The sequence below is a fragment of the Amborella trichopoda genome, chromosome 4 (assembly GCF_054954075.1).
Source record: "Amborella trichopoda isolate Santa Cruz 75 chromosome 4, AtrichopodaSantaCruz75HAP2 v2.0, whole genome shotgun sequence".
Classification (NCBI taxonomy): Eukaryota; Viridiplantae; Streptophyta; class Magnoliopsida; order Amborellales; family Amborellaceae; genus Amborella; species Amborella trichopoda.
Genome location: NC_142339.1, coordinates 41,896,513 through 42,040,691, shown reverse-complemented (window position 1 = coordinate 42,040,691; position 144,179 = coordinate 41,896,513). Strand labels below are relative to the sequence as shown.

The 144,179-nt window shown below is 37.8% G+C and overlaps 1 protein-coding gene and 1 pseudogene across 43 annotated transcripts; one reads left to right on the top strand and one right to left on the bottom strand.

Annotated features, from left to right (window-relative positions):
• Positions 1-56,044: 56,044 nt before the first annotated feature.
• HDA14 (histone deacetylase 14) lies at positions 56,045-122,336 on the bottom strand. 42 transcript variants are annotated; one of them, XR_016053559.1, is made up of 12 exons: positions 122,250-122,336; positions 121,530-121,720; positions 119,818-119,893; positions 119,585-119,694; positions 110,813-110,914; positions 110,307-110,424; positions 110,111-110,188; positions 108,754-108,825; positions 87,165-87,221; positions 86,267-86,518; positions 70,445-70,626; positions 56,045-56,610 (listed from the first exon to the last, which is right to left on the bottom strand). XR_016053559.1 is itself a non-coding variant. In XM_088864075.1 (12 exons), exons 8-12 carry the CDS (start codon positions 108,820-108,822, stop codon positions 56,310-56,312), a joined length of 861 nt encoding a protein of 286 aa, XP_088720201.1. In that variant the 5' UTR covers positions 108,823-108,825; positions 110,111-110,188; positions 110,307-110,424; positions 110,813-110,914; positions 119,585-119,659; positions 119,765-119,893; positions 121,530-121,720; positions 122,062-122,188; the 3' UTR covers positions 56,045-56,309. The 42 variants fall into 42 exon arrangements, 40 of the variants coding, with proteins under 40 accessions (XP_088720201.1, XP_088720193.1, XP_088720178.1 ...); XM_088864075.1 differs by lacking the exon at positions 122,250-122,336 and adding an exon at positions 122,062-122,188 and having other exon boundaries at positions 119,585-119,659; positions 119,765-119,893; XR_016053560.1 differs by lacking the exon at positions 87,165-87,221.
• Positions 122,337-135,518: 13,182 nt separating this feature from the next.
• On the top strand, positions 135,519-136,943 carry LOC105420227 (putative carboxylesterase 2 pseudogene; annotated as a pseudogene). Its single transcript, XR_016053558.1, has one exon. The product of XR_016053558.1 is annotated as a putative carboxylesterase 2 pseudogene (transcript).
• The last annotated feature ends 7,236 nt before the right edge of the window (positions 136,944-144,179 follow it).

Sequence of the window (144,179 nt, the reverse complement as noted above, 5' to 3'; positions counted from 1 at the left end):
CCATCATAATTTAGTTTTATACTTCGTAATCCAGGCGCAATCTATCTTCCCTTGTGCCTCACCTTCATCATGTTTTGTATCATTACATTCCTCACGTTCACTTCCATGTCAACCTTCAAGACCCCAAAACCTTCCTTCGTAATAGAGAACCAACTCCAAAGTGTATGCTGGATTATCTTCTTCAGCAAATCCCATTCCATTACTAGCCCCTCAAGCACCTTTTTATTTCTTTCCAACCATATCTCCCAAAGGACTTCTGCCCTTCCAATCATGAAGATCAAGTTTCCAAACCTTGGCAGCCCATCAAAAGACATATATTCAATAATATTGATGTGGCTTTGGGGAACTGGTCCTGCAATTCCAATCATTTGAAGAAACCAGCTTCATATATCATAAGTGAGAGGGCACTGTAAGAATAAGTGGTCACCACTTTCATCACACTCCTTGCACATCATACAAATATTTGTCATTATCCTCCCTCTCGTCATAAGCTTATCAACTGTCAGACACTTCCTTTGAAATAGCAAAGAAACATCTTCACTTTTTGTGGATTCCTCCAATACCATATTTTGAGCAATGAGTCCCTATTCCACCTTATCCTATCATAGAATAGAATGTTATATGCTGGTTTCACAGAAAAGACCCCATCACTTTCATCCTCCCACACAAGTCCTAATGTAACTTCACATTTTCTAGCAGTCTAAGTAACTCTTCCATCCGCAAGATAAATTCATCACTAACCCAATTATATGTACACGTTATATCTCAGATTTCCCTCTCCCTACAGTATACCTCACCTACTTTAGCCCTAGGGATAGATGAGGCATTATAGATCAAAGGAAAATAATAACTTAACGGAGTCTTCCCAATCCATTTCCCGTGCCAGAATGGTGTCTTAAGACCATCCCCCACCGCCCATCTCGAACAACTCAGCAAGAACTTTCTATTATGCATAACACCTTTTCAAACCCTTGACTGCAACCTCGAACTCCTATTATTCCCCAACCATAAGTTATCTCTATCCTCTCCATACTTATCCTTAATAACCACTTTCCATAAAGCCTCCTCACCATCCATAGCTCTCCACCACCACTTTGCTAACAAAGCATAATTAGCATATTTTAGTCTTCTAACTCCAAGGCCTCCTTCAGAGATCAGTGTACACACTCTTTCCCAACTCACCAAGTGGTACTTCTTCCCAAATTCACCTAATCCCCAAAGGAAGTTTCTCTTCAGTCTTTCAATAACATTTGAGACCAAATTTGGCATCATTAGCAGAGACATCTGAAACATAGGCAAATAAGAAAGTGAAGCCTTAATAAGGATCATCCTGCCACCAAGAGAGATTTTTTGACTTCCACAAATCCAATTTGGCATGCGTCCTTTCAATTATGGGATCCCAAACTGACCTCGGTAACCGAGAGTCTAAGATTGACAACCCCAAGTACCTAATGGGAAATGCCTCCACTTTACACCCCAAAATTTTAGTTAGTTGGTTCACGATCTCATTCTCATATGCCACATCAATAATAGAAGTCTTTTCAAAATTCACCTTGAGACCTAACTCCACTTCACAGCACAAAAGTATTCTTCTAATGTTCATAATATGTTCCACAGATGCATCACAAAAGAGAAGGATATCATTAGTATACTTAAGGTGTGAAATCTGTGGACTATTAGTTGAGACCTTAAACTCGTTAAACCGGTTTACCACATTTCCAATGCTACAGCTAAAAGCCCTCCCCATTATAGTGAAAAGATAAAGGGACAAGGGATCACCTTGTCTCAACCCCCTCGAGGCTTTAAAAAATCCATTTGGGCTTCCTTCTATCATAATAAACAAATGGGTACTCACTAAACAACCCCTTATCCATTGGCACCACTTTTCCCCAAAACCCATGCATCTCATTCCTTCTAAAAGCACATCCCAGTCCACCCTATCATATGCCTTCTCCAAATCAAACTTTAACAAAACACCAGGTATTTGAACACATTTTTCAGCCCGATGCGTAATAAAGAGGAAGCCCGTCAATAAAGCCCTATATACAGTGGAATTTTTAACAGTCTCAGAATTGCCCCAAAATGGGCTAAAATCTTCCTAAGGACTCCAAAAGGTCACCTGCCAAGTTTTGTCATATTTTGACATGTCTAAGGTAGTGCAGACAAAGAAACAATTTTAGAAAAAATCAGCCTCTAACACCTTGAGATGGACCCCATAACTAGAACTCTACTTTCGATGCATTAAATAGCTGTAGGACTATCGTCATTGAATCCGACACGGACGAAAACTCCTATGGGTGAAGTTTCGACTTAAACATGGGCTCTAGGAAAACGTTATGGGTAAAATACTGAGAATGGGTAGGCCGCACACTATTCATGTGCGCCCTCCCTACACCAAATCACCATTAATGGTGATTGTTTTCACAGTTTCGGGCAGATATTTTTGGGAGCCATATCTCCCTCATTCTGAGTCAGATCACATTCAAATTTTGTGAGTGTGTTCGTCTCTTCAAGACGAGCGTTTTGATATGTGGCACGCCCCGTGATGACGCTCAAGCAGGGAGAAAAGCTAGATATAAGATGACGATTCGTGAAGAAAGTTGCAGGAAATTCAACAACGACACATCTCGCTAAGTGGCCGTATCATGGTGACGCGAAACCAATTTCATCACGTGTGTAAGGTATGGGGCTATGTCTGGTCTGAACCCGCACGTAATGAATGGTTGGATTTCACACATGAAGTCGATAAAGGTGCTACAGATTCCGGCCAAAACTCAAAGATGGAAAAATCTTCGTACGGGCACAAAATCGAGCTGTGTTTGTTGTAACGCGATCGTGATGGTAGCCTCAGTGCAATACAATGAAGAAATCAGGGAAAAACATCAAGAAATGAGCACATCATCAATCAAAAGTTCTCAAGATTCATCCAAATTTTCAGTCGTATGATTGTGGCCTACAAACGCGATCCGTGGCTCGAAGTTGGTATCAAATCGATCATCATGCTGAGCCCAACGAGAAAGTAATCATCTTTCGACCAAACGGGCTCCGGAGCAACCTCGAATCAGCCATAGAAGATCACGCATGTTCTAGGGCAGCAACAGGGACTGTTTTCGAATTCCATGTATTGTTGGGCAAAGGCAAAAACATCATTTTGCACCCTATTTTAAGATTTTTTTTTTAATTCAAATAAATTGTAATTATCATCAATTAAGTTTGATTTTGGGCATCCACCCATGTTTTAGGCCCAATTCTATAAATACGTGCTAAACCTAATTATAAAGGGCTTCCCTCATTCTTCAATTTCATGAATAAAATTTGAGAGTTTTAGTCTTGAGATTGTGGCACGTCTTGGAGAGAGAGAGAGGAGAGAGAAGAAAAAGTCTAGTACCCCTCGATAAAGGTAACTTCCTCTCTCCTCTTCTCTTCTTTCTCTTTATTTCTTTCTCCTCTCTTATCTATCTTGCTCTCTCCTCTCTTCGCTCTTTCTCTCTCCTCTCTCCTCTATTCTCTCTTTCTCTCTCATCTCTTCGCTCTTTCTCTCTCCTCTCTTCTCTCTCTTTCCCCTCCTGTCTTACATCTCTTTCTCTCTCCTCTCATCTCTATCTCATTTCTCTCTCCTCTCATCTCTATGTCATCACTCTCTCCTCTCATCCCTATCTCATCTTTCTTTCTCTCTCCTCTCATCTCTTCCTCTCTACGTCTCTCTCATCTTCTTCTTTCTGTCTTTCTCTTTTTTTTTCTCTCTTCTCTTAACATGATGGTAGTGGGCCATCGTTGTACATGTCTTTCACCCCTTTCCTCTTCATGTCTGCTTTTTCTTTAATCACCCCCTATCGCTCCTAATCTTTCCTCTCTCTTTCCTGATCTTTTACTTTCCTTTTCTCTCTTCTTTCTTTCTCCCCGTTCTCTTCTTTCTCTCTCTTCTCCATTCATGCTTGGCGGTGCCTATCGCCAAGCTTGATGTCCTCCTCTGAAGCACATACAGTGAGCCGGGCCTTAACCCGAGTGGAGGGTCGAGCCTCTGTCTGAGTTTTTTCCTTTGCCATGGACGGCGAAAGCCCATCGCCGTCCATATTTTCTCTCTCATCTCTCCTTTCATAGACGATGGAATCCCAGCACCATCCATATTTTCTCTCTTCCCTTCCCTTTGTCATGGACGGCAGAAGCTCATCGTCATCCATGTTTCTTCCTCTTCACTCTCTCTTGTCATGGACGGCAGAAGCCCATCGTAGTCCATGGTTTCTCTCTCCTCCTCCCTTTGTCATGGACGGTGGAAGCCCATTGCCGTCCATGTTTCTCTCTTCTCTCCCTTTGTCATGAACGACGGAAGCCCATCGTTGTCCATGTTTCTTTCTCTTCTCTCTCTCATGTCATGGACGGCGGAAGTCCATCGCCGTCCATGTTTCTTTCTCTTCTCTCCCTTTGTCATGGACGGCAGAAACCCATCGTCCATGTTTCTTTCTCTTCTCTCTCTCTTGTCATGGACGGAGGAAGCCTATCCCCGCCCATGTTTCTTTCTCTTCGCTCTCTTCTGTCATGGACGGCAGAAGCCCATCGCCATCCATGTTTCTTCCTCTGCTCGCTCTTCTATCATGGACGACGGAAGCCCATCGCCGTCCATGTTTCCTTTCTTCCTTCTCTCTCTTCTTTCTCTTCTTTCTCTCTGTCTCTCTCTCTTCGCTCTTCCTTCTCTCTTTTCTTCTTTCTTTCTATCCCTTCTTCCCTTATTCTTTTCTCTCTTCTTTTCCCTTTCTCTCTTTTTTCTTCTTCATCTTTTTCTCTCTTCCCCCTTCTACTACTCTATTCTTCTCTTCTTCTTCTTCCCTTTTCACTCTCTCTCCTTCTTTTCTTCTCTCTCCTTACTCTTTCTTTTCTTTTCTTCTCCTTATCTCTTCTTCTATTTTCCCTTTTCCCTCTCTTTCTTTTCTCTCTTCTTTCTTCTTCCCCTCTCGTTTGACCAAAGGAGGTTAAGATTAGCACTGTGGTAGTCTTGTCATCTAGCAGTAATGTCGTTGTGCCGGTCTGAGTTACCGTGCCCGTCTTATCGCCACGACAGGCTAGCATCGTGTCATGCTGATCAATGATGGTTCTATCGTCAGGTAGCATTACCACCGTGTCGATCTGAGTTATTATGCCTGTTTTGTTGCCACGTCGGGTTAATCACTTACTGGTCTAGCTACTGTGTTAGTCTAGTCGCTTGGTAAAATTCTTCTCTCCCCTTTCTTATATTCTATCTTTTTCTTTTCCTTTTCTTCACCCTAATATTTATCCTCTTATTCTTCCTTTCTTCTTTTGGATGACCCACTTGTCTTGTAAACTTAACCATATGTGTGTGATTGCATAAACAAGAGAGTACAGGTAAAGGGAGGCGATTTCAAACCAGTTGTAGGACTGGGGCTTTTTTCATGATCTAAGAGGGTTCCCACGTGAGCCAGCTCGAGTAAGTCTCGGACCCAGGTGAGGTGTGTTCCACTTCACATCAAATTCCTCTCTCACCCTTTGATGTACTTGCCCTTGTTCTTTACCAAGGTTCCCGAGAGAGCGATCTCAAGTCCCGGGTTTCCCTCAAAACCCGAGACACGTGTCGTCAGGTCATCCCGACCGGGAGGGCGAGATCGAGGCATCTAACCAGCTTGACGACTCTACTAGGGACTTACTACCCCTTTGTCAGATCGTCCTTATTTAGCTAGTCTCTCTTTTTTGTTTTATGTATTACATTCACATGGCTTTTGGGTTTCTTAATACATTTATCTGGATCTAGGATTTTCTCATCCCTGCATTCGTGAGCATTCCCCGGGAACAAGTTCCTCGAACTTCGTTCCCAACTTTCCTCTTGAGCAAAGACCTAGTGTCCAGCTCCCAGGTCTTAACCTGAATAGGTGTGAGGAGGGACTTAAAGGTCCCTAACTCCCCATCTCCTAGCTCTGGTGGGTCCTCCACCAAAGCACTTTGCATTGGTAGCACGTCTGTTGCCACTCGCAGCACGCACCCTATCATCGGCAAGTCACTTGCCAGTCGTATTGTTGACGTATGCTGAAAGGCTGCCTAATTCCTTTCTACAAAAGGCAAGCAAGTTGCCATTGCTCCTGTGGGTCGTCGCAAGGTTACCCCCCACATTCTTACACCACCTCGAGTCTCTATGTCTAGAGACTAAACACATATAGGAGGAGACCCTGACGCCTCCACCTCTCACACACACCCCAAGGCTCGTGGATCATTTACTCGAGCCACACCTTAGGGCAACCCTCATGTTACCTTGAGTAGGCATCTAGGATCAGGCCTCCTCGGACCGAAACCTGTGCGCATGCATGTGCATCCCACCGCTCAGGGGAACATCATTGCTGCATCATCCCGAGCACATGGGAGACGACCCCCTCGTCCTTCCTCTTAGCACACACTAGAGCACCCTGTAACGGGCAGGACCTCACCTATTCCCTTACAGACACATGATCACAGTTCTCGGCCTTCTAGAGCCGGGCGACCTGTTCAAGCCCAGGTTGACCCCCAAGTCACCTGGAATGCTACTCTTAGAGGCGCACACACGCCCCCTTCACAGATCGCTTCTTCCTCTCGACTCAGACATCGTCAGGAGCTGGTCCCCTCCTCCTCCACCCTTTCTCCTCCCAGCAGACACCTCAAGACCTGATACTCGAAGGTTGTCCCTAAGAGTACCATACTCAGTCAACCCCATCAGGTAAGCTATGCCTCTGAAGCCCACAAAGGAGCTCGAGGCAAAGGCCTGATGATTGACAAAGTCCTATGACTTCCAAGGTAGCAGCCCAAGCTGGCCCCTGTTCATGGTCCACATTCGATGCCCCATCTTATGGATGCGCCCTCTCATGTTTTAAGAAGGTGGCACAACCTCGACCCCAGGCTCAGTTCTGGAAAGAGGTCTATCGTAGTCTCAAGCTCAAGCAAGACAGAGTACTACAGATCATGATCAAGGAGTCAACCAGAAAAGTCGGGGCACCCAGCTCTAAGGGTCTCCTTCCTAAGAATCCTTTCTACCCTCTTCGAATCTCAGAGCCCAAAGAGGAGGTGCCAGAGTATTGCACAATGGTTAGCGTCATAGAAGATGACCCAACCACTCAGTAGCCGCGGTCCCAAGACCGTGGAGAACCGGTCCTTACATGGTCGGCGTACAAGACTCTAGTTCAGTCGGGGCATGTTGAGCCCTTCCTGATTGATCTACCTCACATGACCCATCAAGCTCGAAAGTCCTCAACTGCACCTAAGCCTGACCTCCCTGGAGAAACGGTCAGTGTCATGGTTGTAAACGAACGTGGCGACTCTCATGAAGGTGCATGAATAGGTTTGAAAGCATGGTGCACGCGATGATGGAGAAGATTGATCGCATGGAAACTACGCAACACTCGGCTAACCATGAGATAAACTCCCATCCCGTAGATGATGCAGCTCCAAGGCAGCCTCCTCATTCTGTCTCACAGGAAAATTCTGTCCCCCACCCCGTCTCACAGGCAGACATTGATGCTATGGTGACTCACAACCTAAAGAACAGACAAATCTTAAGAATATAGGGTGCAATGCTTTACTAAAAGCCATACCACTCCTACATTGACCAGGTTCCATTTCCCGCGGAGTACAAGAAAGGGAAGTTTCCCCTGTTCAATGGTACGACTGTCCCCATACCAGCATATCACACATTTCCAGGTGGCATGTCGAGAGACAGCGGATGATGAGAGACTCTTCCTCCGTCAGTTCATTGAAACTCTCGATGGCTCAGCCTTTCAGTGGTATGCTCAGCTTCCCCCAAATTCAGTACATACTTGGGAGGAAATGGAGAAACTATTCCACCAACGCTTCAATGAGGTTGAGAGAGAGGTTCAAACCATCGAGCTTCTCACCTTGACCCAGGAACCAGATGAACCCGTGGATCAATTCATAGCAAGGTGAAGAGATTTAGCTGCCGTCACCCTAACCCTATGCCTACGAAAGAAGCAGTCCAGACGTGCGTGTAAAACATGAGGACTAAGATTGCTCTACATGTTGAGGCCTCCAATTCGACCTCCATGTCAGAGTTAATCTCTAAGTAAATGCGCATAGAGAGTTTGTCATACCACCATAGCAGGTCACGATAACAATCTTCAAATTCGGGAAATAACCGAGACAATGGAAGTTCTCGAACCAACGCCCGGGGCAATCCGCAAAAAGGGGTGATCAGTGCGGCAGTCATCGTAAGCGATCCAAAGAAGACTGCCTCTTAGACTTTAAACCTCTCAAAAGGGGTAAGCACAACAAAGCCAGCGCCTCAGGCAGGCAAGCAGCAACAATCATAAAACCAGGTACCTCCACCTGCAAACCTTAATCGAGACGAATATTGGGCCATGTATAGGAATAAGGTTTACCATTTTGAAAAAGAATGGGTCCCTACACTATTCTGATTGCTACTAGAGCAGAACAGGATCGAGCTGCCTGAAAATAAGTTTCCTGAGCAAGCTGGTCTCGAAACCCATGCAAATTACTGCGCTTACCATCGGGATTAACCACTCCATCGAGGAATGTTACACACTCAAAGGCTTCATTGAAGCTTTGATCCAAAAGGGTCAGATAAAACTCGAGGAGCTATAGAAAGCATTAGGGGCAATTGACGCCTCTCACGCGATGATAGTATTGGAGGAAGGCCTGCACTCTTCCAACGAGTTGCCATCAAATCTCCTTCAGGCTTTGTTTGACATAATGCTTCAACAAGGACTTGTCACGCCAAAGCTAGCAAGATAGTCCAAGCGCCTTGCTCAAGGAACCGAAAATCATTGATGCTCGTATCACTAGATACAGGGACACGAGCTGAGCGAATGCTATGGGTTTGAAGCCGTAGTTGCGGAGAAAGTTCAGATAGGTCTCATTGCCTGAACACCCACAAGTTGGAAGGGTGGAGGATGGAGGCTCTACAGCAGAGAAGGCCGTAGCGCGCCTAGAGGGCTCGCAGCTAAAATCATTGGAGGCTTCCCTAGCACAAAACCGGGAATTGGCACATGTTTAAGTAGGAGAGATAGAGGCTACCGTCTCTCAGAAGTTCGCTCTGGCCGAGAAGGCTGTAACACACAATAACAAGGTGCAGACCTGGAAGGCGAAGATTGCTAAGCTTGCCAAATTGGAGGAGGAGACTGCAGCTTGGGAGACATAAGATAAGGGACTCGACCAGAAGGTGCTGGACCTCGAGTACTCCTTGGGCGAGCAGCTGACCCTAGTGGAGCACGAGGCTGGGCTGGTGGCCGAATTGAGAGTAGGCATCGAGCGAGCGAGAGCCTCAGTTGATGAGTGCAAGGGATGGGTCAATGAGATTATTAGCCATTTTTTACAACATCGTTTTTCTCTTTATTGTAAAGAAATAACATTTTTGATGAATGAAATAGTTCTTTTGCATGTCTCTTATTTTCCTTCTTTTTCTATTTCATTGCTTCCGCCCTTTCATACCTTAAAAGAATAGCTCACTCCTTGCTTCGTCTTATGGCAGCCTGCTGTAACTTCAATGACCTCGAATGGGGGAGCAGTTGCTTCCTCACCCCTGAGTGTTTGATTCGACAGGGGCTCATAATTCATGGTTCTCATGATTTGGTGAGCCTGTTCGCTGTAAATGTTCTAGTCTGAGGGAGCTTTGGCTTTGATTCGAGGTGCATTGGTTTTGAGCTCGTCATAGGTCTTAGTCTCAGGGACAAACCCATTTAAGTGCTTTAAAGCGATGCCCATGACCTCCAATTGACTCTAGAGGTTACGAACCTCGCTTCTCAGCTCTGCCATGGGTCTTGTTCTTGAGAGCCAGAGGGATGACTCTTGTCTACCTGTACTTCTTCGACAACCCCTGAAGTGTAAGACCCTCTTTTGGCTGCTGATGATCCCCTTGTTCAGGAGGATGGAACTTGGAGCACCTTCCTTGGTGGTCAGTATGCCAGTTCTGCTTCTAGAAGAGTGATGGGGATATGCAAGACCTTTTGCTAGTCCGATGTATAGGTGACCCTCGGTGCTAGAACGTCTACCTCTAGGGCTTCCTCAAGGTCAGGAGTTGCTTCTAGCTCATCTTTTTTTTTCTGGCGAGTTAGAAGTAGAGGGGAAAGCTTCTTTTTTCAAGAGTGGACACGATGACCTCGGAGAGGTGGCAATGTATACTCTGGTGGATCGGAGTCAAAGGGATGATCTTGCCCTGTCTTTCCTCTTCTTTGAACATGTATGTGATAATTCGCCCCAGGTCTTCAACGTCATCATGAGACGAGGTCTCGTCTCTCACACAGGCTTCCGATCGTCATCTTTTGACTTGTCTGACAGTAGAAGGTTTGTGAAATAGTACTTGGTGTCGACATAGTGAGTCTCAGCTACAGGAAATGGTCTTTTGTCAGCATAGACTGTGTGATGCCTCCCATCTCTGTTGTATTTGAAGCATTGGTGGAACATGAAAGGAACCAGCCACTGATCGTGAAGCCAAGGACGACCAAGAAGGATGTTGTAAGAGGTATCAGTGTCAATTACGTGGAACTGAGCGTAATCATTGACGTCACCGATCTTGAGACGAAGACGCACGGTGCCAGCTGGCTTCTCTCCTGATTGGTTGAAACCTTGCACAGTGATGTGGGTAGGAGTGAGTGTCTCAATACATGACTCCCGTAATGATGCCTCTGATCCCGCTAAACCCTCGACCTCCCAGCTATTGAGAGTCTATCATTGGTGGAGCAGACTCATGTCTTTAAAACGAGAGACAATTTGTCAAGCTTGGGCTGGTCACAAACCTAGCAAGACAGAGCAAGCACCTCCGAAGGCGACTAGAAGGAGATGGGCCCCAAGGTCTGCTCGCCGAAAGAACAAGGTTCCTCACCTGCCAGTTGAGCAGAATTTCTCAGGTCTCTTCCCCAATTGCCGACTTTACAGGACTTCATCCTCGACACAATTATCCTATTCCTTCACCTCACTAAGAGGACATCTTTGAGCCATCTTCTTCTCAGGACATGTCCAATGAGGGTGACAACATTAAAAGTACCCCTCAATGGTCTAAGCGGGGGAAAGACCTAAAAGACTCACTGCACACGTCCAACTCTGGTGATGATGTAAAAAGCTGCCCAGATCGGTCTAATGAGGGGAATGACCTTAAAGGTCCCTTACCTACTAACCCATCTTGTTCCTCTTCTTCTTCTTGTTATTCTTCTTCTTCCTCTTCTACGTCTTCTGTAGGTACAATTCTAAAATGTCCAGACTTCGAGGCTCTTAACAAAGATCTCGAAGGAACCAATATAATCAGGATGCACCTGAGGAGGCTAAGAAAGACGCTAGCCCAAGCGGCTGGATTCTTGACAGTCGCTGATGCCTTGGCGGCTGGAGCCAAGTTGAAGCCATCCTCTTCGACTAGGAAGCATAAGAAGTTAAAGCTGAAGAAACCTCAGTGGCCTCCTGAGCTCGACTTTGAACAGAGGCTGAGAGAATCGAGAGGGTAAAGCTTCTATTCTCAGGAAGTCTGTCACATGGTGTAAATCTTAGAAGCATCACCTAGCATGGGGCAAATGAGCCTGAGGTCAGGGAAAATGTTACAACCTCGACCTCAGAAGCCTGACATCTTAAAGTCTCCTAGTCCTCTACTTCTCCCTCACCCAAACGACTTACCCATCCTTAAGCTCCCTGGGCTTCTTCCTCGCCCAAATACCTCGGACAATCTACCCATCCTCCAATTCCCTGGGACATCTCTGGTCCCACATACCCAGTCATCTCCTAAACCTCAATCACAAATCAAGCCCACTGCGCAACCAAGCTATCGAGTGGCCCAAAATAAACGTCCTCCACCTAAAATTGCTCCTCAACCCATTATACCACCCAAACCAGTGGTAAGTCTGAGAACACAAAAGGTTGATGAGGAAAATGTGAAGTATGATGTGATAGCGCATTTAAAGAAGCTTCCAGCCCTTCTCAGCATTTATGATGCCCTCATGCTCTCAAGGGATTACCGTATGGCTCTAGTTCAGGCTCTTTCCAGTCCAGAGGTGTATGAGATTGAGGTAGAACTTATTGAGGTGGACCTAGTGATCTTGAGTGGATGTATGACAATCATCTTCTTAGAGGATGATTTGCAATTGGGAGAAAATTTTCACAATCGCCCTCTCTTCATGACTGGTGAATTACATGCATGCCCCATCAACCGAATTATGTTGGATGGAGGGTCAGCAGTTAACCTTATCATAGGGAGGATTCTCACTTGATTGGGATTAGGGTTTGAGGACCTCACTCCGACTCATATCACAGTCCAGGGGTTCAACCAGTCAGGAGAGAAGCCAGCCGACACGGTCCACCTTCATCTTAAGATCAGTGAATTGAATGATTATGCTCAATTCTATGTAATTGACACCGACACCTCTTACAACATCCTTCTTGGCCACCCGTGGCTCTATGGTCAGGGGGTGGTTCCATCAAGTGCTTGAAGTATAGTCGAGATTGGAAACATTATACTGTCTATGCTGATAAAAGACCGTTTTTTGTAGCCGAAACTCACTATGCTAATGCTAAGTATTACTTCACAGATTTAGTGTCACCCCAAAAGCCAAATGATGGTGATCACAAGTCTGTGAGAAAAACATAACCTTCGTCTCATGAAGATGTTGAGGACATCGGGCGAATGCTAGTGAACATGTTCAAAGAAGAGGCAAGACAAGGCAAAATTCTCCGTCTGACTCCCATTCATCCCAGCATCCCATTCACTATCCCTGAGGAGGCTCCATCTTCACCTAAAGATGAGGCTTCCCCCTCTGCTTCCAGCTCAGGACCACCTTTGCAAGAATGTGAACCAGAGGTCACTCTTGAGATTGAGGAAGCCATGGGGACATAACTCCCAGCTCCAAACATGACGTACATTCCAGACCATCAAAAAGTACTGCATGTCCCTATTGTACTCTTGAGAGTGGAATTGGCATGTCAGCCGCCGCGGAAGGTACTCCAAACCCCTGTTGCCATAAGCAAAGAGGATGCTCCTAGTCCCACCACAGAGTCAGTTCAGACTAGTAGTTAGTTACAAGTCCTGCGCTTTCCTGATCCTATGGGAGGAGAGCAGTCCGAGAAAGGACCGTTGTCTCCCCCTCAAGAGCAAGATCCCCTGACAGAGTTAAGAAGCGAAGTTCACAGTCTCCGGAGTCAATTGGAGGTTATGTGTATCGCTTCAAAACATCTAAAGGAGTTCGTGTATGAGACCAAGAGCTATGACGAACTTGAAGTGAAGGCACCTCGAATAGAAGCTAAAGCCCCTTCCTGATTGGACTATTTATAGCGAGCAGGCTCATCAAATGATGAGAAAAATGAATTATGTGCCCTTGTTCAATCATACATTAAGAGGAGAAGAAGCAACCGCTCTCCCCTTTGAGGTCATTGGAGTCACAATAATTTGTCACAAGACGAAGCAAGGCTTAGGGTTTCCCTCATTAAAAGGGCAGAAATAGTGAATGCCCTGAGACGTGACCTACCTAAGAGCGAGAGATGAGACGCAGAGAAGCAAAAAGAACAAATGAAGACATGTAGCAAGATGAGACAAAAGAGGAATTTTCATTCATAAATCCAAAATTTGTACTAGTGCTGGCAAACAAAGAAAGAAAAGCAAAGAAAGTACATTCTAAAAAACAATCAATGATCTCATTGATCTCCACTCTGGATGTTGCAGAAGGAGCCTTGATATGCTGAATACGCTCCTTCAGTTCAACCACCATTTGAGCTTCCTATTCTATGGAGGCGCTTCTGACTCAATGGTGTGAATGTGCTTTGATAGATCCTCAGCCAAAGAAGCATTCAAGGCCTTCCTCTAAATCATCCCCCTCTCACGATCATTAAATTCGTCCTTCTGCTTTCGCATCACCACCCTTATGCCTATCATGCTATTAAAGCAAGCTCTCCCATCCATCTTGAGATCAAGCTGATAAGCGACCATATCAGCCTTCCTCTGTGCGCAGGAATCTATTCCCTCACGACGTCGTGCGATAGACACCTCCAAGGAAGTTAGCTTGCTGCTTTCTGCCTCATGATGCAACCACTCCAGCCTCAAACTCTCCAATTCATTTAAAGTATCATCAAAATGAGAGAGGACTTCTAGCCTGTTCCAAAAAACAGTGGTCGCAGCAGCAAATTCCTTGAGTTTGGCCTATACCTCGCCCAAGTCAATGAGAGATAGCTCCTTTAAACCCTTAAGACCTGCACGGAGCATGTCAGCCATTATGCCGAATACCCAGCTAAAAATAGGTCTAGATGGCATTGCTAGGTCCACCACCATTGAAGGAACTTTGGTTTCAACGGTTGGGCTCGAAGGGGTGACAGCCAAGTGAGTCATTGGCTCTTCTGAAGCAATCGTGAATCCCAGAGTCTCAGGCACCTCAGATTCAGAGGTAGCCCCAGCCTCAACCTGCTTGGTCTCCTCAATGCCAGCCTCCTCACCTTGGCCCTCGCCTGCTGGGACCACCAGTCCTATCCCAGCACGCTCCAAAGAAGCCTCTTCCTCTTACTTCTCACCCTCTGGCATGGCTTCGATAAGTTAAAGGCCAGCATCTCTTCCTTATTCCTCACCCTCCTGAACTATCACTTCAGCTTCTACAAGTTCAGGGGCCACCTCTTCCCTTTGGCCTTCATCTTCTAAGATCACCACTTCAGGCTCAGCTGTGGCCTCTTCTACCTGGCCCACATCCTCTACAGCTAGAACCTCTACCACAAAAAGCTCAACCCCTTCATCTTCATAACCTGTGCACTCTGGTGCAACAACCTCTTGATATTCAGGAGCCTCACTAACCTCCTCTTGAAGGATGCTTGGGCCCTCAGTATCCATTACTGCAGACTCTGTCTCAGTCGGGGTAGTAACCTCTTGAGGGTCAGAGGTCATATCTGCTTCGTGTCCCTCCCTTTGAACAATAATTGTAGGGCCTTCAGCCCCATTGATCTCCATTGGAACTGCATCTGACTCAGGAACCACCCTTGGACTTAGAGGCACCACCCCAAGTTCCGGAGTCACTTCTCGATCAGAAGCAATGATAATAGGCTCAAGGGGCCAGATTCATCTACCTCAGTTTCTGAAGAGGTAGAAAACAGTTCAGGAGAGGCAGAAGATGATGCAGAAAGAGAAGAGGATGACTCGGAAGGGGTAGCAAATGAATTAGAGAGGGCAAAAGATGAAGAGCTACCTCTTGATTCTAAAATGACTGGAAGTTTCGCACCCCTACGTCTCCGAGCAGGTCTAACAAAACGAGCTGGTACACGAGTGCCGATAGGGAAAGATTATTTCCTTTTCCTTTGTCCTGTTAGAGAAGCCACTTCAGAACTCCCCTTTCGAGGAGAGCTTATAACAAGAGCATTGCGTGGGCCACTCCTTATTAATGCATTCAGGCCTTGAATCGAGCACCCTTCATAACCAGGGACCTTTCGACCCTCTCTCCATTGAAAGATAGAGGTGAGATTGTCAAAGAGGTTCCCTGTCTTCTTCTCCACAACAAGAAATTGCGACGAAGTGTCATCAGGTGCTAACTCTTAAGGAATCTCAAGAGCCTGCCAATTCTAGGGATAGCCCAATTCAAAGACCTCGCCAAGAAGGGGAGTGTTAATGATTCTCCTTTGCCGAGTTTCTTGATGCCAATTGCAGTTTTCCCCTTTCTAAGGGTGATTAGCTTCCCATTATCCCGGGCTGGTAATCCTCCACCAGCGTGGATATACCTCAGTCACCCACACCCTTCTTTTAAAGTGGGGGTAGCATATACTTGCTAACCTCCGCCATCTCTAATCATGTGGACCATGCGGTCCGTATATGCTCTGCTCGCCATGATTCTCAAAGAGTCCCGAGCTCTTCCTTCTTCCAGTGTTTACTCTGTTGTGGCGCTTCTTAAAGAACACAGAGAAGGGGCAACTCTGATCTAGCCCGTGTTGACGAGCAAAGCGATGGGGGAAGTACCCTTCAAGTTTGGCACTGTGTGGGTTTCGATAAGCCAAAACCCCACCTTTGATGCTCAAAATGAACATGAGCTCCTGGATAGTCGTGGGAGCACCGTCAAGCTCCTTCCCCAATTCACCAATAAAGGCGTGGTCAGTAAACTCCCAACTGGAAAAGCAACTCGACGCATATTTGAGGAATCATTCCCAAACAAGTTCTGTGCTTCCCCCGAGTTGTGAAAGGATAGCCTTCTGCCCGGCAATTCTCATCAAGAAGGGGCACATTTTCTCCCCCGCGCTCTGACTTTTGACATAAGTGGTAGGAAAATAGGCCCCTAACCACCCATACACATAATGGATGGGGAATGGTGTCTTGAAGTCCTCAAGAAAGGCTTCGCCTCCGACAATGCCATTGCTCCCCTCTTTGCCTTTGTAGGCTTTTCCCCTGAGGATGGCTCCTAGTCCGTGCTAGATGTTGCATAGAACTGGCTGAGCAAGAGCGTATAGGCGTCCCCTTGCCATGTCGTAGGCCACATAGCATGTGCCTGGACGGATGTCATCTGCCCCTCCAGGGATAACAAACTTTCATAGAAACAGGGCCAAATATGCGGCCGAGAAGACACAGCCATCACTGGTCTCCGATTGGTAGATGGGAGGAGTCCCCTTTACAACTGCCTTCCCCTTCCTTCTTGAAGCACCTCGACCATCCTCCCCGGGGTAATCCCCGCAAAGAACTTCACCCATTCGGTGAAGGTTACCCGACCATTGCTAGACTTGGTGTGAAGTAACTGGTAAATCTTAAAAATTTCTAAAGACTAACAGGGGGTTCCTCTCCCCCTAGGCGAGCACCACCAAAGATAACTGAGTTCTGGGGCATGAACTCGTCATACGTTGCTCAAATCAATAGAAGGCCACCAATGAAATGAAGATCCAATAAGGAGATTCCTGCCTCCCCATGCCCAAGGAGCCATGTGTTGCTAACATGACTCCATGTCTCCAGCAGTACCTTAACAGTATTGGAGCACCGATCATAATAGCCAGTTGAGCACTGAACCGCTGCTAGCAATGAAGCATGCTCAAGACTACTTCTGTGTGACCCTAGCGCCTTGATGGTTCAGGAAGAGTACCCTTTTAAATATTGATGCTCCCCCTGCACTCGAAGGCCGGCAGAAGACCATACCAACCCTTTAGTCTTCACCATTCTCTTTCCCAGGGTGGGCAAGTTCTCTCCAGAGGCCACATTCCTATGCATGCAGTGGAGGAGAGCCACCCCTTCTTCGATTCTGACATTCCCGTCGTCATCCTCTTTGACCTCCAAGCGAACGAGGTCAGTAATGAAGGTAACACTAAGAGGCCACTCTGGCCTGCACAATAGGTCAATGAGCCAAATGGGCTTGCCCCTCACTAAACTTTCACCAGTAAAATCATCAGTGCCAAGCTCTCCTCCCCTTGGAAGGTTCTTCATGTCAGGGATTCTGTGAGAAGGCTCGGCCATCATATAAAGCTTAAGAACTCACTGCCGCGTGCGAAACATTAAAGCACTGACTATCATCGTGCAAGGAAGGCACTTACTAGCACCACGTGTGCCCAACGCTGACTGTGTTTCTCAAGTCTAGTGCCGGTTGTGTTCTCAGAACCTAACGACGACTGTGTTCGCTAATGTCTAGCACCTGCTGTATTCTTAAAACCTAGCGCCGGCTGTGTTCGCCAATGTGTAGCACCGGCTATGTGCTCAGAACCTAGCGCCAATTATGTTTGCCAATGTCTAGCGCCGGTTGTGTTCTTAGAACCTAGCATCGGCTGTGTTCACCAATGTTTAGCACCGGCTGTGTTCTCAAAGCTTAACACTGGTTGTGTCTTCAAGGACTAATGCCAACTGTGTTTTCAGAGGACTACCACTGCTCGTGTTCAAATCTCCTGCACATGCCACAGATTGCGCAAGTGTCACCTCGAGCCTCGGGTTCACCACCTGACAACTGCCGACTGTGAGGTGGTCTGATGCACGTCCTCACACGTGATAGCCGGTTGTTTGCTACCAATGGCTGTTCGCCTCCATGTGACTCTCAGTTTCCCATCGGGAAATCCTCTCCCCATGCCAGAATCTCGCTGACAGACCTTTCCCTCTTCTTCCCGAGGGCGAAACACCGTCGAAAAACCCGCGAAAACTAGCAGAAGTTCACCGGCAGCCCCCTACTACAACTTGGATCCCTTTCCCCTTCTGTGGAACTCCCAGAACCACTGTCGGAACCTCTGAAGGTCCTAATAGAATTGCTTACTTCTTAACTTCGGCAACAGTGACCCTCGTAAGGTCCCTGAGTTTCCTTGCCAGCCAGAACTTTCTTGTTGGCAAGACTCCCACAACCCTGATGTGTGCCTCATTTCCCGATCGAAGTTCTCACAGGAAATCTCTGCACCCTCATTGCAACTCTCGCTTATAAGCTTTGCGTTCTTGTTGAAATTCTCACTGGGAGCTCTCTCTGTCACGCTGTTAAAAATGCCTTAGCTGTTTTACCTTCGATAAAACGGTTAAAATGGGGTTGACCCGCTTATATAGCAGGAACTTCCTGGGAGTATCCCTCACAAACTGACAGGTCCCCAAAGGCCAAACGACGATGGACCGGATCGGATCGGGTCGGGCTTAGACCTGAGGCTTGAACAGAGGTTTACTGCTGCCTGTGAAACCTCATGCATCAGGGACCAAAACCGGGTCGGGCTCAGACTCGAAGCTCGAACACAGGTCACCACCGTCTGTGTAACTTGTGACCAGTGTTGTATGTGTAACTTGTGACCATCGTCGTCTGTGTAACTTGTGACCAACGCCATTTGTGTAACTTGTGACGAACGCCGTATGTGTAACTTGTGAGCAGCGTCGTTTGTGTAATTTGTGCCTAGCGCCGATCAAGACCTGCGCCGTCTGTGTAATTTGTGCCCAGCGCCGTGCATGTGTCGCTTGTGTAACTGGTGCCTACTGCCGCCCATGATCACCGCCGTGTGTGTTACGCTCCCCATGCTAACGTCATGCATGTTTTAGCACCTGGTTACCGTCGTGTGTGTCCTACCACTATCCCCAGTGGAGTTGCACCCATGTCCCGACCGGTCATCCCTAATAGAGTCAGGAGCAGGCCATTGTCCCAGTAGGAGTGACACCCGTACTGCAGCCCATTATCATCAGTGGAGTTAAGATCATTCTTACCTCTTCAATCCCTAGTGGGTCTATTTCACACCAAGTCATTATTCCTTTGTTATCTTATCCCTAGGGAGTTGGGTTACCTATTCTCCATGGAGTCTCATTTTTCACCCCCGGGAGTCACACTAGCACCCTAATTTCTAGTGAAGTCTGCTTCTGTTTGCCATCCCTCGTTGGGCCACCATCTCCATCTAAGCCCTATGTTGTCCTTAACAATTTTATCCTCAGGGAGTCGGATTGCCATCCACATACTTATTCCCCATAAAGCTTCGCCTACATGGTGACCCACACAATGGTCCGTGCTGCATGACCTTAAACTGCATCGCCTTGGTCTAGGTGCACGACCCTAAACTGCATCGTCTAAACTATATGACCTTAAACTGTAGCGAAGGTCTGGCTGCGTGACCTTAAACTGCACAATCTTAGTCTAGGTGCACGACCCTAAACTGTATGATCCAAACCATATGACCTTAAACTGTAGCGAAGGTCTAGTTGCATGACCTTAAACTGCACAACCTTGGTCAAGGTGAACGATCCTAAACTGCATGGTCCAAACTATATGACCTTAAACTGTAGCGAAGGTCTAGTTGAACGACCTTAAACTGCACGGTCCATGCTGCATGACTCTTAACTGCGTAGCCACGGTCCAAGCTATATGACCCTAAACTATAGTGCATGTCTTGGCTGCATGACGTTAAACTGCTTTGCATAGGTCCAGGAGGCATGGACTTAAACTCGCCCCCACACACGCGCACATGCCCTTTACGTGCGTCTTCATGGACGTCTTCCTTAACCGACCCGTTCGTATTCATTTTTATTCATTATCATCATCATCTTCATCAAACCCCCATTAAATCCATTTTTCTTCATTACCATCATCATTCCCCAGTGAGTTTCACCCGCGCTCACAAAACGGTGAACCATCCCGTCATCCATACTCGCCGTCAGCTAGTGGGTCACCACTTTCCACCTTCCATCTATGCATCATCCATCTTTCACAGGCAGCCTCGTTCCATCCCCCCAAAGTGAGTCAAACCACCACCATAGTCACTCCGTGGCCTCCACAAACTGCCATCCATCTCCACCGCGGTCCAGCTGTATGACCATAAACTATAGTACAAGTCCTGACCGCATGACATTAAAAAGCTTCGCACAGGTCCCAAAGGCATGACCCTAAACACTCCCTAGCAAAAAAAAAAAAAGGAGAAAAAAATAATAACGGGCATGGTGTATACCTGGACAAGGGAAAGCCATGAGTAAAAATGACGGATGGGCATAGTGACAAAACCATAAGTAAGAGAGTTTCGTGAGAAAAAAACCTGGGCATGATGAAAACCCAAAAGGGCACTGTGAGTAAAAATGGAAGAATAAGGGTGGACATGGGTGTAAGGTCATGGGTAAAAGAGCCCCAAATAAAAGGAGGTTGGTGAAAACCGTCTCTAAAGCGCCACTTCCCAAGTCCAAGTAAAAATTCGTAAAGGATGCTTGGACCAATAAGCAGGTTGATGCAGCATTCGCCTCTATTGGCGACTTCAGCCGACATTCAAAAGAAAAATCCCTGTTGTCAGAATACCTTGATATCAAAACCCAAAATTATGAGCTTTAAGAAGAATCCGAAGACTGAGTCTGTTCACGAAAGGACTAGAAGTCAAAAGAATTGCCAAGACGGCAGGTCAGGGTCCCATGCTAAAGGACCGTATTATCAAGAAGTCAACTAAAAAGAAGAAAATCACAATGACAAGCCAAATATGCTCCCAATGGCTAACTGGAAAGCTAGGAAAAGACGTCAGGGTGATGCCTTGCCATGAGGTCACCTCGCCAAACCCCTCCTTAGCCGACATGCCCAGACATTCGGGACAAGTCAACAAAAAGCACCCGACTGGACCCGGCAGGATAGGGCCATAGAGGTACATTGTTTGTCAAAGCAAACTTAGTGTAGCAGCACATAGGTCCACCAAGGGCTCCTTCATTGTCTATCCAAAGAAAATCTCCCGACATGGATGATGGGCATTCCATGCAGTGTCCCCCACCGGCAACAAAACAAAAGTCCCCGACGTGGATGATGGGCATTCCATGCAGTGTCCCCCACCATAAGACATAAAAACCCTGACGAATTGGGAAGAAAGCCCTTCGGGTGCCACACAAGCCTGGATTCTGACCAACTGGGTCTACAAGCTTTTGAAAGCCCCCCGCTGTCGGAATCCGAAAAAATCTCCTGACGTGGATGATGGGCATTCCATGCAGTGTCCCCCATCAGTAGCTCAAAAGTCTTTTCTCCCCCGAAGTCTCCACAGATGGACCTACAAATTGCATCCAAACATCTGAGCATCCTAGTTACAACATTGCGTGGATATCTCCTGGGCGTTCACGTGGTCCTGTGGCTAGGAAGAAAAAAGTAATAAAGCCAAGGAAATTTTTCGAATGTTGTCCTTCTCGTTTCTCTCGAAGAACAACATTCGGCGAGGCAAGTTGTTTGAACACATTTTTTAGCACCTTGGGTCCCCGGTACAGAATAAAGAGGAAGCCAGTCAATAAAGCCCTATATACAGTGGAATTTTTGACAGTTTCATAATTGCCCCAGAATAGGTTAGAATCTTCCTAAGGACTCCAAAAGGCCACCTGCCACGTTTTATCACATTCTGACATGTCTAAGGCTATGCAGAAAAAGAAATAATTTCGAAAAAAATCAGCCTTTGACACCTTGAAACAGACCCCGTAATTAGAAACTCTATTTTTAGTGCATCAAACAGTTATGGACTGCAGCCATTGGATCCGACACGGTCGAAAACCCCAAGGTGTCAAGTTTCGACTTAAACAGGCACTCCAGGACAAAGTTATGGTAAAAATACTGAGAAGGGGTTGACTGCACACTAATCCCATGCGCGCCCTCCATGCACCAAATCACCATTAATGGTGACTAGGAGACATATCTCCCTTGTTTCGAGTCGGATCGCACCCAAATTTTATGAATGTGTATGTCTCTTCAAGATGAGCGTTTGATATGTGACACGCCCTATGACGATCCCCGAGCAGAGAGAAAAGCTAGAGAGAAGATGACGATTCGTGAAGAAAGTTGCAAGAAATTCAACAGTGTTACATCTCGCTCGAGTGGCCATATCACGGTGCTCACACATCAGATCAACGAAAAACTAGTTTCAGTGCATGCGTAAGGTATTGGGCTATGTCTGGTCCGAACCCCACACATGCAGAATGGTCGAGTTTCGCACATGAAGCCGATAAAGGTGTTGCAGATTTCGGCCACCGAAATTCAAATTCTCGCCAAAACTCAAAGATTGCAAAATCTTCGTCTGGCACGAAATCGAGCTGCGTTTGTTGCAACGCGATCGTGACAATATGCTCAGTGCATTACAGCGAAGAAATCACAGAAAAACATCAAGAAATGGGCACATCATCGATCGCAAGTTTTCAAGATTCATACAAATTTGGAGTCGTATGATCGTGGCCTAAAAACATGATATGTGGCTCGAAGTTGGTATCAAATTGATCGTAATGCCGAGCTCAACGAGAAAGCAATCATCTTTCGGTCAGACGGGCGCTGGAGCAACCCCGAATCAGTCATGGAGGATCACGCACGTTCTAGGGCAACAATAGAGATTGTTTTTGAATTCCAAATATTGTTGAGCAGGGGCAAAAACATAATTTTGCACCCTATTTTTAGATTTTTTTTAATTTAAATAAATTGTAATTATCATCAATTAGGCTAGATTTTGAGCATCCACCCATGTTTTGGGCCCAATTCTATAAATACGTGCTAAACCTAATTGTAAAAGGCTTCCCTCATTCTTCAATTTCATGAATAAAATTTGAGAGTTTTAGTCATGAGATTGTGGCATATCTTGGAGAGAGAGAGAGAGGAGAGAGAAGAAAAAGTCTGATACCACTCGGTAAAAGTAACTTTCTCTCACATCCACTCTTCTCTCTCTTTTTTCTCTCTCCTCACTTCTCTCTATCTCCCTCTCATCTCTTGTCTCTCTTTCTCTCCTCTCTTCTCTCTTTTCTCTCCTCTCTTCTTTCACTTCTCTCACCTCTCCTCTCTCACTTCTCTCTCCTCTCCTCTCTCTTTCTCCTCCTCTCTTCTCTCTCTTTCTCTCTCCTCCTCTCATTTCTATCTTGTCGCTCTCTCCTCTCCTCTCTTCCTTTCTATTTCTCTCTCCTCTTCTTCTCTCTTTCTTTCTCTTTCTGCCTCTTTTTTTCCTCTCTTCTCTCAACATGCATGGCAGTGGCCATCATCGTGCGTATCTTTCACCCCTTTCATCAAATTTTAGATAAAGAAACTACTTGAAAAGTTTCAAAGAGAAATTATCTCAAAATTTTCAGAGAGAGAAACTATCTCAAATTTAATTAAAAAAATGACATCATAATGAATAATACAGTAGAAAATATCTAAATAAGAAAATTTATCTCAAAGGTTTTATGAGAAACTATTTCAAATTTTAAGTTTTAGAGAGAGAAAATATCTTAAATTTTTAGAGAGAGAAACTATATCAAATTTTAGAGAAAGTAACTAAGAAAGTTCTATAGAGAGAAGCTATCTCAAAAATTTTTGAGAGAGAAACTATCTCAAATTTTAAGTTTTAAATAGAGAAAGTACTTGAAAATTTTTAGAGAAAGAAACTATCTCAAATTTTTTAGAGAGAGAAACTCTCTCAAAGTTTAAGTTTTATAAAGCGAAAGTACTTGAAAATTTTTAGAGAGAAACTATCTCAAATTTTAAGTTTTTAAAGAGGAAGTTTCTAAAACTTTTGAGAGAAGCTATCTCAAAAATTTTAGAGAGAGAAGCTATCTAAAAATTTTTATAGAGAAAAACTATTTCAAAATTCAAGTTTTAGAGAGAGAATATAGCTTAAAATTTTAGAGAGATACTCTATCAAATTTTGGAGAGAGAACTACATAAAACGTTTTAGACGAATTAACATATCTCAAAACTTTTAGAGAGAGAAACTGTATCCAATTTTAACTTTTAGAGTGAGAAAATACTTAAATTTTTTTTGAGATAGAAACCATTTCAAAATTTTAGACAGAGAAACTTTTTCAAATTTAAAGTTTTAGTGAGAGAAACTATAATAAAATTTTTAGAGAAACTGTCTCAAATTTTAAGTTTTATTAAGAGAAAGTACCTGAAAATTACAGAGAGACTATCTCAAAATTTAAGTTTTATAGTGAGAAAGTACCTAAAATTTTTTAGAGAGAGGCTATCTCAAATTTTAAGTCTTAGAGAGGAAACTATCTCAAATTTTAAGTTTTAAAGTGTGAAAGTGCCTGAAAATTAAGAGAAACTATCTCAAAAAATTTAGAGAGATAAACTATCTCCAAAATTTTAGAGAGAGAAACTATCTCAAATTTTATGTTTTATAGAGAGAAACTATTTCAAAATTTTTAAAGAGAGAAATTATCTCAACTTTTAAGTTTTAGAGAGATAAAGGACCTGAAAATCTTTAGAGAGAAAAACTATGTCAAAAATTTTAGAAAGAAAAACTATATCAAATTTTAAGTTTATCTAAAAATTTTTAGAGGGAAAAACTATTTCAAATTTTAAATATTAGAAAAAAAAAGTACTTGAAAGTATTTAGAGAGAGAAACTATCGCATAATTTTTAAATGTACACACTTCGGTGTATATTTGGAAGCATTGAACCAAGCCAGAAAACAATGATATATCTTAATAATTTGTTTAAATTTATGAAACCATGGACTCAATTATAACTCATAAGTGGTTCAAGAAAGTAGGTTTAAGAAGGTAAGGACCTTAAACCAATATTGTAAAATTTTTTTCGCATCGGCCAATCAATGTCTTCGGATTTTTGAGCTATGCCGAAGTGAAACGAAGCTCCAGTGCATCCGCTTCGGCCTGCTTCGAGGTCGCTTCAGCCCACTTCGGCCTGAGCGTTCTATCAACTTAGGGCAACTTAGGGAGTTTCAGATCAAAATCAATCTCGCGAGACACCTTATCATCATCGGAATCCAGTGAAATTTTTGTTGTTGATTCTCAAAGCATATCTCTAACTACCCCCAAATATTTCAAATGCAAAGGTCCTAATGTGTTTTTTACCTGCCGCTATCTAGTTGACTACTGCTGGCTGCAAACTGCAGTGTGTAAGAGCAGTACACAGATTTTGATGCCATTGGACCCAAGAGCCTTCTTTATATTTTTGTGCTGCTAATATTATTAGTTTGTTTCCTTCCTTTGCAATAGAATTTAAGGTTATCTGTTTGTCTTCAACTGGTTACATCAAGGACTTGTCAATGTGTAAATTTCCAGTATTAAATAGCCAAATTTTTTTCCCTAAAAAGATTTTTAATGTAGTCATTTACATGGAATAAAATCAGATTATGATGTTTCTCACATACATCTATCAAATTCGTAGGCGTGAATCTAATTATCTATAAATATAAGCATCGACGTGCGGAGCACGTTTCCCCTCGCTAGTATATTTTAAAGATAAAATCACTAGAATAAGATCTCAAGACTAAACTCTCAATGAAAAACTGTAATTGAGCCCCGTATTTGTAATAAAATACCTTATTTAGAATCTCAAGAAATCCTAATTGAAATAAAAGTTAAAATTAAGACAAAAATTATAATGATATATTTACCCTTGATAAAACAAGTAATTTTATAAACACTCTAATTAGTTCTCCAAACACCACCAAATCCTTTTTTTAAAAAAAAAAACAACAAGAAGAAGAAAAGAAAACCAAAAATCATTAAAAAACTTAAAATCCAAACTTTTTTGGAAAATCTAAAAATATATCTCTAAAATTTTATAAGACAAATTCCAAAGTAAGATGCATCTTGTCTTCTGTAACAATCTCGGAGTTCGAAAAATTCATCCTTAAGTTTTGAAGCAATATTTAAAAATCCGACTCAGCCAAGGTACTTGGGCTCACCCAAGTAACTCGTTTGTGTCCAACTTATTTTTTATTTTTTATTGAAGAAAATGAAAAAATGAACATAATATGTATAATTAGTGGGGTAATTCAGTGAGGAAGATAGGCCCCTACCCGTTTTTTCAAGTAGATTAGAAATTAGCCTTTTGAAGGTATTAGTTAGGTGGTGTTAGTGGTGGGAATGAAAACCACAATGTGGAGACAAGGATGTGGGGTGCTACCACCACGACCCTAGCCCCTTTCCCAAAACAATTGATGTAAGTAGGGATTTGGGCCCCTATCGTTTGGTGAGATACCTCATCATGGGGCTCAGGAATAATACCGCCAAGGCCCAGGCTATTTTTTTAAAGTGGTATGTCAGTGGGGATTTAGGCCTCTATCCTTTGGTGAGAATGGAATCAGAGACCTCATCATGAGGCTCGACAATACTACCGCCAAGGCCACAGGACATTCTAAAAAAAAATGGTAAAGTGGTAGGGATTTGGGCCCCTACCCTTTGGTGAGAATGGAGTCAGAGACTTCATCATAACACTCGTTGGTTGACAATCAAACAGAAAACAACACATTTATGCCTCATGATATTGAGTTGCTTACTTGCGAGACCTTGCGTGTTCAATTCCTGGGGGCTTACAATTTTTTTTAGAACTTCCTTGATTCCATTATATAAAAAAGCGTGCAGTTTATATATAACTGAGGTTTTAAACAATCAAATTAGAGCCCACCTTCAAATAGTGTCAAATGTGGTTTCAATGTTGAAAGTCTTTGCGATAGCCTTAAAATATTTTTTCATATTTCATTATAAAATTTAAAATTTCAAAAATAGTGTAGATCGAGCAGATCTATGAAAACTTGAATAATTGATGGTCTAAAAATGCATTACAAGATGCACTATGTAGAAAACTTGAAATCCATTTTTTTTTTCATGTCCATGCATCACGATGTCGAGATGATCAATTTGCAAATATTTGGGCATCAAAACAACCTCTTTTAGTGAAATTTTTGAGATGTGCTCTAATTTGATTGTTTAGAGCCTCAGCTCTATATAAACATTTTCCTATATAAAAAATGACAATCTTAAAAAAAAAAAAAGGCATTCACAAGCAGGAATCTAACTTGAGCACGCTAAAGCTTGTGCAACAGTACTAACCGAGAAGCCCTTTATATATATATATATATATATATATATATATATATATATATATATATATATATATATATATTGATCACAAATGCCCTATTGTGTTTGAATTTTAATTTTAATTTTTTACAAATCCAAATCACTTGAAATTTTAGGTGTGCATTTATAAAAAATAGGAGAATCTTCAAAAAATATCAAAAAAATATTTTACATGAAAAAATTGGTCAAAATACACCTGTAAGTTTTAGGGATATTTTGGTCAATTTTATTTTGTGGATTTTTTATTTTTATTTTTATTAGGTGCGTCTTGATGATAAGAACACATACCTAAAATTTCAAGTGATTTGGATTTGTAGAAAAACAATTAAAATTCAAACACTACTGGATATCCGTGATCGTCAGATCAGCCCGAATTCAATCTAGGTCGTTGGACTCATTTTTTCTTGTGAGCCCACTGGCTCACAGGATCATCTTTCATATATATGTATATATATATAAAGTTTATTACATTATATAGTCTGCTCGCCCAAAACTCACCTCACATATAGAGCGAGGTTAAGTTACTTAACTGAATCCGAGTTACTCAGCTAAGTCTAAGTTGCTTGGCCAAGTCTGAGTTACTTGGCCAAGTCCGAGTTGCCTTGGTTGAGTCTCAGAACGTTGTTTTAAAGTATGTGAAGATGTATCCTCACCATTGTTTGAAAAACCACCTGATCTAACTAGTAACCGCCCGGTTAGATCGAAACCAACACCTTGCCGGTTCCGGTTTCAGGTAGTTTTCTTGATCGGCAGGTATTTTAAAAATACAAATTAAAAAAAAAATGTCTACAAAATCCCAAAAATAAGGAATTTGATTTGTAATACTTTTTTTAATACTTTTAACATTATGGTAAATATTACAATTTGTTTTGGTCATTAATACTCACTTTTAAAATCCATTTTGTCATTAATTTTCAACTTCATTTAAATGTGTTTTGTTTTAATCATTTTTTATATGCTTTTCATATTTTAGTAGATTTTTTTTTATCTTTTTTATTTTTTTTAACAGTTTTTTGGCAGCCCGAGACTTGCCTGGTTAGAACGGTTGAATCAGTTGGTCTACCGGTATGGCCGGTTACCATGTCCAGTGAACTATTTCGGTTCAATTTTGCGAACACTGATCCTTGCCAAATCCACATTCAAACCAGAACATTGTATTCATATTCTTGGGACATGTGGGCTATGGATAGCAGAAAAAATGCTAAAAGAAAGGACCTTAATATGTATGGTGAGGAATTTGTGCAAACTTGTTAAAACAAACTATCACTAAACTCACATTGAAAATCTCATTGGAAACTTCAAGCACAAATATCGGGCCATTAGAAGCTTTTTCTAACTAAATCGGTAGGGAAAAACCAACAAAGTCAATTTTAATGTCATAGGGGAAAAGTCCTCTCTCAAACAATCGCAAAAGGTGTATGCGCATTGAGTGCGTACTCTCCTACATGCAGATAAGAACCAACAAAGGGGGAGTTTTCACGACAAGGGATGTTTCGGTGCTTACCTCGTTGTTTTGGGGACACACCCGGGCAGTTTGCCCACTTAGAACAATTACGATGCCCTCCGACTGTCTGCCATCACGGTTTGGATACGGACTCTCCTCAGGCTTTTCAACTCGCTGCTTTGTTCTCTTTCGCTGGAAACTGCAATATGGATTCAGTTGTACTCCTCTATAGTGGCTTGCTTGAACGAGGGCTGGCTGATGGAAGGTAGGGATAAGGGAGAGAGGTAATGAAGATTCCCCTCTCCATGCGAATGTTGTACGCTTGGGTGATAAGAGCAATCGAAGGATTAGAACCCTCTCGACTTAGTGGCTCAAGAAGACTCCTCCCCAGTGACTGAGGGAGAGAGCGTATGTGTCTCTCGCAACTCAACTCGACGGTACAGAGAGGAAGTTAGAGCGATGATATGAGGGTTGGAATTTTTGGGTTGACTCTGAGAGGTATTGGGTCGAGCGTATGTAGGATAGTAGGGTGCTATACGTTATCGTAGGTTTGCTGCATTTTGTAAGAGATGCGTGGGGAGAGAGACGTGGTGGTGTGTTCTTCGCTGGCACAGGTTACTGTGCGAAGCAAGTAACAAGTGAAGAGAGAGAAGAAATAAAGAAGAGGGAGAGAGGGTGAGCTGCGTGGTTATCAAAGGCTAGGGGTAGTTTCTCTCTTTGAAAAGTTTTCTCTCTTTCTTTGGTGCTAGATCCAAGGGTTAGGATCAAAAAGACAAATAGAAATGAGCTTAATGCCTCTATTTCATTAATGAATGATCCCGCCTTTTTACAATTGCCCTAGGCTTTTATTTATAGAGGATCCACAAAACAGGGGTAGATGCTCAAAGCTAAGCCTAATTACAACTAATAGAAATTACAATAATACCAGGAATAAAGACCAAAATGCCCCTTAAATCTTTTATGCTAATGACGAAACCATCCCTCTTTGAGGGGCCTTTTGCCATTGCCAGATCTTTAAAGCTTTTTCAGATGCTTGTGACAGTGTTTGAGACGATTGATTATCGTAGTCTTGATGCTTGTTTGATTATGAATAGTTTGATGTCTTTTGATTGTCTTGAGGTGGGCTTTGTCCTAAGTGGTGGAAATCTGACTAGATTGTGAATTTTGGCCGTCGCTGTAACGCGATCTATGGTATTTCAAGTCTTTATTTTGATTGCAAATTAAAGAGGAGACTTCCACAATTGTTTTGTGCCAATTTTTATCTGTTTTGGTCCTTGCTTGAAGTACTTTCTGATTTCAGGAGATCAACGGAAAGAGGGATTTCGGCAACTGGGCGATCTTATTTTCTTCATGCTTGGAGTTTGCGATTTATCCAATCTTAGATTGAATGTAATAGTTATACCAGTTTGTAGCCCTTCGTGATACGGTCTCATCGAGCTTGTCTTTTCGATGATTTGATGCTCAGATGTTGAGGTTATTGCTTCATGCAGTTCGAGATGCATTTTTTTCGAAAGCTTTGATTTCCATGTTTTCAGGCTCTTCTCTCTAGAAAAACTTTGATTCTGGGTCATGTCACGACGTGTGCCATATATCAAAATGACCGAGTTGTTGAGGACCTATCTTGTGTCTGAATTTGAACTTGATACGTCTTTAATCGAGCGACGTGTGGGTGTTTGCAAGTCATCCCGAGAGAGGAAGATCATAGCCTCCATGATTGGGGACCAGTTTTGGTAAGGCCCCACCGCAATAGTGTATGTGTCATGACCCCGCCCCTTAATCTCTACCATCCCATACTGGGGGGCGACAGAGTGCGGGGTCGTGACCGGAGGTCGCGTACGTCACTCAGGTCGGCGTGGCATCAACACGCGTTAAAAGTGCAGAATTAAAGCAAACCACGAGAAGAAAATAAACAAATTTTCCATCAAGCACTAAAAACTGAACAAATTAAAACCATTAAGTTTTGATTCAAACTCCAAAATTCTTTACAAAATAGTTCAAGGCTTACAAGCCTAGTATATTGCAGTAAAACAACACAGTGGCCTCATAACCAGACACTTACTAGGCAGAAGAAACCCTGACAGATCTGAAACTTCCAGCGCCCTTCGCCACTACTCTGCAGCTTGACTCCTATAGTCAAATGCTATAACTCTACACAGATGAAAATAGAAGGAATGAGCTTAAAGCCCAATAAGTAGATCACTACCCTTGTATTCCTGCCTATATGCGCATACATAATAACATGGTCTATGTTTCATCAGAAATCATACTGGCATCACAGAATAAGATCTCACATCGGGGTACATACATTTGCTGTATACAGAGAATAACATTCAGCTTATAGAATATCACTTGTTCTTGATATAGCAATAACAGTTAGAGTTAAATGCTCATGCAACATGCTTAAATAAATTAGGCAAAACAGATCTGCTTACTCTCGAAGTAGAAACCACATTGGTCAGGCTAAGCCAATCCTGAACTTGGGACTCCTACCCTCAATAAGGAGGGAGGACAATGACAAGTGGGGGCCCCACTTCGTAATACCCTCACTCACGCACACAATCCCAAGTGCGCTTTGGGGTTTTTGATAGGCTGTGGCCTTGCAAGACACGACCCTCTCCTTACTCCTTTAGGCGGGAGGGTGTTACACTATCATCGAAGGACCCGATGCGTAGTGCTTATGACAATTGGGGGACGCGACCCTGTCTATTACTTACAGTCACTTCTCGACTCCACTCCTATCATATGGGTCGTAAATAGGGTCATAACTTTTGATTTGTTTAGAATTTGAAGATGGTTCCAAAATCAATTTTACACTAGACACACCAATCTTTCAAATGGGGGTAGTTTGAAAGCAACTGGACCTTATTTGTCTCCTACAAGATCAAAAGAATGGAGACATCTCATCTAAAATCTGTTGTGTAGTGAAAGTAGTGACATATCTTTAAAATTAATTCAATATCTCCCAAGCCAGAAGGAATTTCGAAATATGGTTTACATGTGATTCCAAGCACATGTAGATATATTTTAAAAAGCGTGGTTTGAAAGAAAACAGATCCTTTTTGGTCAGTCAAAGCTTGTGGCAACAGAGGTGTTAGTTCTGAGCTTTTGTAGAACTGCCTACAATGTGATATTGTAGCAATTAATCATATAACTCTCAAATTAGGCAGAATTTTAGAAAGTGCTAAACATGTGATTTTAAGCTTACTCATAAATATTTCAAATAGTAGTAGTTTGGAAGAAAACGAACCTCATTTGTTTGGACATCAAAGACATAAGTTCCGTGTTTTTACCAATACTGTCCACAGTGACCTACTAGCATGTTTCAAAGTGTAGCTTTACATACATAAAGAATCAGAACAAGATATGAGGCTGAATATTAAAATAGACTCAGAAATCTTTCCAATGGCAGTGGATTGAGGCTAATTGGACCTTGTTTAATAGGTCAAAAGTGGATTGCAAAAACATGAAAACTTATTGGAATTTTACCACACAGTCATAGTGCTACTTAATATGATACCCAAATGGCCCATGTTCCACTTTCAAAAGGATACTTAAGAACACGAAGTTACAGAATTTTTGTGAATCACAAGATAGATTTTGATGCTTATTGTGGTCATGAAGTTGCAATTCACATGGCTGGAAAATTCACAACATAACAATAAACATAACATCATTTCATACTACTAATAGCACGCACAAACACATTCTTAAATCAAAGTCAACCTTATACACAAAGGCCTACAAGGTAGAAATCCGCTTACCTTAGGTCTATCGTGCCTCCAAAACTTTCTTCCATAGCCTTCTTCAACTCTTAAAGTGGTAGTTCTAACAGTGAACTAAAAAGGGAGCTCCTTCTTAGTTCTTCTCTTTGCCTTAGAGAGAGAGAGATGAGGAGGAGAGAGAGATGGGAGCTGGGGTGGTTAAATGGGTAGTGAGAGAAGGGGAGGAGAGGTGGCAACAAGCCACCTTCAAGTGGCATGAGAAGAAGGTAAGGTGGCAAACAAACGATGCCACTAGGAGAGGAAGAGAGAAAGGGGAGAAAAAGAGAAAAGAAGAGGTAGTCCCTCATGGACTACCCTACAGCAACCGCCCCGGTAGTCAAACCCACTCACATGCAACTGGACAAATGGCAAACACAAACCATGCGTGGCAGTGTCACAGCCGCCGCTGCGCACAAGATGTTACTCTATCTTTCTCTTCACAAGCGGCGACGCACCACACTACACAGACGACGATGCCCCTCGTTTGCACACGGCATTGCCTCACACTACACTACACCGACGACGATGCCCCTCGTTCGCACGCGGCGTTGCCTCACACTGCATTGATGGCGATGCCCCTCGTTCGTGCATAGTGTTGCCTCACACACTGCCGCGCGCTCTACCACCGCTGTGCATTATCACTTACGGGCCGGAAAAGTCTGGGTCCTTACATCATCCCCCCCTTAAAAAGATTTTATCCTCAAAATCGTCAGTTAATCAAAAAAATGGGGGTATTTATCTGGGATTTCATCCTCTCGTTCCCATGTTGATTCTTCTTGTGAATGATACTACCATAGAACCTGGACCGAGGGAATCTCTTTATTGTGCAATAATTGAACCTTCCTGTCTAATATTTCAATCGGTTGTTCTACATAAGTTAAGTCTTCCCTGATCGGCATTGACTCGTACTTCAAGACGTGGGACGGATCGGGCTGATACTTTCTCAATATTGAAATATGAAAGACATCATGAATATTAGCCAACTCAGGCGGTAAGGTAAGTCGATATGCCACGACTCTGATTCTTTCTAAAATTTCAAAGGGTCCGATGAATCATGAGCTTAGTTTTCCTTTCTTGCCAAACCTCATAATGCCATTAGTTGGCTAAAAAAGACCCAATCACCTACTTCAAATTTGAGGTCCCTTCGGCGATTATTAACATAGCTCTTCTGTCGACTCTGAGCCGTTTTGAGCCTTTCTCGAATTAAGGCAATCTTTTTTGATGTCATTTTAACAATTTCTGGTTGAGTTGAGCTTCCACCCTTATACCTGTAGTTACCCCTACCTCATTACTAGGGGGTAGTGAGGGGCACCACTCCACTGCATCTTCTATCAGTTTCATTTCTCGAGCTATCAGATGTTCTATTGATATTAATCCAAATCAAAACGTCGGCTATTACATTGGTTTTGCCTAGTTGGTAATTGATGAAGTAGTCGTAATCATTTAGCAGGTCCAGCCACCCCCTTTGAATCATTTCAACTCCTTCTGAGAAAATAAATACTTGAGGCTCTTATGGTCGGTAAATATCTTAAACTGTACCCCATAGAGATAGTGTCTCCACACCTTCATGACAAATACCACAACCGCGAGCTCTAAGTCACGAGTTAGATAATTTTGCTTGTGCGGCTTTAATTATCTGAAGGCATAGGCTATAACGTTCCCGTGCTGCATTAATACATACCCAAGTCCCTTATGGGAAGCATCAGTGTAGACCGCAAAGCCTTCATTTCCTTCGGGTAAGGTTAATATTGGGGCTGTAAGTCAATCTGTTCTTTAATTCTTGAAAACTCTTATCATAATCATCTGACCATATAAATTTTACCTCCTTCTCGGTCAGGCGAGTCAGGGGTAGCGCTATCTTTGAAAGCCTTCTATAAAACGCCTATAGTATCTGGCCAGACCCAGAAAACTACAGACTTCCATCACATTTATCGGCCTTCCCCACTTAAGTACGGCTTCAATCTTACAAGGGTCAACTGCGACCTCGTCCTTAGAAATAACATGCCCAAAGAAGGCCACACTTGAAAGACAAAACTCGCTTTTCCCCAGCTTAGCATATAACTTCTTGGTTTTTAGGGTTTGGAGGACCATCCTCAAATGTTGTTCACGCTCTTATAGATTCCTTGAATATACTAGAATGTCATCTATAAAGACTACTACAACATCATCCAGGAAGGGTTTAAAAACCCAATTCATCAGATCCATGAAGAACTCGTAGTTACCATAACGAGTCTTGAATTCGATCTTAGGTACATCTTCTTCCTTAACTCACAGCTGATGGTAACCTGACCGAAGGTCAATCTTCGAAAATAATTGGGCCCCTTGGAGTTGATCAAAAATGTCATCAATTCTAGGTAAGGGGTACTTATTTTTTACAGTGACTTGGTTCAGCTGCCAATAGTCTATACATAGCCTCAAAGACCCATCCTTCCTTTTAAGAAATAAGACAGGTGCATCCCAGGGCGACACACTAGGTCAAATAAATCCTTTCTCCAACAACTCTTGTAATTGCTCCTTTAATTCCTTTAGTTCTGTTGGAGCCATCCTATAAGGGGCTTTAGAGATGAGAACATTGTCAGGGACCACATTTATCTCAAATTCTATTTTCCTGAACGGGGGAAGAGAGGTTAACTCTTCGAGAAAGACCTCTGAATATTCCCTCACCATCAGTATTTCTTCCAACTTGAACCGATCCTCCCGATTCTCTACCGCATAAGTTAAATACCCAATACATCTTTTAGTCAACAAACGGGAAGCCCGAATAGCCGAAATAAAGTGCAGAGGGGAAACATCCTTGGCACCAATAAAGTTTAATACAGGCTGGTTTGGGCGCCTAAGGTTACAGTCTTATCCTGGTAATTTACTGTAGCATGGTATGTAGACAACTGGTCCATGCCCAAAATGATGTCAAAATATTGGATGTTTAACAATGTTAAATCTATAGGCAGTTCACGCCCTTCAAGCAAAGAGCCAAAGTTTTTATAAACAGTATCAGTTTCTATAGATTCCCCCATAGGTGTTCATATTATCAAAATCCAGTTAAGTAGGGAAGCTCTTGCATTAATGTGGTAAGCAAAGTGAGGTGCAACAAAAGAGTGTATAGATCGAGGATCAACCGCAATTTTTGTTTTAGTGCCACAAAAGGATAGTGTACCTCGGATAACTGACGTTGATGCCTTGGCTTTCGGTTGGGTAAGGGCAAAAACCCGACCTTGGGTCTTCGATCAGTTTTCCAGTCCCCTTACTGGGCAATATCTAATCTGGTGGCCTGACTTGCCACATCTGAAGCATGCCCCTATCATAACTCAGTCGTCGAATGGTTGTCCTTCCCACAATGTGGGCACGTTGGGCGTCAATTCTCTCTTACATCGCCTAGCATTTTCTTCTGAATCTTCTTGTCCCTCTGATTTTCTCTTCCCCTAAAGTTCCTCCTTGGGGGTGGTCGAGCTTTTTTTCCCAAACTTCCAAACTAGGTTGGTCCCATTCTTCAGTTTCCTCCAACCCGAGACTCTTCACAGTCTCTCTCAATTTTCATAGTCAAGTCCACCAAAGGGGAGAAAACTTTCAGATTTGCTGATATCACCCTCCCCTTATTTATGTTCTAAGACTCCTCTTAAATTTACTTGCCTTTCGTGCCTCAGTATTGATGATATGTGGCGCATACCTCGACAGCTCAACGAACTTGGTTGCATGCTGCTCCACAGTTAGATTTCCTTGTTGTAGCTCGATGAACTCTACTTCTTTTCTTTTTCGCAGAGAATCAGGAAAGTATTTCTCATTGAAGGCTTCCAGAAAATTTCCCCAACTTGCTTTTGTCCCTGACTCCTCCCAAGACTGCTTCACTGAGCCTCACCGGTGCTCAACATCTCCTTCAAGCATGAAAGTGCCTAGCCTCACTTTCTGCTCATTAGTACAATTCAAAACTTCGAAAATCTTCTCCACCTGCATTCTCCAACTCTCGGCTTTCTCTACTCCCCCAAGCCCTAAAAAGGTCGGAGGATTCAACCTCCCAAACTTTTCTATCAAGTTGATGTCATTCTGGTCAGGGGCAGGGGTAGATGGGGCCAGCATAGCTTCCTTCATCATCTGTGTCATGGCATTCCAAGGTCCTGACAAACTCACCGAGGGCCTCAATGTTTTCATTACTGGAGCTTGCATTATTGACCCTTGTCCTTGGCATCTTCACCCTAAGACACAAACACTCAGTTACTAATCTACCCAAAACTATTTTAAAGACACTTCTAAACTCCTTAGGATAATAATCCTATCATGGCTACTCTAATACCATAACTGACATGACCCCACCCCCTGACCCCTATCGTCCCATACCGAGGGGCGACAAAGTGCGGGATCGTGACCGGAGGTCACGTACGAAATTCAGGTGAAAGTGGCATCAACACGTATTAAAAGTTTGGAATCAAAGCAAACCACAAGAAGAAAATAAACAAACATTCCATCAAGCATTAAAAACTGAATAAATTAAAACCATTAAGTTTTCATTCAAACTGCAAAATTCTTTACAATATAGTTCAAGGCTTACAAGCCTGACATTATAGTATATCGCAATAAAACAACATAATGGCCTCACCACCAAACACCTACTAAGCAAAAGAAACCCTGACAGATTTGAAACTTCCAGCGCCTGCCGCCACCACTCCGTAGCTCGACTCCCACAGTCAAATGCTATCACTCTACATAGATGAAAGTAGGCGAAATGAGCTCAAAGCCCAGTAAGTAGATTACTACCTTTGTATTCCTGCATATATGCATATACATAATAACATGGTCTATGGTTCATCAGAAATCATACTAGCATCACAAAATAAGATCTCACATTAGGGTACATACATTTGTTGTATAGAGAGAGTAACATTCAGTTTACAGAATATCGCTTGTTCTTGATATAGCAATCACAGTTGCAATTAAATGTTCATGTAAAATGCTTAAATAAAATAGATAAAACAGATCTATTTACTCCCGAAGTAGAAGCCACATCGGTCAGGCTAAGCCAATCCTGAACTTGGGAGTTCTACCCTCATTCAGGAGGGAGGACAATGACAAGTGGGGGCCCCACTTTATAATGCTCTCACTCACGTACACAATCCCCAATCCGCTTTGGGGTTTTCGATAGGCTGCGGCCTTGCAAGACACGACCATCTCCTTACGTCTTTAGGCGAGAGGGCATTACACTATCATTGGAGGACAGATGTGTACTGCCTATGACTATTGGGGGGTGCAATCCTCTCTATTAATTACAGTAACCTCTCGACTCCATTCCTATCATATGGATCGAGGTACAGTATACCCCACTACTAATGGAGAACCTATTGAGTAGCGGTCAGTGCAAAAAATAACAAAATCACAGTATCCACTACTAATGGAGGACCCATTGCGTAGCGTTCATGACACATATTATAATATTCATATAGTAGAATCAGACAATATCAGTGTCACATAATGGCTGTTTTAATATCACAGAATAGCAGTATCAGTATCTCAGAATGATAGTATCCATATCACGGGATGACAGTGTCAGTCTCATAGAATGCCAGTATCAACATTACATCTTTAACAATATCAGATTCACAGAATAACAATGCCCATATCACAAAATAATAGAATCATATTCACAGAATAACAGTGTCCATATCACATAATAACAGTATTAGATTCACAGAATAACAGTGTCCATATCACAGAATAAGTGTTATAGCTGCCATTTCAAGACGTGACATCTGGTCGTAAATAGGGTTGTAACATTTTATTTGTTTGGAATTTGAAGATGGTTCCAAAACCAATTTTACACTAAACACACCTATCCTTCAAATGGGGTAGCTTGAAAGCAATTGGACCTTGTTTGGCCTGTCAAAAGATCAAAAGAATGGAGACATCTCATATGAAATATGTTGTGTAGTGAAGGCAATTACATGTCTTTAAAAGTAGTTCACTATCTCCCAACACAAAAGGAATTTCAAAATATGATTAACATGTGATTCCAAGCATGCGCAGAGATATTTTAAGAGGCAGTGGTTTGAAAGAAAATGGATCCTTTTTGGTCAGTCAAAGCCCGTGGCAACATAGGCGTCAGTTCTGAGCTTTTATAGAACTTCCTACAGTGAGATACTGTAGCAATTAATAGTATAACTCTCATGGCGAACACAAACCATGCATGACAGTGCCATAGCCGGGGTTGCGCATATGGTGCTACTCCATCTTTCTCTTCACAAGCGGTGACGGCTCACACTACACAAACGACGATGCCCCTCGTTCACACGCAGCGTTGCCTCACACGACACCAACTACGATTCCCCTAATTCGCACGCGGTGTTGCCTCACACTACAGTGATGGCGATGCCCCTCGTTCGCACGTGGTGTTGCCTCACACAATTTTGCGTGCTCTACTGCCACCTCGCATTCTCACTTACTGACCAAAAAAGTCTAGGTCCTTAGAGTACGACATACCGTTTGAGGTATTTTGGGCCCATAATGTTTTTGGGAGGTCTGCTTGAACCCAAATTTCATCCCTAAGGGTTTTTCGACGTTTTGGATGCAACGGCAATGGTCTGGTACTGTTTTGAAGCTCCTAGCATAGGGATATAGATATAAGGTCTGCTTTTGGGGTGATGACACTTTCTCCAAGTTTGCTTAGTGTTAGGCTTATTCTACAGTCTTCTGTAGGTCTGACGGTGTCTTGGGCACTAGCAGGACAAGGTAGTCACTAGTTCTCTTCTTATTTACGTCAGAGATATACGTACGTCAAAAATGATGTGCAACTTATATCTTCCTAAAAATCCATTTTAGATGCATTCTCCAGATCCTAAGATTGTTCTAGAAGAATCCCAATCAAGTTGGAGTTCAAAAATGATGCAAATCACATCTAGGAGATTTTGGCTCTTAGGATGTGTTTGTCATTTTCAAGTTCTTTTTGGTCACCACGATGAGATTGTCACTTTAGGGTTTTTTTTTTTTTTTTTGCTTTTTTCTATCATTGAGATGTATTTGTCATTGTCTCTTAGTTTTCAGCCTTGGGATGAGTTTGTGTCTCTTTGTTAGTTGGTCATTTAGGATTTCTCATAGTAAAGGGAATTTGGTGTAGAGACAAGTAATTTATTGTGTGAAAGCTTTCAATAGTCTAAAAATAAAAATTGTGAAGGAATTGGCTTCATGCATGAGAACTTCGGTGCAAGAAGGTCGCATGCAAGTATAAAAAATAAGGCACAAAGGTAATCTAGTCAATTTTACACTTTGTTAGGGGTATTTTGATCATTTTCTAGTTCTAGCAAACTGGTTTAATAGTTGGTTAGCTTTGTTATTAACTTTATTAATGAAATGAAAACTTCTCCCTTCTACTTGTTGTGGAGAGAGAAAGAGAGTTTCCATCCTTGTGTACCCCGAATACCTTGAGTTGGAAGGCCATCCTTATGTACTGCGAATACCTTGAGTGGCAAGAGTTAGGGATGAAGATCCCTTCCTGTTCATTCCCATGATCGAGATCAAGGTGGCCAGGTTTTTGGTGCACAATAGGCCTCATATCTATATTTTTCGATGCTGGTTTTGCACCATTTGGTATCGAATCTACTGTTGGTGAGCCTCACAATTTTTGATGGCTATTGGTGGTAGAGGTCGTGGCTGAATAAATGTAGGTCGTGAACTCGATAGGTCGGCAGAGATTGTGCACAATCTAACAGAGTCAGTGGCTACTCGCTACTCTTTAGCAAGATGAAAATTAGTGGAATGTGAGAAGATCCCCTGTCATATATTCCATCCATGAGGGCTTGTTTAGAGAGCACTGTGAGTTGGAGATGGAGATGGAGATGACTTCACTTAGCTTAGAACTGGGGATTGATTCAACGAGAATATGGGATCACAAAGATTTTGACGAAGGCGTGAGTTGGATGGTGACTCAAGTGAACCGGGAGGACTAGGCGAGCACGATACTGTGAAAACGACTTAGGTATTAAAGTTGACTTACCTGAATTTTCTAGTAGTTTATCACGAGAAGAGCTTTTAGATTGGTTGAGCATGGTTGAAAGATTCTTTGAATAGAAGGACATGTCAGATTCAAAGAAAGTAAACTTAGTTGCCAATAAGCTTTAGGGACTTGTATCCGTTTGGTGGGATCAAGATTAGGAAGCAAGATTGCAAAAGGGAAAAGATAAGATTCGAACTTGGGCAAAAAATAAGGGCCAAGTTGCGGGAGCAATTTCTTCCTACATACTTTGCAAAAACCATTTATAAATGGTTCCATCAATTGCATCAAGAATCAAAGTCAATTCATGAGTATACGGAAGACTTCTATTTGCACACAGAGTTGGATGAGATGGAGAACCAACAAGTTGCAAGGTATATATCGAGTTTGTAGCTTCAAATCCAAGATGAACTCTCCTTACAGCACCTGCCCCGAGTAGAAATGGCACATCAGGCTGTATTACGAGCCGTGAAGAGGCAAAGAACAGGTACTAATGGAGCCCAAGTGCAGGCACATCACAAGGATGCCTCCAACTCCGAGAGTTGCTAGCCCAAGTAAGGCAACGACTTTGGGAGATCAATCGAGGGTTGTGCCTACAGACAACACTCGAATGCGAGCCCGAACAAATGAACAATCTAATGTACAATGTTTTTGATGCAATGAAAAGGGTCAAAGGTCAACAGAGTGCTCATCGGCTACAACTGAATGGCATGCTAATCTAGCTAAAGCCGAGGAAAGTGGTAAAAATGAAGAGGTGGTTGTTGCTGATTTTGGAGAGCAAGTGTATGATGAAGAGTGTTGGAAATTAGTTAGGTGAAAAAGGGGCAATAAGATAATAAAAATTCAAAAAATTGAAAGGTTGAATCCTTCTTATTTTGGGAGCGTAAGAGCATTATTTCAAGACTATATTTTCCCCCATTCAAAACTACAATAGGTGTGCATAAGAAGGGCAACTTGTCTTTGGGATACAAAAAAATAGATATGTCTATTTTGATGTTTCAAAGGTCTATACACTCGAACTTGGAAACCCATAGTAGATACTAGAATGTATTGAAATGAGGAGAGAGAGAGAGATTAGTTCACCATTATGCTCCCGAGAATTTCATAGAGAAAGGTGTGTTAAGAGAAAGTTGCAAAAGCCATTTTTGGCATGGGAAGAAGGACCCTTATTATAAAGCTACAAGGAGGCTGCACATTTATTGTAGTGGTGGTTACATGCACCACCAACAGCCACAAGTTACATTCATGCCCTTTAATCTTGACGGCCGCTACTCTAAGCTTCATTTTCTTCACCAACTAAGTGCAAAGGGGGCCATCAAGCACCCTCACCCTCGTACACGAAGGTGCACCTGCATAGCGCATGCTTCACGTGCTCCTCACATGCACCTCATTCTCTCCTTTGTATTAAGAGTATAAGACGTGAGAATGCCTACACTTAAACACTTTTTAATTTACTATCTCCTCTTCAATGTAGGACAAAACCCACAACTTTCTCTCTACAAATACAACTTTATGATAACCACAAAAATCATATTGTTATTTTGAAATACTTATACGTATATTTCAAAACCAAAAATACTAAAAAGGTGTAGGGTCAAGCAGTGTTCGTAAAACCGACCGATCTAACTGCTAACTGCCTGGTTAGATCGGAACCGGTCGGTGGCTGGTTCCGATTTTAGGCAGTTTTGTTGATCAACCAGTATTTTAAACGTTAAATAGAATACTACTTTAGACTTATATTAGTTGTTTTGGAATGGATTATTTGTTAGCATCGAGGAATCTCTTTTAAGTGAATCAGGGTTCAAATCCTGCCGTGCCGACGCTTTTTTCTTTTGGTTGCATTTTTCCTTCATTTCGAAGGCTTTTTTTCTTTTGGTTGCATTTTTCCTTCATTTCGAAGGCTTAAAAAATTTACCTCCTTCATTTCGAAGGTTCAAAAATTTTACCTGCTCAAAAAAAATTTACATGATCAAAAAAATTTACCTACTCAAAAAATTTACCTGCCCAATAGAATTGAACTAGAAAACTTCTAGTAAGAAAGTCCTTTATTTTTTCCTTCATTCTGAAGGTTCAAAAAATTTACCTGCCTAATAGAATTGAACTAGAAAACTTCTAGTAAGAAAGTCATTTATTATTAGACCCACTAACCAATACACCATTTACTATTTAGTTGACAAAAAGAAGGGCTTATATTATATATAACTTAATTTTTCTTCATTTTCTTTTTCAAAAAGAGTTTTTCAAGTCAATTTTTTAACACTATTTTAATATTAATTACATTATCGTAAAGATTAAAAAAAAATAGTCATTGATAATCCCTTTTATATTTTCTCATCTTTTTTAGAAAATTTTAAAAATACCCTAGGGCAAAAATCGATTTTTTAAAATCTATTTTTTCATTAATTTTTAACTTCATTTCAGTGTGTTTTGTTTTAATCACATTCTTATATGCTTTTTATATTTTAGTAGATTTTTTTTGTATCTTTTTTATTTTTTTCATCACTTTTTTATCATTTAGGACTTTTTCTGTTAGAGCGGTTGAATCGGCCGGTTTACCAATTAAGCCGGTTAAATCGCTTCCAGGCCCATGTCCTGTTAACAGTTCCGGTTCGATTTTACGAACACTGGGGTCAAGATGAATGAGGTGAGGAGGTGCTTGCGGACCAAGGAGAGATGTTGCTAGTATGAATATTCTCTCTCTTTCTAAAGCCCCAAAAGATGATAGTTGGCTGAGTTTAAATAGATTTCACACTCGATGTACTTGTGATGGGTGAGTATGCAACCTAATCATCGAGAGTGGCAATTGTGAGACCATGGTATTAAAGGAGGCCGTAAAAAAATTGCGGCTAAAGGAGTTAAAGCACCCGTAACCCTACAAGATTGCTTGGTTCAAAAGAGGAGTTGAGGTACGTGTTAATTCCTATTGCCTTATTAAATTTTCTATTGAAATTTTTTATAAAGATGAGGTATGGTGTGATATTGCACCAATAGATGCATGCCATATATTGCCTGGTTGCCATGGCAATATGATCACAAGTATTCTATAATGGTGAGCTTGACACTTGCACTTTTTAGAAAGATGGGCGAAAGATTATTTTATTGCTATTGCAAGAAGAAGTTTCACCTTTGTCCATAAAAGAAGATAGTGCGAATTTGCTCTTATATCCAAAATTTGTTGAAGCTAGTGAAAAAGTGGGAAAAGTTTTCATGATAGTTAAAAAAGAGTCAGAACAATATTCTATAGTGCGGGGAACCCTTAAACCTCTAATGGATGAATTTGTTGACCTTATGTCGGAAGAATTACCAGCTAGATTACTGCCAATAAGGAGTATACAACATTATATTGACCTTATTCCGGGATCTATTTTGCCAAATTTACCGACATATCAAATGAGTCAGAAGGATCATGAAAAGTTACAATACGAAATTAATGAATTGCTATCTAAGGGACTGATTCGACCAAGTATGAGGCCATGTGATGTCCTAGCATTACTCACACCTAAGGAAGATGGGTCATGACACATGTGTGTTGATAGCTGAGCCATAAACAAGATTAACATTAAGTATCAATTTCTGATTCCGAGACTTTACGGCATGTTAGACATGTTGGTTGATTCTTAGGTGCTGTCGCAAATAGATTTCAGGAGTGGGTAACACCAAATTTGAATTCCAGAAGGGATGAGTGCAAGATAGCCTTTAAGACAAAGAATGACTTGTATGAGTGGCTTGTCCCATTTGGATTGTCAAATGCACCTAGAACATTCATGCACTTGATTACTTATGTCTTGCGAGATTTCCTTGGCATGTTTCTAGTCGTGTACTTTGATGATATTTTAATATCCTTGATCATATCCTTGATCTTATGGCCTTTGGTGATAGATAGCGAAGATGAATTTTTGGGTGCCTTTCCTCTACACATCTCTTGGGCTACTTTAAGGCCTTAGGGGGCCATGGGCAAGGAAATTCATTGTCACCCTTCTTGTACACCTTAATGGGGGAATCTTTTAGTCTTATGTTGAATGAGGTTGTTAATAGCGGGATGCTTCAAGAGCTCCATACAACAAGTGTGGTCATGTGGTTTCTCATCTCCAATTTTCTGAAGGTATTGCCTCCTTTAACTAGATTAAGATTACGTGGCTACTCTTTAAGTGCTATCAACTCGTGTCAGGTTCAAAAATCATCTTCGTAAATCCAAACTTACAATAAAAAACTGTCTGGAACATAAGGTTAGACCGTGGGCAGATTGGGTGGGTTATGATTGAGGGATTGCCGATGAAAAACCTTAGATTTCCTATGGTTGAGGACATATTAAGTCTCTCTTTATGGGATTCAGGGATTAAAAGGTTTCACACTAAATTGGATACTTAGAAAATGAGATATTTATCATTTGCGTGTAGAATCACTCTTTTAAAAACAACTTTTTATCTTCCCATATGTCATATTTTATTATTCGAAGAACCTCGGATTATCATCCATAAGTTAGAAGCCTTGAAGAAGAATTTTCTTTGGAGTGGTGGCCTAGACCAGAGAAAGTTCCATCTGGTTAAGTGGGAGGTTGTTTGCTTACCAAAAGGATTTGGGGGTCTTAGCATTAGAAGGCATCAATCTTTAATGAAGCATTGCTTACTAAGTGGTGGTAGAGAATGGCAATATGAAGGCAACAACTTTGGACCATTGTGTTATTTAGTAAGTATGGAATTGATCTCATTTACCTCCTTAATAAGGTCAATTGTGGGGGCACATCAATAATATGGAGGGTTATTAAGAAGATGAGGCCTCTGTTTTTTTGTATATGAGAATATAGTGCGTGATGGTGGTAAGACCAAATTCTGGTAAGCTAAATGAATAGGGGATCTGTCCCTTAGTATGCTTTTCCTGAGGTGTATAGATTAGTTGCTGACATGTTCAGCTTAGTTTCAAATGTGGCTTGAGGGCATCGACTTTGTGTCATCGATTTTTGTGTCATCGCCTTTTGTGTCATTGCTTTTTGTGTTATCGTCGTCTGTGTTACTACCGTGCATAAACAAGACTGCTACCTGCCAGCTGCATGTTGCTACACAAGTCACTTGTCCATGTGCATGTGTGGTGCTTCCCACTTGTCCAGCTTTTGGCTGCCACGCAGCCAGCAAGTGCTTAAACCTCTGTCACGCCATTCATTCTTCTCATTTTTCTCTCTCTAGAGCCCAACACTTAGAACTCAAGATTTGGGAGCTTGGCCTTTGAAGGAAGCTTGGTGGGTGAACTTGGAGTGAAGTTGAGTGTCTGTGTGAGGGTTTGTGAGAGCACCATTGCACACACAAGGTAAGTGGATCATACTTTTATTTGTCCATAGTGTGAAAGCATGGAGTTAAGCATGAGTTTGTATAGAATTTTTGTGAAAGAATTGAGTGCATGTATGATTTGAGTTCTGTTTTCTAGAAATTGGATATTTTTTTGTATGATAAGTTTTGCACTATTATCACTCCTATTGATCCTAAAAATCTGTGAAATGATGCTCTTGTGAGTCTAGTTTAAGATAGAAAAGGTTTCATGTTGTTATCTAGTATAGATTAGGAGTTATGTAGTGATATTTGAAGTGTGTCATGGTTGTGTTGTGAAGTTCTAAGAAAGTTTGATATTTTTGTATCACTTTGTCAACCAATCAAATGACATCCAAATGACACCAAATCACTTCCATTTGAAATATACATGTGTTTACTTGATCTTGTGTTTAAGTCCAGTTGAGATTCTTGATAGTTTGGAAGATATACTTCGACTTGCGCAGGTATATCATTGTTAGCATACTGTAATAAATTCCATAAATATTGCTTCTGTTGTACTGAGATTTTGCCTAACCAAATGAGGCTCAAATGAGTTTAAATCATTGCCATTGGAAAGATATATATGTCTATTAAAATATTTATGTTTGAATCTTGCTCAAATCCTTTATGCATGAAGAATTATGCTTCAAAATGTGCAACCAGGTCACTGTTTTTAGATTTAGTAAAATTTCAGAACTGATGTCTCTGTTGTCACAAATTTTCATTAAGAAAATGGAGCCCATTATTTTTAAAACCATTAACATTTGAAATATTTCTGAATAAGCTTAAAGTTGCATGTTGAAAGTATTTTGAAATTCCTCCTAGATTGAAAGTTATGCATGAAAATGTGAGTATATGTTACTGTTGCCAGATTTTTTACCAAATTTCAGAACTATCACTTCTATTGTTATATACTTTTGAATAGCTAAATAAAGTCCAAATGCTTTCAAACCACCCCCCATTTGAAAGATATGTATGTCTAGTATAAAATGTATTCTGGAATAGTCTTCGAATTCTAAATGGATCGGGAGTTATGACCCTGTTTATGACTGGATGTCACTGCCTGAAATTGTAGAAAATATGAATATGTGATAGTGTGAAACTGAAACTGTAATACCGTGATACTGATACTGATACTGTGGTTTGATATGATAAGTAATGTGCTTTGAAGCACTATGCAATGGATCATCCATTGATGTGATTTGATATTTTGATATCTGAATGTTACTGTAACTGTGATACCATGATACTGATACTGATACTGTGATTTGATATGACAAGTAATGTGCTATGAAGCACTATGCAATGGGTCATCCATTGATAGTGTGATGTGATTCGATATTTTGATATCTAAATGTTACTGTAACGACCAAAGACTTTTTTGAGTCAGAGAAAAGGAAAAAGACATATACTGCAGGGAGAGTGAGGCAACGTCGTTTGGAGAAGGGAGGGCGAGCTAATGCTGCACATGAAAAGAGACTAATGCTGCTCGTGAAATGGACCAGCACAGGCTGTGAAGAGAGAGAGGCAGCGCTGGCTGTGAAGAGAGAGAGAAGAGCAGCGCCGTGTGTGGCACTGTCGTGCATGGTCAGTGTCCACCACTTGTCCAGCTGCATGAGTTGTTTGCCACCTGTTAGCTCTGGGCTGCTACCTCCCACTGGGGGTGGGGAGTACTTAGGCCCTCCTCCTCACGCCATTTCACTCCCACACCCTCTCTCTCTAAGAACCAACTCTTGAGCCTTGCCTGTTGTTACCCCATTACTACTCACCAAGGGAAGCTTGAGGAGACTGTGCAAGAAGGAGTTAGGAGCACTATTTCTTCATCAAGTAAGTGGATTTAGAAACTGTGTATCACAAGTTTTATTCAACCATGAAGTGTAGAATAGTGGAATGTAGGAATATGTGTATGTATGTGCAAGAATAAGTTTGGAATCTTGGAACTTATGTGTTATAATCCATAACTGTTTAGTCTATGTTAAATGGTGAAAATACTTGCAAAATCCTCTTGTGAATCTATTCTAAGTGAAATAGGATTTGACTGAATATTAGATTGTGGCTTTGGAGATATTATTTATGCTTTTGTATGTAATAAAAGTTTGGGAAAGGAATGGGGAAATGAATTTTTAGGAACTGTAGGTGTTTTTGTATCGAATCATTCAGTGACCAAACAGTGTCCAATTGGCCTCAAATCGGTCTTGAATAAAAGCTATGCTCAAAATCTTGAAATTCTTCAATGTATGACTGTGTCACTGTTAACATATGGCAGAAATTCCAGCCACCACCATCTCCTTTATATTGAACTTTTGAACGACCAATAAGTGCCAAATACCTCCACATCACAACCACTTTAACCATGTGTGTGTCCACTACAATGTTCATGTTCAAACTTTGTTTAAATTCTCCACGAATGAGAACCTATACTCCAAAATATGCCAGTACGTCACTGCGGACAGTTTTAATAAATTGCAGAACTGATGCCTCTATTGTTATGAATTTTGACCAACCAAATGACGCCCATTTTCTTCCAAAACACACTATCATTTGAAAGATTTATGAGTAAGCTTGAAATTACATGTTGAGTACTTTGCAAAATTCTTCCTAATTTGAGAGTTATACGATTAAATGCAAAGATATGTCACTGTGGATAGCTTTCATGGAAACTTATAACTAATGTCTCTGTTGCCACCGATTTTGATTGACCAAAAGAGATCCATTTTCTTTCAAACCACCACCATTTGAAAGGTTTATGGGAACAATTAAAGTTGCTTATCAAGATTATCTTGAAAAGGCGCCTAGATTGGAAGTTATGCACTTTCTAAGGGGAGTATGTAACTGTTGACAGAACTACCCAGAAATTGTGCTTGCTAAGTGAGAATACTAATTAGTGAGTGCCATGTGATATTCAAGAAATGAATGTGAATGCTAATTAGTGAATGCTATGTAATATTCATGTGATGAATGTGAATGCTAAATAGTGAATGCTATATAATATTCATGTGATGAATGTGAATGCTATACAATGAGTGCCAAATGGTGAATTTCATGTGTTAATCATGTAATAGGTGTAAATGCCGAATGATGGATGTCAAGTGAAGTGTGACCTGACGTTATGCTTCAAGCATGACCCTTATGTGTTTGATAATTGTAAAAGTGATTTAAGTGACGCTACGCACGGCTCACCCGTGGTAGTATGATAGTGAGGCCGATAGTGTTCCCCAACTCCCTATGATAGGAGGGGAGTTATGTTAGAAGTGTAATGGGTGGGTCGTGCCCCCTGAATTTCAGTGCACTATAAAAAGATATAGTGATCCATGTCTTGCAAGGCAAGCGCTTATCAAAAGCCCTAAAGCGCGTTGGGGACTGGGTTTGTGAGTACGAGAGCATTACTAAATGGGTCATTCATTGTCATTGCCCTCCCTCTTGAGTGATAATAGAAGGCCTAAACAATAGGATTTGCTTGGCCTAATGAATAGGGCTTTTACTTCGAGAGTAGGTGAATTAAGGAGTGCGTGACTAATACTTGAAGTATGTATGTGAATGTTAATAGTCATACTGACTGAATGATAGTTATAGTATTGGATATGTCACCTGTGTTAGATTTATTGATAAGACTGCTGAATTGACTGCCCTTTTCCTATGGGATTGCTTATAAATTTTCTAGATGGATATATCATTGATACATAGCAACTAGATCCTCTTATTGGGCTTTATAACTCAACCTTTTTTTTTTTATCCTTGTGGAGTAGAAGCTGCAGGTCATGAACAGCCAGTTGAGAGATTGATCTGGTCGAAGAAGGTTTGCACTTGCCGAGGAGATCTTTTGTTTGTACGTGTCTAGCAGCTGTGGGCCATGTTTTTGTCTGTATTGAATTAGATGGTTTTGTACCTAGGCCTTCGGTGCCTTGAACAATTGTATTACTCTAAGTTGGTTATGTAATAATATAAGTTTCATTTCTACTTTTAATAATGTAAGTTTTATTTCTAATAATATAAGTTTCATTTATACTTTTATCCAGATCTTGTGCATTTCTGCGTAGAGTTTTTTTACTTTCTTGGTTTGCTTTTTTTTACCCCCTCATTAAAGCAATGCACCACTCCAACTTGAGTAGCGTTCGCTACCCCTGGATCACGAACCCGCACCCTACCACCCTCCGATGAGAACGGTAAGGGCCAGGGAGTGGGGTCGTGACAGATACTCTCTTTGTACAGCATATATATATATATATATATATATATATATATATATATATATATATATATATATATATATATATATATATATATATATATATATATATATATATTCTGATGCACGATCCTACTCTGTGATGCCAGTATGATTTCTGATGAACAGTAGACCATGTTATTATGTATATGCATGTAGGTGGGAATACAAGGGTAGTGATCTACTTATTGGGCTTATAACTCACTCCGCTTATTTTTATCTGTGTAGAGTGATAGTACCTGTTTGTGGGAATTGAACAACAAGGTGGTGGTGGCAGACTTTTGAAGCTCCAGACCTGTCGAGGGAGTCCTTCTGCTTAGTAGGTGTCTGGTGGCGATGCCACCGTATTGTTTTGATTGATGTATTGTAATGTCAGTCTTGTAAGCCTTGAACAATATTGTAAAGAATCTTGGAGTTGAATGAATAATGGTTTTAATTTATTCAGTATCTGGTGCATGATGTATAAGTTTTCTTTATTTTCGTGGTTTGCTTTGATTACCGCTCTTCTAACACGTGTTGAGTCACTCCCACTTGAGTGACGTTCACGACCTTCGGTAAGGTACGTAGGGGTCAGGGATGGGGTTGTGACACACAACTTGGGATGTCCTTCAACATTTCTCAAGGCATTAACAAAATTTGGAACTTCAAGGTCCCACATAGAGTAAAAGCCTTCTTACGGCTTGCTTGTAGGGATAGAACTCTCTCCCTTGAATAGTTGCTAAAAAGGGGAAAGATAATGGTGAACGGTTCAATTCTTTGTAGAAGAGACACGGAGATAAATGCCCATATATTCCTTCACTATGCCTTTGCTACTTCCTTGTGGGGTTTGCTTTGTTCTATATCGGGTTGTCTTGGGTTATGCCACAAACTGTTGCACAGTTCATTATGCAATTGAGCTCTCTTCCTTTCTCTAACATGGGTTTATCCTTCTGAAAGATTGCAGTAGTTGTCGCTCTTTGGCAATTTTGGAAAGAAAGGAATTTGAGAACCTTTGATAATAGGATGAGTTAAAGGAGTGACTTGGTGAAACTCAAGGTATTGAACTTTTAAAATTTTATTCATCTTATATTCAATATACCTGAATTCCATTTAGGTATTGTAAATAAAAATTAATTCCTTAGATACAACTTAAGATCTTTATTTTTATTGCCCAAAAAAGTATAAACTATCCAAGAGCTAAACAAACTTTCATTATAATTTTTAGTATAATATATGTTCCTGAAAATTAACATAAAAATAAAGAATATTACTAAAAATTAATTAAATGAACTGGGCGGACTTACTAGAAGATATCTACAGTTATCCCTCATAGGTCTTGGTATATCCCACACCCGATTCCCTACCCGATGACGTACTTTAAATCCTTAAGGTGTTGCTGAAATTCTGAAAGGGAAGCTTTTCAGGCAATACCTCTTTTTCTAGTTTTTAGAGAGCTAAAAAATTCAACTAGAGTTTGTAGAAATCATATGGGAACAAACTAGGTTTGAACATATAAGTTGATCTCTCTCTAAGCTTATTGTCCCCCTTCTTGTCTTCAAAATACAAGGTGCCAACCTAGGGTTTCACACACCACCTCCTTATTTTTCTTTCAAATTGTGCGTCACCTATACAATGAGAGAGAGAGAAGGTGGTGTGCCAAATTTTGGGAAGAAATAAAGGTTGAGGTGAAAAAAAATATGGGAGACATAGGAGGTTAGTGTGGGAAGAAGAAGGGCGTCCTTTTCTAAGTGGAAGGAATGAAATAAAGAGAGAAAAAAAAGGCATGAGAAAGAGAGATAACCTCTTGTCTAGGGCATGAGAGATAGAGAGAGAAATCTTTGCATAGGAGAGAAAGATCTTGTCATGAAATGAAGGAGGTTCAAAACATGTCTTTAAATAGAAGGAATAAATCTCCCAACTTGAATATGATTTCTTTGAGGATGTCTTATCTTTATTTCTAACTAAACCTTTATGATAATTAAAATACCTGTGTAGTGAGAGATAATAAATTAGATTCATCCATCCCACAAATCAACCATCATGATTTTGGACAGAAAATAAGAATTTTATCCTCTTAAAATTTGACCCATATCCAATTCCTAGTTAAATTTAAAATATAACTAATCTGATTATTATCTAGATCAAGCAACTAAATCTCATTCAGAATTAAAAGATTTGCTATCTTTAACCAATTTAAAATTTCATCATCATCATCATAGCTTTTTTTCAATTAATTGGGGTTGGCTACACGAATCTTGATCTACCATTTTGCTCTATTAATTGCCATACTTTCAGTGAGGAACCAATTTAAAATTTGAACAAATTAAAATAGTGGGGTTGGCACCCTTTTCGCTAAAAATATGGCATTCCACATTGTGTTAAAAAAATATAAACGAGTGTGTCCCCCTAAGGGGGTTCACGTGGGGGCCCACCAAAAATATGTGCAGGCACATGTGGGGCTAGATACTTGGTCCCACATGTGTCATCTAAACTCTAAAAATTTCAAAAATACCCTTTAATGTATTTTTCAATATAAATATATTTTAAAATTTTAAAAAGTATTAAAAAATTATAAATAATATTTTTAATACTAAAATAAAATATACTAGGAATGAATTGGTACAAATGGCTAGAAAATAGCAACAATAAGGGCACTCCACTTGCCTTAAGAACCATCATCCACTACTGTTTTTTTATCCTATCCAACAAAGACCCATAAGCCATAGTCTGAAAGCAAGGGTTCATGATTGGCTTGTCAAAGTTAAACAATAAGTAGTGTGACCATAGTCATGGAATGTAGATTTTAGTTCTCTCTGTAAGTGAAAGTTTAGCATTTGTGACCACAGTGCAAAGAGAGCTCCTTCTATGCACATGTACATGTGTCCCTCCATAGGGCTACTTCCCAGTAATGCAGTTGTCATGTATGCATTCCGTGTGGAAGGTTGTTGAGGCTTTTGGCTATTGTTCTTACAAGCCTACATCAATACATAAGAAACTACACAGTTCTCCTAGTCAACCAACATCATCCATTGGCATCTTTTCGATCTCAACAAGGGATGACCCACTGAAGGCCTTCTCGATAGTGCCATATGCCTACGGGTAAGGATTTTGGATATGACTAGGGTCATAAACAGCCCAACCTTTGGTCAGTCAACATACATACTCCCATTGAAGTTTATATTTTACTATAAAATACCATATTCACAAACTCTCTAGACATTTAAAGGTTATAAAGCTCAAAAAGGAGACCATGGGACGTCATTATACTCATGTACTTAGAGGGATTGCTCAGTGGGTTAAGGCAATTGAACTCTTCAAAGTGGTTCCAAGGGAGGACTTTTGAGCTAATTTTGGCCAATTGTTGTTTTCGAAAAAACAAAAGATTACAAAAGATGCCGCCTCCTTCCCCATATCTTAAATTGAATTTTGATGGGAGTGTGAGAAACAATGGCTTGAGGGCCTCATTATTATGGATGACCAATCGGATACTGCCACCATGTCAGGCTATTAAGGCTGAGCTCTTAGGCCTCAAATTATGTGGGCTCAAAGTGGATACTCAGGTGATTCATCTTATCATTGAGGGAGATTCCTCCAATATCATTAAATGGTCCTTGGAACCTAAGTGGACTCCGAGGAGATGGATTACAACATTTGATGATATTCGTTGTCACTTGACGTGGATAAATGCGCTCTTCCAGGTGGTTAATAGAGAATATAATTCCTTGGCAGATGAGCTTGATAAGGCTACGACGACGTAACTTTTTCTTTTTGTTTATTTTGGTTTTTCTCCTTGGTTCTTTAGGTCGAGTGCCTGTACCTCTTCATAGTCTCAAAGAAGGACCTTTCTGCATACGTAGAAATGCTGGCCCCTTAAAAAATTTATTTTTGAGATGGATTTAAAACTTAATTTAAGGACATGTAATCTCTAACATAGAGATCATGAATATGAAAAAATAAATAAATTTTAAAAACTAGAAATAATAATTCTAATAAGAAACATTTGGACCATTAGTTTCCATTGTTTTTAGATGGAACACCTACTTGCATCCATCTTTAAAATGGATGCTTTACACTTTCTGGACCGCATATGTAGAAATGCGGCCCAACTCGCATGAAACAATTTTCTCTCAAAGAAATATTGTTAATAGTTTCAATATATATATATATATATAATGAATGAGGGGCTGGTCATTTTCTATTTTTCATAAGAGTTTAAAAGCACTGACAGTGTCTAGGATTCAAATCCAGCCAGTCACCAAGTGACAAAACAATGTGACCACATTGGAAATGCCTTGTGTAAAATTATATCATCAAAATAATAACACAGATAGATATGCATAACCAGGAACTCATGGGTATCCATGTTTTTCAGATTTTGGAGTCAGCATGTTTTCTTGAGTTGAAAAGGATTTATTTTTAGGACGAACTTCTACTCTTTATATTCTTTTACTTTCCTCGATGATCCAAATAGGGCTAAGCACGTATACGAATAAGCAAGGGACCATGTTGTCATTAAGAATAATCTCTTGAAAGTCAATGATTTTGAATGTGTTTTAAAGTGGATTTACTTCGCTTTCAAACATTGTACCATGGAGTTTCAAAACCGAGACTCGATCTGGGATTTGAACTCAACGTGTCTTCATAAAAGGTTGATAATAACAAAAAAAAGACGTAGTAAAATGGGATAACTAGGAAAAATTAAAGAATGTTAAAAAGAAACAATAAGAAAAGATCCTATAATCGGGTTATGACTAATTTGGGCCATTAGCTATTAAAATATTAACATATCAATAACATCCATAATAAATAAATTAGAAGTTTAGATATTACCCAATATCTCTAATTGTAATCACAAACATAGTCAGGTAAGGCGTAATAATCTTTTGGTGTGTTAAGGTAAAGATGATATTTGGTGATTGGAGAATTTCTTAAAACCTATTTGTTTAAGAGAAACATAAATTTTTGGGCAATTATCTTTTTACTAAAACTAATCGTGCAAGAAAAGAGCCCGGGCTTAATTGGTTAGCACTTGACGATTTACAATGCTCTTATGATGAGCCAACTTGGATAAGTGGCAAATATTGTGGATAAGTGGCAAATAAAGTGGCAAATATTATTTTTAGTCTAGATCTGTGAAATAACCTTTTGGCATAAGGTACACCATCAAATACTTATTCACATATATAACCAAAGTTCAAAACATTGACTCGACCAAAGTGAAGGGGCTTATGACGAGCCAACTTGGATAAGTGGCAAATAAACTTGAATAAGTGGCAAATAAAGTGGCAAATATTGGTGTTTTTAGTCTAGATCTGTGAAATAACCTTTTGGCATAAGGTACACCATCAAATACTTATTCACGTATATAACCAAAGTTCAAAACATTGACTCGACCAAAGTGAAGGGGCTTATGACGAGCCAACTTGGATAAGTGGCAAATAAACTTGGATAAGTGGCAAATAAAGTGGCAAATATTAAACTGCAAAAGAACCCATAATCAGTCAATTTAGTGGAGAAATCAGAAAGAAAATAAAGGATCAGCAGATTTTCTATTGCCACACAAAGAACCCTAATAAAGCACAAACTTCATAGTAATTTCTTGTTCTAAGATTGATTTTAAAAAACATAGAGGATCCAAAAATCCATAAAAAACAGTCCAAGATTTCAATTTTTCCGCTCAAGAAACTTTCTATAACTTAAAAACGAGTTTAATCTGCTAATGGATATAACTTCAGGCGAGTTACATGGTCTTCAAGGCGATTCTTCCATTTTTACAACGAGTCCTGTGCATTCATGGCTAGAAATGTACTTGTACAAGTGACTTGAGGCTTATCGGCCTCAGCAGTAGGGCGAGGTTGAGGAACTCAGCTGAGGCCGAGTTGACTCGGCCGATCTGAAAACTATGTATATAACTATTCACAGAGACTTCACCAAGCCAACACGAACTGAAGACTATGTACTCATTTACGCTCTTGGGTAAAACCCTCGCTGGGACGATGTTTGAAGCCTGCCAATATTTGGAGATGTAACTTATTTACCCAAGAGCTGGGACGATGTTTGAGTCTGCCAATATTTGGAGATGTAACCTATTTAACCTGCAACCACCGAAAAAAACTCGCCCAAAAAAAACACCACCGAGAAAAAGCAAAAAGGAAAATTTTGATATTTTCTGCCATATCAATGTAACATCACAAGGATGAACATACACCATCCAATTTTTGGATTTAAGAACTACAAATCATTATTTGTTATATTTCAAAAATACTTCTGATTCTAAAGTAGATGCCAAAAGTTTAGATAAAAAATAGAAAACCTCTTGAGGTCTTTGCATGAGGAAGTGCAAAATGTATTTCAATATGACACATAGAAGATGATCTCCTTGTTGAACTCAGTCGAAGGACCAGATATTACAATCTCTTTTGTAGTATACACAGAGGATATAATTGTCATACTATACTCTCCTTTAAAAATGAACAGGTTCTAAAGGGAGTGCATATGCTTGACCCGTTGAATTGCTTCTCTGACCCTGACCAATGGCTCTTCGTATAGAATGGCAGGGTCATCGAAATTCGAAGATATGCTTGGTTCACCCAAGAAGGCAAGAAATGTATCAGCAACAGAGTAGGAGAGAGATTGGAGATTATATCCACCCTCAAGGAAAAATACACACCTTCCCCCACAAAGATCTCTCGCTAGTTGCTGAATGCTTGAAGCAAGCATGTAGTATGTGCTTGTTGTAAACTGTAGACCAGCAAGAGGATCCAAAACATGGGCATCAAACCTGAAGAGTGTATAAAAGAGCAACAGTTAGGCAATAAATGCACATATAACATTATTCTCTAAGCATAATGAGTCACATTGTCATGCAATGAAATAGATGCACAAACGGTGCTAATAAAAAATACCAGTAGCAGATTAGAGCCATGACCAAGCACTAGCATAAAGGCAACGTGACCCCTACTGATCCATGAAATTCTTCTCTACGACTCCTTTTTTTGTAATCTCACTTAAGGGCCCGTTTGGGTACCTGGAGAAGCGTGTCCTGAGGATACGCTTCTCCTGGAATTGGTCATTTCTCTTTGAGACCATTCTCAATCTATATCTCGATGCACATTTGATATGTTTATCTCGATCTCTAGATCCAACCTCCTAAATTCTCTTTCATAAACGTAGGGAAAGTAGGATTCTCATCTCATTTCTTTCCAAAAAAACTTCTAGTCTCTTAAGTTTGAATTGGCATTAATCATTTGTTGAACTAAGAATATTCATAGTTTAGAACCATAATTTTTTTTGTTAAAATGAATGTTATAAATAGGAAAAGTCTTTAGGAATAGTCAAAAGTCCAAATTATTTTATCATGACATAAAAATAAACAAAAATATTGTACTCCTTTCGTAAAATTTCAGTGCTCTTATCTTAAATTGGCATTTTTTTTAAAAGCAAAGAATATTCATAATTGTAAAAACTTATTAAAAAAAACGAATATTCATAATTTATAATTTCCAAAATTTTATCATATAGTAGATGTTATAAATAGGATGTTTCTTAAGAATAGTTGAAATTATCCAATCGTTTTCAAAGGGTCGTGTAATGCACATGCAATTAGCTAGTTCTTCCATTAAGCATAATGTGGTCAAATTGTGATGGCAAGAAATGTATGTATCAAGCGCACTAAACAAAAAGGAAAACACTACAAAACGTTTATAGGTGAAGTTCTACAGTACTTCACCTATGGCTTTATCACTGTTTAAAGTTTATCACACAGTCACAGATGTCTGATAGTGTTTGAATTTTAATATTTTTTTTTACAAATCATAATGATCTGAAATTTTGTAGGTGTGTTGTTTGAATTTTAATATTTTTTTTTACAAATCATAATGATCTGAAATTTTGTAGGTGTGTGCACCTTAGTGAGATGCACATGAATAAAATATAAAAAAATAATTTGAATGATAAAATTATACAAAATACCCCCACAAAGTTTCATAGGTGATTTCATCATTTTATTTTGTCTATTATTTTTTATATATTTTATATCGGTGCGACTTGGTCATATGTACACACGCCCCAAATTTTAGATAAGTCTGATTAGTACAATAATTATAAAAATTCATATACTACCAAACAACTTTGACAGTGTAATAAACTTTGGACGGTGACGAGGTATAGGTGAAGTACTAGAACTTCACCTATAGACGTTTTGTAATGCTTACAAACAAAAATATTGGTAGATCAAGTATGACCAATGGACATAAAAGCAATGTGGCCCCTACTTATCTATAAAACTCCACTCTTACTCCTGTTATCTTCTACTTCCCATATAATATCATAAAAGAATGGGTAGGTTTAAAATTCCTAGATGTAGTAGCTCATATTCCATTCTCAATCTCTACTGCTATGTACATTTAATAAGTTTATCTCTAACTCCAACCTCTTGAATCCTGTCACAAACGTTTAGGGAAAGTGACTCCCATAATATACCTTTCCTAAAATTCCTAATCTCTTGTTTTAAAATTATAATAAATTATTTTTAAATAAAGAATATTCCTAATTTAAAATCTTAAAATAAAGAATATCCATAATTTAAAATCTTAAAATAAAGAATATTCATAATTTAAAATCTTAAAATTTTTGTTATATATCAATGCTATAGAAAGGAAAACATTTTACGAATTTTAAAATTCGTAAATGGAAAAGAGATGTGAGAATTTGGTGTCTTTCTCTATTGATATTGGACTATATATAACAATATACAGCTGGTATAAAAATATACAGCAATATCCATTGATTGTGGGGATGATGAATAATAAATATCTACAACTAGAAAGTTACAAATATGGGCAAGTAAATGTCTACCAACTAGGAAAGTAGATATGGCTAAATCAATCTCTACAAAAACTATGAGAGTTCATCAATCTCTACAAACTAGGAAAGTCCAAGTAAATCTCCACAATTAGGAAAGTGAGCCATACAATCATCAATACTCCCCCTCAAGCTGGATTGTGGAGGAACGAGACACCTAGCTTGCGCATTAAAGAATGAAATTGATCCCGTCCAAGAGCCTTGGTGAAAATATCAGCAAGTTGATTTTTAGTGGAGAGATAAGTTGTTTTTAGAAGGCCATTTTGAGTTTTCCCTCGAACAAGGTGGCAGTTCAACTCGATATGTTTCGTTCTTTCATGAAATACGGGATTTGCTGTAATGTATAGTGCTGCTTGGTTGTCACAATAGAGGAGCATGGGTTGTGAGTGTCGTATGCCCAGGTCAAGAAGAAGATACTTGAGCCAAGTAAGCTCACAAGAAGTGGTAGCCATGGAGCGATATTTTGCTTCTGCAGAAGAACAAGATTTGGTCTTTTGCTTCTTAGTGCGCCACGATATAGGACCGTTACCAAGAAAAGTTATATATCCAGTGGTGGAACGTCGGATCAATGGAGAACTTGCCCAATCGGAATCACAAAACGCAGATAGTTGCAGGTTGTTGGTGGAGAAAAGTAAAATTCCTTATGCGGGTGTGTGTTTTAAATAATGTAAAACACGATGAGCTACTTCAAGATGAGATATCCGTGGTTTGTGCATGAACTGGCTCAAGATGTGCACAACATAAGTAATGTCGGGCCGTATGATAGTAAAGTATATGAGTCATCCCACCAAACGACGATATTGTCTTGGATCTGTTAAGAATTGACCTATATCATTATTAAGTTTGTGATGTTTCTCCATGGGGAAGGATACTGGCTTGCAACCAAGGAAGCCAATTTCAGATAAAATGTCCAAGGCGTATTTCCTTTGAGTAAGAAGGATCCCTCGAGTGGATCGTGCGACCTCGATGCCAAGAAAGTACTTTAGCAATCCAAGATCTTTGAGATGAAACTGAGATTGCAAAAATGCTTTCAATGAGGAAATAGCATTCGCATCATTGCCAGTGACAATCACATCATCAACATAAACTAGAACAGCTGTAAAAGAGTGATCGACATTGGATGTGAACAGAGAATAGTACGTAATGGACTGTTTGAATCTAGCATCACGGACAGCTTGGGAAAATTTGTCAAACCAATTTCGGGAGACCTATTTAAGACCATATAGAGACTTCTGCAATCAGCAAACTAAATGCTCCCCCTTACGAGGACGACCTGGTGGAAGTTCCATGTATACTTCCTCATGCAACTCCCCATGCAAAAATGCATTATTGACATCTAATTGATGTAATTTCCAACCCTTTGCAGCAGCTATGGCTAAAAGACATCTCATAGTAACTAACTTTGCTACTGGAGCGAATGTCTCATGATGTCCAACCCTTCCATTTGGGTATAGCCCTTCACAACAAGACGTGCTTTGTAGCGATCGATAGTGCCGTCTGCCTTGTACACCCCTTTACAACCAATGGGGTGTTTCTCGAGTGGCAAGAGTTGAACAATCCAAGTGTTGTTGAGATCAAGATTCTTAAGACGCCAGTGAGAGTGTTTGACAGCTTGTGCATATGTCCGTGGTTCATTATTAGAACAAAGCTTTGTCAAAAAAACACAGTGAGATGAAGAAAATTTGGTATCCGAAATAAAATGGGAAATGGAATAGGGTTTACTAGAAGAAATAGTGCTTGATGGAGGTTCACTAGAAGAAATAGTGCTTGATGAGAGATGAGTGTGTGTGAGCTTGGGAACACAGGTAATCATTAAGATGAGTGGGACGCCGACTGACACGTTCCGAACGATGCACGGTGGTAAGAGCGAGAATGGGTGTAGCAGGTATCAGGGTTTCGGCTGGCAGGGATGGAACTAGGGTAGGTGACTCATGAGAAGGTGGCACCTCAATATCAGGAGTAGGTAGGTTTAAAGATGGAACTTCAAAAATGTCATTGTCCACAATAGGTATGGGAAGAACCGTGTGAATGGTCTTAGGTTCCATACTTTTGTCTTGAAAAGGGAACACATCTTCACGAAAGATCACATCTCGACTAGTGAAAATGGTCTCCTTTTGCAAGTCAAGACACAGTAGCCTTTTTGACCATGAGGATATCCAACAAAAATACATTGCTTAGACCTAGAATCAAATTTGTGTTTATGAATATCACTATTATGAGCATAACAGAGGCATCCAAAAACATGTAAGTGTTCATACGATGGCTGAGTTCTAAACAATAGTTCATGTGGAGATTTGCCAGACAATATGGGTGTAGGAATTTTGTTTATCAAGTATGCTGCAGTTAAAATACATTCACCCCAAAATTTAATGAGAAGATGGGCTTGAAAGCGCAAAGCACGTGCCACTTCAAGTCAGTGACGGTGTTTGCGCTCAACAATGCCATTCTGTTGGGGTGTATGTATGCATGTTCACTAGTGGAGGATCCCACGTTCCTGAGGGTTTACATGGTGTGAGACAAGAACTTAGCTCCATTGTCGGCTCGAATCTGTTAAACACGACAATTGAATTGGGTTTGTACCATTTGCAAAAAAATTTAGAAAATGGTAAGTATCGGATTTGAACCTCACCAAGTAAACCCATGTGCATTGTGAACAATCGTCTACAATAGTCATGAAACAATGTGCTCCTGAGTGGGATGGAGTGGAGCATCCACCCAATATATCATAGTGGGTTAAGTTAAAAGGGTCTTTAGATTTATTCAAACTAGAAGGAAAGGAACTCGAGTCTGTTTAGCCAAAGTACATGCTTCACAAAAAGAAATAGAACATGGAGACAAGTTTAAATTTGAAAAATGCAAACTAGACATCCAATGCCGAGAAGGATGCCCCAGCCTCTTATGCCATAACTGAGCGGCCGCCTAGACAGTTTCCTGGGCGCCCAGGGACGACAGCTTTTTTAGGGCGCCTAGGCTTGGGAGATACGCCCAGGCCCCCTGCTTTTTGGAACACTGCGTACATTCCTCAGTCTTTGCTCTTCGACATGACAGTAAATCCCCATCTTCATACCAATTTATAAGGATTTCTTTCACTCATCATCTTTAGAAGGGTCTATCTACCTTAGCGCCCCTTCTTAGTTGAGGTGATTATCGTTCTTTTGAGGAGGCAGCCCCTGCGCTCATCTTGCACTAGATCACTTGGTGAAGCCATGAACTTACTTTTTTACCAAATCTTGTTTACCTTCACTTCATGTGGTTATGCTTGTGTCACAAATCTGATGACAAAACCTTAGCAACTGTGTTCACATGTTTATTCGTAACCTTGTCTTTATAGCATAAGGGGAAAAAAAGCTTTGGTCCTTAACCACTACAAGTGATCCCTTTGTTGAATTCCAACTTACCTTACCAATGGGCTTTGCTACCTAGTTATACAACTTTCTTGCAGAAATCATATTCATTTGAAGATCCCATGCATACCGTAATCTTTAACAACAAACTTGGCCCAATATTAGTTTCAAAGCATAAATTTCCTACTCCACAATACTTGAAGTACATACATGACTGATATGAACCAACCCAAAGTCTCCTAACTTCTAATTGCAAACAAATTTCTAAATGCGTTTGCATGGTAAGAGTCTCCTAAATCAATTATCCAATTATAATGCTATGTTCTACTACAATTATACAATTTTCATCACTAGTGATGACCATAACAATCTCATATTCCATGGAAGGGAAAGTGATTCATAACGAATTATCATTGGCATTTCCTTGTTTTTGGTCTCCTTTGAGCTTTGACTCTATTCATGTGCCCTACATTGCCCCAATAGTAACATATGATCTTCTTCCAAGATTTCAGACTTGCTCCCCATGACTAGGAAAACCTTTGCTTGTCGTTTTACTACGATCTACCATGGCCACTGCTTTCTTCCTTGCCTTCCACTCTTCAAAGATATTGTGCACCTTCTTCCCACATTAATTGTGTTAGAGATTTCATCATGTTAAAGAGTAACTTATGTGTATTGGGGCATTTTTGTCAATTTTAGAGACTTTAGGATGCTTATTTTCATTGAGAGTATTTTTGTCCTTTGTAGACCCTAAACAAAAATTATAAATAAAGATATTAATAGGGCATGGGGTGACTAAATCTTATCACTCACTCCTCTCTTCTCTTTTTATCGTTTCTCTCGTCTCATATTTTTCCTCTTATGTTCCCATTCTCTCTCTAGTTTTGACACTTTTTACTGTTCATGGTACTGTTCACAGAACTATCCACAAGTACTGTTCACATGGTATCAAAGCACTAATCTGCGTGTTGTCTTGTTCTCCTCTTTTCTTTAAAGAAATAACTCCCTTTTTAATATAAAAGAAAGAAGATAGAGGGAACCCTAATTTTGTTAGTGCTGATTTCGTTAAGAAACGTTCATTTTTGTGTGTCTGTGTAGTGCATGTTCATGCCATTGAAAGGTTCCTCTCTTGGATGTGAAAAGCCGAGAGGAACAAGTGTGAAATGCTGCAAGGTGTGCTGCAAAAAATTGTGAATGACTTGTTTTGGGGTTTCATCATGAGTTGCGGAAAGAGCTTTGTTCATAAACTTTATGCAAAATTAGTATGCCATGATTTATGCAAAATTATTTTCATGCACATGCACTTGTCCTCAGCGTGCAATCATTATAATATATCAACATTTGTTATAACAAAATTAAATTGAATATAAAAAACCAATATGAGATGAAACTTAGCAACTTCGGGTTTTAACTGTGAAGCCCTAATTATCAATTAGCATTGCAGAACATTGGGCTTTACAGATAATTCAAAACCTACATAATTTTAGCATATTTATTTTCTCATAAAAAGCTAAAAAATGATATTAAGCTTTCTTCTTTCTACAGATCTTTGCATTTAAATACGTATATTTCAATCTCAACAAGGCAACTTAGATCACTGTCCCTTGTCTCTATTTTTGATTTGGGTCTGGTTGGGCCCAAATCTTTTACGTATTTCTCTATATGGGAGCAACATCGCGGTTTTTTGGATGTTATCTCTAATTCCTGGCAAGACCAAGTGGGGGGAACACCCATGTATCGCTTTGTTGCTAAACTGAAGACGCTAAGGGCTGACATTCGTTTATGGAACAAGGATGTGTTTGGCTATGTTGGGGAATCCATTGCAGTAGTTCGACATCAACTATCATCTTTACATGATATCTTACACATGGATCCTTCCAATGAGACATTCATTTCGGAGGAAAAAGAGTGTACTCAGAAATTGCACTCTTTCATGAAGAAAGATTCTGGAAGCAAAAATCACGTCAGAATTGGTTAAAGAATGGGGCCTCCAATACCAAATATTTTTATCTATCGACTGCGGTGAGAAGGAGGAGTGACATAATTATCTCCTTGAAAGATCAGAATGTGAATTTTTTGTCTACTGAGGCTAACATTGAAAATCACATGATTGGCTATATTTCAAAGATATATTGGCTCAGGAGACCAATATTGACCTACATATAGTTGATAAGTTCTTGTCGCCATTTCATCTCAATCTTTCTCAAAAGGACAAATTAGTGGACGCAGTAAATATGAAGGAAATCAAAGCATGCATTTGGGATATGAAAAATGAAAGTGCCCCAAGTCCGAATGGGTTTTCAATGGAATTCTACAAGTTTGGATGGGAAGCCATTAAAAAGGATCTTTTTCTGACCCTCAAAGATTTCTTCACTAAAGGTAAGCTTCTTAAGCAAATCAACTCCACTTTTATATGTTTGATTCCTACAATGGATACACCTAGGGTGATGAAAGATTTTCGACCTATAGGGTTGTGTAATGTCTTGTACAAAATCATCAGCAAAATAATTTCTAATCGGCTACGAGTTGTTCTTGTTGATATTATCGACCCTAGGCACACTGCATTTCTTAAAGGTAGGCTTATTACAGATAATATCATTATGGACAATGAACTTATGTCTCTTTGCCATAGGAATTCAGCTCGGCCTAAAATGCGTCTGCAAATCGATTTGAGCAGTGCTTATGATAGGGTTTCCTGGGATTTTATTGTGGGTAGAATGCATGCTTTGGGTTTTCTTGAGTTATTTGTTTCATGGGTTCGCTTATGTATTTCCACTATTTCCTTCTCTGTTTTGAGGAATGGCTCACCCAAGGGATATTTTAAAGGGAAGAGATGTTTGAGGCAAGGGGATCCTCTATCTCCTTATCTATTTTTGCTGGTCATGGATTTCTTTAGTAGGCAGCTTGATCGTGCTATGTTGCAAGGCATGGCTCCCAAGGCGTTTCCTTCAGGGTGTGACTATGAGGTCTCTCATCTTTTTTATGCTAATGATGTGCTTATTTTTGTGAGGCATCCATTTCTTCTGCCACTGCTATGCGTGAACTTATTTCAAAGTTTGAAAGGATTACTGGTCAGATTTTGAATTCATCTAAAAGCAAAGTTTTTTTCTTTGGTGCACCATGGAGAGGATGTGGGAGAATTCTAAGGGAGTTAAAGTGTGTGAAGGAGTCCTTCCAATCCACTATTTGGGCCTACCATTATTTCGTGGACATCTGAGGCACAATTATTGCCATAGTCTGGTACGTAAGGTGTTCGATAAGATTGGGTCATGGCAGCCTTTATGTCTCTCATATGGAGGTCGACTTCAATTGCTTAAGTCTGTACTCAAAGCATTTCTGGATGTTATCTCTCATTCTCCCAAAGAAACATGTAATATGATAGAGAGGCTACAAAGAAACTTTTTATCGGGCCGGTGAAGCAGAGAAAAAAGGTGTTCACCTTATAAAATGGAGAACATTGTCTCACTCAGGCTGAAGGTCTCGGGGTAAGGGAAATGGCAGATTTCAATATCGCATGAATGTGGAGTTAGCATGGAGGATTTTGGAAAATTCATCCTCGTTGTTGGCACGGTTCTTCAAACATCGATATTTTAGATCTATATGGGAGTTTGACGGAAGAAGAGGGTGTTCTCATGCATGGAAGGGGATTTTACTTGGCTTATTGCACTTGAAAGGCAATGTATAATGGAATATTGGTAATAATCAGATGGTGGATTTCTAGGTGGATCCATGTTTAGTAAGTCAGTCACTTTCGGATTTGCAGGGTAATGACATTCAGGAGGATTTGGGGGCTACTGCAGGGAGGAGGGTTTCAGACTTTATAGGAGGTGCACCTCAGTCTTGGGTTATGCTACCTCCCATATCTGATTTTTTGAGAAATATATGGAGGGAGCTTGAGAATTATACTCTTTCTCTGCAACCCAAAAAGGATTCATTGGTCTGGATTCACTCTGCTGATGACTTATTTTCTATTAAAGGGGCATGTGATTTTATTAGGCATCAAGGTTCATCACAACCCATTTTTCGTGCACTTTGGTCTTCTAAATGCCACCCACGGGCAAAATGGTTTTCTCATGGGTGATCTTGCATAATCAATTGCCCACCTCATTTTTATTGCAGCAGCAGAGCATGCAGCTGGACTCTTTATGTCCCTTTTGTAGCAACCATGATGACAGCCTTTTCCATCTATTATTCCAATGTGCTTTTGTGCAACGTGTATGGAGATCATTAGCTGGGAGATGTGGAAAATAATTTGTCCTTGGTACTTCTGTCCCTGATTTACTTAGGTGGTGGTTACTTTTCAGGTTTAAATCTCATAGACGTCGTAATATTTGGTCTTCCATCTTTTTTACTACTATTTGGTTTCTATGGGAAGAGTGCAACAGAAGAGTCTTTGAGTCAAGACCCATCAGGAGAGAGTTTATTGTGAAACGGATTATCTTACATGTTCAGGCACTAACAAAAGTTAAAAAGTAGTCTTGCCATTTATCAAAAAATGCCATAATTGGTAATCTTCAGATAACTTAGCGTCAGCAGTTGTTAGAATCCCTTATTTATGTTGCGTGGTCATTTCTTGAGGCTCATAATTACAAGCTTAATAATGATCGTGCTTTCTTGAGAAATCCAGGTTTAGCAGGTGGTGGTGGAGTCATCAGGAACAGAGAGGGTGGTTTTATTATTGCTTTTGCAAAGCATTTTGGTTTTGCTTCAAATAACCATGCAGAATTCTTGGCACTTGAAGGAGTCGGTTGGTTCATCAGAGGAATGGATTTCCAATACAGATAGAAAGCGATTCGGCCCTGCTTGTAGATGTCATTTAGAATCGATGCCGTGCTCCATGGCGGCTAAAGATGATTGTAGATAATTGCCGTACCAGACTTTCTTCTCAGCGATGGTCTCTTGCACATGTTTGTCAAGAGGCAAACATGGTTGTTGATGCCCTTGCTAAGAGGGCATTTGCTAGCCCTGGTGCTACTGTGTGGTACCATAGACCACTAGATTTTCTTTCCTCTCTTTTATTACATGCTTTGACGCAACTTCCCTACTATAGAGTTGTACATTAATTGTTTTTCTCTGCTCATTTATCAATGAAAAAACAGGTAGGGGGCCTTCTTCCCCACTGACTTACCCAAAAAAACAAGTTCTGGTTTATAATCGTGAGTAGAGACAAACTACAACTTAAAAGAAGAATAAAATTGAAAAGACACTTCCCCCATTTTAAAATATAAAGAGGGAAGTCACAATCTTCTCAGATGCAGAGAAGGAAGTCTCAACCTTCTCAATATTAAAGTTGATAAATGTATTGTTTATCACCAAACTTCTTGGATTATGTTAATGAAATCAAGTGATATAATCAAAATCAGTCATTAGGATTTGGCACAGGCACCTTAGGTTGAGTTTGAATAATTCACAAGAAATAACAAGTATATGCATACTAGTTATATAAATATCATCATCATCATCATCCAAGCCTTATCCCAATTATTTGGAGTAGGTGAATTCTGCTTCTCTATTCTTCTCTATCAAGGGTCATACCCTCAGTAAGACCAAAAATCACCATATATTTTCTCACTACTTCTATTTATGTTCCTTTGGATCTTCCCCTTGCCCTTTTATATCATTTTACTTGAACCAAAAGGTACCTCCTAACTGGTGTTGTATTAGGTTTATGTTATACATGGCCAACCCAGTTAAGTCTATTTTCTCTCATCTTATCGCCTATTGAAGTCATATCTAAGTTCCCTCATATGTATTCATTTTGAATTCTATCCTTTCTTGTTTTGCCACTCATCCATCTCAACATCCTCATCTCAGCTACGCTCATCCTATGGATATGTTGTTTCTTGACCACCTAAAATTTCGTCCCATAAAGCATGGCTAGCCTTACAGCCGTCTTATAGAACTTCCCCTTCAGCCTCAATGGTATGTGGAGATCACATAAAACTCCAGATGCACATCTCCACTTCGCCCATCCAACTCTAATTCTATTTGCAACATCTTCTTCAATCTCTCTATTCTCCTGGATTATCAACCATAAAAATCGGAAACAACCTCTATTAGGTTTTTCTTAACCATCAATCTCTTTTAGTTACATAAGTATGTATATACTATTTATAGTAACTTGGTCTAATAAGGGTGAGGACCTTAAAGTTTCCTCAACGGGTAAAAGAGGTGGGTTGCATTAGGTAGGTAGCCAATGTAAAACTTTACCACATCTTATCATGAATCTTAAACATATGTTATAGAGAAGAATGGAGGAACATGATTCAAGTAGCCAACCCCAAATAATTGGGATAAGACTTGGATGATGATGATGATACTGTTTATAGTAACTATGCACTAGTAAATATTATTGTCCAATTAAAAAACTGAAACCAGCAAAGAATAATTTTGATCTTTGTACCTAAGTTCAAGATTTTTGCATTAGAGATGCTGGACTAGTGTGTTTGAACACCTAAGGTTTTAGCCTCCCTTCAAATATGCAAAAGATGGCATGTAGTGTTTGGTCCATTCTTTCTCTCTCCTCCCTTTGATGATTCTAACATAAGGATTGAGTGGGGTGTCTGACCTCTTCCCTGCTCATGACAAGTTACAACCCATGGCCTATTTATAAAAGACACACCTACCCAAAAGTAAGTATATTTGTTTAATCTCTCAAATCTCACTCGCCAAAAATTTCACATCATTTCCAAAATCTTGTGTGCCATGGTGGTCCACCTCTGTACTTTGTGCTACCATTGACAATCCCACAAAAAGACAAAGGATGTGCCGTAGTGTACGAGTCCATGCACACATGCAAAGGGTTTCCCGCATTCTAAATCTTCCCAAAAACTATTGATGATGTATGTGGACAAGACTTTTGATGATGTATTTAATTATCTAAGAGGAACTTGGTGGACTCTCTAGATGTGAAATCAGCCCCACCATCACTTGGGAAATCAATGAGATTATGGGAAAATTGGTTTTCAGCAAAGGATTTGAATTGACAAAAGTCTCTGAACATTTCAGATTTCACTTGAGAAAGAAAATCCAAATGTGTTGACTATAATTGCCAATAAATGTAACATAGTGAACACTTCCATATTTTCACCATATTCACACAAAAGATGGATTCAGGTCTGATCCTAAAGAAACTTATTTAAAGGTATCAGTTGGGTTATGGATGGTTTCAATATTCAACCTAAAATCTCCACTGCATGTCGTATCTTGCATGAGGTAAAGGTGATGCGTTTAAAGTTGCAAATTCAGCAATAAACAAAGTGAAATTTCCCAGTATAAGTTTATCTTCTTCCTGCCCTTTATTGCTGTGCAGATCTGAAAAAGGGTAAATTCCTATTTGGAGGTAAGCTCCAAAAGCATATTTCCTCCAGCTTGAGGTACAACGCACCGTTATGAATGAATGCAGTACATATCAGTGTCAACATAACTGAAACAGACACATTTTCAGTTTGTCATCTGGTCTGGTTCTGATAACACTGGCATGTAACATGTTCATCATTAAGAAGCATAGTGCCTCAAACCATAGATTCTTCTGTTAGGGAACCTGAACACAGAATAACAAAGTCATCCATACCCTGTGGAAAAAAGGATGTTGCATATGTCAACATAGATGGCAAGTCTATTAGTAAGGTCTTGGACCTGGTATGCCCCAATCAGCCACACGACAAATCAGCAGAAGGCTCCCTGTCAAGGTCACATATGTCTGATACAGTAGGAGCAGAATCTTGGTCATCTAATAAAAAACATATTTCAACATTTTTTTTTTGAGAAAAAGTTAACATAAAAAACACATCTCATCATTTTAAACATCTTAGGCGGTTATCATCTTCATTTGGGGTCGTCCACTACAAACAAGTCCCATCAAACTCGAAATTGTAGTTAAATAAAGGCGTAGATCAACAAATACGAATCACATTCTTGATTCTTCGAACCATAAGCACAGGGGGGTAATATTAATGCTCCTAAAGAAGACAAGAACAAATGAGTCTCAGACTAAGCAAGACAGGAAGAGCTGAGCCATGTACACTGACAACATAAGACACGAATGGAACTTAAGGGAAATATCATTAACAACATGACATGTGGCTCTTTAGACGACTTCCTTAATAACATGACATGTGGCTCTTGAGACGACTTTCCAGAATGGTTTGAGCTTTTTGGGCAAGTCACCAAATAACCAAGATCCCCTCAGACCGCAATAACACATGATACACTACTAAAGAAGCCTCATGTAAGATAACCAGAATATACCTTATCCACACAAAGGACAAGGATCACTAGTCCTAAATACTCATTCATATTACATACCAAAGCTAAGTTGTTGTACACAATGTTCATTTACCACATTATCAATTGATCCATGAATATATAGGAAGTTTAAAAGTAAATCTAGAAGCATATGAAACATACCCTGCTGAGACCAGAATTATATCTGGTTTAAATCTTTGTGCTGATGGTAAAATGACTTCATCAAATACAGTCCGCATGGTAAAATCACCAGAGCCTCCTGGTAGGGGCAGATTTAATGTTGCCCCCTCACCATCTCCTGACCCAACCTCCTCAATTTTACCAGTGCCAGGATAGCTCCCATCCTGAAAGAAATGATAGAAGTAATCCGAAAAGATTCATACATCTGTGGGCCCTACTGAAGACAGAATGATCATGAAGAATAAAAGAAATGGATAAACCTACTCTTACTCAAGCCATAGAAGCTCAAAAAAGTGGTGCTCCAGCAATACTGTGATATGAGTTCTAGATTATAAGGCCATAATGCAAAACACTATATTTAGGCTTCTTGAATCCTTAAATGGGGAGGAATTTTCCCCATGCAAAGAGTTTTTATCTTCTATGTAATGAGTTCCTTGAATGGGACCTTTGTATGGGGATTCTTTAGTTAAGCGCGATAAATATACCATGACAATGTTGGGACCACAAGGTTGCAGAATACAACATCAATAGATTGAAATAGATGAACTGCATGTCCATGAAAGACCATGCATAAACACTAAACACCATCCAACTGGATATGCTGGATATGCTTCGAGTTACTCTCATGAAGTTTGACTAGTGTTCAGGGATTTGAGCTCACACTTCACATTTTTGCTCCACTTTGATTTAATGAGTTTGACCCCAGGTTACATATCAAAAAGAAAGTGTTAAGCAAGGGCCCTTAAGTGCCCAAATATTACTACTTCAATGTAACTCATATCCAGGATATTTGGCATTCCAAAACAATCTGAAAACGTGTCTCATTACTCAAGTGAACCCATATTAAGATTACAGGAGGTAAAAAATATTTGTTCCTTTAATACCTACTCTTTAAGAAATTGAGGACCTTGGTTTGTGTATGACTTTGTCATACCCAAACCCCTACAGCCTATTTTTTCTTCCTTTTAATGTTCACGTGTAAATTTGCAGCTCAGAAAGTTGTTTGGTATAATCTCAAATATAAATCTGGTCACATCATGTGCTCACAATTTCCGGTAATACAACTGAGGATGATCACTTCAAAGCAACTATTTGGTTCCTGGCTCTGGTAAATTGGCTCCATTTGTTTAGTCTTTCATTGAAGCTCAGTATAGGAAAGAATGACTTTCATTTCAAGAGAATGCTCCACATTTGAGCAAACTTCTCTAGTATCTACCCAGAAATAGATGCCCCATGCTCTCTCGATCCATGCAAAAGAGCAAATCTCGATGCAAGGAGATACCTCTCCCAACTTCCCTTAGAATAGTTTCCCAGCACATAACAATGCTGGTTTCGTGCAAACAGATGGGAGCCAAGCCCACTTGATCCAATCAAATGTATTCACTCATCCTAAGCATTAAAACATAGGTTCCATGCAGTTTTCATTGTAAAATCACCACTTAACTAGGCTTCCATATCCTGACTTAATGAAGAAAAAAAATTTTCCATACGTAAGAGTTTATGGAGTATTGACTCAAAGGTTCTTTGGAGTATCAACTCTGATGTGGTTCACAGGATCAGTACCAAGAATATGGAGTACTCACTAACTAGAATGGATAACTAGCAGATCGTGGCAAATCTAAAACCCAACTGTCATGACTGATCATCCATTTTGTTTCAATCAAACTTTCTTTATATAACTTTCATTCATGGTTTTATATGCCTTTCAGTCACTTTTCCTGTGGGTAAATCTCTTTAAATGCTTACCCTTATGTAGAAGTTCTATGCGTGTGATCAAACTCCAGCAGAGCTTCGTCATGTAATAAATCATGAAGTTTATAGTTATGTCTCTTGTATTTAAGTCCCTCAGGACTTAATTGTCTTTGCCCTTACTTAAGGGTAGCTTTGTACCTTAAACCTTTTATTATTAATATAAGAATATATTGGTGGGGCATGGGGGTCTACCTCTCTCTCTCTCTCTCTCTCTCACACACTTTCTCTTTCTAATCTTATCCTCTTATACTCTTAATCTCTTACAAATTAGTTTACTGTAATTTAACTTGGTATCGGAGCAAGAAAATTTGGGATTATATGTTTGAAACCCTAACGATGTGATTTGCCCGTGCGAAGGTCCCCAATAGATGTACAGTCAGAAACCCTAATAAGGAAAATTAGGTATGGATTAAAAAAACCTTCATGTTATGGTTCCCTTCTCTCCGTGGATTTTATTTTATGAGTGGTTCAAAAAACTAGATGAGGGTGGCCGAGACCTAGTTTGTGTAGATTGAGAACTTGGATCTAAAAAATTGATATAGTGCCTAATTTCATGGTCAGTTTCTATTTGGATCGAGTTTGTGAAGTTGAACTGAGAACCCTAGACCTGGTTGTAATGTTTTGGTGTTCCAAAATTGGTTGTTCGACTCCTATTGAAAGGAATGGCTATGTGGAACTCTAGGTAAATTTTTTATTTTTTTTACTTTTATTCAAAATATTGAAATTCCACTTACATGGGTCACTATATGTTGCTGTAAATTAAAATAATACTCTAGATACAACTTAAGATCTTTATTTTTACTGCCAAAAGAAATAAAAACTATTCAGGAGCTTTAAACAAACTTTCGCTATAATTTTTTATATATTACATGTTCCTGAAAATTCATAAAAAATAAAAAATAATACTGAAAATTAATTAAAGCTACTGAGAAGACTTATTGGAAGATGTCTGGAGTTATCCTCACAGGTCTTGGAACACTTCACACTCGTTGTATTGTTGGAAATTCTGAAATAGGGAAGCTTTGTAGGTAATACTTATTTTTCTAAAGTTTTAGAGAGCTCAAAAATCAAAAATAGGGTTGAACTTGTGAGTTGATCTCTCTCTAGGTTGGGTCTCTCACTTCTTTTCTTCAAAATACAGCAAACCTCACTTAGTGTTTGAAAGCTCAACTTTTTCTCTTTTATTTTCTTTGATAGAAGTTACTCAAATAAGAGGAGAGAGGATGGTGAAATGCTTTTGCCTTAGAGGGTCATGTGGTTTAAAATTTGATGAAAGAGAGAGAGAGAGAGAGAGAGAAAATAGTGGCATGGAGAAAAGAGAGCGAGACGTGATGGAGAGAGAAAACTTGGGCGTGAGAGAGGATTCTTTGCATGGGAGATAAAGATCTTGTCATGATTTGAAAGATGTTCAAATATATCTTTAAATAGAATGAAATCTATCTCCTAATTTGAATAGGATTCCAATCTAAGTATGCTTATTCAAATTTCAGCTTAACCTTTAGGACAACGAGGAAATCTGTGGGGTGAGAGAGATTTAATCAGAGCCATCCATTTCATAAATCAGCTATCATGATTATGGATGGAAAAAAAAGAGCCATATCCCTTTAGATTTTCACCAAATCCAACTCCTATTTAAATTTGAAATATAACCATCATAATCTAGAACCCCCATAATCAAGGATATTCTATATTTTAAAACTCCTACTAGAATAGGAAATCCAATCTTATTTAAAATTAAAAGATTTTCTATCTTTAACTTAATTTAAAATGGGGTGTGCCACTTTTTTGTTAAAATAATGACGTGCCTCCTTTTGCTAAAATAAAGTGCCATGCCTCCCTAGGGGTTAATGTGGCCCCACATGGGTGGCACACACATGTGGGGGCTAGATACTTGATCCCCACATGCGTTTTATCAAGTTCTGAAAATTTCAGGAATACCCTTTTAATGAATATTATAACAGAAATACTATTTTAAAATTCTGAAAAAAATATTTAAAAAATATAAAAGCATTTATAATATCAACTAGGAGTGAACTTGTACCAATAGGTCAAAATTAGAGACAATAAGGGTACTCCACTCGCCCTAGAAACCATGATCTACTATTATTTTCTTATCCAACTCATCAAAGATCACATGACCCACAGTTTCATTGCAGGGACTCATGATTGACTTGTCAAAGTTGGACAATAAACAGTGGATCATGATCCTGGAATATGGATTTCAGTTCCCCCTTTAAGAGTAACTCCAGCACTTGTCACCAAAGTACAAAAAGGGGGCTCTCTCTATGTCCATGTACAAGTGTCCCTCTATAGGGCTGCTTCCTAGTAATGCGGCCTCATGTGTACATACCGTGCAAAAGTTTGTTGAGGCTTTGGTCTTTGCTGTCATAGGCCTACAACCGTACACAGGAGATCACACAGTTCTCCTGGCATACAAACATCATCCTTTGGCATCTCTCCGACCTCAACAAGGATGTTTCTCGATAGTTCCACATGTTGAGTATATGGTCTTTCAAGGCATGAATACCAATAGTCTCTCATTCAGTGGGAGTGATTGAGAGACAGAATCTGGGTGCTTTGCGAAACGGGACTCAGATTGTTATACGCCGAGTACTTGAGGCTATGAGAATTTTACGTTCAAGAAACAAATTTCTCAAGGAGATATGAGGGTCACCACCTAGTCAGGATCTTGTTTATATTAGCCTCATGATTGTTGTGATTAGTCAAGGCTTGGAGTATCCAATCGAGTACAATAGAACCCAAGTATTTTTTATGAGTAACGGCTCTGTATGGGATGGTCATGACTTATGGGACATAAGTCCGTATCTTGACACGATAAAATTCCATGGCATGTGTACTAACGTTCACATGGGAAGCCACTTTTTTAAATCCATTATTCGAGTTTGGAAGAGTCAGTGCACATGTGCTTTGAGAGGACCCCTGTACTTGTGCTGGAATATGTCCCACAGAGGTGCACCTGTAATCCATTGAGAGTCAGATGATGGAAAGCTCTGGCTCAAGACACCGGCGGAACATCATTCAAGACTAGCCCAATGGAGTACTCTGATACCTAGAGTCGAGGCCATGAGAACTCACTTACCCTTTGTCCAATTTAATTATAATAAAAAATGATGAATAAATGTTTACAAATATTTTAAATATTTATTGTGAATTTTGGAGAATTTTTTGAAATTTGTTTATTGACAAAAATGTACTTTTAGTATTTGTTTAGACCTAATTCCATTTGCGAACTGCCACGTGGAACACTCGAGTGGCCATAGGGTGACCACATGGCACTTCTGGTCCCACCATAAGATCAACGGACAGTTGGACGTTAATCCCAAGATGGGGGATGTGGATGGCATATATTATTCTGTTATATTGTTATTTTTACTTGTTATATTATGTTATAACTTAATGTACATTTTTGTCACATGTTTAATTGATTCATACAAGTGCCTTTGTTGTCATGTGTGAGGTCCACTTTAATTTAATTTAAATATTGAATCCAAAGTAAAATTCAATTTTGCATTTGAATTTCAAAATATCTTAACACATGTGTAAAGGGGACATTAAGCTCATTGGGGTTGGGTTGAAATATTAGATCTATAAGGTGACTGACTTTCATAAAGGTGTACTTTTCCACATGTGTGAGTTTTACCATTTACTTTATTACCCATTATTACCCTTAACGAATCTCTGCATTATCTTATTATTTAAAACTAAGGGCTTTTGTGCAAGGGTAAGTTGGATTCACTCAGTATAAAAATATGGACCTAAGGACAAAAGGGTAAAGTGGCCTTACTTACGGTTTAATGTGGGTGATAAGGGTATTAAATCACATCCCTTCATTCTAGTGGTTGGATGAGGATTGGTGGCTAGGGTATATTAACCTCTCATGTGCCTTTGGATAGGTGCATCAAGGGTGTTGATGATATCCAATCTTACACACTATGTATATATACTACTTTAAGTCCCAAACCATACCCACTTGAAAAAATTGATCTTGCTTGAATTGAATAGAGAGAAAACCTTGAGACCTCCATGTACCACCTATTTCCCTTTGAGAGTTCCCATCCTCCATTGATGATCTTTGAAACTTGATGGTGGTCCTTCAGTCCATAAGATCAAGCTTATCTCATACCATGATCAAGGTGTTATCTCTCTAAGTTATTTTATATCAAAGATCATTTTATCCTTGATCAAAGGTTTTTGGAAATTTCATTTAATGTTTTAACTTCCTTAGACCTCTGTTTTTTTTTTGGGTAACTCAGTGGGGGAGAAGGCCCCCTACCTGTTTTTCATTAATAAAAAAACAGAGAAAAACAATTAAGATACAACCCTATGTTAGGGCAATTGCGCTAGATCATGTAATAAAAAGAGGAAAGAAAATCTGGTGGTCTATAGCGCTACACAGTAGCACCGGGGCCAGCAACTACCCTCTTAGCTAGGGCATTAGCAACCATGTTAGCCTCACGAAAGACGTGTGATGGACCATCGATGAGAAGACAGTCTAGTGCAACAATCGTCTTAAGTCTCCATGGAGCATTGCATCGATTCTGAATGACATTCACAAGCAAGGCCGAGTCACTTTCAATCTGGATTGGAAGACCGAGTCACTTTCAATTTCATTTAATGTTTTAACTTCCTTAGACCTGCGTTTTGATCATGTCATTCTTACATAGTGTGATCCTTCACTTGCTTATGTGTTTTATGCATTGATAAACCTTTGATCATGCTTAGTTTTCTTTGATCTACCTTGCACGAATTCTCTTGAGCATTTCTAAGTCTTGCTATTCAAATTCCAGGTAAATTTAGATTCTCTTAGAAGTGTATTTGCTCATTTAGAGTTGGACCTGTTGCATGAAAAGTTGTGGTGGACCAGTGGACTACCACAAGTAGTTTTGCTCTACTTGCCCCATATTGATCCGATTTGCTCCATTCTTCTTGCAAATTGTTTTAAATCGATTTTGTGACTCTAAGAAGTAGTTTTAAAAGTGTAAGACCTTCCTAATTGGATTAGACACCCTTGAGATTACAAACCACTCTTGCACTATTCATTGGGACAAAATTAAGTCCCTAAAAGGCTCGAATTTGTGGCCCACGCACAAAGGGTTCGAACCATGGCTTCCTACATATTCGTATGTATGTTTATTTGTTGTATTTACAGTTATTAAATGATTTATGGTTGAAGATATTGTGTATGTTAAGTGAGAAATAGAGTTGTGCTTTTAATCTTGTGGTATGAGCTTTAATGCTATACTTTATTGTTTATGTGAATTGAAATCTCATTGGATCATTACGATCAGGTGTATGAGACATTGTGATATATGATGAGGGTGAAAAATGAAGATGGAGTTATCATGCAATTTTAATATAATGAGGAATTTTAAATGCAAGTCATGTTTGAATATTGTATTGAGTTTAATTGTATTTTTAAGTAAAGGATTTATAAGGAACCTATTAGGGTTGACTTTTTATTATTCAAATGTGTAAAAACCAAGCTTGTAGACTGGATTTTATGTATTATGGTTTTGTATTGAGATATTCATGTATTTAAACCCTTGAGTTTTAATATAATGGAAAAATTTTAAATATTGAGTACCATGCCACTTGGTCTTATCCTACCAACACCACAAGTCCAGGGGTAAGGGTTTCGAACATGACCAGGGTCATAAACCTCCAACCCTTGGTAAGTCAACACACACACTCCCACTGAAGTGCATGTTCCAGTATAAAATATTATATTTACAAGCTCTCTATGCCTTTAAAAGCTACAAAACCCAACACCTATAACATGTAGGTCATGAGTTGTAAGACTCATTTTACTGAGATCTCTTGCATGGATGGTCTCGGTTCTCTATGCGTATGAAGTAAGGTGGTTGTTTGTGTTAATTAGTGCGTGTTTCCTGGTGTGTAATGGCTGTGTAGTGGCTAATATGTCCATTATCAGTGATTCAAAGCACTCCTTGACCACCACTTGTACTCGTGTAACATCTCACAAGGAGTTAAAAGGTGGACAATGTGATCTAGCGAAGTATATACGGTTAAAAAAATTTCTCATTCGTTTATTCATACCGGCTAGAACACTTACAAGTGTCCAAAAATACAACATTAATTTACAGAATAAACCCTAACACAATTTAGGATGATCACTTGCATGCCATTACAATTCTTACACTAAAGCAAAATACAATTTATGAGATTGAATCAAGAACTATGGAACCATTAAAATACCAAATTACCTTGGTAAGTGTTACCCCCAAGAACATCATACACCCGACTCTAGGTCTCCTCCACTGATGGTGTACGGGATTGAAGTCCTCAAACTTGTTTCACAATGTCAAAAGCATGGGCAAACTCTAATCTCCATGAGAGCATAATATCAAAGAGATGGGAACCTTCTTTTCTTTCTCTAAGGTTTTTCTAGAATATGGGGTCTGCCACCGAGCGTAGCACCCCCTTAACCCCAGTCTTAGGGAGGGAGAGAGATTAGAAGAGAAAGAGAGAGAGAGAGAGAGAGAGAGAGAGAGAGAGTGCTAAGAGAAGAGAAGAGAAAGTGACTTACCGCTCGTAGGACAGAGAGAAATCTTAGATAGAGAGATGTATTTGTCTCTACAATAAATACTATTTATAAAACAGCACTAAGGTTTTGTGGTCTGGGGTATACCATCTTAATGAAACTTAATCTTGAATGTCAGTCTTAAAGACCTATAGAGTGAAGAGATCTTAGCCATCCATTCCCTAAATCAGCCATCATAATTAAAGGGAAAGTACTAGAACCATCATCCCTCAATTTCCTTAACACATTCCCATCAAATATTTAATTTATGAAAAAATATAAGTAATATATTATATTGATTTCAATCAATGCAAGACCTTTCCCTTTTTTAAATCAATCAACCCTTTCTCTTATATCATATCAAACACAAAACACATTTTAGAAGACTTGTTGAACAAGTCAAAGAAAGAGAAAGAGAAGAAGGCAGGGCATGCCATCCATGTGGGCCCCATGCCCTCACCTAGATGGCTCCATATGATAGGTCCCCCATCATAAAATGAGGCCCCACACCTCCAAGAAAATTTACAAATTAATAAAATAATTTTTTGAGCCCATTTAATATTTTTCATTTCTCTGTGTGTATAAAATCCACAAAATTCATTTTTTAACTATTTTAAAATTCCTTTTGGCCAAAATAAAATATATAGAGGGCTTTAAAAATTCACTTTAATATTTTAAAATTCAAATAAAATATATTTAAATATATTAAAATAATTTTGATGGGAATTAGATCCATAGAGTCAAGGATAACACAAATATATTGAGGCACTCCATCTATTCTAAAACCATGCACTATTGTCACCTTCTCAAACTGACCCTATAGAATCCATGACCCACAGGCCATCTAGGGGTTCATGATTGGTCCATCAAAGCTAGCCAATAAATGAAAAATAGACGACCTTAGTCCATGGATTTTAGGTTCCTTCCCCGAGAATGAGTCTAGGTCCTATTTAGCATATTATCTTATAGGACCTCCAACACAATCCATTGTTGCAGGGAGACATTTCTTCCGTACATGCACACAACATGCCCACTAGGCTGCTTCTCGGATTGGCTATTTGATGTACATGTTGTGTGATGGCAATGATGAGGATTTTGGCCCTTGTCCTTCCAGGTCAGCGACACACTGGGATCACACAAGTCCCCTAGCCAACTACCCTGGGCATCTCTATGACTTCATCAAGGACTGACCCCACCACAAAACCCTCATCGATTGTGCCTTATCCTAGGGCTATAGGTTTTAAACATCGCCCAGGGCCCAATCTGTCGAAACCCGGGTGAGTCACAACATCAAAAGTGCCTCCTCTGATCCCCCCGGACAGTAATCCCTTGGTCCGTCCGGACCCCACTCCCATTGGAGTTATTATCACATCACTATAGTCATAATTTTACATGCTCTCATAAAGCCTTTAAATGACCGCATAACCCCAACATATCCCTCTTGGCCTTTGAAGGCCTTACAATCTCTTCCTCACACACTTTCACCCCCCATTACAATCTCTCTCAAGCTTATCTCACTTACTCTCTAATGCCCATTACAATATACATATTTTAGCGAACTCTTTCACCACCAATCCTTTCATCAAAGATCCACTAATCACAACGTCCGTGGGATATATGAAGCCCCTATCTCCGGTACTCGGATCTCACCCCGATTGTGGCAACAGTCCGTCTTGAAATCCTTGGCCTTCTGGTACAATTGTGACCTTTCAACAACACAAATCACAGACTTCACTGTGGCCGAAGATCTTCATGCATCCTCATCATATTGGGGTCGTATCTCAGCAGGTTGAGGAAGTTTTTCAACCATGTTGCTTCTTTTGCAGCTAAACAACCTGACCACGTATCCAGATTCCATGTTGGACAACATCACAGTATGCTATTCTAGCTGCTTCACCACGCAAAGGTGTTTTCAAAATTTGCTTGAACAAAATGACCATTGAGGACATCCATGTGGATGCCACATGGCACCCGAGTGGCCATAGGGTGGCCACATGGCACCACAAGGCCCCACTTTCGGCTCACGTCAGCCCTAGGCGTGGGCGGTCTCAATGGAATTAGTCATATAGTTTTATTTAGAACCTTATGTTGTTATTTGAGTGCGTTATATTATGTTATAATATAAGGTGTGATTTTGTCACATGCTTAAATTGGCTCTCAAATGTGACATGCTTGGCATGTGTGAGGTCAAGTTAATTTCAAGGTGAATTTGAGTTTAATTTTAGTTTCAAAGTTCATTTTCATATTTTGAAATCTTCCATGTGTCAAGGTGACACAAGGTTTTATTTCATTGGTTTGAGAAATTAGATCCACCTTTTGATTGGTTTTCTTAAAGTAGATATTTTCCCACATGTGTGGGTTGTCTCTTTTACTTATATACCCCTTGCCCTTGATCAACCTCTACACTTATGGAATTATTTAATATGAAGGGCTTTTATGTAAATACTATTTTGATGTATTTGGAATTAAACTATGAAGGTAAGGACTCAAGGTCATGTGGCTTAACTTAGGGTTTTATATGAGTGATAAGGTTCAAAATCCCATCCCTTCATCCTAGTGGTTGGATGGGGATGGGCCATTAATTATGTGCATCAAAGATCATGATCTACTCCTAACTTACACACTTCATATAAATACATCATAGGTCCAACCCTAACCCATAATTGAGAAATTTGATTTTGATTATGCAAAAGAGACTAGAGAGATCAAACCATTCGAGCCTCCACACACCACCCATTGAAACTTGAGCTCCTTCATTCCATTGATGATCCTTTGAAGATTTATGGTGTTCCTTCATTTCATACGATCAAGCTTATCTTAAGTTATCGTCAAGGCATTATCTTATTAAGTTTTTCTTCATCAAAGTTCATCTTGCTCTTCATTAAAGCTTGCTGGAAATCTGTGTTTACAGTAGTCATAAGCTTCATTAATCTCAAGTTTTATATCATCTTCATGCTACTTCTATATAGTGTGGTCCCTCATTTTGATTATGAGCTTTATACCTTGATGATCCATTGGTTATGAATTGTTCCTATTGATTTCTTCCTCACGATTTTTCTAGAATATTTCTAAGACTTGATCTTGAAATTCCAGAGATATTTTATTCCCCTTAGAGCTGTGATATTCATTTGAAGCTCATATTTTTGCATCAAAACTTGTGTTGGTGGACCAGTGGACCACCATACGTATTGTAGCCATATCTCTTATGGTTTTGATTCAATTTTATCCTAGATTATGGACCTTATGAAGTGTTTCTAAAGGTGTATGAGCTTCCCAATTGGATGAGATCCCCTTGAGATAATTAAACCACTCTTACACTAATCTTTGGGACAAAATTAAGCCCTTAAAAGACCCGATCGTGACCTGGGCACAAAGGGTTCGACCCATTGGCTTCCCACTTAGTTTGGCACTCTAATCTCATTGTTTTATTGTTTACTTTCACTGTAATTGCTGTTGGAGCAGTTGGGTTACGTAATTTTGCTTATGTGAAGGTTTATGTGAATTGTATGTAACTCAATGTCATCATTTTGAGCTAGTGTAAGTGGCATGTAATTTTCCCCATAAGGGGACTGTTTTAGAGTTGAATTTCAGTGGTTATTAAAGTTTTCTAGTGTTTGTGAGTTCGTTTTAAAAGTGTTGTAATTGTATCCTTTCTTGATTCAAGCAAGACTATTTGTTGAAAAGTATCAAGTTGCTTTGTTTTTCGGCTTCATTTTAAAGCACCAAAACTTTGTAGGGATCCCTAGCACTAGGCATCGAGATCCCAAAATTTAAAAATCGAGATCCCTAAAAGATCCATTCTGAGAACAACAAAATCAAAATCCTACAGAATCAAGATCCTAGAAGGGATTGTCTACCAAAGTAGGAGATCTCGATAACTTTGATTTGCCTTTCCTAAAGAATAGTTCATTGGAAAGGACAGTTGCATCTCTCAGCCCCTTGGAGAGAAAATATAATAGGTGAGCACCATTCTGAGGAGGACGACTAGTCATAGGCATGGAATTCCAAGTGGCGCTGCGCATCTTGCAATATTCCTGGAATCATGTTTGGGAGGTTTGATCGCAGCAATGAAAGAATTTCGTAAGAAATCTACCATATGTTGCACATGGCTTTGGGGTATGAAGGTTTGGCTAGGCCTGGCTGAATCTTGGATAAAGAGAGAGGTTGGGGATAAGAGGGAATAAGGTTTCAAAAGGAATAAAACTGGGGTCGAAGAGGAAGGATTTATGGGAGATTGAAGGATAGGAACCTTAGATGTACTAAGGGAATTGTGACGTTTGAGGAGATGGAAATAATTTTGATAAAGGGGTGGGAAAGAACATGATCTTAAATAGGTGAGCAAAGGAAGAAAATTGTTATGGCATTACATGAGGGGAAAGGGATGGGGTCTGCAACCAGGGAACAAGGTTGAATGGGTGGTGTGGATTAATGGGGGAAGGGTGCACAAAGAAAGAACTAGCTGGCCTAATAAATTTGGAGTATTTTCAGCCAGTTTGGGGATGCTGGACAGGGTTGACTAGCTAGGTTTTCTTGGTTAGGAAGTAAGGAATGTAGTTAGGATGGGAAAGAGGGTTGAGATGGCGAACAACGGATGTAGAACTTGAGGGGTTGAACCAGATGGATGAGGCAGGTGTTCCATTTTAGAAGAGAGGAGAAAGGGGGACAAGAGTTGGAAAGTGGACGTTCCCTCCCCTCAAAGGGCTTATTTAAAAAATTTATCCTAATTAAGTCATTCCAGGCTTCAAATTCTGGTCAAGAGCCTACTGATGAAGTTTAGGTTTATTTGGAGCTTTGTTAATTAAAAACGTATTCGTAGGATGTCTTATAACTTCTGATCTTTTTATGATTGTTGTTGAAAGGTGTGGCTATGTGGAACTTAAAGTATTAAATTCAAAAAATTTCTTTTACTTTAATTTCAAATACAAGAATTCCACTTACATGGGCAACAATATGTTGTTGTAAAATTAAATTAATGCCCTAAATACAACCTAGAGTCTTTATTTTTACTGCCAAGAGAAATAGAAACTATCTAGGAGATTTAAACTAACTTCCACCATAATATTGTACAAAATAAGTTCTTGAGAATTCACAGAAAATAGGAAATAATACTGAAAATTAATTAAAACTACTGGGAAGACTTACTAGAAGATGCCTGGAGTTACCCTACCAGGACTTGATACACCCGATTCCTTGACCAATGACCTTTCACTCCTTAAGGTGTTGCTAGAAATTATGAGATAAGAAAGCTTTAAAAGCAATATTTTTTTTTCTAGGGTTTTAGAGAGCTCAAAAATCAACTAGGGTTTCCACAAATCCTATAGGAACATATTAGGGTTGAATCTGTAATTTAATCTCTCTCTGGGCTAGACTTCTGCCTTCTTTCTTCAAAATATAGCAAGCCTATCTTCTAGGGTTTCATATGGTATCAACCTTGTTTTCATTTCTTTGGGTGGCATAATACAAAATAAGAGGAGAGAGAAAGTGGCATGAAGGAAAGGGGAGAGAGACATGAAGGAAAGAGGAGAGAAACTTGGGGAGTGAGACAGAGAGGATCTAGTTTGGCATAATTTGAGAGAAAGGTTCAAATAGTTTTATATAAAAAGAAATCTCTCCCAGTTGGAATGGGATTCCTTCTAAGTATTACCTTATCCAATTTCTAGCTAGGCCATTAGGATAAATAGGAAATCTGTGGACTAAGAGAGATTCAACCAGGGCCATCCATTTCACAAATCAGTCATCATGATTTTAGGTGGAAAGATAAGAACCTTATCCCCTTATATTTTGACCTAAGTCCAACTCCTATTTAAAATTAATATATAATTAATCTTATCATAATGTAGATCTCCCATAATCAAAGATAATCTGAATTTTGAATAACTCCCATTAGAATAGGAAACCAAATCCAATTCAAAATTAAATAGATTTCCTATCATTAAACAATTTAAAATTTGAACCAAAAATTAAGAAAGTGGGGCGTGGGGCTTTTAATTCCTCAAAACGTTCTATGCCACCTTTTATGCTAAAATGGTGAAGTTGTGTGCCACCTTTTCTGCTAAAGAGGTGGTGTGCCACTAAGTTTAAAAAAACAAAATTGAACAAATCTTTTTAACGGAGGTGGGGTGTGCCCCCTTTATCCCCAAAAAGTGGTGTACCCACTTTTTTCACAAAACAGTGGTGTGCCCACTTTTTGTTTAAAAAAATAGGGCGTGGTCCTTAGGGAGTCGGGGCTGATCCTTGGTCCCAAATGTGGTAGTTGAAGTTCTGAAATTTTCAAAAATACCCTTTTAATGAAACATACTGCAGAAAATATATTTTAAAATTCTGAAAAATATTTAAAAATCATAAAAACATTTCAAGCCAAAATAAAACATACTAAGAGTGAATTGGTATCAATGGGTTAAAATTAACGACAATAAGGGCACTCCACTCGCCTCAGAAACCATGATCCAGTACTGTTTTCTTATCCAACCCATCAAAGACCCATGTCCACAGTCTCAAAGCAAGGGCTCATGATTAGATTGTCAAAGTTAGATAATAAACAGTGGGACCATGATCCTAAAATGTATTTCAGTTCCCCCCTTTAAAAGCAAGTCTAGCACTTGCCACCACAGTGCAAATGGAACTCTCTCTATGCACATGTACACGCGTCCTTTTATAGGGCTGCTTCCTAGTAATGTGGTTGTAATGTGTATATGCCATGCAAAAGTTTGTTCAGGCTTTGGCCCTTACTCTCACAGGCCTATAACCACACACAGGAGACCACACAGTTCTCCTGACCTACAATCATGATCCCTGGGCATCTCTCCAACCTCAACAAGAGATGACCCACTGCAAATTCTTCTCGGTAGTGCCACATGCCCAGGGCTAAGGATTTTGGACATGACCGGGCCATAAACCACCCAACCCTTGATCAGTCAACATACACACTCCTACTGAAGTGTATATTCCATTATAAATATCATTTTTTACAAGCTCTCCAGACGTTTAAAGGCCACAAAACCCAACAGTTGTTAAGGTTTTAATGAGTACATGAGTATTTGAAAAAATGGGAGGTTGATATTTGCAAATAGAAAATCTCATTTTGGCTACATACTAAAAACAATGAATCAAGGTTCAAGTAAGAGTAGAATTAGGTCATCTAGTGGGAGTTTGTTTGGAAATCCATAGAAGTCATGCAAGGCCTATGGCTAGCAGTAGTTGTTATATCTTTGAATGAACATTAAGTTATTAAGTAAACAATATTGGGACTATTATCCAATATACATGGTGGACAAACCAAGACACATGGAGGACAATAAGAATCACATTAAACATAAGAAGACTTGATAAAAGCCTGATGTGAATATGTTATTTCAGTTCCCAGACATCAGATGTAGATCACCAGAAACAAGGAATTATGCGATTGCAACCCATAAACATAGTAGGCATATATATCACAACATAGATGTGAAATCCATAAAGAAATCATCTTTAATAAAACACCCTCTAACCTGATGAGTTGAAAGGAAAAAAATATCGGGGTCTTCATAGAAGGCATCATTTGTTCCATTCCCATGATGAACATCAAAGTCGATAATAAATACTCGCTTGAGTCCATGCACACGCTGAGCATGCCGAGCTGCTATGGCAACATTTCCAAAGACACAGAATCCCATTGGCCCTTTTGGAATAGCATGGTGACCAGGAGGCCGAACCAATGCAAAACCAACAGGTATATCTGCTTTCGCTTTTGCTGCTGCTACCTGGCAATTCACATGAAATTTTTAGAAAACAGGAAAATGCAAGTCACAATAATTTGCTAATTATCCATCATTACACATTACAAATAAAAACTCTTAGGCGCCAAAAATCTAGTGTATGTAAGAAAAGTAAACAAGCAAAAGAGTAAATGCAGCAAAGAGTACCTCCAGAATGCATGCAACATAAATCATATTTGGTGGTCTAGCACTGGCAGCCCATTGTGTACACATGGCCAGATGCCAATTAAACACACTTCACAAGCTTTTGATCCGAAATTTTCAAATCATCTTTGAATCACCTTGCAAACAAATCTAAAACAAAATGCCATACTAAAAACCCAAGATCTGATCATCCCATAAATAGCCCGTTCATCTCAGGGGTCAGTGATTTGGAGCATTTTTTGTGATCAAAATCACTTAATTTTAAATTTAATGAAATTAATCTTGGGGGTGACTACAGATGATCTAAAAGTTTTAAGATAAAAAGCCCCTGCGTGTTCTTCGAGTTACTGACCATTTGTTGACAGTGAACCGCCAAAACAACAAATCCTTATCTTTCATATTAAGCCCAAAACAAAGGTGGAAGACTTAATGTGAAACACATGTTACATTGAAAATCAGCTTGACGTAATGGATAACCAAAACTTACAATAGAATCGATCAGTGTAATTCCTGCACCAGCAGCAACACAGGACTCTTGAAATGTCTGCATGACAAACGTTACATTAAATAGACCGTAGCTGTGCATTCCCCATGAAAAGACTTCAAGGAGAAACAAACAGAAGTCCATTGATCCACAGCCAACCCCTCCCCTTACCCCACCCCAGACAGCCGATGCTACAGTTAAGCCAATGAGCTTATATAATCTGTTTCCGTGTCTATGTGCACGAATGTGTGTATGTGCAGATGCAAGTGTGTGTGTGTGTGCATGTCTTCACACATTTAGAAGAAAAAAAAAGAAAAACCCAAATTTGGTTTGAGACTACTTTTTCCCAAAAGAGAAAAAATAAAAAACCTTGGCTTTATGAAATTCTTTTGATATTTAATTTTCTTTTTTAAAGAGATTTCACAAATCATTATAGGCCAGTTTATTTTAATTGTATTGCATATTAAATTCTTTTTGAATTTATTTTGTAACATTTTACTTTTATCACTTTCACTATACGGTGGCTTGGAAATGGGAAATTTGGATGGAATGTATGCGGAAATCCAAATCTATGATTATGGACTTGAGGTTGTGGACATGTATTTTTGTATTAGTTATTCAATATTTGAGTACTTTTTATTACTTTATGGATATTTAATTATCAAATCTATATCTTTTAGACTTTTAATTAGTTTGATCTTATATTATCAAGTGTGTACTAATTAGGGGTACTAATTTATTACAATTGTGAAATGTGATTCAATGTTCTCAATCTATTTTACAGCATCCAGGTGCACATTTGGCATATATACATAGTTAAAATAAATAAAATCCTTAGGTGTACATATATGAAACAAATACATTTCATATATGTTCATTGGGAGAGCACATATATGCATGTATTTTTGTCATGACGCCTCGAACCATTGATGCCCGCCTAGAACCTAGCTGCTCAAACCCGCCCACCGCCCCCCTCCCCCCCCCCCCACCCCCGACAAAAAAACAATAGAAAAACTGCCTAGGTGCCTCCTGGCATTTTTTTTAACCTCTATCCACATTTCTAAAATTGACAAATGCATTCATGAATTAAAATGAGTACAATACTCAAGAAGACAAGCCACTTTATGCATAGGCCACTTATGAATTACTTCTTATCATCAGTTTTTGCAATAGAAACACATTACATTTTGCAACTTTGCTGGGAAAGGTGCATTTTCAGGAGACATGATGCAAGCCACTCTAACCACAGTCTCTTCACCAATTATTAACATAACATGCCCATATGATCCATTGTAGTGTAGCTATTAATAGGGCCTTATAATAGCAACTTCTTAGTGAAAATAGGATATTCTTAGTGACAAATGTATGCCAAGCTTGTTGTGTATAAATGTAGATTTGTTAAGTATATTGTGAGACCGTCAGCAAATCCTTGAATCTGTAACCTTTTTTAGTTATTTGTGTCTCAAAACATCCATGATCCTCATGTATTTACATACATTTTAAAGTAAAGCTAATAAATAAATAAAATTATATATATTTTTGGTGGTTTTTGTTGTTTGAACGATAGCCTTGGGCCTCTAGCCTTTTTTTTTCTTTTCAATGGGCTCCCGGCGAACATGTCCACCGTGTGCACAAGTTTGCCACGGTGAACAAGTTCATCGCAAGCCCTTTGCAAGCTATGAGCTTGCTTTCTTTTATTTATGTGGCCAAGCCACTTTTATATGGATTATTTCTTTCTTTCTTTGGCAAATTTTTCCTCCATTTATTAATATTATTTTGGAACCTGGCTTTTTCTTTAAAGAAGAGCTTGAAGCCATCACCTTTATGCGGCACTCTAGTCTTTAATGTTTCACTTAACCTACACGTCTCATGTCCTCTTTTGGACACGTCACTTGAGGGTGATAGTTATATACTTTATTATATTATATACGTATTTATATATATATATATATATATATATATATATATATATATATATATATATATATAAATGGAAAAAGATTTTGTCTGGGCTGATGAAATAGTATGCATCTGAAGGCCCAAATTTTGTCTCGGCCGATCGGATGGCTACGGTTGTGTTTCATCTCAGAATTTTAGGTTCTTTTTTATACAAATCCAAATTATTTGTTATTTTGAGCATTTACTCTTGAAAAATAGGTGAACCTAGTAAAATATTAAAAACAAATTTGTAAAAAACAAACTGTTCAAAACACCCTTGAAAGTTCTAGGAGTATTTTGGTCATTTATTTTTATGAATTATCTTTTAATATTTTTATTTGGTGCTCATTAATGAGAAGACTGGATGCTCCGAATTTCAATTGTCTTGGATTTATATAAAAAAGATTAAAATTCAAATACAAAATGTAATTATGACTGTCAGATTGGGCAAGATTCAATCTGGGTCGTTGGGCAAATACTATTAATCAGCCCTTGGGCATGTAAAAGTTAACTCCATATATCTATATATATATATATATATATATATATATATATATGTATGTGTGTGTGTGTGTGTGTGTGTGTGTGTGTGTGTGTGTGTGTATATACATATATGTATACATATATATACATATATGTACATATGTATATATATATATTGAGTTTTAGTTCGTCTTTAGACATGGAGGGATGTTGTTGTTGGAGAAGGGTCACACATTCTGAAATGTCCATCTTTGGAGGTGGAGAAGATGATACAAATTTCATTTTGACTTTGTTGGGATTTAGGGAGTCATTTTTGTAACTATCCCACCATTTGATGGAAATTTGGCAGTGTAGTGTTGGAAGATAATCATTTCTATCCATATTGTCTAATGAAATCTGGTGCTCCCATTTTAAAATCCATAGGACCTGATATAAGGCCATAAAATATTAGTGGAAGTTTCTTTTTAAACTTCTCGTATTAAAATCAGAGAATTTTCTCTGAAAAATTTGGAGTTCTATTGGGAGTATCTGGTCTGTGGATCCCCATATGGAGAACCAAATTTTTAAACCAGTTCGGGAAATCATTTGGGTCAGTTATTTTAAACTGTATGTACCAACTATGAGAATTTTTTGTATTTTGGTACGCGAAGACTTCATCCCAAGCCTTCATATATTCATAATAGTGATAGCACTTGATTTTAAATCCTTTTGATTTTATGACCTTGGCAATCCCCACTCTTTGTAAGTGATAACCTTTTTTATTTGAAATTTAGAGTATGCTATGAAGATTGATTCGGTTTCTATTAATATACATTCATAACATTCCCTGCATTTTTCTCCATTGTTTAGATGCATATGTTGCCTGAGATATAAGGCAGCTATTTCAGTCGGATGTTAGGACTGATGCTCATTTTCGATGATCAGCAGTGGAATATATGTTGTCTCTAAATATTTTGATTTTGCACTAGGAATTTGAGAGCATATTGGATTTTGAGATGGGGATGTATCAATATCCTGAATTTGTTCTCTTATTAAGGATTTGGTGTTGATGGAGATGCCAGGGATAACCCTGGACTAGGAACTATGTCCATTGTCTATCTCTGAGGTTGCTTGCCTTCCCTTCTGTCTTCCCTGCAAGAATTCTCGAGTCAAGAAGTAAGGCAGATAATTATTTTTACCATTAATATGTTCAATAGTAAATTCGAAAGCTGAAAGAATACCTTGCCATCTTGCAAAAATTTGTTTGGCTACTAGATTTTTTACATCTTTCTGGAGGATATCCTTTGCTGCTTTAAAATCTGTTCTTAAAAGAAATGGTTGATTAAGTAGATCACTTTGGAATTTGGTAATGGCGTGAACTATTGCCAGAATTTCCTTTTTTACAGTTGAGTAATTTTGTTGAGTAGGATTCCAAGTTTTAGATGTAAAGCGACCCAAGTGTTCTTGATCGTTTACCTTCTGTTTTAGTATGGCACCAAATCCTTGTTCTGAGACATCTGTTTCAACTATTTTAAATGCTGAAGGACTAGATAGTGCCAGACATGGTAATTCTTTGGCCTTTATTTTGATCTTTTTTACAGCTATAGTATGTTCATCCATCCAGGCTGGAGGGAATTTCTTCAATCTTTGAAATAGAGGTTTTGCATCAATTGCTAAATCTTTATAAAAATCTGAAATATAATTTAGGAATCCAAGAAACCTTTGTATTATATCCGGAAATTTGGATGCAAATTCTATTGCCCTATCAATAGGAATGATGCGTCCTTGGAAAATATTATGCCCTAGAAATCTAATTTTTGACTGGAAAAGATTTATTTTTCTTGCAGAAACCACTAAGCCAGCATTTTTTATTGCTTTGATGAATGTATGTAAATGTTTCTAGTGTTGCTCGATTGATTCTGAAAAAACAAGCACATCATCAATATAGACAATCACAAATTTGGTATAGGGATTAAAGATTTCATTCATGATATTTTGAAATTCAAAGGGTGCATTTTTTAATCCAAAAGGCATAACATTCCATTCAAATTGCCCAAACGGGACGTTAAAGGCGATTTTATATCTATCTTCTTCGGCAATCTGGATCTGCCAGTAGCCTGATTTGAGATCGAACTTTACAAATATACAAACATTGACTAGCCTATCCAAAAAATCTCTTTTGTTTGGGATTGGATATCTAATCCATCTCAAGACTTTATTGAGTGGTTTGTAGTTTATGACCAATCGCGGAGTTCCTCGTTCTATCTCCGAGGCTTTTTCCACATAGAAAGCCAAGCAACTCCAAGGTGATGAGCTTTTTCTGATGAGCTTCGTTTCTAATAATTCTTGTATTTCCTTTTTACAAATTTCAAGTAACCTGTTGTTCATTTGGATGGGTCTAGCTTTGGTAGGAATTTTGCTTTATCTGAAATCTGGTTCATATGGTAATTTTACTATATGTTGCTTCCTATCCCAAAATGCATTGGGATTATCTGCACAAATATCTTTTCCATATTTATTCCTAAAGATTTGATTTTGTCTTGTATTTTTGGGAGAAACAGTTTTTCCTCTATATTTTTATATTTTATTTCTTCTTTTAAATGGTACAAAAAATATTCTTTGGAGGAAATGGTGTCTTTAATTTTGTTAATTTCGTGGACTCTGAGCTTTTCAATGAAGTTAAATTTTACCTTATGTCCTTCAATGTCAGCTTCTATCCCTGTATCATCTATTTTTATTGGATAAAGCATATTCAAAAATGGAGTCCCTAAAATAACAGGTTGGCTTAATCCTTTTACCATTATAAATGGAAAATTGAAACAAGTACCATTGTTGCATACTGCAGTATCAGTCAATTAGTAGTTTATGAGCATTTTACTTCCATCTGCTGTATCAAGAATTTGGGTAGTTTTGCTAAAATATTTAGTTGGTACCAAACCTTCATTGATACAATTCAGGCCTGCACCTGAGTCTATTAAAGCGGTGGTTTGAAAACTGCATTCCTTTTGTACTACGATTTTTATTTTGGTAAACCATTTTTGAGTTATTATTTTGTCTACCAAATTTATATATTCACAAGTTTGAATTTTCTCTAATATATTCATCCCAGCTGTAGAAGTTGTGGGTTTCGGAAGGGTATCCTCGACTTCTGGTGGGATGGGGATATTATGTTCAGTTATTAATTGATCAAATTCTTCCTCTATATTCTCATTTTCATTGGGTTCTGTGATTCGATTCTAAGCTAGTTCTAAGGATTGGACTCTTGACTTCAGAGTTATCAGTTCATTTCTAACTTCATTAATTTCAGGTTTTAGCTCAAATATTGAGGGTTCCTTTTCTTTATGAGTTTTATTTTGTACTCTTTTTAGAATTTCTTGAAAACTGTAGTCTTCTTTTCGCCTCAGGGTCTATTATTTTGTCAATAAGATCTATCATTAGATCTTCTTCTTTTGTGAGGGTGTTGATATGCAAACCATTCATATCTATTATTGCCTTATAGTAGTTACATTGGCAATTATCCTTTTCTTATCCTCGGTCTTCTTCATTTTCAAAATCGGAATCAGAGCTAGTGAAAATGATATCTTCATCATTTATTTCTCCAATTAACATTTCCTCCTTTGATCCAGAGGAGTCTGAATTTTCATTCCCAATTTGGAGAATCTCAAATAATTGGGTTTTGATATGGTCGTCTAATTCTAAAGAATTGATTTTCTTTTAGACCCTGCACTTATTTTTATAATGACCAACTTTGCCACAATTGTAGCAAACAGGGATTTTCCTTCTTCCCTTGTGTTTGAAGGATGGTTTGCCTTTTAGAAATTTTTTGGAGAATTTATCTCTTGTCTTTTGGTAAGGTTTGAACTTTCTTCTTTTGATTGTCTCATGTTTTCTTTTGGGAAAAGGCTTGAAGGGGGTAAAGTATTAAATCCAAATTGCTCAAAAAAGTCTTCTAGCTCCTTTCTCCCCGTTATTCTTTGTTTTTCTAATTGTCTTCTAAGTTTTAAGTCTGTACGCAAGGACAAATCCTCAACACAAATTTCTGCTGATAATTCGCCTAAGGTATACAAAGAATAAGGAATAAGTCCCCCATGTTTGTTTTTCAGTCTGGTTTTTACCTTTTCGGCAAAGAGATGTGGTAAACCAGCTATGAATTTCTCTTTCCAATGGTCTAATTTGTTGTCTTCTCTTGACAGTAGTCGGGAGAAGAATACATCTTTGTACCACTTATAATGGGAAAGTGTTGGACACCTAAGGTTGGATAATAAGTCCTCAGATCTTGCTGCTAGCAGAGCGGTACTTCCTACAAAATGAAGGTTATGGTATAGATATGTATTGACTGCATTCCCTTCTTGTACTATGTTTTCTTGACCATCTTCTCTTTTGACTATCCATTGTTTTGTAGCATTTAATATTTGGTTTTTGGAATCTTCATCCATATGAAAGTCCCACCAACTTCTTAACCAGCCAGTGAATCCACATATTATAGCTTTAGCTATCTCATGATCCTGATTTCCACTTGCTTTACAAGCAGTGGCGTACATAGTTATGTGCTTCATGAGGTCTAGGATTTGATTTTCTGCGATTCCATCAATATTCCAATTTTCTATGGATTTTCCTGAGTAAGAAACTGAGGTTGATATCAAATCTTCTTCTATTTGTAAGTCTACAGGAGTAGGCCTAGGATAATACATCCGAGTTTGGGATACTGGTCTTACCTTTTTGCCATAGTCAATCCTATTTATTTCTAAGCTTTCAGTTTTAAAAGCTTTATCTATTTCTTCAATTTTTTCTTCAAGTACCTTTTCTAGGACTTGGACTTCTCCCTTTTGGATTTTTGAAGATTGACCTTTATCATTAATATTCAGTTTTTTCACTCTCTTGACCAGTTCATCTATCAGCTCACTATTCTCCTCTTTTTTCTTTATTCCTCGCAGGCTGAACTGCCCAGCATCAATTGTTGGAGGAGGCTTAAAAAGGACAGCTTCCTTTTTTTTATCTGAGTTTCTTGGTTCAAGAGTTGGTTTTAACTTACGTATGGCGTTTTCTATTCGGGTGGTTTGTTTTCCTATTGTTTGGAGGAAAATGTTTGTATAATTGTTTCATTCAATAATATGTGGTATCTTATCAAGATTAGCCATGCTTGGCTCTCCTTCTTTGGGTCCTAATTTTAGAGGTGAGGCTCTAATTTCGATTTTTTCCCCTAATTTTTCTCCTGTAAGTATTAAACTAGTCTCAGGGGGATGGATGGACTCAATTGTTTCTCCCTTGGAGGTTTGATATGTTTGAAAGGATTTTTCTACCATATTTACTTCAAATTTTGGGATTTTGATATTATAATCTTTGGCTATGTATTTTAGCCATTTAAAGAATTTAACAGTTGCCTTATGTTTTAACATAAATTTGTTAAATTTATAACGAAAGGCATCCCTTAATGGTTCTTTAAAATTCTTTAAAAAACCATTCTCGTATCAGTTTGTTTTCTTCAGAGTAGATGTCTTTTTTAATCCATTCTTTATCGATTACAAATTCTTCTTTTTGAATAACATTAATATCAAAATCTAGATCGAAAGGAGTTGGCTCTTGTTCTTCTATTTCAGAAGAACCTGGGGTCTCAATTCTATAAACTGGTTGCTAGACCTGGTTTGGAGTTCTATTTAGTCTTTCGATAATAGTCCTTCTATGGGAAGTTAATCTTTCATATTCTGATTGTGGGATTGAAGAAGTAGAACTTCTGGGAGGATCCTTGATACTAAGCTATTCTTAGTGTGGTCCTTCTGGAGGATGGAAACAGATTTCTATCTTTCCATCAGCATATTCTATTATTTGCTCAAGGTCTTTGTTTTCTAGAGCTTTGATTCGGGCTTCTGTTTTGCTCTGTCTAAGAGACAGTCGACATAAACGATTCACTGACTCCTTATTAGGAATAATAGAATCTAATCTCTGTAACGGGCCCATTTACTTCAATTGTTTCCCAAATTTTTCAATGGCCCTAATAGATCCAAATCTCTTGAAAGTTTTAACTTTAAATCTTAAAACTCAAGGGTTAGACATGGACCCGAGTTCACAAAACCTAGCCTTTGTTTGCCAAATATGTTATAAGGTAATGAATACCTTATGTTCAAATGCTAGACAAATGGATTCAAAAGGTCAGACAATATTTTTCCAAACCAATATGGAAAAATCAAACCTGGTCATACCCAAGTCTACAGCATGTATATACATATATATACATATATATATGGGTTAATCTACAATTCACAACTCTTCAAATTACAAAGGTTAACGTTAGAGTACGTTGTGAAGGACATATTCACTAACTGTGGTTTCATTTTTAAAAAAAATTACATTTTTATTGATATCTTGCTCATCAAGTAAAGGTATTTGTGAAAATATCACTAAAAGACAATGGGTACTTTGTCATCTTCATAAGAGGTAAAATTGAAATTTTTACTAAAAGACAAGGTGTACTCTACAAATAAAATTCTAGAACACTAACTTACAAAATACCATTATACTTTTGTAAAAATTTCAAACTTGCCCTTACTTAATGAATAAGTTACCTATTAAAATAATTTTTTAAATAAAAAGTAATGATTTTTTTATAAATACACTCATCACAACTCATTCTAATGTTGACCTTTGTAAATATATACACACACATACATACATACCTATATACATAAAGTGTAAGAGTGTGAGAAATTGATGGTTAAGGAAAAAGTCTCCTCTTTGAAATTGTTTTTAATTCTCAATAGCAAGAAACATGGGACTTCTGGGAAGCAATTTTTAAGATCTGTAAATTTAGTTGAGGTCTACTGACCCTTTTATCCCAGTATCAAATTGAGATCTATTGACATCTTATCAATTTGACAATAAGATTTGATAACAACTATGATTTAAAAGATCTTCACGAGTGCACTTCAAGTTCAATGCGACTCATTTCAGTTCAGCCAGTAGTATCTTAGGAGTGAGCATGCCAGGACAGAATTACACTTAGAATTTTGTTGAGTCAGAGGTATTTACCACTTGGAAAAAAGCAAGTTCTCTTGTGCCTCCAAATCTCAATCTAATTCTCACTAAACCTTCAAAACCAAACCCAGCCTTACGGGGATGAACTGGATGTTGGATTTTTCAAAGTTCATACTAAAAATTGACTTCAGCCAAGGGGATTAACTGAAGTGATAAATGCTTTGATTTATATCACGAGATGGCTACTCGAAACTTGCTAAAATCAATGACCTAATATTTTGTGAGGTTGGAACGTTTTGATGGCACAAATTTTAGAAGGTCGAAGTCCAAGGTTCAATTTTTGTTGAGACCTTAAAGTGGATTATGTATTGACGAAACCACGACTTTGTTGTAACAAAAACTGCCATTACAACTTTGGAATCTGCTGGTGATCAGACTATCAGTATGCAGACCACCTGTAATCAGATTGCCCAAGAAATTCAACAGTGGGGAAAAGATCAAACGGCATCTCCTGGATGCTTTGAATAATCTTATGTTTGATATCTACTTAGGAATGCTAATTCCAAAGGACCTGTGAGAAGCTCTGGAAGCAAATATAAAATGGAAGATGTCGGAAGAAAGAAGTATCTCATTAGCAGATAGTTGAATTTTAAGATTACAAAGGAGATATCAATGTTGGAACAAGTCCATGGTTTTCAAATTGTAGCAAATGAACTTGCATCAAATGGTGTTAAACTTGACGAGTCGTTCCATGTTGTTGCAATAGTAGATAAATACCACCCTCTTGGAAAGATTATAGAAATACATTGATGCGTAAGTCAGAAGATTTGAGCTTGGAACAGTTGATGACTCATTTAACAATTGAAGAGGAGACTAGACTTTAAGATCTAAAAGAGTACAAGTCACAGATGATCACCAAAGCCAATGTAATTCAAGGTCCGAAAAGAAAAACTCAAGGACAAAAAGGAAGCAAGATTAAGCAAAAGAAAAAAGATAAGAAAGCTACTAAAGCTCCAAAACCAAAGACAGCTCAAGACAAAGATAAGAAACCATATTATGCTATTCTTGCAACAAAGCAAGCCATGTACAAAAATTCTGTAGAATTCAAAAGAGGCAGCTGGCTTAAGCCAATGTAGCTAAAGAACTATTGGTAGCCATGATCTCTGAAGTAAATGTCGTTAGGGGCCACTACACGATGGCCGGACTCAGGAAGGACCAAACATATCTCTAATAATATAAACATGTTTAGGGCTTACGAAATGGTGGCGGAGGATACCGTCCTGTACAAGGGCAATTCTTCTTCCTCTAAGGTAGTTGGTAAAGGGACAATAAAGTTCGAATTTATGTCCCGCAAGGTCCTCGTCCTTCAGGACGTTTATCATGCCCCTGAAGTCTAGAGAAAGCTGGTGCTTGCATACCTTTTAAATAACGAGGGGTTTCAAACTTGTCTTTGAGTCTGACACGTTTATCTTCTCAAAGAATGATGTCTTCGAGGGATGGGATGTGCCTCTGAAGGTAGTGTTCAAAGTCAATGTACATACTGGAAAAAGGTACCTCTTCTTCTATGTATAAGATTCATTCCTTTTCTTTATGGCATGGTAGATTAGGTCGAATAAACTATCATGCTTTGAGAAAAACGAGTACTACAGACCATATTCCCAAGAACCATTGGGTTACAAAAATATTCTAATTCCTACATTTCTTGGATCGAGTTCTTCTCTACAAACAGAAGAAGATGAACTGGAAAATAATCAACAAGAAAATAATCAACAATCTCAAGAAGAGACTCAAGAATCCATAACTATATCCAGAATGAAAATAGGAGGAGATGAAGTAATCATCTTTTCACATAATAAAAATTGAAAGCGATATATGTTTGTTTTAGGAGAATTTAATTTTTTAGGACAAACCATATCATCTTGATATTTTAATTGATACAGGAGCAATAACATGTGCCGGTGGCCCAACTGCATTACCATTAGAAAAATGGGAAAAATGCATACTCCAATACATGCAACTGGTAGTGATGGTAATAATACTCAAATAGAGTATAAAGCCAAAAATGTAGCAGTTTGGTTACGAAATAAAAAACTTTCTATTCCAAAAATTCTCTGTTTTCTTTTTATGCATGGCGATTTTATTCTTGGAAATAACTTTCTTCAAAATCACTATCCAATAGATATGCATGATACCATGCTCATTGTTACCCTAAAAGGTGAGAGGTATCAATACCAATACTTGTTGAATACAAGTATAGATGTCAAATAGGATTTACACCACAAAAACATGGTGAATGTTTAAATGAAATAAAAGAACTCAATGACAATCATTGGGTTTACCAAACACCGAAAACAAAATTTTAGTGAAAATCCTTTAAAGCTATGGTCTAGAAATCCTAGATACTGTAGTTTAAAACTCTGTGATCCAAACAAGATTATCAGAGTAAAACCAATAGCCTATGCTAAAAAAGATATAGACGAATTCTCTATCCAAATAAAAGATCTTCTGGAAAAAGGACTAATAGAGCCTACTACAAGTCCACATTCTAGCCCTGTATTTATGGTAAAAAACCATAATGAAGTAAAAGAGATAAGGCCAGAATGTTAATAAATTACCAAAGATTGAAGGAAAATCTAGAGTTTGACGGATACTTGATACCTAGAAAAGATGTATTAATCCATAAAAAAAAAATAGCTAAATACTTTAGCAAATTTGACGGCAAATCAGGCTTTTGGAAAAATAATGTTGACAAAAGAGTCAAAACCCTTGACTGCTTTTAGTGCACCCTACAGCCGTTATCAATGGAAGGTCATGCCATTTGGATTATGCAATGCTCCTCAAATCTTTCAAAGACGGATGGACAAAATCTTTTCAGAACTAAAAGAATTTTGTATTCTTTATATTCAAGATGTTTTGGTATTTTCTAAAACCCTAGAGGATCATAGAGAACATCAACAAATAATATGTAATAAATTATTAGAAAATGGAATTATATTAAGTCCTAAAAAGATTGAAGTTGAAAAAACATCAATTCAATTCCTAAGAATAATCTTAGACCATAATAGAATAAGATTACAAAAACATATTATTGTCAAAATTAAGAATTTCCCTAATAAAATTGTAGAAAAAAAATATCTACAAAGTTTTTTAAGAATTCTTAATTATGGAACAAACTTTATCCCAAATCTCTCTAAAAAAAAAAAACCTTTATTAGAGAAACTCAAGAAAGATAAAGAACTCGTTTGGGATGAAAAGGACTCAGCTATAGTCAGACAGATTAAAGTAGAACATGAAATGTACCAACAATTTATTTTCCTAGAGAATGAGATAAACTAATCCTTGAAACTGATGCTTCAAATGAAAATTAGGGCGCAGTTTTAAAAGCAGTAGTAAATAAAAAACTCATATGTGGATATAATTCTAGCAAATTTAATACTACTGAGAATAATTATATCACATACGAAAAGGAATTACTAGTTGTCCTCAATGGAATAAAAATATTTCATATATATTTAGCACCAAAAAAAATTATTATCAAAACAGATAATAAAGCAGTAAGAGATTTTCTAAAAAATAGCAAAGGAGAAACAAATCCCAGAAGGATTCGTTGGTCTAATGTTATTCATAATTACAGCTTTGAAGTTGAATATATTAAAGGTACTGTTAATATTCTTGTAGATTTTTTGAGAAGGAATCCCGAATAATTTTCAGATGGACAAAGGAAAACAGTCACTCCTAAACAAGGGGAAGAAAGAAATTCCGAAACAAGGAAGAAACAGAGAGATAAATTTGGGAACGAGCTAGATACCAGAAGAATATATCAAAAGATACCCCCTCTTTACTTTTTTCAATTTGGTCAAAGCCCAAATCCTAAACCTCTATCTTACTCGGAAATAGTAAGATTAGATGAGAACTTTTCACGATAACGTTAAATTATATGCTTCCATCTAAGACTAAAGCAGTCCCAAACTTTTATCATAATCCTCATATTCCTATGGCAATCTATGAAGAACGAAATGAGGTATGGAAGAACCATATCTTAGATAATAAAGGAAAATTTCGAAAACACATGAGAAGGTTATCATACCTGATAGCAAGTCAGTTTGTGTCATTTTCAAAAATAAAATAAAAAATATTTGAATGCATTAAACAAATGGATTGGAGTGAGGAATTCACTTTTGAAAAAATAAATAGTTTTTTCAAAATATCCCGATACTTGGATAATCAATCCAGTTATTAAATATTCGAATAAATAAAACGAATTTGTTTCCACGAGAAGGCCAAATAGGTACTTCCTCCTCAAATATTTTCTAAAATCTCTGATCAAACTGATAAAGAACAATTTTTTCTGATCCCGGAGTTACTAAACAAGTACTCCAGTAATATTTACTAGTTATCAAACTCTCCCCAAATTGATGTTTTATATAAATCATGAACCTTGGAGTCAAGAGGCAATCGAATGGGATTAACTGGAAAAATGTTATTTGAGCATCTAGACTCGATGCAATTACAAAGCTTTCCAATTTTCATTAAAAGTATGATTTTTTGGTCTCCAAAACATAGAGGTTCAATTCCCAATTGTTTCATATGACCAGCACCATTGGTTGGAGAAGTAGGGAAAGATTTTTGCAGCCATACCAAATATGGTATCTTGAAGAAGCTTCAGATAATGATTTTCTATTAACTGAAGGACAAAACATGAATCATAATGAGATTTCTAATATGGATATAAGAACATATTTTAAATTTCAAAACTGAAGCTAAATCAAATAGAAATGTTGCGACTTCGATAAAAAGGAACCTTCCTTTAGATCTACTCCTAGAAACATAAGAGATTGTTGAAAGTCAAGAAAATGAAGAAGATCAAAATCCAAATAGTCCAGGAAGTTTCAGTTACGATAGTGTTGGAGAAACCAATCTTGATAACATGATGGAAAGTTAAAAAAGCATGGTGGGACCATATAGATACTTACTATACAAGTAAATTATCTGATAAAGTATCTGATAAGATTGATAGGACAGTACAACTGCAACTTTATCCAGCACACGAGTCGCACAAAGATGCTGCCGACAGTACGAACACAACACATGTTCTACTTACACTCTGCCGACAGTATGGACACAACAAGTGTTCTACTTTCACTGTACAAGATGTTGTACGAACCCCTTTTTCGTACAATTACTCAAAACTTTTACTATTCAAGATGCTCGGACGTACATTGTTCAAGATAAAGAAGAACCATTATCTTTATACTATACGACGCCTTTTCGAAGTTATATAAGGGAAGCTCATCCCTCATAAGAGGCAACGAGTCTTGGAGTATAGAGTTCTCCTTCTCTCTTCACCTCTTTAGTTTCAGTTCTTGGTTTTAGTTCGCTTTCTTTCTCAATCATGTATCAGTTGCTGTAAATACTAGTTGTTCCATAAAAGGCGATTTTATGGAACATAAATACTAACTCTAGAAGAAGATTCAAAAAACTTTAAAGCCATCAAAGAAATCATTGAATATTAGAAATAAAGATATATAAAAGAAAAAGATATAAAAATAAGAAATAATCTTATTTCTAATACGCAAAGATTATTTACTAAAGATGAAAAACTCATGTTAAGAAACAATTATCATCTAATAATCAGTTTAGATGATAGTGATGCAGAATCAGAAAAGATTGTTGCAAGCGAAATAAACGAATCAGAATTTAAAAATGAAGAGTTTGAAACAAAATACTCTAAATAAAAAGGTAAAAGAAAAATTGTAAGAACCAGATCATCCAGAATCACACCCAGGAACTAGGCATTGGACACCCGAAGAATTAGAGTAATACGTTCAAAATATCAAAAAAGAAGAATTTTTTAAGAACGAAGAAGATAAAGCTTCTCCTTCCTTTTCAAAACCCATCCCTGAGGTAAACTCTAGAAGAGATGATATACACAAACAAAATGTCAATGTAAATGGCACATCTTGAACTAAAAAAATACCTTTTGGAGAATATGGTCAAGCCATTGATGATTGGGCTCAATCCATGCCTCTAGTCTTAACAAATTACAAAACAGTTTGGTAGAGAAAAAATTTTAGACTAATTAGCAGGAACATTGAAAGGAAATACTTTGCAATTTCTTAGAAAATGGGAAGCTTCAACCAGAGGGCAAGAAGAAAAAACTAATATGCTTAGTAGAAAAAGGAAAATGGAAGACATTCAAAAAGATTTCACCAAAATCTTAAACGAAGAATTTTGTGGGCACATAGATAAGTATAAACTGCAAAATGATGCAGAATATACTTTTTAAAGATAGCGCTTTGTAACATTAAAGAATTCAAAGCTTTTGCTAAAGAATTTCAAAATTGGTACCAAATGCTGAATGAAAATAAATCAAAAGTATGGAAAAAAAAATTTTTCCATAAACTAACATCACCATGGATGAAATTTGTAACACTGAATATAGAAAATATGTCAGAAATACATCATCAAATGATACTTTGGGAAATAGAATAAGATTTGTTTTCCAAAAAATTGAAAGTAATTGCTTAGACTTAAAAGCAAAAAAGCAAGTCAAGAAAGGACTTGGAAAAAAAGATAGCAGCCGAATTCTAAAAAATAATTTTGAATTTGGTTGCTAAAATAAAAAACAAACGAAAGTTTTCTTTTGAAAAACTTCAAATGGAAGGAGAGGAATAAAAAAAAATTTCAATCGTAAAAAACAATATATATAGTCAAGAAGAATATCAACAAACCCAAAAGGAGTTGTCATTATTATATATGCAATGAAGAATGACATATTGCCCCAATTTGTACTCAAAAAGGAAAATAAGTTAAGAAAATATGATAAGAATCCTTGAAGAAAATAATTATGAAATATGTTTTGGAGAAGAAATTTCTGATAACTAACCAATTATATTCGAAGTTGAGACTGAATCAGAAAACAGGGATTTAGAATCAGAACTTGTCTTCATAATGAATGAAGAACTTATAACAGAAGTTCCTGATGAAGAGCATCCAGAAGTTCTTACATTAGGAGATGTAGTTCATGAAGAATTCACAATCGATGAGCTTAAATTAGAAAAATTAAACTCTTAAGAAAGAAGAAATATATAAACTGTCAAAGTTCCAATTTTGGAACGCTAGACACTTTGAATATCTTAGTGGTGATGCAATTGCTAAAGCCTCAGAAAATGGGTCTGTTGAAATAGCAATTTTTGACAAAACCAAAATTGCAAAACTGGTAAAGCAATATCAGAAACTCAGATATACGCATATTGCAGTAATCCTAATCGAAATAACAATGTTATTTCGACAAGGGATAGACACCCCAATATTAGTTGTTGCTTTGAACAAAAGATTTAGCGATTCTATTAAGGCAATAATAGGAGGTGTACAATCTAATCTTGTCACTGGAAGAGTTTGAATTAAAATAAAACCTAACTATTTCATCTCAGTGCAAAAAAAAAACATTCAAGATATTGTCAAAAGTTTAATCCAAACAAAAAATATTGGGATGAAAGAAAATAGTTTCAATCTTGCAATAGAATGGAAAGCAATTCATGAATTAACCAGTATGACTAAGACTTCAACAAAGAATATAGACAATAGATTTGTAGAAAACGTTGAACCTCGTAACTTTGATACAAAAATCCAACCAAGATTAATCAACTGGTGAGATCTCGAGATCCCTGCTAATTAGTTAATTGAAACCTTTACAAAAAAAACTTCCAAAAAGGAAATACAGCCTATTACTTTCCAAGCCTCTGGACACAACATATATTTTAGTGATCAACTCTTCTCAAATAATAGATTAAGCTTTGAAAAACCCAGAAATTTTATTGAAGAAAGAATATTGAGTTTCGATCAACTAGATCAAAAATCAAAAGCTACGGTAAACCAAAAACCATAGGGTTACAAAAATATTCAAATTCTTATATTTCCTAAATCTAGTTCTTCTCTACAAACAAAAGATGATGAACTGGAAAATAATCAACAATCTCAAGAAGAGACTCAACAATCCATAACTATATCCAGAATGAAAATAGGAGTAGATGAAGAAATCATCTTTTCACATAATCAAAATCGAAAGCGATATATGTTCGTTTTAGGAGAATTTAATTTTTCAGGATATAAACCATGTCATCATAATATTCTAATTGATACAGAAGGAACAACATGTGCTTGTAGCCCAACTACATTACCATTAGAAAAATGGGAAAAAATGCGTACTCCATTACATGCAACTGGTATTAATGGGAATAATAATCAGATAAGGTATAAAGCCAAAAATGTATCAGTTTGGTTAGAAAATAAAAAAAAATTTATTCCAAAAATTCTATGTTTTCCTTTTATGCATGGTGATTTTATTCTTGGAAATAACTTTCTTTAAAATCACTATCCAATAGAAATTCATGATACCGAGCACATTTTTACCCTAAAAGGTGAGAAGGCATCAATACCAATACTTGTTGAACACAAGTATAGATGTTAAATAGGATTTACGCCACAAAAACGTGGTGAATGGTTAAATGAAATAAAAGAACTCAATGAGAATCATTGGGTGTACAAACACCTAAAACCAAATTTTAGTGAAAATCCTTTAAAGCTATGGTCCATAAATCCTAGATATTGTTGTTCAAAACTCTGAGATCTAAACAAAATTATCAAAGTAAAACCAACGATGTATACTAAAAAAGATATAGACGAAATCTCTATCCAAATAAAGGAGCTTTTGGAAAAAGGACTAATAGAGCCTACTACAAGTCCACATTCTAGCACTGCATTTATGGTAAGAAACCATAATGAAGAAAAAAGAGGTAAGGCCAAAATGGTTATAAATTACCAAAGATTGAATGAAAATCTAGAGTTTGACGGATACTTGATATGTAGAAAAGAAGTATTAATCCATCAAACAAAAAATGCTAAATGCTTTAGCAAACTTGATTGCAAATAAGGGTTTTGGCAAATAATGTTGACAAAAGAGTCAAAACCCTTAACTGCTTTTAGTGCACCCTACAGCCATTATCAACAGAAGGTCATGACATTTGGTTTATGCAATGCCCCTCATATCTTTCAAAGATGGATAGACAAAATCTTTTCAGAACTGAAAGAATTTTGTGTTGTTTATATTGATAATGTTTTGGTATTTTCTAAAACCTTAGAGGGCCACAGAAAACATCAACAAATAATATGTAACAAATTCCTAGATAATGGAATTATACTAAGTCCTAAAAAGATTGAAGTTGAAAAAACATGAATTGAATTTCTAGGAACAATCTTGGACCAGAACAGAATAAGATTACAAGAACATATTGTAGATAAAAAACATCTATAAAGTTTTTTAGGAATTCTTAATTGTGGAAGAAACTTTATCCCAAATCTCTCTAAAAAAGAAAAACTTTTATTAGAGAAACTCAAGAAAGATGAATTCGTTTGGGATGAAAAGGACTCAGCTATAGTAAAACAAATTAAAGCTGAACTTGAAAATGTACCAACAGTTAATTTTCTTAGAGAAGGAGATAAATTAATCCTTGAAACTAATGCTTCAAATGAAAATTCGAGCACAGTTTTAAAAGCAGTAGTAAATAAAGAACTCATATGTGGATATAATTCTGGCAAATTTAATACTACTGAGAATAATTATATCACATATGAAAAGGAACTACTAGTTGTTCTCAATGGAATAAAAAGATTCCATATATATTTAGCACCAGAAAAATTTATTATCAAAACAGATAATAAAGCAGTACGAAATTTTCTAAAAAATAGCAAAAGGTGAAACAAATCCTAGAAGGATTCATTGGTCTAATGCTACTCATAATTACAGCTTTGAAGTTGAATATATTAAAGGTACTGATAATATTCTTGCAAACCTTTTTAGCAGGAATCCCGAATAATTTTCAGATGGACAAAGGAAAACAACCACTCCTAAACAAGGGGAAGAAAGAAATTTCTAAACAAAGAAAAAAAAAGAGAGATAAATTTGGGGACCAATCAGGTACCAAGCCAAAAGAATATTTCAAAAGATACCCCTCTTTACTTTTCTCAATTTGCTCAAGACCCAAATCCCAAACCTCTATCTTACTCAGAAATAATAAGATTAAATGAGAACTTTTCACGACTACGTGAAAATTATATGCTTCCATCAAAGACTAAACCAGTCCCAAACTTTTATCATAATCTTCATATTCCTATGGCAATCTATGAAGAACTAAATGAGGCATGGAAGAACCATCTCTTAAATAATTAAAGAAAATTTCGAAAACACATGGGAAGGTTATCAGACCTGATAGCAAGTCAGCCCGTGTCATTTTCAAAAATGAAATAAAAAATATTTGAATCCAGTAAACAAATGGATTGGAGTGAGGAATTCGCTTTTGAAAAAATAAATAGTTTTTTTGAAATATCCCGATACCTAGATAATCAATCCAGTGATTCAATATTCAAATAAATAAAATGAATTTGTTTCTACGAGAGGCCAAACAATTACTTCCTCCTGAAATATTTTCTAAAATCTCTAATGAAACTGATAAAGAACAGTTTTTTCTGATCCCTGAGTTACTAAACAAGTACTCCTATAATATTTACTATAATTATCAAACTCTCCCCAAATTGATATTTTATATAAATCATGAACCTTAGAGTCAAGAGGCAATCAAATGGGGATTAACTGGAAAAATTGTATTTGAGCATCTAGACTGGATGCAATTACAAATCTTTCCAAATTTCATTAAAAGTATGATTTTTTGGGTCTCCAAAACATGGAGCTTCAATTCCTACTGAACGTTTCATATAAACATTTTCATTGAAAAAGCTTCAGATAATGATTTTCTATCAACTGAAGGACAAAACTGGAATCATAATGAGATTTCTAATATGGATATAAAAACATATTTCAAATTTCAGAACTGAAGCTAAATTAAATTTAAATAATCGTGCCTTCAAAGTAACTAATGGAAGATGATTGTTCACAACTTATCTACCATCAAGTTACACCCGAAGTCCAAAGCAAATTATTGTGGAACAAGAATATTTCGAGAAATGTTGTGACTTCAATGAAATGGACCTTCATTAAGATCTACTCCTAGAAACAGAAGATATTGTTGAAGGTCAAGAAAATGAAGAAGATCAAAATCCAAATAGTCCTGGGAGTTTCAGTTTCGATATTGTTGGAGAAGCCAATCTTGATAACATGATGCAAAGTTGAAGAAGGATGGTGGGACCATATAGATACTTATTATACAAGTACAGTATCCGATAAAGTATCTGATAAGATTGATAGAACAATACGACTGCAACTTTATCCAGCACATGAGTCCTACAATCATGCTGCCGATAGTACGAACACAACACGTGTGCTACTTACACTTTGCCGACCGTACGGACACAACACGTGTTCTACTTTCATTGTGCAAGATGTTGTACGAACCCCTTTTTCGTACAATTATTCAAAACTTTTACTGTTCAAGATGCTCGGATGTACACTGTTCAAGATAAAGAAGAATCTTTATCTTTATACTGTGCGAAGCCTTTTCGAAGTTATATAAGGGAAGCTCATCCCTCATTAGAAGCATCGACTCTTGGAGTATTGAGTTCTCCTTCTCTCTTCACCTCTTTAGTTTCAGTTCTTGCTTTCAGTTCTCTTTCTTTCTCAATCAGTTATCAGTTGCTGTAAATACCAATTGCTGTTTCAGTTTCTGTAAATGGGTTGTATCAGTTGCTGAAAATGAATGGGTTGTATAGTTGATGTATAAGTTGCTGTAAATGTTTGACCTTTTATCAATTTGACAACAAGATCTCATAACAGCAGTGATTTTAAAGATCTTAAGATAGTGCAACTTGTAGCTCTTTGCGACTCATTTCAGTCAGGCTGGTTGTATCCTGGGAGTGAGTTTGTGGGGATCGAATTGCATCTCAAAATTAGGCCAAGTCAGGGACGTTTACCACTTCGAAAAAAGTGAGTTTCTCTCGTGCCTCCAGATCCCAATTTAGTTGTCTCCCTAGACATTCAAAACTAAACCCAACCCTTACAGGGATTATTTGGAAGTTGGAATTTTCAGAACACATACCAAAATCATTGACGATGATGGTACTAAAATCGACTCCAATTAAGGGGAGATTCAGCCAAATTTTTGTTGTAAGAGAAAAAGAATGGAATCCATAAGAATTCCAGGTCAATGCAAATTTCAATATGGGGAAAATCTCCATGCAGGTCAGTTAACCACACAATAGTCAAGAAACTTACAGTTGAAGTCGCATAGGTTGGTCCAGATCCATCTATGAACACAATACCTTCTTGGGAAGCCTTCTCCATAGCCTGCATAAATTATTCATATGAAACACGTTGTACGTGAAAAGGACGAAAAAGGAAGAACTACTAGATATTATCAACAAGATCATCATACAAAGTACGAATGAAATGCAATGAAGATGTAGGGTACATGAAGCTTGGATAGGTGTTTGTAATTAATTCCATGTCCTTAGTTTCATTTCCAATACCACATTTCGTCAAAATTGTGGACTCTTTTGATACATAATCAATAATTAGTTAAGCACGCATATTGATCAACCCCGAATAGTTGGGAAAAGGCTTTGATGATGATGATGCATATTGATCAACCCACATTGTGTATGGCCATGGAGCTTCTTCTATGAACAACTAAGTTTCGGATATAGAAATCATTGAAAACTTAGCAGGTATTTGACAAAGTAGGCGTGGGACTGCAATTACTGACAACATCCTCCCCTCATATATTTTCAAAATGTATGAATCAAGCTTAAAAGCATTTTCTAAGGGTCCTACCAACAACAATATACAATTTGTAAGGGAGTAGACATGTCCGCTGATGCAAAACTTTGTCAGATAAGAAGTTCTATAAGTTCACAAGGGGCATAATCTTCCCAATAAATTTGAAAGAGTTAACAAATCCTTGAAGCTTGCAAAAACATCTGTTTTGAAGGGAAATAATAAACCCATGTATCACATTAAAACCATTAATAAAAATCATATAAATAGAAAAAATATCATTAGAAACAAGAGGAGCCACTCCTTAAATATCGAGGAGGTCAACCCCCGAGCACACACACACACACACACACACACACAAATACACATGCATACAAACAAACACACATAAATGTTATGTTATTAAACAAGCCTAAGGTGATCTTGTCCCAGCTGGGACCTGGTTTGTTGTAAATGAGCTGTCAAGCGTAGCTTGGCTTACCTCATCGAGCTTCAAAGTACTGCCCAAGTTCGGCTCATTATGAGCCAGGATTACTCAGTTTTCCCAGCACTTGGAAAAGGAAACCACAAAGGGGTTGCATGCATTTAGGATGCTAGAACAAAACAAAAATACACAACGCATCAAATTTGAGTATGAAAACCCAACATTTGCACATGAGGAACGCATGATGCAAAACTATGAAAATCTATGAAAATGTATACAACACCTAAGCAGTGAACATCTAAGGTTGTTCAGGGAAAAAAGCCAACATGTTAAAAAGACAATTTCCAAGCGACAGTAGGCATTAACCACACAATGCCTAGTCAAAAAACAAAATCTGAAATTCAACAAAGAAACAGTGCATCAAAGTTTCACCTCCTACAAATTTGATTTGGTTTGAATTTTGAAAGTCGTAATGCACAGTGGGAAGACCCACTTCTTTATCTTCTATTTCTGAATCGGTAATCATAAAGAGGCTGTGAGACCAAGAACTGTTGGAAGCATGGTATGGCTGCAGGACTTCAAGCTTTGAAACAAAATTGTCTTGCCTCTCCTATTTAGGGTGTAATACCTTGGTAGAGTAATCCAAGTCGTAAAGATGTAGAGGATAAAAGAGGTTGGAAGAGATGGGGCAGAAGGAGCTTCCACAGATAGTGATGGGGCAGAAGGAGCTTGATAGTGAGGAAAACCTTCATCATGAAATGTTTACAAGGTATTCGTAAATATTTCTTCTTCTTTTTTTTTGGTAGTAGTTAACAAGATTCTCAAATGCTAAAAGATTCTCTAGAGTTAAATATATGACGTCTTATAAAAAAGATGCCCTTGGGCAATCACAAATTGAAATAAAAGAATAGAATAAAATATAGATGACTATGAAATAGAATATCTAATAATGTCAATTATCAATATTAGAGATTATTTCCAATGCTTCATGGAATACGAGCAGTGAAAAGCCTGCCCCAAGTTTAGTCTCTCTGAGAAGTGCAATGCTGAAACTAGAACCACAGATGCAACCAACTTCTCATTCCAAGTAGTTCCAGCTTCTACATAAGTTACTCAATAAAGGCATAACTGTACCTTCTCTAGACCATTTACATAAGTTGTTGTATGAACACTCGTAATTTCATCAAAGGAAGCAGGCCTCCAATTTGTAATTTCCAAAACGTCTCCACCACGATACTGAAAGTCAACCAAGACCATATTAAAAGTTTTCAAGCGTATATTCAGGTACCTGGGAATATACAAGCATATGCCATGAAAATATACATGCATTACCCATGTAGTGTGTTTATGAGTACAAAAAAGTGTAGGGAGTTTTGAGTCTTCAAAGGCATTTGCTGCTGTTTTTCCTTCCTTTCTTTTCATCTATTATATACAATCTGTTAACCAATCAAAGCTAATTATGATTAACATATTCCATTCATGTTATCCTAGCTACGCATACTTGCTTGAATTTATGGACGTATGTATTACCAAGTACTAGTACATGCAGTATGCTATAGGGACTAGCCAATATATATTGTCATCTTTAGCACAATTTCCTCAAACTGCTGGTGCTAATGAGGTTGACAGCTTTCCACAGTCAACACCACTTGTCATCAAGTGCCTTGAGGAGGTATAGATGAATCCCTCACCATGAGAGTGGGACCCAATGGCGTGATGCATGATACTTAAACACACGACAAGATGTAACCTTGGGCTCGAGTAGGGAATGAAAGGAGGCTATGTAGAATTCTAGGCTATAATTTCAAAAACTTCTTCCCATTCTATTATTAATGGCTGGAAATTCTACTTACAGGTACCACACATACAATAAATTCAGCTTACTACTATCTAGGATCTTTATAAACTTACTGCCAAAATAAACTTTATTCAACTGAAAACAATACTGAGAATTTAGGAATAAAAAATAAGACAAAAATAGCAACAAATAAAAAAATAAATAAAGGAAGACTTACTTTTGCCTAGGGTTATCCCTTTAGGGATTAGCACACCTCACACCCAGTTACCTGACCAATGGTTATTGAACTCTTGACCAATGGTTGTTGAACTCTCAAATCTGAATTTTGGAAGCACCTCTGAGACACCCTTGCTGAATTTTATTTGGGGGCTAACCCTTCATGAGGTCGGAGAGATGCCCAAGGTGGATGGCCAACGGACTTCGTGACCCTTGTGTGCAATTTTAGGGGCCGAGGGGATGAGGGCCAAATCCTCATCATGATCATAGTACAACATGTACATATGATAGTCGTCTTGGGAAGCGAATCCCACTGGGGATATGACATGTACCTGTGATGCAGAGATAACCCTCATGCACCAAATGCGAGAAGTGTGCAAAGATCTGTGTGACCTAGACTTGTCCCTAGGGAAACCTGTAATTCATGGACTAGGGTTGTGCATTCTCTTCACTTATGGGCTGACTTTGATAGTCCAATCATGAATACCGGCAACGAGTTGTGGGTCATGGGAACTGTTAGATCAGTTTGAGAAAGTGAGTGTAGGACATGATCGCCAGTAGAGATGTGCCTCCGTATATTCGCATTATCCTTAACATAATTGAATTCAATTCCCATCAAAATAATTTATATGCTTAATTTTATGTTATATGATTTTTAGAATATTAATATGAATTTTGATAATACCCTATATATTTTAATTTACCAAAAAGGATTGTTCAGAGAGCAAAAAATGATTTTTCCAAGTTTATAAAATTTAAAGAGAAATTAAAATTACTAAATGAATTCAAAAAATCATTTTATTAATTTTAAAATTTATTAGGGGATGTGGGGCCACAAAATTGATGGGGGCCCATCACATAGAGCCCATTAGATGGGGGAGTATGGCCCACATGGGGAGCCACATGGGTGGTATGCCCCACTTTCTTTATTCTCTCATTTTCTCTCTCTTATGAAGTAAGAAGGAAGGAGAGACAATGGTTTTGATTGATTTCAATTTTAGAAAGATTGTGATTTAATTGAAATTATATGACACTACTTGAAATCAAATGACACGTTTCCATAAATTAAATTTTCATGGGATTAGGTCAAAGAAACTAAGGGATAAGGTTCTAGCACATTCCTTTTAATCATGATGCCTGATATAAGGAATGTATGGCTAAGATCTCTTCACCACACAGGTCACCCTTGATCTACGATCAAGATTGAGTCTCCATAAGGACCGCAAATCCTAGACCCCAAACCCTAGTTTTGCACAATCAATACCTCCTATGTGGATAAGATTACACACACATATGGAATTGACCTCTCTCTCTCTCTCTCTCTCTCTCTCTCTCTCTCTCTCTCGCTCTCTCTCTCTCTCTCTCTCTCTCCCCCAAGGACAGGTATGCCACTCTCTGTCTCACCCTCTTCTCTTATGTTTTAATTTTCAATCTTACGATTTTAAATAATAATAGTAGAGGGGGCCACGCCTTAGCCATTGTTAACCCTAAGCTCCCTATCCCATTGTGCTTCATGCTCCCATGTTTTGAGTAAGGGTTTGCCTAGGCTTTTCATTCAATAGAACTCAGTGATAGACCAAGATCCGGTGCACCAATGTTGAAAGGGACCCAATGTGGGGTGTACAAAGTCCTTGGAGGTAATCCTTGGCAGTTATTCTGGCTTTTCATCTTTTTCATGCTTTCTTGTTCTCAAATCTTCTTGGATGTAATTATGTTATATGCAATGAAAGAAGTTTTGTGTGTGGCAAGCAAGTAAGAATCCTCTTCTTTCTTTATTATCTTTACTATCCGTTCTATGTAATTGAAGAAGTTTTGTGTGTAACAAGCAAGTGAGAATCCTCTTCTTTCTTTATTTTCTTTACTCCCTTTGAATCAAAGTTGTAACTCTTTATTTTTTAAAAAATTTGTTAACTTAAAAAGTTGTAATGCTTGGACACATGTAAGTGTTCCAGCCGGTATAATAAAAGAAAAAGAGAAAAATTTTAAACTACACATATTTGGCTAGATCACATAGTCCACCTTTCATTGGTATCAAAGCCAGATTTCTTACTACCACATTTCCTTTTATTTTCGGTCGTTTTCGTGTATTTTTTAGAAAGGAAGGATGCTAGCCAAGAATTTTATAGCTGAAATCTTGAAAACCAAAAGATCTGATGGAACAAATTATTCCTTGTGGAAGTGTAAGATTGGTTATGTGTTCTATGAGGAAGGTCTACATAAATTCCTCACTGAGAATCCACCCCCAGAGCTTAGAGGGAATGCATCCCAGGCCACAAGGGATACATATGCACAATGGGAGTGCAAAAAACATGCTCGCTGGACATATCCTCCTTGCGGTTATGCACGACTCCCACACTTCGAAGTATGAAACCCTAAAAACCGCTAAGGTCATGCAAGAGAAATTCAAGAAAAAATTTGTTGATCCCTTTCTCGTGAGGAAGACTCTAGCTATGAGGAAGTAAAATGACTTGAAGATGGCAAAAGGAGGAAAGATCGCAGAGCACGTGCATATCTTTCAAGCCTTGATTTGTGAATTGGAGGCAATCAACATGAAGCCCATTGAGCCCATGCAAGTGGTTCACCTCTTGAACACTCTCCCCGCCTCATGGGAGGTGTTTGTGTCATCTCTTGCTGCTCGTGAGAGTGCTCCAAAGTTGGAGGAACTCGTGACCCTGCTAAAAGCTGAACAAGAGAGGAAGAATGCTTGAGAAGCATCGACACCCAAGACTCAATGCACATGGTAAACTAATTTCAAAACAAATAAGGGAAAGGGAGAATATAATAATAACAAGAAAAATGATGAAAAGAAAAGGGGAGAGAAAATATCTGAAAATAATAAACCCAGGAAAGTAAAGAGGCAATGTTATAATTGCAGGAAAGTCAATCATATTGCTAAGTTCTGCAAGTTTAATAAGAATAATGCAAGGGCAAATAGGGAACACGCCTGTGTGCTATTCAAGAGCATGTTAACTGATCCCAAGGGTGCATCTTGGTATTTTGACTCTGGTCTACAACTCACGTGTCAAGCACAAAGATGGACACCGCAATTTTAAACCTATTGGTGACGGCAAGCAACATCTTTCTATGGGAGGAAACCAAAAGACTGAAATCTTGGGTGTTAAGCACTATGTACTTAAAATGAAGAATGGAAAAACTAGGGTCCTAAAACAAACACTTTATGCTCCAGAAATGAGAAAGTGTTTGGTTTCGGTCACTAAGTTAGCTAAGGCTAGGTATGTCACCATCTTCTCTGCTAATAAGATGATGGTCAAAAGTTATGGTGAAATTGTTATGACCGATCTCAAGGATGGCCTGTTTTCTATTGAAATGAAAGAACAACTTGCTTATGCCTCGTCTTCCACTTATGAGAATGATGCTTACTTACGGCACATGATATTAGGGCACATTAATTACAAAATTTAAAGATAGATGGTCTTTTAGAAAATTATGATGGCAGCTTAAACCAAGTCTATGAATCACGTGTGTAAGGAAAAATGGTAAAGAAATCGATCATAAAAGCGCAAAGAGCATCTAACGTTTTAGAAATCATCCAGAGTGACATATGTGGCCCCATGAATGTGGCAACCAAGTGCCACAATAAATTCTTCATCACATTTGTTGATGACCACTCGCAATATGGCCATATTTACCTATTACACTCAGCGTTCAAAGTCCTAGACTGCTTCAAAGAATATAAGGCTGAGGTAGAGAACCAAACAAATCAAAAGATAAAACTCCTAAGGACAGATAGGGGTTCCTCACAACTCTTTAGAGATATGTGTATAGAGCATGGCATAATAAACCAATATACAATGCATTCCATCTACTTTGTCTTAGTCCGGCTAATTCTAAAACCTTCAGATTCTAAAGCATCCCTCCAAAGTTCTTTGTGTTGACGTCGTTTCGGGTCTCATCGATCAAAACTATATCATCCGCAAACAACATACACCACAGTACCTCATCTTGTAGGTGCCTTGATAAGTCGTCCAAAACTAAGACAAAGAGGTATGGGCCCAACGCTGAACCCTGATGTAGACCTATAGTCACTGAAAACTCGCACGCATCTCCACTAGTTGTTCGTTAGCGCTTCCTTTTACATATCTCCCACCAAATCAATATAGTATCTGGAGACTCGTTTCTTTTCTAACACCCAGCAAATTAAATCTCAAGGTACTCCATCATAAGCTTTCTCTAGATCAATAAAGACCAAGTGAAGTTCCTTTCACTTTGTCCTAAACTTTTCAATCAGTTGCTTAAGTAAGAAAATAACCAAAATTGTTGACCTCCCTAACATAAAACCGAATTAGTTTTCTGATACACTCATTTCATGCCTTAGTCGTTACTCAATCACTCTATCCCACAACTTCATAGTATGGCTTATAAGTTTGATCCCTCGATAGTTTGTACAATTTTGTATGTCTCCTTTGTTCTTCTAAAATAGGTATCACAGCACTTTTCCTCATTTCGTCTGACATTTTTTTTGTTCTTAACAATTTGGTCAGCCAGTTAATGCTAATCTCCTCCATGCACTTACAAACCTGTATCAGATACCATCTGGTCCTAAAGGCTTTCTTTCACTTTCGATATCTCAATCCTACGAATGTATCTATGACCTCCACCCTTATTTATGCTGATGGTTCCTTCTACAACTATGTTTAACTAATAGGAGCCTATCACCTACTCTCTTGATATTAACTATTTTATCTTTTAAATCTTTGTCTATTATTATACCTACATCATGTATATTATTATTCTTTCCTATATACCAAAGTTTATACCCATCTATTTCCTTAGCTTTTTCCCCTTTCCACTTAGTTTTCTACAGACAAGCTATGTATACTCTCATTTATCTCATTGTATCCACTAACTTCACACTCTTACCTGTAAGCGTTCCTACATTCCATATGGCTAGATGAATCCTATTCTCATGGACTAGCTTCTTTACCCGCCCTCATCCAAAGTGTCGCAAAAACCCTTGCCTATTTTTCATCTCAACTGGGTGGCGCTCCAGCGCGTCACTTCTAGGGAATGCCCAAACTAACCCTTGCTTATTTCTCATTGTACCCGGGTTCCAATACAGCACGTTGCTTTCAAGGAACTCTTAACATAAACAAATAATATAGATTCAGAATTCATAAAAAGTTTTGGCAAGGTTTTACATTAGCTGCCTACCTAGTACAACCCATCTCCTTTTCCCAGGCTTGGGACAGGTTAAGGGAAAGTTTAAGGTCCTCACCCTTCTTAGACCAAGTGTGACTCTCTCTTGTAATCTTTAAATCTCTTTGTATGTGTTCCTAATGCTTAAAAAACACATTGTTAAACTGATGTTACAGCACATTGTTACATGCACTTTTGGACAAAATTTAAACAAAAAAATATTATGTTATTTCTCTCATTAATTGTACTCGCTTTCATTTTCACTAAGAAAAAAAACACATTCAAAATAATATCACCTCAACTAAGTAATATATTGAAAATAAATTTAGGAATTCTCACACAACTTGCTTTTTTTGCTAGTGTTAGAACTTGTAGGCAACTTATGAAATAGATTTGGCTTTGGTTTGATTCCAGGTATTAGAACATTGGACATCACAAATAAAGTCTCATTTTCAAGTATATACTATATACATAACAAAACAAAACTCATTTTCAGGTATGTATAAGGTATTATTTTTATGTTTTGTAAACACAAACACGAATTCCCTAGAGGACTAGAGAAACATTCTATTATTTAAAATTTATTATTAGTTAACATATCATCGGTGTCTAAGAACTCTATGGATGTCTACAAACTATACTTATCATTAGTCTTAAATTCCGAGAACCCAAAATAAATATCTTGTTTTATTAATTTTCATTATTAATAAATTAAATACTTTTACTTTCTTCATTCAACCTAGAACCTAAGTGAACCTCAAATCCAGTTTTATGGTCAATAGACCTTGATTCCAATAATTGTGGGAACAGTGATTAAGGCCACTCAACACGTCGATTTCAAAACCAAGGGAACCTTTGTTTAGGTCTTTAGGACTGTTGAGGACCTTGATTGCAATACTAGGGGAATCTTGGCTAAACGTACTCAATAGATCGACTTCAATACTAAGGGATTCTTGGTTAACTATACTCTAAAACCTCCAACGATTTGCCCTCTGAAACTTGTTTCTTGGTGATTTCTGACACGGTTCCAAGTGGTTAGGGTGCGCAATTTGAAAAAAGGTAGGAATCTTGATTCCAAATTGGTTGGAGCACGATTAGCAAAAAGTGGGAATCACGATTCGTCCAATACAAGTTGTACAGACGGCGCTTCCTACCATAGGAATCTTCTACTTGCACGCAATTTCATACTTCAATTCCTAATAGGCTTCCAAATCTCCTCCAACAACTCTGTGAGAAACCAGCTTTCTTAAAGAAATTGATGACCCTAAACAATGGAAGATGCATTATGAAAAGAGGCATCACTTTTATTGTTGGAAAAGGTAGAAATGTGAGTTGGGCACTTGGCAAGTTTAAACGTTATGCAATCAAACATGATATTACCATTAGAAGCAAACCTATATGACACTCATAGCTCATACCAGTGTACAGAAACTCCATCACAATCTAGTTCTCATGCCAAAAGAAACTAAGTTTGGCACATAATTGACATTTATAATGAAAAGATATCATGTTGGGATAACTTTTTCAATTTCTAAAATAACTATACCAGAATCTCTAGCCAGTCGAATTGCAGGTCCTATGGTATACTGTTAATGTTTTCTCTCTTATGGCCCGGTCTCAAGTTCGAACCTTGATGCCGTCACAAAACCATTTTAGCTATATTTAAAAGCTAAGTTTCTTTGAAAACTAAAAAAGTCAAGAGAGTTCACTCAGTTTTGGCTCTGTCTGAGTCAGGGATTGAGTTCAAGTTGTTCGGACCAATTCATATATTCCAATGATACCAAATACATATAACTGTGAATGTAAAGGCACTGAAGTCCAAGTTGTCATGAAAGATAGATAAAGTGAAGCTAAGAAAATCTATGCGAAGATACAAATCAAATAATACACTACGATGAACTAAGCATTAGAAAAAGAATTATTCAACTGGCAATTTGGTGATTTGGTTCCAATCCAAAAGACACTAAGCAGATGGTGATAATCGAAGATTCATTGATAGGGGATGCTCCTCTTCTTGTATCACCTTTTCTCTTGCTTAATACAGTTAACATTTTTGAAAGAAAAAGATAATCAAAGATTCATTCAAGGTTTTCGGTATGAAGTTTTGTATCCTTTATTAAGAGAAAGGCCTCTATTGACAACTTTTAATAATGTTTGAGTGGCCTATCACTTTCATAATACCATTTATGTGCTACTAGGAGCCTGTTTATTGCAACTCATTAAAAATTGCAGATTATATTGATGAAAATGCTTCTGCACTGATATTTTAATATCCTGTGATAGCTCAAATAACTGTTGAGCTTCTCTGCTGGAAGAACTCAAGAAGAAATTTCCAGTGGGTTCATTGCTCCAGCGATTCTCTTTCTAACAACACTACCAAATCATTCCTTAACTACTGAACCAGTAAGACAAAAATGTAAGTCCAATTCTTGAAACACGGTTTAGCAATAAATCGAAACTTATTCATAGTGGTAAGTTACCCATCAAATTTGTCTAGTAGAAAAAAATACTAAACTATTGTAGCATGAGTGGTAAACAAGGTGAAATATACTCATTGCATGTGAGATAATCTATCAGAATGTGAAGAATCAAAATCCATCTTCAAATCTCCAGTAAAATGAAATGCCAACACAGCTACATATGCATATCGTTCTGTTTTCTTTTTTGTGGTTTAATATGGAACCATTTATTGAAAGAGTATGTTGAATACTACATTGAAGTGTTATCCTTCACACCTTTGATGAAAGCTTCATTTTGTCAAGAGCATTTGCAATTGCTGAAAGTCTAGAATTGCATTCTGGGTGAGATTCCTGCAGAAATCCATCCACCATAACATGTAGATTTCCTAAGGCAAACGGAGTAGTAAAACCAAAAACTTGTAAGAATTCATTGGTAGATATACCTCAATTTCCTACCTAAAATTCCCAACATCCTAAAGAGATGGTAAAAAAATCAAAGCTGTGCGCACCAAGATCATGAAAAATATTAATTTGCAAAGTCCACAAGCATGGACAAAATTGTCTCCCTCCCCCACCCCCAATCCCCTAGACAAAAAAAAAACACATTAGAACCATTTTACATGGTTTAAAAATCAAAAATTTCCAACTTCTGATTTTTCTCTTGAATCCAAAGCTTTTGAAAAAAATTAAGAGATTACTTTGGCTATCCCTTGAGATTCTTTTAGGCATTAATAGGATGGTATTTGGGTGAAGATTCACCAACTAATCAATGGTTTTCAAGGGCTAAGTAGAAACCAAAATTTCTTTTGATTGTATGGTAAGTTTTTCCTTTCCTAATGCTATTTTTTGGCGGGCTCATCTTCAAGTAACAAGGATCCAGCTTGGAAATATGCCGAACCCTAAAACCATAAGAATCAAAATTGCGTCATTTGTTTCTTGAGAATTGACTATCTTCTTTCTCGTATGTCATAAACTTTTGATCATTACCTCTTTGGAGTTTAAACTTTTGGATATTTTACATGATGGAATGGATTGCTTGATTTACATATTAATTGCATTAGACATTTAAACCATTAAATGTTAGAAGTTAAAACAACAAACTCTATTACTCTTTATTAAGCTATCAGAAGGCTCAGAGTCTCAAACAGCTAATATATTGGAGATGATGAATAAATTAAAGGGTTATGTTAGGGCACTCAAACATATGAGTATTTCTTTAAGGTACTCAACATTTTTTGACACTTGATACCCTTACCCTACTATGCAGTAACTTTTTTGTTTAGGAGCATTTAAAGTAATTAATCAGTGGTAAAGTAGAAATTGTTGATAGAAAGAGAATCATTTTATTAACTATAGTAGATGATGACATCATCCACATGAGGTATAACATCACTCACATGGATCAATGATTGCTTCTTAACCATAGATCAATGCTTGCTTCTTAACCACTAGTAAAATGTCACTTGTTTCTTATAGAAATATATATCCTAACCCTCCCAATGATGAAAAATGTCGTAACTTAAAAAATTTTGTATTACATGACAAGGGGCAATGAATGTCCAAAAATGTTGAGTACATTAACAAAATACTCATATGTTTGAGTACCCTAACAAAACCCTAAATTAAAATACCCACTATCATTTAAATCACATTTCAATTTTTCTATGTATTATTATAATTTTTAAGATTTTTTAAATTTTTTAAATTTATTGACTCATCACCACATCAAACTCCCAACTGCACTGGGTCCACATCCCGCATTTCAAACCATTGCATTGATTGTATCGCCATATCGGACTCCCGACTGCATTGGGTTTCAAAAAATTGCATGAGACTCCCCAAAAAACAACACGGGGCATAAATGCAACAAAGGATGAAAAGCTTTTTTTTTTGGGTAATTAAGGATGAAAAACATTGATTTATATTAGATGCATCTGCATGGTTAAAATATGGGAAGTCTCTCCACATGCACGTCACATTCTAATCTAGAATGATTATAATCACATGAGAATTACAAATCATCTTATCAAAGAAAACAACGGAAAGTTACTAATCATGGAATTAGTATGCATTATCTTAAATCATATAAAGGAGAAAGTAGCAAAGTTGCTGGCATAAGCTGATAATGTTATGTCCGAACAAAGTAAGATGAGAAAACAAAGGGACTACCATGAAGCATTTTCAAAGATGACAAACTGTATCAAATAAGAATTCATTTTACCTGGTTATGGCCCAAGGCAGGTGCCAAACAGTACAGAACTTGTGCATCAACTAACTTAATTGCAGAAGAAAAAGAGGCATTACTTGTAGCACTGCTTGAGCATACAGTCAAACTTTTGATCAATGTAAGGTGTATCCTTTTGGATCTCTGAAACTTTAAGAACCGTACCCCAAATACAGAGTATTTATTTCCTAGAACATAGGAGAAATAAGTATTTAGTTCACAAGCATTTGACCCCATCAAAAAACAAAGATGACCTATGAAATTCAAACATCATCTCACAGAACTACATTAAACCACCAAGAAGACCTACACTAGCCAATAGAAATTCTTAAACTGATGTTTTATCCAAGTGAGACAACTTTTACTTGAGAGAAATGCTTCTTGTGTATATACTCTATAGAACTACTTGAGAATCAAAATTCGAACGTTTAAGTCAATAATGCAGCATGCTTCAGACTGCACTTGCATAACAAGGATTCAACAACCAACAAACAAAATCCAAAATTTTCCCCACAGAAAACTACCTTACCCGGCACTTGTTGATTTTGACACCCTCGGCTCAAATTTTGGAATATACCAAACAAGCATTAAACAGCAAACAAAAGTACAGAAACATTTTTCAAATGAAAGCTGCAATAAAACAAAGGCTCTCCTGCCATTTATTAAAGTTGGGTTTTTGTTTTAGGATTGAGTTGAAGAGGAAATATTATTACGTACCTGCACAGAGAGAGGAGGTTACAAGAAGCATCTTGATCAGCTCCTTTTCCTAAAGCTCTGTTAGTTACACATAATTTTATTCTTTTCTGTTCTAGAATTTGAAACAAGGGGAGAATGGGATGAGAATTCCTTAACACAGCCTGTAATGAACGAGAAATGTGAGTGGAGGAGACAGTTAGCTACCAGATAATAATATGCGCATATAAATTTGGTGGCCCCGTGGCACCATATGTTATATTTATTGATTGAGTAATGATCCTAGGACCTCCCCATCCATGTGTGCAGGAAGGATCACCATTAAGAGGTGGTATGGATACGCAGAAAAGTTATCACATTGGTAGGGGACTAATTTTTCCATAGAAATGTATCAAATTTAATGGTGATTCTTTGAGGTCCTACACATAAATATAAAAAAGAGTTGTATAGGATCATTTATTATTTTGTTTTTATTGGGAAAACATCACTAAAATCGTCAAATTATCTACGAATGTTATAGTTTTTGTTATTAGATGAGAAATGATCTAACCCGCCCGCACCCATGTGTATAGGACCCTAAAGGATCACCATTAAATTTGACACGTATATGTAGAAAAGTCAAGCCTCACACTCATGTGATAACTTTTTTAGAGATCTGTACCAATTTTAATGGTGATCCATTGGGGTCCTACACATATGGATGGAGGAGAGTCCTATTATCATTACTCTTATGAAAATACCTAAAACTTTATGGTATAACTCAGATGTCCGTTTTTTCAATTTCATAACAATTTTTTTTAAAAAAAAACGAAACTGCATATTTTCAGTTTTTGAAAAACCCGAATTTTTTTAGTTAGTGCTCTCTAACTCATCATGTTAAAATAATTTTAATAATAATAATAATAATAATCGTCAAATTATCTACGGATTTTATATTTTTCGTTATTATGAAAATACCTAAAACTTTCTATTATCAGGCAGTTGTCCGATTTTTCAACTTCATAACATTGTTTGTAAAAAAAAATGAAACAGCACATTTTCGGTTTTTGAAAAACCAAATTTTTTTAATTAGTGTGCTTTGTAACTCATCGTGTTAAAAAAGTAATAGTAATAATAAAATAAGGTAAATATATAATAAAATACCTACCTAACTTCTATCATTGTTACTCAAATAATGTTTTGGTAAGAGCATATGGATTTCTTCAAGAGGTTTTTAGTATCCTGACCATTCCATGATAGTTTTTTTTGCTTTTTAATAAAATAAAAAACATCTATTTTCATTTAAAAAATTAGACTGAGCATGACAGGATTTGAACCCTTGACATGAAAGTGTAAAGGTATACATGATAACCGAAAAGCCATACCTATTCTATGATTGGGGCTTTTTTCAATTAAAAAAAAAAGAATCTTTTTGTATTAAAAAAAGATTGTGAATATGGGGGGACTCAAACCCTTGATGAGAAAGTGTACAGGCATGCATGATAACCAAAAAACCAATTCAACCCCAAGTTTAGATATATGAGCATACATAATATTAATATTTAAAAAGTTTGGTTTTTGAAATTCGGCTTTTGAAAAACCGAAAATTAAAAAAAAACTCGGTTTTTCAAAAACTAAAAATGGGCAGTTTCGTCTTTTTTTAAAAAAAAAAAAAAAAGTGTTACGAAGTTGAAAAGATGAACATCTGTGTAATAACGAAAAGTTTCAGGCCTTTTCGTAATAACAAAAAGTATAACAGATATTTATGTAATTTTTCCAATTAACTATATAAAAAATTAATGAAGTAGAAAAACTCGGTGGTTTAAAACCCGATCCAATGAACCAGCTAGGAAACTAGTCCAGAAAGATGCATATGGAACGAGAAGATCGAGACAAGAAGAAGAAACATTAAAGAGGAGTTAACAAGTTATCATCTTTTTTTTGACAAATATTTTTTTTTAAGGACATAATTTTTTTTATTTTTTAAAGAAAATTGTTTCATGCGGGCTGGACTGCATTTCTACGCTATGCGGTCCAGAAGTATAAAGCATACATCCTCTCCTTCAAATATCCGCTCTCTTCCCCACCTTGGTCTATCCCTCCCCGATCCTACCACCGTGCCTCTAGCTCCGGACGCTCCATCCTACACTCTCTCCCCCTCTTCAAACAGCGTATCCGCTTCGCCCCCAAGGACAGGTCAAGCATCTGCTTCTGGTTAAACACCTGGCTTATCTCCTCTTCTCTCTCCACTTGTTTCCCATCCCTTTTCCGCCTAGCCCATGATCCTTCTGCTTCTATACTCTCCCTATTTCCCTTGATAGCGGACTTAGGATTTGGAATCTTAACTTCCATCGCACCTTGCGCAACCCTGAATTGCCCGCCTTCCAGGAGCTCTCCCTCCTTATTTCTTCTTTCCCTTCGCTTAGGAGGGGTGAAGACTGGATAGTTTGGATTGCCTCTTCTTTGGGAAAGTTTTATGTGGCTCCCTATACCGCTCTTCCTTCTCCCTTAACCTCGGCACCTCACCTAGCCATTCGGTTATCTCTAAGGCTGGGTCCACCATCATCCCACCTAGAATATAGTTCTTTATGTGGCTTGCACAGCTGACCTCCTCCAAAAGAGAGGCCTATCAATCCCTAATAGATGTGTCATGTGCAAGAAGCCGAAGAGACCAACTTCCATCTCTTCCTCCATTGCCCTATTGTTGTGGCTCTTTGGCAATCCAACCTATCTCTCTTTGGTTGGTCTTGGGTTACGCATGCAAACATCCCTAATCTCATCTCCTCTTCGTCATCTCTTCCTTGGTTGAATGCCGGGGTACTACTTTGAAAGGAAACTCTAGGTGCCACGTTATGGACCATTAGGAAGGAACGAAACAATTGCATTTCCCAAGGGGAGTCTGCCCCTATCCCCAAACTCATTGACTCCATTAGGGGCTCGGTCATTTTCTGGGCCTCTAATCACAAACTCTTCAAAGGCATACCCGGGTCTACTTTTTTGTCCAATTAGACCCACATTCTCAAACGTCGGTGTGTTAGGGTGCCAAGGTTAGGTCTCTGGAGACCTCTGGAGACTAGTGCCGCCAAACTCAACTTTGACTGGTCTTCATTAGGTAACCTTGGCCCGATAGGAGTTAGGGGACTCTTTCGAGACCACCATGGATTACTCCCTCTCCATATGACTAGTCGACTCCTCTTAGGCGGAGGCCACAGCCTTTCTAGAAGTCTTGCAGCGCTTTGATAGGTCTTGGGGTCTCCCTCTCTGGGTGGAAGGAGACTCGCAAAACATCATCTCTTGGGTTTCTAGAGAAGCCCAACCCCTGTGGAGGCCTATGACACATTTTTTATGCTATCTTCAAACTTTGCAGGGATACACCGGTCTTCTAGATTCATATCTGGCTGGAGGCCAACCAGGTTGCTGACGCCCTAGAAAAATAGGGAGCAACCTCCGCTCTTTGTCTAGCCTAATCGTGTTACTGGCCTTCCTAAGGGGCACGCTTCTTCATTTCTTTTTAACCTTTAGTTGCCTATTGTATCTTCGAGGCTGCGATCGCTGTTTTTGGCTTTCAATTTCTCTCTCGTCACTTCTCTCTGCGAGGGAAACACGTTTTGTTTCTCGTTTTTTGCCTTTTTAGCCTACTGTATCTTTGGGCCTGCACCCCATATTTTGTTTTATGTTTTCTTTGGTCACTCCCCTAAGTGACTTCTTGCTTTGTACTTCTTTAACCATCAATACAATGTTAATAGTATCCCAAAAAAAAAAAAAAGTATAAAGCATCCATCTTAAAGATGGATGCAAATAGGTGGTCCATCTAAAAACAATGGTAACTAACGGTCCAAATATTTTGTTAATATAATTATTATTTTTAGTTTTCAAATTATTATTATTATTTCATATTCATGATCTCCATGTTAAAGATTATATATACTCTGAGAATTGAGATCAAATTATATCTAAAATATATATTTATTGTCAAGCCCGTATTTCTACAATATGCGTGCTAGCTGCATGGAAACCGTGTTCTTCTTGTAATCCTTTAGAATCCCTTTTTTTTGGAAGGCTTATCCTTATCTAGGAAGATTAACTTGGATAGAAAGATAAGCCTTTTCAAAAAGATGCATAAATTATTTTTAGGAGGGTTTCTATTTTTTTTAAAGAAGTATGTGAGATAATAGGAATAGAAAGTTTTGGTTTTTCTTTTTAAAGAAAGGTACAATAGGATGTTGAGGAGGGGGTTTTTAAAATAACTTCAATATAATGGGAGCTTTACTCTTGTTTTGTTTTATGAAGGAAAGAAAATTAGAAGAGACAGAGAGGGGCTTTATTCTCTTTGTCTTCTCTTTTGGTGGTCTGTGATGGAGGTCACAGCTCTCCTCATTGCACTCTTTTCCTGTTGATTTCTCACTCGACTCTTTTCCTCTCTTGAAATGTTGTATCATTGGTTGTTAGCCACCGGTGATTTTCAATAAATTTTTTTGGGTGAGTAAAAAGTAATAAATTAATGAAAGTTTGGGGCCCAACCCTTTGGTGAAAATGGAGTTAGAGACATCATCATGGGGCTCGGCAATACTACCACCAAAGCCCCGTGCCATTCTTGGTGATTTTCAATTGCATCAATAATCAAGTTGCACACTCGCCCATCATAGGTGCATTGTCTGAGAAAAATATTAGATCGCTACCAACAATCATCTTGGGACTTTTATAATATAAAGAACCCATCATGCCAACAACATCTCTCCTTGGTCCATGGGCACATCCTCACCTTGTTCAAGTTGACTAACCTCCTCATTATAAACTGGCTCTCCCAAATCAGCAATTGCCATCTCTTTTATCACACAAACTTCCTCAACTTCAACAATATTAACATTTTGCTGGGCAGTTGCTGGGCACTTTTCTGCCATGTGGCCCATTTTGTTACATATAAAACATTAAACACCTGATTGCTCATTTCTTTAAGCATGCAATCTAGTGTTGTATATATGTACAACTCCCGATTAATTACCCAAGCTACTTTCTCAAGCCAACAATTCCTCGGGTGACATCTGGTAACAAGCAACCTTGCGAATCCTCTTGGTTAAAGAAAATGAGCAATCAGGTGTCCTCAAATCACACGAAAAACTTAAAGGTTCCATATTAGATCCTATAGACCAAGCCATCTGGTGACAACCAACCTTGCGAATCCTCTTGGTGAATCTCATTTGCTTTGCATATCTCATTTTTATCCTTCGCTATCATTTTCTCATATGTTTCTTGAGGAGTTAACATCTTTTTATATAGAACCATTTGGTTTGTAACTCTCACATTCATGGTCTGTAGGAGTTGAGATTCAAGTATAACTTCTGCCTTAATTCCCTTAAGTGTAGCTAATTAGGATTAACAAGTTGTCACGAAACTATTAATTCTACGTAGTGAGCTAAACTTGTTGTTAAAGGGTATTTTTGACGCACTTGTATCCCTGATACGAATAAGGAATGAGCCAGTTGCAACCTAGTCCCGTGGTATAACAAATGCAGGCAGACTACTGGAGCTCTGATTGAATAAGCCAAATTTTGAGTGAATTTGAAAAGTGTTAGATCGGCTTGTGGATTTTTGGTGTTTTAAGAATGCTTGCCAAGTTTCGTCTTAATCCGATCAAGATAAAGCATACTACGATGAAATTTACATTTAACAGTATCGCTTTCTATCATGCTAAAAAGTACCTCATAACTAGAGCTATATTGCCAATGTCTCAAATGAGTGTCAGACTATCACCATTGGATCCGGAAGGCTCAAAAGCCCCGAATACCAATTTTCAACTCATTTGGATGCTTCTGGACTATTTTGGGACTCACTTACCAAAAACGGGTAGGCTTTATACTATTTTGATGCAGCCTCGGTGAATATGTGCCATTTGATTTCGAAATTGCCTTGCAAATGTCATAACTCTCTCATCTTGAGGCCATTCGAGGCTAAATCATGTAGTAGATCTCGTCAAGCCACACATTTTGATATAAGATATGGCTCGAGACGATTCCCAAATTGAGAGAAATCATAGAGATAAGTGAGGTTCGAAAACTCATGCGTTGTAGAATTTTCAAAGAAGAACCTCCTCCTTTTTTGAATGGCCGTATCTCGGAGCCCCATCATCGGAACGCCTTAAATGTGGGTCTGTTTTGACTACAATTTAGAGGGCTTCGATTTGAGGTAAATTTTGTACAAGATTGAAGGTCGAAAGACACCTTATTTCAAGTTACAAAAAATGTGTGTTTTCCGGCGACCAGAATCCCCTTTCGATATAGCAACCAAATTAAGAGATTTTTATCACAAAATGATCGTGACGTTATCTCCATCAACTTATGATGAAGAAATTGACTTGAAACATCGTGAAACAAATAAGATCAAGGGTCGAAGATCTCAAGTCTATGGTCCTTGGCTGGATTTTCAAAGTGGGTCAAAAACCCCGATTCAAGGCCAATATCATACATCAAAATGATCGTCTCGTCAATCCCGCCATTCCTACATCATTATTTTCATCAGAAGATCGTCAGAAACACTTGAAAATGCTCTTGAACCATGGCTATGGCTTATGGAACCTTTTTGGGGACCATTTGGCCATTTCCGTGATTCTAGCTAGGAGCAAAATCATCATTTCGCCCTTGAACAGGATTTACATTTTAATTCAATAAATTGTAATTTTTGACAATTTCCTTTATTTTTATTCATCCACTCATGTTTCATGTTTCATGGGGATGATATATCAGTATCTCATGCTCATTTTGTAACCCTAAGTTGGACATAAGTGAAAAAGGTTGGTGATAAGAGATTTTTAGCTTGGTTTTTGGCCTCATGGCTTTAATATCCAACTTGAGAATGAGGATTGAGAATATTTTGTCCCCTTGAGAGTTTACCCTTTGAACTTCCCACTCCCATTCTCCAAACTTCGAAAGTTCCTACTCCCACCTACCCATACTCCTCACTAGACCATAGTCTCCACTCCTTCCTACCCTACTCCCTAGACTATAGTCCCTACCTCCCATTCCTATACTCCATTGGTCAACATAAGCCACACCCTACCTATACTCCCTAACCAACCCAAGCCCAAGCCTACTTGACTCCTTTTGACTAAACCCTATCCTCATGACCCAAGGCCTTCAAGGAGGACTCTAAGGCGATTCGGACCAAGCCTAACAACTGTGTCCGAGCTCTAGCTCGCCCCTTAGATACTTCATCCTTCTTCTCTCTCTTGTAATTTCTTTCTCTCTCTCTCATCTTTTCTCTCTCATTGAAAACTATGATTCTCTCTAGGGGCGGCGCAGGCCGCCACCCCGTGGGCCTCACCGCCTCTCTCTCTCTTTGGGAGGGGGGGGCCCAAGCTGCCGCCCCAGACCTCTTCTCCTCCGCATCTCTCTAAACCTCTCTCCTCTCCTAAATTCCCCTCTTCTTCTCTCAATTTTGAGCTCTCTCTCGTTCTTTCAATCTCTTTAAATATTCTCTCTCTCACTCTCTCCCCTTTTGATCTCTTTAAACTCTCTCCCCTCAATTATCTTTAAACACTCTCTCCTAAACTCCCAAATTATCTCTCTTAAATTCTCTCTCTTCCTCTCTTAAAATCCTCCTTCTCGAATGAAGCCCTCTCTTTCTCTTAAATCTCCTTCTCACCTCTCTTAAATGGATCTTCTCTCTCAAACTCTCTTCTCTCTCTCTCAAATGGAACTCTCTCTCTCTCTAATATTCTTCTCTTTCTTCCTTAAATGAAACTCAAATTAAACCTATACACCTCTGTTTCTTCTTAAATGAAACTCTCTCTCCTTAAATAAAGCTCTCTGCCAAGGATCTTCTCTCTCAAACTCTCTTCTCGTTCTTACATGAAACAATCTTTCTCTTGAGTCTTCTTTTCTTTCAAACTCTCCTTTCTTCTATGAAATGAAACTCTCTCTCTCGTGAATCTTCTTTTCTTTCAAACTCTCATCTCTTCGCTTAATTGAAACCCTCTCCCTTGAATATTCTTCTCTCTCAAATTATTCTCTCACTTAAATGAATCTCTTTCTCCCTTGAACCTCTTCTATTTCATACTCTCTTCCCCTTTTAAATGAAAGTATCTCTATCTCTTGAATCTTTTTTTCTCTTCTATTAACTAAAACTCTCCCTCCCTTGAACTCTCCTCTTTCAAATTATATTCTCCTCTTAAATAAATTTCTCTCTCTTGAATCTTCTTCTCTCTCCTCTTAAATGAAACTCTCTTCTCTCCTAATTTTTTTCTCCCTTAAATGGAATTCTCTGTCCCTTGAACCTTTGTCTCTTTCAAACTGTTTTCTCTTCCCTCAAATGAAATTCTCTCTCTTAAATGAAGCTCTTCCTCCCTTGAAACTTCTTTTCTTTCAAACTACCTTCCTCTCTTAAATGAAACTCTTTCCCCTTGAAACTTCTTTTTCTTCTTTTAAATGAAATTCTCTAATTTGAATCTTCTACTTTCTTCATCCTTCTCTCTCTCCCACTTTTAGATCACTTCTACGAGACTCTACTGGGGGGTCGTCCCAGAGATTTGTTTTCTAAAGACAAGAATTGCAACACTATAAATCATTAGTAAATCAGAGTAATACCTACGAATGAAATACCGAATTACCCTCTGTGGACGTAGGCACCATTGTCGAACCACGTATATGGTGTGTCGATCTATTCTCTTCTCTATTTATTTTATGGCAACTTCAACATGGTATCAGAACAGGCTGATCCATCACCATTGCTATACGGTCTTTCATTTAAAAAAAAAAAAACAAACAAAACAAAAAAAAAGGAAGAACTCCACTCTTGCAATGTACGAACTCTGTTCTACTCTCCAGCTCTTCCTTCTCCTATTTGAAGGCGATAAGAAAACGTTTTTGCACGAGCGTGGCCACCAACTTTTCTTCTTCTCTTTCCTGACTATCTTTCTCTCGTATTATTTTGTCTCTCTTCGAGCATGGGGGTGGTTGAAGAAAAAGTGTAAAAGTTAAAGGAAAGTGCAAGTGAAGGAAAGTACAAACTTTTCTCTTTCTTCACGAGTGCAAACTCTCCTCCTTTTTTGATAGCTTTTACTTGATATCATGGTGGTGTCTTGTTCATGCGCAATGATATCTCGATTTGAAGCCATGCTTGAGTAGCGCCCTAGCATGTGGTTCAATTTTTGTTTTTGGATAGTAAGGAAGTTTGCAAATTGAGTTTGCATTGGAAGGACGTCCCTCTTACAAGCAAAAGGTTTGTAACTTTATTATTTATTTTGGAATGCAAAAGGCTGCAATGCACCATCAAGTTCACCTTGATATTGATGTGCCCTTGGAGATTTCTAGAGAGAGAAACTGTTATTCTCATTGGGTTTTTCTGTTGGTTCCAATTAGGTCATCATCTATTATTTAATCGCCCTTTCTATTGATCAGGTAAGTCTTCTAGTTCTTATTATCTCTTTATAATGGCATATTCAAAAAATAACTCCAGCATGAAACTTTCTATTGTTCATTTGAATGGACTTAATTGCCTTACTTGGTTTAAAGTTTATTCTCATTTTTTCTTTAGAAAATTTAAATTTCGACACATAACTATGAAGAAAATGATGAATCTTGATTTTAAAACCTCTAAAGAAAGTGTTGAGAAATATTATCTGGTTGTTAATAGTGAGAAATATGAAACAAAATTCCTCAAAATAGTGGTAATAAGACAACAGACAGATCTACCACTCAGACTGCAACATCACTGCAACTATAATCATTATCAGCAATCAAGTAACAACAATGGTTCTTTCGTCACACAGGATCCTTCCTCTTTATTCTCATACACAGATAATCACATTTCGTTCATGTCTTCATGTGACACTTTTTCTTGGATAATAGACTCAGGGGCCATAGATTATATGACTGGTAACTTGCAGCGTCGATTTAACTTCAAAAATAATGAAAATATAAACCTTGTGTCTATGAACCTTCTGTCTATTGCTAATGGTTTCTTTGATTCCTATCCATATTGTTGGTAAGATCAATTTCTTCACCAAGTCACAAAACTCTGAAGTTCTTTTTATGTCATCATTTTCCTTTACCTTAATGTCTGTTAGTAAAATTACTCAGAACATGAATTACAATGTTATTTTTTCTCCCAACTCTGTGACTTTTCAAGATCAGACCACGGGGAGAAAGACTAGTGAAGGAAGATTGTCTCATGAGCTATATTTATTCAATCAAGAGAATAAGGCTTTAGTTGTCAATCAAGATAACTCTGATATTAATAAATTATGACATTAGAGATTTGGACACCCCTCAGATAAAGTTGGTGTCAAATAAAGTTTTAAAAATTTTGATGCCTTCTCTCATTCTTGTGAAGTCTGTAAATTCTCAAAATAAACAAGACTTCCTTTTTAGTCTTCCATGTATGTTTCAAATGAACCCTTTCATTTAATACATTTTGATGTGTGGCACCCGCCCCAATTGATTCTTATGTCGGCTTTAAATATTTTATTACTTTTATCGATAATTGGTTTCAAGCTACTTGGGTATATTTATTGAAATAAAGAACATAAGCTTTTCCTGTATTCAAAGATTTTTCCAAGCTGATTTCCACTCAATACAATAGCAAGATTAGAATTTTGCGGACTGATAATGGCACAGAGTATGTAGCCAAAGCTTTTTCTGAGCATTTATTGAATCGTGGTATATACACCAAACATCATATGTTGGAACTCCTCAGCAGAATAAAGTTGCTAGAAGGAAAAATAGACACCTTTTAGAAGTTGCAAGGTCTTTGATGTTTCATATGCATGTTCTAAACATTTATTAGTCTAAAGCTGTTTTAATTGCTTGCTATTTAATTAATAAACTTCCAAGTAAAATTCTTAAGATTAGATCTCCCCTTAAAATTTTGAAAAAATAGAAAAATTGATTTGACCCATTTGTGAGTATTTGGATGTGTGTCTTATGTTCATGTGGTTGGACACCACCGGGATAAACTTGATAAACGTTCCAGTAGATGTATCCTACTTAAATAGTCTTCTACTCAAAAGGGATACATATGTTATGATCCCATAACCAGAAAAATGCATATTTCTAGATATATTCAATATGTTGAAACATAACCCTATTTATATGATACATTGGAGAGTGGTTTGAAAAATAAGACTTAGGGGGAGTGTTCAAGAGATCATTTGCCCTTGTCTGATATTTGCACCAATGATGTGTCCAACACACCAATAACAAGTCATGATGATCAAGCTAAACATACCTCTGAAACTCACCAAACTGGTTTAAAAGAAGACACTGCCATGACAGTGGCCCCTCAACCCCCTTGCACAGGTCTTCTGGTATCTCTCAACCATCCTATAGACTTCAAGACTTTTATACTTAATTATACAACGTTTGAATTTGTTGGGAGAGTTTTAAGGCACCTTTTGGAAGAGGTGCAAGAGATGAAAGTAGTTATATGACGTTTGAATTTTAATGGGAAAGTTTTAAGGCACATTTTCAAATTTTGAGAGATGTAGGTGAGGTCCTATTCTCGCTTAATATATCGTAGAAAATAGGTTATCGAGAAACGCATCATAATTTTGGAAACCCTTGTTTGAGCATTTGATATTTGAACCAATGTTATCATGACCAAACTTGCCACTGATCCAACGAGGGGTTTGGTCCAGACAACACCATTCCAACCACTGCTTAAACGGTTAGATTGGATTTAAAAAATCAAAAAACAAAAAGGAAAATATATATCATAGTTTAAAATACATAGGGTACTAAAATTTTTTGCACAACTTCATTTAACGGGTTCAACCAATTAAAAGCGGCTGGACTGACTGGTCAAATCGGTCAAATATTGGTTTTGACTGATTTTCGGTAAAAAATTGGTTTTTAACTTGCACCAAAAAAGCCAATCTACTTGAATTTCAATTGATCGCATTGTCGGTTGGGTCAGGTCTTGAGAACTATATTTGAACTACTTATATTTTTCTTCTATTTTTGACATGATATTTTCATCATCACCATTATTATTAGAGCCTTTTTCCAACTATGTAGGGTATGTTATGTGAATCCCGATCCGTCATTCTACTGTATCAATGGCCATTATCTTCAATAAGGCCATAAATCACCATATCTTTCTTACTATTTTCAACTATATCATTTTGGACCTCTCTTTATTTTATTTTATTTTTTTTCGACATGATATTTTACTTGAACATCCAGGTTTCCCTTAACCAAAAATAAATAAAATACTCCACTTCAAACGTTGAATATACTGTGTGGGGTCAAATGCCAAAAGAGTCGCACAAAAGTAAGGAAAACTAGCAATTTCTTTTTTCTCGGTTGATTAAGATTTTTCGAGAGAGAGCTCCAATCGTCTTAGCTGTATGCGCGCTTTGACCACCGATTTCGTCAATCTCTAATTCTCTATTGACCGCTATGCTCTCAATTCTTAGGGCCCGGTTTGAAGGCACACCAACATAAGTTTTACGCGAACTTTTTCACTGGTTTTGATGGAATGCCTCCGAACCATGTTTTTTTAATGGTTTGGTGGAAAACTTTAAGTGATGTACATAAGGACCTTAAAATGTTTTTTAAAAATACGAAATGTTTAAAGATAGAAATTACATAGAAAGTCGGTCAAATTATTATTTTTTATTATGTTAGTAGAGCACTGCTTTGCTAACAAAAAAACCTACCCTATTAACAAAAAACAACCAAAAATTAAAATTAAAATTCGATCTAAAGATGTCGTCAAACCAAAGGTTAATTTTAGAAAAAATAAACAAAAGCAATCTTACAGATATTCTTTGTAATTTCTAGAGTTATTTACGGAAGGACATTAAATAAGTTATAAAAATATGAGTTGTTCCATTTATATTTGAAAATTGCAATCAAGGTTGGTCAACGCGACTTTTTTTTTGTAAAATTACCTCACGGTCTGAGGATGCCATTTTTTTTTCAAAACTTAAAGGTAAGGTCTAAGGATGACATTCTCAGACTACTTTTTTTTTTTCAAAACTTAACATTCGGTCCGAGGTTGAAATTCTCAGCCCATAACTTAAGTTTTAAATAAACAAAAAACACAAACAAAACAGGTTCGGGGATGCCATCTCCAAACCGTTTTTTTTTTAAAACAAAAAAGACATTCCAGAGATGGCATCTTCGGACCGTTCTTTTTTCAAATTTTAAGTTTTGGTTTGAGAATTTCAACCTCCTACCACAACTTAAGTTTTGAAAAAGAAAAAAAAATAAGCGATCCAAGAATTTCATCTTTGGAAGCTTTTTTTTAAAAAAAACAAAGGCCCATAGAATGCTGTATATAAATAGAGTGTCTTTAAAAAAAAAACAAATTGGGGTCCGTACGTAAATCACTCAAACTCTTATAATTTTCCATCAAACGAACCCTCTTTCATTAATCACCCATGACGTCTAATTTTGATTTTGGGCTTGGACCATTTTCCACTGGTTCAACTCTTTCGGTTGAAAGTGCACCTCTGCTCACGATATCTGGTACTTTTCTTGGCCCCCAATCAACAATTTCAACCACAAAATATGCATTCAAGTTTCATTAACTCAAACCGTAAAAATCTATACATACACACAGAATGAAGCCCGTCTCTCAATATCATCTCTCTCCTACTGTGCCTCTCACACAGAGCCATTATTCCTCCCTCTCTCAAACTCTCTCTCTCCGCAATGGAAGCCCAAAAGGAAATATTGCTTGATCTCCCCCCCTTTGCCCCGTCTTTACAAAGACAACACCGTCGACCGACTCAGAGGCACCATGACGGTACCGCCCTCCTCCCTCTCCCCTGCCGGTGTCGCCTCACGAGATGTGGTCATCCTACCTGAGACCAACCTTTCGGCCCGCCTCTACCTCCCCCAATCCCAAGTTTCCTCCACCCGGAAACTCCCCACGATCATCTATTTCCATGGAGGTGGTTTCATCATGGAATCTCCCTTCTCCTCTACCTACCACCCCTACACTGATGCCCTCTCGGCAAAATCCAATGCCCTTATTGTCTCTGTCAACTATAGTCGTGCCCCTGAGAACCCACTTCCTGCTGCCTACGAGGATGGGTGGTCGGCCCTCAAGTGGGTTGTCCAGCGGTGGGATCCGTGGCTCAGGGACCACGCCAATCTGGACCGTATCTACTTGGTCGGGGACAGTTCGGGGGCCAACCTTGGGCACCACATGGCCATGAAGGCCGGTATTGAAAGTTTGGGGGTAAGGGTGCATGGACTGGTTTTGGTCCACCCATACTTCTGGGCCTCGGATGTGAGCGAGGAGGAGGCGAAGAGCAGTGATATGGCGGAGAAGTTATGGAAATTTTCTTGCCCCATGACTGTCGGGCTGGATGACCCATGGATTAATCCAATGGCGGATGGTGTAGGGGCGCTGAAGAAGCTCGGATGCGAGCGCGTGCTGGTATGCTTGGCCGAAAAGGATTGCTTGAGACAGAGAGGGAGGGTGTATTATGAAGCTCTTAAAAAGTGCAGGTGGGAAGGGGTGGCTGAGATTGTTGAGACTGAAGGTGAAGATCACTGTTTCCATTTGTTTGATCCTGAGAGTGGGAGGGCTAAGGACTTCATAGATCAGTTGGTTTCCTTCATCACTCGCTGTTGAATGCCTAATCTGTCTGATTATTACAGTCGTTTACTATATGTAAAGAATAATATGCCATGTTTATTATTACAGTCGTTTACTATTTGTAAAGAATAATATGCCATGTTTTCCATAGTTATTGGTAAATAAAAAGCGCCTAATTAAGGGGTTCATAAAGGCATTGGTAAATAAAAAGCACCTAATTAAGGGGTTCATAAAGGCTTGAAGTTTGATCGACTCTGTGATCAATTGAAAATAAAAACAAAGAAAAGTCCGTTAATTTCCCCTCCATCAAATTGGATGGCCGAGATTCAAAATTCGGGGCACCTACAAAATGATATTCTTTTAATTACATGCGTTGCATTCAAGAGTATGTAAATAAGTGATCACATAAATAATAGTGCAAATATACGTTCAAGAGTTATGGGAGAGAATTTTCGTAAACATACAATGAATAGTACACAGATATGCAATAAGCAATCACATAAATATTCACATGAATGTGAGAGTTTCAAAGTCAACAAAAAATCATCCTAGCTCAATGATTAAACTAGAGCTCCGTTATTCAGATGGCTATTATAATGAGGTCACAATTGCTATTAAACATTAGATGTCAAATTGGATGGTTTTGGGTATATCAAAAAGTATGAGATTCTTTTTTAACGTTGAATTTATTCAATGATACATTCACAATCACCCAATTTGAAATCTAACCGATAAAATTAATTATAATAAACTTATATTAAAAGTAAATGATGTCCTTATGTACTTTCTCAATTTTTCCATCAAAAAATAAGATAACATATTCCTTCTACTGTTTCAGTTGTACGTTCCATGGTACCTCACGCCTCGCTAACATTTCATTTGGTGACTATTGTAATCACAATTTTAACCTAACTACATGTTGCTCTTGAACATTCCCTAAAGGTCTGTTGGGTCCTTGGATTTTTCAATCCTAGGAAAAGTCATCTTAGAATTGAGATTTATTAGAAATGCAAATTTCATGTTTGGATTGCTTGGAATATCTTTTTTTTGGAAATACAAATCCTATTTATCTCTCTCTAAAAAAATTTGAACTAGTATCTCTCTCTAAAAATTTTATACACTGTCTTTCAAAAACTTAAAATTTGAAATAGTTTCTCTCTCTAAAAATTCTGAGATAGTTTCTCTCTCTAAAAAATTTATATACTTTCTCTCTCTAAAATTTTACATAGTGTCCCTCTTTAAAATTTTGAAATACTTTCTCTCTCCAAAACTTAAAATTTGCGTTAGTTTCTCTTTATAGAAATTTTGAGATAGTTTCTCTCTCTAAACAATTTCAAATAGTTTATTTCTCTAAAATATGATATAATTTATCTTTCTAAAATTTTAAGGCACTTTGTCTATCTAAAACTTAAAATTTGAGATAGCTTATTTCTAAAAATTTTAAGATAGTTTTTTTCTCTCTAAAACATTTTAAATATTTTTTCACTCTAAAATTTGATATAGTTACTCTCTCTAAAATTTTAATATGCTTTCTCTCTCTAAAAACTTAAATTTTAAGATAGTTTCTTTCTTTAAAATTTTCAGTTAGTTTCTCTCTCTAACATTTTAACATACTTTCTCTTTCTAAAACTTAAAATTAGAGACAGTTTCTCTATCTAAAATTTTTCAAATAATTTATCTCTCTAAAAAATTTAGGTACTTTCTCTATCAAAAATTTGATATAGTTTCTCTCTCTAAAGTTTTAAGTTATTTTCTCTCTCTAAAACTTAAAATTTGAAGTTAGTTTCTCTCTCTAAAATTTTAATATACATTCTCTCTATAAAATTTAAAATTTGATATAGTTTCTCTATCTAAAATTTTTTAAATAGTTTCTCTTTCTAAATATTTCAAGGACTTTCTCTATCTAGAATTCGATATAGTTTCTCTGTCTAAAGTTTTAAGATATTTTCTCTCTCTAAAACTTAAAATTTAAGATAGTTTCTCTCTCTAAAAATGTCATACACTTTCTCTCTCTAAAATATGATATAGTTTCCCTTTCTAAAATTTTAATATGTTTTCTCCCTTTAAAATTTGATATAGTTTCTCTCTCTCTTTAAAATTTTAATGTTTTTTTGTTCTTAAGAGCAAAATGGATCATTTCCATCAAATGTCAATTCTACGTATTTTGGTGGAATTGATATTTCCAAAATTTTGGCTTCAAATGTCATTTATAAGAGAGCCAAACACAATTAGCCCAGCTTTTCTCGAAAATCTAAATAGCCAAACGTCCCTAAACTAAAACAAAATGAGAATTGATAAGACAATAATTCACCATCGAATAAGAAGCTTTGTTAGGCCAACAAGTAATCTAATTGCCTTCGTTCGCTTACAATTGATAGAAAAGTCGCGGTTAGAAGGACAACAAAATATTAGGTATTGTAGGAAGCGGACAAACCTCCTTCCTAGTGTTTGTTTAATTGGCCATTTGGTTTGTCGACCATTTACACTCCCAAGGGGCGGATGGGCCAGTTGTATTGGCCCGGCCCTAGAAAACTAGGGTCTGAGCCACAAAATATCGCCTGAGGGAGGTATAAGATGAAAGAAAGATATATGTGATCTTTTACCAGGGAATACATTTTTTTTTTTTTTTTTTCACTCTTTTTTTTTGGCAAAAGATCACTTACATGTGGTCTTTATTATAATAAGATAAATTTCAAAATAAAATCAACATAACAATAAAACCAAGATCTTAACAACTTGTTGCCATTGAAACAACTATACACGATGCTTGAGAATAAAAGATAAGATTGCAAGAAACAAAAGGAAGAGTGTTGGAGATTACCTCAACCGGGCTTATTACACCCCACACCGAGTCACCACCATCCGATGGGGCGGGATCAACTGTTTAGCTTCAATCTCGAACCGAAAAAGTAAATTTCGATCAAGTCACACCAATGGAACATGAAACCCTACGTGAATTCTCTTAGCAATCTAGTTTGAGAGAGATGGATTCTCTTTTTGTTAAACCCTAAAACCCTTAGCTATAAATTCATATTTGAGAGATAGGAGAGAAGAACTACATAACCTAAACCCTTAGGTACTTTCACAATGTGGGAGAGAGAGATCAAACATGAGAGACATAAAGTTTCTTAAAAGAGAGATAGAAAGACAAGGTGTAGAGATTGTTTGGTAGAGACAATCCCTTTTTATAAGCTTTGAATAAGATTAGGGTTTCTTAGGGTTTTCTTTGGCTTGCCTCTTCTTGTGAGATTGAATATAGACCGTCGATCAAGGGTGACTTGTGGGGTGAGAGATCTGAGCCATCTATTTCATATATGGGCCATCAACATTATGGAAGGTGCATAAACCATTATCTTTCTTTCCTAAACCATTTTCTTATTAATAGAAATTAAATAAATTAAATCTAGTCAAAATATTGTGCATACCATAAATTAGCACAAGTCTACTCAATCTTTCCACAAAATCTTTCAAAGATATATTTAGTCAATATCTTCCAACCATATGGCCACATGTCATATTACCAAAAAATAGGAAAGAGAATAAGAGTGGGGCGCGCCACCCAAGGGAGGCACTCATGGGTCCCACCTTCTAAAAATATGGCGGGCAATGGGCCCCCATGATATTTTGATATATTTAAAATGAATAAAAGGATTTTAGAATATTATTTGAATATTTAAACAATTGTAAAATCAATATATTTAATTTTATAAATCCAAAAATTATAAATAAAATATCTAAGGGTTCATAAAAATTCAAATAATAATCTTAAAATAATTTTTATCATAAAACAAACACAATTAAATTAATTTGATGGGAAAATGATCGATATGGTTTAGGAATCAACAATCATAGGACACTCCACATTCAACTGTGAACTACAGACCACACTTGCTTTATCAGACCGACCAGTATTTCCCATGACCCATAGTCCAAGCAGGGGCTTATTAGCGAGTCACCAATGTCTGGCCGATGAGCTAAGAGAACACAATCCCAGTCTGTGGATTTCAGGTCCTCCCCTAAAGACGAATCAAAGTCACCTAGACCTGATGCGACCATAGCTCCTATGGTGCATAAGGTATCTCTCGCACATGCATACGATTCATTCTAAAAGGTGGATTTCTGGCTTTTTCGAACGATCTATCAATATGCATGTCATGTGATGGTACATGGATGAGGTTTTGATCTATGTCTCTATAGGCGACCATCACATACAAGGGTCACACAGTCCTTCGGCTCACTCATTCGGGCATGTTCTCCGACCTCATCAAGGGCTAACCCATAAACCCTTATCGGTTTGTTCTTCATACCCAGGTAACGTGAGTTTTTCCGAACCGACTAGCCTAGATCGTTAAGCAAAGATCGGTATCAGCAAACCATCGTTTTCTTAGTGTGGTCCACGATGGACCACACTCCCACTGAGTTCATGTTCCACTATATCATTTTATTTTACAAGCACACGTAAGGCATTTAAAGGCTACATGAGCCCAACATCTCCCACTTGGCCTTTGAAGGCCTTACATTCTCTCTTTCGCTCTTTCTCACTTTCTCTCATTCTCATCTTTCTCTCCCAATTACAATCTCTCTCAAACATCTTTATTTATTCTCACAATACATTAATCATGGCTTTCGCCATTAATCCTTTCATAAAAAGATTTATAGAGGCAACACATTTTTCTCTTTGCAGCTCGGATCACGTCCCAAAAATGGTCGTAGCTCATCTTTCACATCACATCGCGATTCATGGACCTATTGTAGCAAAAGACCATTACATACCCTCATTGCATGGGGTCGTATGTTGATGGGCTCAAAAGAGTTCATCAACTAAGCTGCTCCCTTTTATAGCCATATAACCAGCACCAAACATTTGGGTTCCATGAGTGAAAAACATTATAGTCTGTTGTTTCATTTGACATGCCAAATACTAGCAGGTGCTGCTATTAGAATATTTTGTTTATCTGGATCTTGATATTCCTCAATCTTACCTCATTCTTCAAGTGATAAAAACGTGGTTTTATATGCTTGGAGTTCTTATGAAATTGTGGCTCCTTTGACACATATCGTCACCGTACTGTCGTAGAAAATTCTTACTGCCTCACAACACACGAACTGAAAGTCAAGTCGATTAAGAAATTTCTTAATTCATACGGTCTCCTTGATCACCAAACAGCACGCCACGTACTCTGCCTTCATGGTGGACAATTTCGTCACATTCTGTTTCTTTCATTTCCAAGAAACTGCACCCCCTCCAAGTATGAACACATATCCAGATCTAGACTTCGCATCATCTGGATCTGTGAGATAGCTTGCACCGTTATATCAGAATATCTAAGTAGCTAAAAAAACGTGGGACTGTAGCAGCTCCCACTCAATTATTGCACATGCAACATATATATTTTCAACATTCTTATGTATATATCATGAGTTAGCATATCAAGTCTAATGCAATATATAATTCAATACCAGTTGGTTTCATAATATGCAAAAAGCTTCATGAACCACAAAGGTTCAACTACACTAGACATCTTGGTAGTAAATTTATAAAAACCAAGTTATCTAGTCAACACAATATGTGTTAGGGAAGCCCAGCATGATGGCATTCCTACAACATTCCCTATGATTCAAAGTCTTAGGTAATCGAGGATTCTAAATAACTAGAAATATGGGTCAAAGCATATAGGTATTTTAAAAAAATGTATGATAGTTTTTCTCCCACTTTCATAAGTACCTTCAAGAAAGAATGTTTTTTTTTTTAATAAAAAAACATTGACTTGGTATATATATATATACATTCATAAAAACTTAATGGACCTTGCAAGACTATGTGGTTTCTCAAAACCATATTCATAGACTTAGGCTTTTTTCAAATCATCTAATTTAATTATAAAGTCCATGCTTAGTCTTCATAAATTATTTTACCGCATTCACCATTAATTTCCTACCAAGTCAAGTTCATGACCACAAAAACAAATCGTATACACCATCTTATAATTTTATCCAAAATAAAGCACGACTGAATAATGTTTATTAAAACCTTGACAAAATACTTCCTTTTTAGCAATTATGGAGAAATTATCAAGAGGTCATCATCACATGCAACACATCATATTATAGACATTATTGAGAGGATGGTCACCAAGCTCAAGTTCCATCAAAACACTCCATTTGTGTTTACATATTTGAATGAGCCAAACCCATCTCTCATGTTTCATCATTAGGGCTCAAAGCCCTTGATCAAATCATATCTCCATGTGCATCACTACCTTAAGTAGTTCATACTCAAGCACAAAGAGGCACAAAAGCACAAGGTATTCAAAACCGACACGTTCAAATTTGTTAGCACTTATCACTTAATGTCCATACATTCCATTCATATTCATAAAACAATTAGCCAAAATATAACCAAAGCACATTAAACAAAGTTATTGAATCAACTTTCCCTATATGACCTTACCATATAATGTGAGATAGATTTCATACTTCAAAACCATGTAGTGTGGTATCTGGGCTTTCTTGATTCATCGTTTTTACTTGTTTGACAAGTTTTTATAATCTTGGAAGTGCACGCAGCTGATGGAGAATATACTAGTCATTGGCTTCACAGGTCACGAAGTGTCTATGTAACACTCCTAAAATTAAAAACAATTAAAAAAAAAAAAAAGAGGAGAAAAGATGCTTTTAAATAGGTGATGGTCTGTTTGAGTATGATGGTCCTTGGGGACCATCACTATTTTCAAAAACTTTTACTTCGTTTAACTTTTGCTTGCCTGTTTTGCTTGCTTGCTTTTGCTTCCTGCTTGCAGCTGGCAACGTCCTTTAGCGGACGTGGTTTTCGTACGTTAAAAGCAGACTTTTAACGCGACACCTCAGATATGAGGTAGAGCGTAATAAAATAATATAATAATACGTTATAAGAATTTAAATAGGGGATGTGAGCACTCCCACCCTAAAACAAAATTTTGAGATCTCTCTCTCTCTGGTCGAAACACAGTGAACTTCTCTCTCGAACCGAATTTTTTTACCGGAAGCTCCCTCCCAAACATTTATGTGTAAGTGACATCGTCTTTCTGAAAAATAGTCTATTTTTAATAAATAATGATATTTCCGTCCAGGATCTTTATTTTATAAGTTTTGTGTGTAAGTGACCCCATTGTCTCGAAAAATAATCCATTCTTTTTAAAAATGAAATGAAATAATTATTTCTGCTTATTATCATGAATTTTAGGCGCGATAAATGTTATGCGCACGTGACCTCATTATCTTGAAAAATAATCTTAATAAAAATTGTGATATTTTATCTATGTTAGAAATTTTGAATGCTGTAAATTAGAAAAATAAGTTTATTTATTTTTCTTGTTTATTGTTAGAAATAAATGTGATATTTCTGCTTTTAGTAAAATTGTGATATTTCTTTCTACTGTTTTGAATATT

Coding starts and splice junctions, on each gene's coding strand:
- HDA14 (XM_088864038.1), bottom strand. CDS start 122,280: ATGCTTCTTGTAACCTCCTCTCTCTGTGCAG. Junction 119,894..121,529: donor CTGCCTTGGGCCATAACCAG/GTAAAATGAATT, acceptor TTTTTTGTCTAG/GGGATTGGGGGTGGGGGAGG. Junction 56,611..70,444: donor ATAATTCTGGTCTCAGCAGG/GTATGTTTCATA, acceptor TACACTCTTCAG/GTTTGATGCCCATGTTTTGG.